This window comes from Xenopus tropicalis, chromosome 1 (assembly GCF_000004195.4).
Source record: "Xenopus tropicalis strain Nigerian chromosome 1, UCB_Xtro_10.0, whole genome shotgun sequence".
Lineage (NCBI taxonomy): Eukaryota > Metazoa > Chordata > Amphibia > Anura > Pipidae > Xenopus > Xenopus tropicalis.
In genome coordinates this window covers 48109344-48243596 of record NC_030677.2, presented here as the reverse complement: position 1 = coordinate 48243596, position 134253 = coordinate 48109344, and the positions used below count along the sequence as shown (strand labels likewise).

Sequence of the window (134253 nt, the reverse complement as noted above, 5' to 3'; positions counted from 1 at the left end):
CACAGAAGAAGTAAATGAAGATTTTTTACATTGAAACTTAGGGTGATTTAGGCTAAACCAGTGCTGTTCCATATTAACAGAAAATACGCAATACTTTAGTAACCGTGCATGAGAACTGTTTGTAAAATGGAGTTTCTCTTTTGGAAGGTCCTACAGTTCTGATCACTGGGGCAGTCTAAACAACATAGAACAACATAAAGGTAGCCTGTAACATGTATGCTTTGTCATATGGGCCAATAGGTCAGATTCCATGAGTGTCAGGCTGCATATGGCCACAAGGTTTTTTTTTTCCCCACTGTCGATAAACTTCTGCATTAAATGATCTCACATCATTTTTCTAAAACCTGCAAATAATACACAAAGGCCAAGACTGAACGTATGTTTTAAAGAGCCAGTGGATACTGTCTTTGTGGTTCTGTGGGTGTCTGTAAGTCTCATTTATTATATAAGCTATACAAAACTAATGTCATACCATTTGCTTTTTGTGCATTTTATTCAAAAATAAATTTTTTCTTGGACTTAAGACAGGCATAGGACCCGTTATTCAGAATGCTCAGGCCCAAGGGTATTCTCGATAAGGGGTCTTTCTGTAATTTGGATCCCCATATCTTATTTCTACTACAAAATCAATAAAATATGAATTAAACCCAATAGGCTTGTTTTGCCTCCAATAAGGATTAATTATATCTTAGTTGGGACCAAATAAAAGGTACTGTTTTATTACTACAAAGAAAAAGGAGATCAATTTTAAAAATCTGAATTATTTGATTAAAATGTAGTTTATGGGAGAAAGGCTGTCCATAATTTGGAGCTTTCTGGATAATGGGTTTCCGGATAACGGATCCCATACCTGTACAATTTTTTCTGGGGGTGGTGCCGTGATGTTTGATGATGTATTTTGGCTTATTATACTATGTTTACGAGTATAATATATTAAAACAGGCCTAACATGCAATGCAAGCAATTAGTTTTGTATACATCCATGTGCAGGAGCTGTAATACATGGGTCTAATAGATACCCACAGAACACCCACCCACAGAATAAATAGGATCAGAGGGCCCTGCTCACATAAGCTTACAATCTACAGGTATGAAATAGAGATCTACTTTTATCTTGCTATTTGTTCTGGGGACATTATACATGATATAGTCACTGCTGGATTAACATCGCAAACAACCTGCCCAAATACAGAATAAGGGAAAATATGTTTGTATTCTATTTTTTGTTCAGTACTTTAGAGTTCTCTGTAAGCAATAAAATATTAAAATTGGACATTTCTGATTTGTAATACTGTCTTCTGGAGAAATCTGGATTCAGCCAAAGTGATGAAGCACAGGAAACAGCTAGTCTGACAATAACACAATCGAAGAAAACATGATCACCGGCTAAAACCCAGCTAAATATTGTGAAAAAGGAAAACAAAATAAAAGTGGTGATGACAGCTAAGAAATTCTTGGCAAAGCATTCTAATTTTAGTGGGAATGAACAATTAAACCAAAATGTAAAGGGAGAAGACGGGTAAGGCAGGGACTGTGTTATTCCTGTAAAGAATAGGAAATCTTTTTAGATAGAAATGTGAGAGCCATTCATCAAGGCTATGAACAATACAAAAACAAGTCTAAACAATAAATCACTGGCACTGACAAATTATAGTACATCATTTTATCCACAGATATCACAAATGTCTTTTCAACAAATACGGCATAAAACACTCAGAACACAGAACCATTACATATACACTGTTTAAGACAACCACCCAGATATTTAACGTTCAGAAGCACCTTTTCATGCAGCTTAATCTTCTCCTACCTCAATCCAAATGAAAAGCTGACCACATTCTGTATAAGATCCAAAGGGTCATTTACAACCCTGGGGCACACAAGTGCAATTAGTGCTCATTTACCAGCACTTGCCCTCTAGGAGCAGCACCAGAAGCCCTGTCCTTACTGCCTGCCTTATGATGATAAGGTAAGGGTGGGTAGGAAGTGGGAGGGGAGGATGCCTACATACTTCCCATTGCCCACCCATTTTTAATCTCGTATGGTCTAACAGAGGCCACATTAGATTCAAAGAGAAGTCCTTAGGTGTCTGTGCTGCAAAACACCCCACACAGTGTGCAAAGTGCAAAACAATTACTAAATATGGCCTTTTTTTTTTTTTTGCACATTGCACACTGTGTGGGGCAATATAAGTGAGCCCTCTCGGCCTTTTCGGATTGATAAGGAGATAATGTAGCAGTAAATGTCCTAGTTGCTATCTGAAAAATATTATATTTTAATCTAAAACAGGATTTATTTACAGTTTGGTCACTGGGACAGATTGCAGGGGTATAGTAATTTAGTGGCTGAGCACTAACCCTGTTTTGGGTTGGCCTGATGAAAAGCATACATGGTTGATTTGCTCCATATGGTATATGCGTATACAATCCTCATCTGACCTATGTTAAACCATATTAGGTCCAATTAGCTTTCCATATGCTATAGATTCTAATTGGGTAAACTGATCATTTTGGGTCAACTAGGAACAGCTTTGGAACAGTTTGACTAAATACATCACTACATAATGTGCTATTGCAGTTGCTATTGACAGCAGGGGCACAGTAAGTAGTTCAAACATATCATAAATAAATGAGAACTAACAGAATTAGGCTTGAAATTCTGTACCTCGTGTTTTCGTCTTCTGTATGAGCTCAAAGGCACAACTGTGCTATAGCATTGAGATCTGAGGCTTCAATAATCCCCCTGTAGCCCTCACCAAGTCAACAGACATCAGAATGTTTACAGTACAGTACCTTAAGGTGGCCATACATATGAAGAGCCATTTGTTTGGCAAGCGGATCTTTTACTGATATGCCCACATTACATAGTAAGTTGGGTTGAAAAAAGACATACGTCCATCAAGTTCAACCATAATGCCTATACCTAACCTGCCTAACTACAAGTTGATCCAGAGGAAGGCAAAAAACCCCATCTGAAACCTCTCTAATTTGCCTCAGAGGGGAAAAAATTCCTTCCTGACTCCAAGATGGCAATCGGACCAGTCCCTGGATCAACTTGTACTAAGAGCTATCTCCCATAACCGTGTATTCCCTCACTTGCTAAGAATCCATCCAGCCCCTTCTTAAAGCTATATAATGTATCAGCCAGTACGACTGATTCGGGGAGGGAATTCCACAACTTCACAGCTCTCACTGTAAAAAATCCTTTCCGAATATTTAAATGGAACCTCCCTTCTTCTAAACGGAGTGGGTGCCCTCGTGTCCGTTGGAAGGACCTACTGGTAAATAAAACATTAGAGAGGTTATTATATGATCCCCTTATATATTTATACATAGCTATCATGTCACCTCTTAAGCGCCTCTTCTCCAGTGTAAACAGACCCAACTTGGCCAGTCTTTCTTCATAACTGAGACTTTCCATACCCTTTACCAGCTTAGTTGCCCTTCTCTGGACCCTCTCTAACTCAATAATGTCCCGTTTGAGCACTGGAGACCAAAACTGAACAGCATATTCTAGATGGGGCCTTACCAGCGCTCTGTAAAGGGGAAGAATAACCCCCTCCTCCCGTGAATCTATACCCCTTTTAATACAGCTCAAAACCTTGTTTGCCCTTGCAGCTGCTGCCTGGCATTGCTTGCTACAGCCAAGTTTATTATCTACAAGGACTCCAAGGTCCTTCTCCATTATGGATTTGCCAAGTGCAGTCCCATTAAGGGTATACGGGGCTTGCATATTTTTACATCCCAGGTGCATGACCTTACATTTATCCACATTAAATCTCATCTGCCACTTAGCTGCCCAGATTGCCAGTTGGTCAAGATCCTGCTGCAGGGATGTCACATCCTGGATAGAATTGACTGGTCTGCAGAGTTTTGTGTCATCTGCAAACACTGATACATTACTCATAATACACTCCCCTAAGTCATTTATGAACAAATTAAACAAAAGTGGACCCAGTACAGAACCCTGAGGGACCCCACTGAGAACCTTATTCCAAGTAGAGAATGTGCCATTAACAACCACCCTATGTACCCGATCCTGTAGCCAGTTTTCTATCCATGTGCAAACGACTTCACTAAGACCAATAGACCTTAGCTTAGAAAGCAGTCGTTTGTGGGGAACGGTATCAAATGCTTTGGCAAAATCCAAATAGATTATATCTACTGCATCCCCACTGTCCAGCTTCTTACTTACCTCATCATAAAAAGCAATTAAATTAGTCTGACATGACCTGTCCTTCATAAAGCCATGCTGATTACTGCTCATAATGCCATTCTCCACTACATAATTTTGAATGTGATCCCTTAACAAGCCTTCAAATAACTTGCCCACCACGGATGTCAAACTTACAGGCCTATAATTGCCAGGCTGAGATCTTACTCCCTTTTTAAATATGGGAATGACATTCGCCTTCTTCCAATCCCTAGGTACCATACCTGATGAAAGAGAGTCTGAGAATATCAGAAACAAGGGCCACTGCAATTCTGCCCCTAGCTCTCTCAGTACCCGAGGGTGTATTCCATCTGGCCCCGGTGCCTTGTTTACATTTATCGTGTGTAACCCTTTAAGCACCATATCCTGTGCCAACCACTGTATAGTTGGAGCTGAGGCAACAGTGAAGCTATTGGGTGGGACTTGGCCCACTGGCTCCTCTACTGTATACACAGAAGAAAAGAACTGGTTAAGCACATCTGCCTTTTCTGTATCCGCTGTAACCATATTGTTATTATAACTCAATGGGGCCACACCCTCAACCTGCATCTTTTTACTATTAATATACTTAAAAAACTTTTTGGGGTTAGTCTTGGCCTCGGCCGCGATGCGCTCCTCATTTTCTATCTTTGCCTTCCGGATTGCTGTTTTACAACACTTATTATAGTGTTTATATTCATTAAACGCAGCTACTGTCCCCTCTGACTTATATTTCTTAAAAGCTTTCCTTTTTCTCCCTATTAACTTCTTTACCTCAGAGTTAAGCCACATAGGGTGATTCTTAACACTTCTACTTTTTCTTATTAATGGAATGAATTGAGAACAGTAATGATTTAATATCATTTTAAATGACAACCATTTCTGCTCTGTGTTTTTATCAGAAAACATAATGCCCCAATCTATGCCCTGAAGCGCTGCCCTTAAGGAGCTAAAATTTGCCTTCCTAAAATTCAGTGTCTTTGTTGCCCCCGTGTAAATTTGTTTCCTGCACCAAACATCAAATGAAATAACATTATGGTCACTATTACCCAGGGGTTCAACCACTTGCACATTTGCTATACGTTCTGGGTCATTGAGGTGGATGATATTGGACTGATCCTATTGTTTGGCCCTAAGACCAAATGATCGAATCCTATTGATAGGATGCAGGCCATCAGGACAAGAACTGCATCAACAAACAAATTCACTCTTTGTCCTAACAGGATTTTGAAACCTGTCCAATCAACATCTGGCCATTTTTTTTGCCTTGACAATTAAAAAAAATTTCAATGAGTCTACTAGCTTTTAAAAAAAATTAAAAACTTGAATTTAAATAACTTTTCTTACATTTTACTATGACATTTCCCATTGACTTTGACATGAACTATCCAGGATGGTTAGAAAACTTTTATTTTCACTAATATGAGTCATTTATCAAAAGGAAAAAATGTACAGGACAGCAACCAATCTTCCAATAAAATAACTATCTCATTTGCTCAGCCCTAAGGCCTCATTAATTTATCAAAAGATCTAAACTAAAAAAGCAAAAATCAAAAAGAGTTGCAGAAACGTTGTGAAAACGGTGACTTTTTCAACTTGTTTCACAATAACCGTGACTTCTTCATATTGACAAACAAAAGCCAGTGTAAAAAAACAAACTAAAACCTCTAAAACCATGACGCAAAGAAAAATCTTCCAATTGTAAAAGGGAAATCTGCCATTGACTTCTATGTGATCTCAACAGGTTGTAGCTAGCGTATTTTAACATTTGGAATTGATGCCGTTTTGTTACATAATAAATTGTGTCAAAATTGTGACAAAATCAGGCATCAAAAAACCCAAACCGAAAAAAACAAGCTTTAGTAAATGCCCCTTTATATGTGTCAGAATCTACAAAACCTATTAATATTTATTAAATGAACAACAATGCCAAAAGTAAAGGAGATCACTTTCCTGCAGAGCTTACAGTCTAAGCAAGTAAGCAACTTACACACAGGGATATGGGAGGACAATAATTGCAGCCATTCCCAATGCCAAAAAGTGCCAACACTGAACCAGATTATGTGCCAGTGTATGAAGAGGAAGGTTTCATTTATGTTTAGTAAACTTCTTAGGGAGAAAGAGAGGAATTAAGTTCCAGAGGTAAAGATCAAGAAGGTACAGAGAAAGATGAAAATTCAAGTAAATGAATAGCAAATTTATACTTTGGGGTGACACAATTCCTATATACTTCCATACTAGGGACATATTTATTATGCCAATATTTTTACAGCATTCCAGAAATCAACAGTTAATAAATCACCCCCCCCCCCCCGTATTTTTAAAACAAACACAGTTGTATATTCTTCATTATCACCATTTCATTACAATGGCACTCCCTTAAAGATTTCACATTCCATAGCTTTTAGAGCAATAAAGCGCTTATACATAGTGAAAGGTTAGGTAAAGAATGAATAATTAATTGAAGTACTGTTGAATTTCTAAAATGTTCTCTTTTTCTGTCAGATTTGCAAGCGCAGGATGACTGTGCCATAACTCCCAACTGCAACAGGAAAGAGTAATCACAGTTGTAGCTGTGGTCATAAATTAGCCTTATTTTTAACACAAGTTTAAGCACAAGCCAGTGATACACTATGACACTTATTTATAAAAATAAAATATTTGTGTAATACAATATTTGTCTAAATTTCATATTTTTTCTACTTTGATTAACCTTTAATTGAAAAAAAGGCAGCTCCATTGACTTGTACAAGACCTCGCAATAAATATCCAGAATTTGTGTTCTTTTTAATAAAAATTATTCAGATGAATGAGTTTTAATGCAAAACAACTGCAGAAGAAAATATGAACAGTGATACATCTGCTCCTTAGATTGTATATGAAAACAACTAAAAAGAAAGGTAGAAGAGAGAAAATAAAAAAGGGGCAAAGGCTGAAAGCCAAATACAGGTAGGGGATCCCTTATTCGGAAACCGTTATCCAGAAAGTTCTGAATTACGGAAAGGTCATCTACCATAGACTCAATTTTAATCAAATAATTCCGATTTTTAAGAATGGCTTGCTTTTTCTCTATAATAATAAAACAGTACCTTGTACTTGATCCCAACTAAGATATAATTAATCCTTATTGGAGGCAATACAATCCTACTGGGTTTATTTAATGTTTAAATTATTTTTTAGTAGACATAAGGTACGGAGATCCAAATAACAGAAAGACCCCTTATCCAGAAAACCCCAGGTCCCGAGCATTCTGGATAACAGGTCCCATACCTGTACAAGTACAGCTCACGTCAGAGTCTTTCATATTTTATTGACTGAATTTATTCAATAACTATGTAAATTCCCCCCACTGCCAAAAAGATCCCAGTTAGTGCAATATATATTGATATGAATCCCATTATGTTATGTATAAGGTTACAAAAGAGATACAAATAAGAAGCTTTTGCCATGTACAGTACATAACCCCCAGAACATGTCAGTATTGGTGAAAGTAATAACCAGTAAAATAGCCTTGCATTCCTAGCAATGAACAAACTCAAGAATTTTGTGAAAATAAATTCAGACAACTGAGCTGTCCAAACAACAAAGCACAGATGGCTGAGGAATTGCAAAGGAGAAGAACTTTTCACTTCCACATACTCTACTATATATAATTCATTACACACAAAAAAAATATACCCAAAATCTACATTAGACCTTAAATGACTCTTCAGTGCTAATGAAATAAAGAAATAAGTCAAATAAAGTACAGTAAATATTTTGCAATTCTATTTTGAGCACAGATACCAGATATAGTTGTATATAAATGGAGCTGTAATCCCCCCATTTATTTGAAAGTTACCCAATGTACTCCTCCGTTTTCCCATCCCCCAGCAGAATTCTTCCTATTTTTCTGAAGTCTTATGATGTCTTGCAGTGAATTTCGGGTATCGGGGGGAAATTTTGGCACCACATTCCCCCATGGCACCCAAGCTGTCTGGTTTACAGCTCTGTATAAATATACTGAACCAATTAATTCATTTTAAAATTTTGTAGAATTTGATATAGGAAGTGTCTTGTCATGAAAGCTTGTGGCTTGAAATAGCAGGATATATATATAAATAAAGGACAAAGAAGAATGTTACAGGTAACTGTAGGTTTGACAACTGAATGTGGCCTTATATTCTGACATAGCACTGAAATGTGACAAAGATTGGCAGCTCTGTTTTATGAAATTGGTAAATCCTATAATTTATTCTATACAGTGTAACATTTCCTTTGATAATGCCTTTTGAGATCCTGGTTTGTGTATTACTTTATAGTATGAGTGTTTTCTTAAAAGGCTGATAATAGAATTATTCCCACACCAAGGTCTACACTGCTCAAGTTATTCAGGAATAACATTTGTTTATATAAAACAAATCCAATTACTAAATGTATTAAAGCTTGTGGCTTTTGAGCTTAGAACTCAGAAGAACCAAATGCAGAGGATTTAATATACAACCGCTAGCAGGTCAGCATTTTATTGTCTTAAGATTTTTGCAAGTGTAGTTTTCCATAATGCATCACATGTTGTTTTCGGCATCACATGTAGAGGGACATGTGTCTGGTAATATATTTTGAAAGATTGAAAGAAGCATTCAACTATAATTGGATGGTAGAGTATTGCCTAGAGTATTGCCATCGTTCTCTATAAAGGTACACTGACCTCAAAATCTTATTCTTATGTCATTTGTTAAGTCATAGGGATAGATTGAGCAGGTCATTGCAACACTGCCCCCCCCCCCCAAAAAAATATAAATATACATATTGTATATTACAGGCTGTGGCACTTAAACATCCCAGGGAGCCATTTTTGCTGTTTATTTTAATAATCATGATATCCAGCCACTTACTATATTGTGCATGTCATCATGGAAGGGACCTGTCACTGGACATCCCCAACATGGAGGGAAAACTGGAAGATTTCAGTGAAGGTAACATGTAGAGGCTAAAGGTGGCAGATCCAGCAGTACCAACAGTTGGACCCACCATTGGCATGAACCTGCACCAGCAACACCATTTTTTGACTTGAACCTGCCCATGGTATGCATTGGATATAGCTAATGAGGACCATATTTGTCTGTTGATGCTTTCTCTCCTGGCTGTTCTTCAGGCCCCCATTATGATTTGATTGTTGGCCCAGTACATGGTATTTGTTAATCCTTGACCTTCTGTTTTCCAAGATATAGGTGTTAGGACTTACAGATTTCCCTGTTAAGTTTTGTACTCAAACTTTTTCACATTGATGTCCAACTGGGGTAATTTACAAAGGCCGCAGCCCCTCAGTACTCATTCAGCATAGTGCTGGCAGGCTTAATACAGTCCTGTCATTATTGCTTGCCATAAGGCAAACAGTAAGACTAAGGCTTCTTAGCATCCTGTGCCCACTAGTTCTACCTAACTTGTGCATAAGTTAGGGGGCAAATAGTGGTTGGGATGCCAAAATGCCTTACAAAGTCCACCCGTCATGAATACAGTGTTGCCTTGTTGCAAACATGCAAAAATATGGCACTTTGCACACTGCCCTGCTATCATGTAAAGGAATACACCAAACATTTTTAAAGTTGCAGGTTTATAAAATCTTCAGATTTATAAATATAATTTTAAATTTTGTAATTGTAGCTTTTAATTGTGTTAGCACCGACTGAATTTGACAAGTGATGCTTTTGGTCCCAGTCCCCTCCCCCGGGTTTTATTCACCCTTACACCTGCTGGGCAGAGGATGTTTCAGGAATGCTCCCCCCCATCTCACTATTCTAAAACCCATGGATTAATGAATTATTCAGCTCAGATTCCTGGAGTAGCATTCCAGTTACTCCATATTTTATTAAACAGGTCCATAGTGTTGTTCCTAAGTGCTGTCAGGTATTCCATTCTCCTAATGTGCATTCTCTCCCTAGGAAGTCCATTTCCATGGGGGGGAGGGTGTGTGCATTCTTCCATTTCCCTGCGATGGCACATGTGGCAGCTGTGAGGAGGGCGTTGGCTAATTTTTGGGTTGAGTTATAAAGTTTGGAAAAATTTTTTCCCTAGGACAAGTGGGATCAGTGGGTCTTGTTTTTGCTTCTTACTGTATGCCGGAATGCTTGAGTTTTGGACATAGCCGGAATATGGCCACATGTCCAGAAATTTGAGGAGGTAGTTTGAGGAAACCATTTATGTAAAAGTGTTTGCATTTGGTACCAGCCCATTATTATTTTATATATACTTTCCTTTATGGTACCACACATGGGTGTTTTAGCTGCATTCTGCCACATGTAACACCAAGTGGTCTATTCTATAGGGTAGCCCATGCCTCTTCTTATTTTTCCATATATGTGTGGGGAAGCGTTATGATCTCTATCATTCAGAAGGGTATACCATTGGGAGGTGACCTTTCTCTGATCAAAGTCATTCTTACAAATCCCAACTACCGGGTTGTTCTCTGTATACTTATGTATACCTTTCAGAAAGGGATAACACAAAATATCAAATTTGTAGATACTGAAGATTAATGAGATTACCAGATTTGATTAATTTTGCAAATTTGGCAAATTTTGCAACTGTTTAAGTTTCTCCATCAAGGAATGAAAAAGCCTACCTAAATGGAAACATTCACTGCATAAGCTAGTGTAACAAAGTTTGAGACAAAGGTAGATAAATAGGGGTGCGACTGATGTTTAATTTCTCTATGGTCTTATGCAAAAGGTACAGCCTGTGTGCTGTTGTGTGCAACATGGTCTTTTTCGTATACAGTGGTAATTCTCTTTGTATCAGGAAAGCGTACTCTCAACACTTGCATAACCTGTGTGGAAAGATAATAATTCATGATGTTTGTGACTGCCATGCCTCCCATGGATTTTGAGCTATATGTAGGGACCCATAGGGTTAAGCTCCCTATGGCTTTACTTCCCTACTTTTCCTTATCTGTACTGTTATAGGGCAGACCCCTCTATACTCAGGTTACAGTTTCTTAAGCTATCCCTTACAGGTTTAGCCGATTTAACCACTCCCCTTGGCAGACTATATAGTGTCTTGCACAAGGAAGTGTTTTTCTCTTTGGCTGCCGGTCTGCTACCTGAAGCAGGGCTCCACTGAGCCTGGGTACAGATCTGGCCCAGAAGCCACCTATCCATCCAAATTAAGTCGGGGACAGGGCCCCGTGAATGAGGAGAAGACAGTATAGCAGCATATTTCATAGCACCCTCTAGTAGTGGTGAGTACAGACAGAATTATATAGAAAGAGCAGCCATTTGCTCCATCAAGGATAATAGCAAAGGAGTAGTCTTCCTAACAGGCATTACTGGCCTTAGCTTAGGGACACAGAAGTGCTAGGGAAATAGGTTAGCAAATATGCCTTGCCCTAACCTCCAAAAGAGCATGGGACTATGCCGGTGAGCTTTCCTACCAATCACTCTGTTGGTGTTCTACCGGCCCAATCCTCTTGATGAGAAGGGATACCCAGGGGAGCATCATACTTCTGCTATTGATCCGAATTACATCAATTGTATAACTGCATACTGTATAACATCTATTAAGTGAGTATTGAAATACCCTGCATACCTTTGTCTTGGACAAATAAAGTATTATCCAGTTCATCCATAAGAATCCTCTGGCGTCCATTTCTATCCATTACACCACACTACCCCAGCTAGTTGTAGTTTAACAACACCCTCAGCTCCATTATCTACCTCCCACGTAGCGGAGGCCCACTCCTGTGCATTAAGGTCGCATGTAACACATGCTCTACAGCACGCTACTAGCCTGGGTTGGCCATATTATAGCCAAATAGGTGTTACATATACATAGTTAGTTTTGGGCCATTTCATTCCACAAATGAAGATTAGTATTGCAGTTTACATGCTTTTTATGTCTGTGTTTTGGACTGGGATTAGGAGTGTATTAAAGAAAAATAACAGTCTGGGAAGGAGGTTCATTTTAATCAAGGCTATTCTGCCCATTCAGGAGATAGAGTACCCATGCCAGGTTCTCAAATCCCATTTTAGTGTTGCAAACAGAGGAAGATAGTTTTGTTTATAGAGGGAGGTAAAGTCTCCTATAGGGTTTACTCTGAGGTATTTAGGGGAGGTTTCAGCCCAGAAGTAGGGAAAGCTTAGCTTGAGAAGTTTTTGTTGGAGGATCGGTAGTAGAATAGCAAAGACCTCTGTTTTATTATTATTTATCTTGTTGCCTATTTGCCCATATTCCCTGAGCAAGTTGTTAAAATAAGGAAGGGAGATTAGTGGTTTTGTTATGGTTACAAAAATATTGTCTACATAGAGGCCTAACTTATATGTTTGCCCTCTATGTTCCAGGCCCTGGATGTTAGGTTACATAGTTACATAGGGTTGAAAAAAGACCATTGTCCCAGTGGCGTAGCGTGGGCTTTCGTCGCCTGGGGCCGACCGGAAATTTGCCGCCCCTCTATTTAGTTATTCTTAAAAAAAATAGACAAAATAAAAAAAGCAGCATTAAATTTTTTTTTTTTTTGATTGAATTTGAAATGCGGTGCGCATGTCATAATTGTCAAAAGTGGATTCAGCTTTGCGTCCGTGGCTGCCCATGGTACAGGACAGGACACACAGACATAAAAAGTATTAGGGTCACCCTACCACAGTGCCCCCTAACACTATGCTGGCCAGGCCCCCCTAACGCTATTCTGGCCACGGTCCTCCCATACAACTGCCCCATAGACAGTACCCCCATACACAGCGGCGGCGGCAGCTCCTTCTCTCTTACAGGCAACAGGCGCTTCTATAAGGTTGCACCTCGTCGCTGACGTGTGACGTCATACGCACGGGCGCAACCTTATAAAAGCGCCTGTTGCCTGTAAGAGAGAAGGAGCCGCCGCCGCCCCTTCTGATACGCCGCCCGGGGCCATGGCCCCCTCGGCACCCCCCTCGCTATGCCACTGCATTGTCCATCAAGTTCAACCCATCCGAGTAAACCCAGCACACAACCTATACTAACCAATCTATACACTCACATACATAAACTATATATACAACCAGTAATACTAACTGTAGATATTAGTATCACAATAGCCTTGGATATTCTGATTGTTAAAAACTCATCCAGGCCCCTCTTAAAGGCATTAACAGAGTCTGCCATTACCACATCACTAGGAAGGGCATTCCACAGCCTCACTGCCCTCACCGTGAAAAACCACCTACGCTGCTTCAAATGGAAGCTCCGTTCCTCTAATCTATAGGGGTGACCTCTGGTGCGTTGATTGTTTTTATGGGAAAAAAGAACATCCCCCAACTGCCTATAATCCCCTCTAATGTACTTGTACAGAGTAATCATGTCCCCTCGCAAGCGCCTCTTTTCCAGAGAAAACAACCCCAACCTCGACAGTCTCACCTCATAGTTTAAATCTTCCATCCCCTTAACCAGTTTAGTTGCAGTCTCTGCACTCTCTCCAGCTCATTAATATCCTTCTTAAGGACTGGAGCCCAAAACTGCACTGCATACTCAAGGTGAGGCCTTACCAGGGACCTATAAAGAGGCAAAAATATGTTCTCATCCCTTGAGTCAATGCCCTTTTTTATACAAGACAGCACTTTATTTGCTTTAGTAGCCACAGAATGACACTGCCTGGAATTAGACAACTTGTGATCTACAAAAACCCCTAGATCCTTCTCCATTAAGGAAACCCCCAACACACTACCATTCAGTAGATAGTTCGCGTTTATATTATTCCTACCAAAGTGCATAACTTTGCACTTGTCAACATTGAACCTCATTTTCCAGTTTGCTGCCCAGTTTTCCAATTTTGTCAAATTGCTCTGCAAAGCAGCAGCATCCTGCATGGAACTTATAGTTTTGCACAATTTAGTGTCATCAGCAAAAATAGAAACAGTACTCTCTATGCCCACCTCCAGGTCATTAATAAACAAGTTAAAAAGCAAAGGACCAAGGACTGACCCCTGCGGTACTCCACTAACCACACTGGCCCAATTAGAAAATGTTCCATTTACCACCACTCTTTGTAATCTATCCTTCAGCCAGTTCTCTATCCAATTACAAATATTATGTTTTAGGCCAATATTCCTCAATTTGATCATTAACCTTCTGTGAGGTACTGTATTAAACGCTTTAGCAAAATCTAAGTAGATGACATCAACTGCCATTCCAGCATCAAGGTTCCTGCTCACCTCCTCATAAAAGGCAACTAAATTAGTCTGGCAAGATCTGTTACGCATAAAACCATGCTGGCACAAACTAATAGTATTGTGAATTGCAATGTATTCAACTATCCTATCCCTTATTACCCCTTCCAGAAGCTTTCCTACTACTGATGTCAGACTAACAGGCCTATAGTTTTCAGGCTGAGAACGAGATCCCTTTTTAAATAATGGCACCACATTAGCAATCCGCCAGTCTCTCGGTACCATGCCAAACCTCAACGAATCCTGAAAAATTATGTGAAGAGGCTTGGCAATCACAGCGCTCAGCTCATTTAACACCCTGGGATGAATCCCATCCGGTCCTGGACCTTTGTTTACCTTTACATGTTCAAGTCTCTTTTGAATTTCCTCCTGAGTGAGCCACGCGTCAGTAGCTAAATTACTAGCACTGGGTATATTAAAAGGGAAGCCTTCATTATCTGGCTCCTCAGATGTATAGACAGATGAAAAATAAGAGTTAAAAATTTCTGCTTTTTCCCTGTTCTCATCAACCAACGTACCCCCCCGTGATAATAAAGTTCCCACCCCTTCTTGCTTCATTTTTTTTACTATTCACATAATTAAAAAATAATTTTGTATTCTTTTTACTCCTAGCTGCAATATCCCTTTCCATCTCTATTTTAGCTTGCCTGATAGCTTTTTTGCATGCTTTATTTGCTTCCTTGTACCTGATGAAAGTTTCCGCTGTCCCAGCTAACTTGAATGCTTTAAAAGCACGTTTTTTATTACCAACCTCAACCCTAACTCTTTTATTCAGCCATAAAGGTTTTGCTTTGCGATGCCTCTCCTTGCTTACAAGGGGGATATACTGTTGTGTATACTTGCAAAGCAATGTTTTAAAGATGTTCCATTTTCCTTCTGTGTCTAACCCCATGAAAAGCCTTTCCCAGTTGACACATTGCAGAGATGCCCTTATACTGGCAAAGTCTGCACGCCTAAAATTGAGCGTTTTAGTTACTCCCTTATAGCGCTGTCTCTGCAGCATTATCTCAAAGGAGACCATGTTGTGATCACTGTTCCCCAAATGCTCACCCACACAAATGTTAGAGATAAGTTCAGTATTATTAGATATTACCAGGTCCAATATAGAATCATTCCGAGTAGGTTCTTGAACCACCTGAAATAAAAAGTTGTCATTTAGCATGTTTACAAACCTACTAGCTTTTTCTGACTTAGCCACCCCATTACTCCAGTCAATGTCCGGATAATTAAAGTCCCCCATAATAACAACTTGACCCAATTTTGAAGCCTCCTCCATTTGCAAAAGTAGCTGGGACTCATCCCCCTCATCTATACGGGGTGGTTTATAGCATACACCAATGACCATTTTCTTTGTGACCTTCAGCCCTAATGAAATTTCCACCCAAAGAGATTCAACGTTTTCATTGGTAATGTCTTTATTACATGACTTTAAATCTGACTTTACATAAAGACAAACCCCTCCACCCTTTTTTAATCACTCTGTCCCTCCTAAAAAGCGTATACCCATTTAAATTCACAGCCCAGTCACATTTTTCATCCCACCAGGTCTCAGTGATACCAATTAAATCATCATTTTCAATACATGCAATAGCCTGCAGCTCCCCTAATTTACCCAACAAGCTACGTGCATTAGCCAGGTCACTGCAGTATTGCTCTATGCTTATGGCACATAATAATAGGGTCAACGGGCACCCATGTCTAGTCCCGTCAGCAGTCTTAAACACTGTTGATCATTAAAATCCTATTTTACTAATAATCCTTTTATGTCTCCTATGCTGGCTTTCCTTCCTCAGTTTATCCTCTCTGTGTTGGAGGTACCACAAGTCGCTGATATTTGTTATCATTATTCTAATGGTGCTACCTAAGTATATAGACTTCATAAGTAAGGAAATGGTAATATTGCTACATAACTTCCATGTATTTATTGAATGTTTGGATATTATTAAATGATGTTGAAACTTTGCTTATTTCTTGTAATATAACCTGTGTTCATTGCCAAACCTAATCTTTCATTTTAATTAACCAATCATTTTAATTACCCAGTCATTTTAAATAGATAAGCACAAATTAGTTTGGTGAGTTTTCCATTTTTTTCAAATAAAAAAAAACAAAAAACTCTAAAACTGATTTTTGATAAATATGCCTCAAGTTAATATCTAGTGCATTTAATAAAGGAATCAAAGTCATGTAAACAACAACCAAAAAAAGTCCTTTATTTTTTTTAAATAAAAATATTTACATTTACATAATGATTTGTATGGAAGCTACATTTGATTTGACATAAGCTTCAATGCTAGTACAGCGAACAGGAAATCAAAATAATCACACTGTAAACATGCAACAATTTCTAGCATTGAAAATGGAAGAACAAACTCATGCCAGCTTTTCTATTCAGTTCTCAGTGGTGCAATAAAATGTCAAATAAATTAGAGACATAGTTAAAAAAGACAATTCTTATATATATACTTTTTTCCTCTACAGATTGGGAAAAAGTTTGGCAGATGATTCCACTTTTTTGTTCGTTTAGTCAATGATAACATCTTATGGCACATTTGCTTTTACAGCACACAAATTGGAATCAGAAAATAACATTTACAGGAGTAATCCTTTTAACTAACACCATCTTATACTTATATACATATATGTATATATATTATGCATAATTATGAAAATACAAATGTAAGCAATGAATTTTATTTCTTGCATATATTGCAGACAATGAAAGTGAATAAGTGCAATAAAATTCAAGCATTACAAGCATATGATATGATTCTATTCTTCTCTACATTTGGAGTAAATGAGCCGTATCACATCAGATACCTTTTCATTGCCTGGACCTTATGTTTTTAGCTGATTTATGGATGTAGTGAGCATTACTGGCTTGCTGTTATGAAGCTCTGCATTTGTGTGCTATCTCACAGTTTAGACATGTCTCTCCCTAAACCTTAAAATAATATTAGTGTGAGCAATGACTAAAGACCATTCATAACTCATCAAGAGAAAAACATTTCAATAAGCATTAATTCAAAGGAAAATAGTGTCTATAATAAGTAACTTTCCTATTTATTCTCAGTTAATCTTAGTCATTTTTTAATGCAATGTTTATATATGTCCAGGTTCTTTTCATATTTATCAAAATTAGGGAAGGGAAGGACAGAATAATAATTTTCCACCTCTTAGTGGTATGAAATGTAGATTCCGTATGTTCTGTCCTGAAATGTTCTGTATATTTCTACACATCGGGTCAGCTCTTCAACCTATTTCTTTTCCCATTACACTGCAGTGCACAGTATAAAAAAAACAGCCAAGGCACTGAAAGGGTTAAAGGGCTTGTTCAAATTGAAATTATAATTTAGCATGATATAGAGGAGATAATATATATATATATATATTTTTTACCACTTATTTAGCAAGTTTCTGGTTGGAATACCACTACCAAACTATGTGGTTGCTAGGGTCCAACTAGATGCTGCAAGATCAAGAGGAGAGAAACATCAGTAAGAAAAGTAATTAAAACCAATAAAACTGTAGTCTCACAGAGTAACTGTTTCTTGGCTGCTAGAGTCAGGGCCCCCAACGAGAACATTATAAATTGCAAGCTGGAAAGAGGCAGAAGAGGAAGGTAAATAATTCAAAGACTATAAAAAAAAAATTGAAGACCAGTAGAACATTCTATCTATAACATACCACAAGTTAAAGGGATTCTGTCATGGTTTTTATGGTGTACTTTTTATTTCTAGATGACACTGTTAGCAAATAATTCCCTCTAACATTCACAATTTTATTCCTACAAATCAGAGCTTTCAGAAGGAGCCAGCGCTACACATTAGAACTGCTTTCAGGTAACCTATTGTTTCTCCTACTCCCATGTAACTGGAGGAGTCCCAAGCCGGACTTGGATTTCTTACTATTGAGTGCTATTCTGATATCTACTAGGAGCTGCTATCTTGCTGCCTTCCCATTGTTCTGCTGATTGGCTGCTGGGAGGGGGTGATATCACTCCAACTTAAAGAACTACTAAACTGTACATAGAGGGAATACTTACATTGTCCTTACCTTACAGTATGTGCATGGCTTCCTACTGTATGGACTAAATTTATGGGGTTGTTACTACTATCTTTATTCCAGAGATTTGGAAGTTTTGGTCACTTACACTCCTTATTTTATCCATAATCTCTCATTTGTGTGGTTGTTTTCTTAGGAGTGGATGATGATATTACAGATAGGGCTACGGGAGGACATGTGGCAGAAAGCCAGATACAGACAGTCAACAAAGGCTAAAGCTAAAAGCCGAGTAACACTGTCATGAAAGTTAGCAAGAACAAAGCCAGAAATAATGCTTATACATAATCCCCTTAATATTTCCATTAGGCAAATACAAAGGGGAAGAAAACTTGTGTAGCCCTTTGATATATTTTAATTTAGCAAAAAGCAGTGTATGAGCCTTTGAAGTGCATTTTACTGTAGGCTGCTGCAAAATCCTCTGCTGCACACACACCATGTACAATTAATATGAACTTGTACTTCATAGTGAAACAGGAAAATACATTACTAAATGAACTGTATTGCTCTAAATGAGTTAACTACTTAGTCTTAATGCTTTGTAAATGATGAGCAAATAACTTTGCTCTTCTAGTTAGTCGCAATTTATGTGTAAATGTAACCAGCAGGGCAAGCCCGCAAATCCTGAATTCTGTCACCTAAACTTTCAGGATAACAAATAGTTTGGATTGTGCAATAGTTTCTCAATGATGCCTGCTACATCACAGCTGTTATATGTCAGCAAGCCATTCATCCGCCCCTGTAATGCTGATTTACTCCTCTTCTCTCTCAACACTAAATAACATTTGGTTTTGGTTGCCAAATTACATTCAATGTTTATAAATTATTAAAATAAATTTGGTCTCTATAGTATTGTTTCATATACAGTTATTGCTAAAATAGAACCCATATCTATTTTATGAAGAAATGCTTACCATAAGTGGCTATGGAAGACTTTAATATATTATTCACAATAAAATATTTTTACATTTATTATAAATGATTTTAACTTGTTTTAATTCTTATTTATTTGCGTAACTTTTTAGCTTGCATCACACATGCTGGAATAAAATAAAGTCACGCAAATTGGTGACACGTGCGACCACACCCATTTCACTGATGTCATAATTGGTAGGACCACCTTCTGTGGTGACCTGTGTCTTGTAAAAATGTAAGTCCACACTTCTATTTCTGTAATGGCATAGAATAACCATATCCCCATTGAATGCGGGAATCATACAATGCCAAATTCGCATAACTATTTTGTCTATCCTTATATTAGTCTATGATTAAGCCTATGATTAAGTACCCTATGGTACGAAACGCGTAAGGCTTCCCTGTGCTTTTACATATGGATTAAATAAACTTTATACTTTTTTATACTAACTCCATTTCTGGCTGCTGATTTCTATAACTTTTTGGATTTTCCGGAGTGCCTGCCTGTTATATGTTTTGCTATCCTTATATTAGTTTTTTTCTCGTTTGCCCCAATCTCGAATTCATGCTGTGCTTACTTCCTGCCTTAGCTCCTTCATTTCTATTAGTCAACTCTTTTTTAATGTGATTTCTTTTTGTTTATCCACAGTAGATTGGGGAATTTCCATATATGTGTAACTAAGAGGTACTGGGGCCAATAACATACTAGCTGTCATTTTTGTTCAACTACAAACTCAGAGATTCAAGTGGAAAATAAAAGTATGAGAGTAAGTACTTTTTAAATGCAACCTTGGGTATGAATAAAGAATAATTTATATTTTTTACATATTGTTTGTTTTTTAAGGAGATATTGAAACAGTCAGTATAGTAATAGTATATAACTTTTATTGGTATTCATTAGTGGTGTGACTGTAACATCACCTTTGTACATGTTGTTCTATGTGTAGTGGAGACGTGTGGAAGAATAATATAATGTAATTGGCAAAAAAACACATTTGAAATCTTCACATACATTATCCTCAAGTAAAAATAGTAATCTAGTATGTGGACATGCTATTTGTGTTGGCTATTCTTGAGGCTTAAATTAAAGTCTAAGTACTAGCATAACTAGGGGGCTGATTTACTAACCCACGAACGGGTCGAAATGAGTCCGATTGCGTTTTTTTCGTAAAGATCGGTATTTTGCGATTTTTTCGTATTTTTTGCGATTTTTTCTGCGTCTTTACGAATTTTTCGTTACCAATACGATTTTTGCGTAAAAATGCGAGTTTTTCGTAGCCATTACGAAAGTTGCGTAAAATCTTGCGATTTTTCGTAGCGTTAAAACTTGCGCAAAAAGTTGCGCTTTTTTCGTAGCGTTAAAACTTACGCGAAACTTTGCACCTTTTAAGTTTTAACGCTATGAAAAAGGCGCAACTTTTCGCGTAAGTTTTAACGCTACGGAAAAATCGCAAGATTTTACGCAACTTTCGTAAAGGCTACGAAAAACTCGCGTTTTTACGGAAAAATCGTATTGGTAACGAAAAATTCGTAAAGACGCCGAAAAAATCGCAAAACATACGAAAAAGTCGCAAAATGTTCGTTTTCAAGTCGGAACTTTTCCAATTCGGGTCGGATTCGTGGGTTAGTAAATCAGCCCCTAGATGTTACTGAACCCAATAGATGCAGGAAAAGGTGATGTACCGTGTTAGCCAGTCAAAAATGTTTACAGGGTAACCCTTTTGAAATAAAAAAATAACAAAAGTGGTTGGTGGAACCCAATAGCAAATTTAATTGAGGACCCTAAAACATGGGTAAGTTGACTTATTCAAACAAAATATATTAAAATTACTCATTAAATAGGGCTTTATTGAGCCCTCTACACTCCTGAAACCAATCTTGCTTCTTCTGTAGTTATGCCCCTATCTGCTACTACACATCACAGTCCCTCCACAGCAGTACAAAGGACATGTAATTGTTGTACTGAAATGTTGTTCCTTCTCTGTTTGTGTGTGGGTTAAGTAAAATCATGATGAGATGACAGAAATGTACAGAATACTACTTCCTCTAAAGTAGAACAACAGGCCAAATAACAAGTGTATAAGTGTAAGAAGCTAAATCAGAACTAAACCTAGGTATCATATCTGCAAAGTCAGGAGTGGGTATTGGCAGGAAACACCCATCACTCTAGCTTTTTATAGTGTCCTTAAATGAACCATGGTGGCCTACATTTGCAACTTTAAAGGAGATTATGCTGTGCTTATGGGAATTGCACAGCCCATGAAATCTTTTATTGTTATTGTCCTTTATTTATATAAAGCCTATGTGTTGCTCGAGCTTAAAAAAATTGTTCATAATTGATATCAGCCCCTGCCCCAGAAGGGCTTACAATCTAAAGTCTCTATGACACAGCAGACACACATTTTGGTTGGTTTCATCAGAAACCAATGGACCTGCCTGCTTTTGGAGTGTAGAATAATTTTAGTGGAATATTTACAAATAAATGTGAATGTCTATCTATTATATTACAATAAAATAAATATGCTTGATTTTATTTGTTAATAAATAAATGGAATTCTTCTTCTTAGTCACACTGGCTTTTCTGAACTATAATACTTATGTTCACCACCCAGATCATTTATTATATTTTAGTACTTAAACAATAAATGGGCACCAGTCTTGAAAAAAAGGTTTCACTTGAAACGTTTTGATCTATTATAAAAAATAATCACTGTATTTGAATCACCCTGTATTTTTCTATACTATAAAAAGTCATAAAAGCTAATATAATTAATATAATGAGAATACTTTCTTTTGCATTTGCTTCATTCAAAGAATTATTTGGCAATAGTTTTAGAATTACATTTCAAACTCACCAGCCAAATGTGTAAATCATTAAAATGCTATTTATATGCTATTGAAATTCTTAAATTGCTCAGCAAAATGTAAGATTTCTTTGTTTGAAAGTAACTCATCCGTCTTTACAAGCAGCTGCACATTTGTTGAAACCAAGGAACATAAAGAATGATACAATTATAGGCATTGCTATTTATATATTTTAAAAAGATGTCTATATAATATAATGCCAAATATGAGGATTATGTTCTGAGTTGGGCAAGAGGGAGAAAATGTGGCACCGTGTATAGAACAGCATCTAAATTTTGCCCACGTCTACTTTTCTGTGCCACTTCTGTCAAAGGCAATAAAGCCACCACTGGGTTAAGCTATGAATTAAATTCATTGTAAAAGGAGCAGTATAGAAAGATCTTATCACCGATGAAAGATGACAATAGGCATACAATTCAAGGTATAAAAGTCATCTTAGCACTATGAGGATAGCATTTCCATCTGGCTTATGCAAAAATCACACCAAATGGCAATTTTAACTCATAGGCAAGAAAGATAACAGAGATGTATTTATCTCCAGAAAAGGTGGCAACTCTATATCTTAATTTTGTCTATTTAATTGGAATGTTAAAGACTTGAATTAAGTCCCACATCACACACTGAATACAGCAAAAATAAAACGATTGGTGATTCAGGGTGTAATATATATACCAGTTTGTTATGCCCTTATTTGCTCTGCATGCAAACATGCCATTTTTTCCAAGTGTGAAGACATCCTATAAATTTCTTCTCAAAGTGTGTTACTATAGCAGAGTAAAATGTTTAAGTTAACACAAATGTTGGTTTAAAAGGATCTCAGAAACTTTTAGAAATCTGATAAATATCTAGAAATTTAACTCTGCAGGAGAAACTTTTTTGTTGTTGTTGTTGTTGAAATCAAGCTAAGGGGAAATCTTAACCACTGATACCCCTCAATTTATAAAAACATAACATAAGCACAATCCATTTTGCTCCAATTGCTTGCCAAATGTAGGTTTTTTTTTAATTATATAATTCTAGCCTTTATGCTAGCTGTCATTTTCTTTTTTTCCAAAGGACCTTTCATATTTAACCTTTGAAGAAAATGCAGCTGATTCAGCTACAGGTATTTACCAACCTTTTTTAACAGAAATTTCTCTAGGCTGGCTGCCAAACTTTCTTGTCATCATATTTTCTCAACTTTCAATGTAGATGATGCATTATTTTACCAGAAAACAATAAATATTATTTCATGCATTTGGGGGTGTATGACAAGAGTAATTAATATAGATTAAATAAGTCAATAAAAAAATGGTATAGATGTTTGTACCTGTCACATTTAGTCAGCAATTTTAATCAGCGTTTCTATAAAGGCATTCAATTCCAAGCAGGAGAGATGTTCTTTTTGTTTTGCTGTGTATGTTCTAAGACAATATCACAGTCTATTAGTACTATTTATTCAAACTGCTACATTATTATAATGAATATAGCAGGACAATGCACTGATTCGCAAGGTCCTCTAACCTGTTTTATTTTGAAAACCTTTTTCTGTGCTGTGTGTTTTGCTAGTGCTATATAAATAAGCAATGACATTTTAAAAATTAAGTTCTAGGTTTAAAATTCTCAAAAATAATTGTCGCCTAAGGCAAAAAAGTTTGCCCACATCCAAAAAATGACTTGTGCAACAGTTTTATTTTTTACGTGCAACATTTCCTCCGTTTCACGACAGATTCGCTCAACACTAACCACCACCACAATGTTTACTGGTGCCAACCAAATGGGACAAAAAAGCAGATGCTTTATTAATGTAAAGAAGGTAAAGCTCTGTATTTTCTTCCAGGACCCTGATCATTTGGGGATTTTTCCCATGAATTCAGTGACCTAATTCATATTAGGGAATGCGTCAACATTTTAGGGTATGTTTACATTTTTTAGCCATGTTTACCAAACGCATGACTTGACTATTGTCATTAAATTCTATTTTTAACCTTTAATAATATACCTTTACATTATCTTTGTACAACTATTATTTCCATTTACTTATTTATTTTGTTTTATGCTCCAAAAGATGTACTTTTATCACTCCCAATTCTATTCTACTTGCCAGGGCCATCTGATAAAAGATGCTTATTAGAAAATGAATTTGTTGGATAGGCATAAAGTCACTAAATGACTACCTTTAGTCTATTAATCATTGGCATTATACTAAAAATTAGATCAGCCAAAACCTTGTGAATATTAAGAACTATAAAATTTTCTTTTGAAGCTAAACTTTACTACAAATCTGTCAATAATCTTTGGAAGAAAAAACGTATTTATCACTTTTTTAAAAATAATTCATTTAAAAAGTTAAATTAATATAGTAATTGTATAAATATTAGGTACATAAAAATGAAAATATATCAGTAATATGTGTGTATCTATATCTATATATTTGCGTGTTTGTCTTTTGTTATGATACCTACAAACAAATGCTGTCGAATGCTAAAAAAAATTATTTGTGGAAATCTACAGCCATGGCATAGAATAATGCACCACATATTCTCATTTGCACCCACATTTACAATGAGCCGGTTCCTGATATGGCACCACTCAGCTAGTATGGCACCACCTTGATTCCAAAAAGTTGCACAGTGTCTAGTAATACAAGAGGAACTCCCCTTCAAAGCCATTAGGAAGTAGACCATAAGAACTAACCGTAATTGTATAAATACTACTACTGTGATTTAACTACGGATTTAACTATGATGTTGTTTTTGCAAATAATTATTCAGACTAACACTAAAAAATGAACAAATGTACAAATATTACGTTAAAGAAAACAACCAACTTGTATCAGTAATACTCTGGATCGGCCTATGATAGATGCACCAGAATTTCTTCCCTGTACTTTTACTTCACATTAGAACCTTTTTGCTTTTCATAGTGATTCATGACTGTTATTGACTGGTGCTGTATTTGTAAAAGCTGTCAAACCATATACAAATTATAGTGTATTTCTAAAATAAATTTAAAAAAAAGGGGGTGGCTTTTAGACATAGTTTTCCCCCTGCTTGAAAATCTATTCTACAGTAGCCATTTTGTAGTTTTTTGGGGAAAAAAGCCTTTTTTATTAAACATGATCATATTAGTTTCCACCCTATGGTGTTAGTCAATCTATGTATTGATATTGTTCCCCTTCTGTCAAATATAGAATTGCAAAAGTTTTATTCATTACTAGTGATTAGCAAATCTGCCCGGTTACGCTTTGCCCAAAAATTTGCAAATGGCAAAAAATGTGCACAATTCAGCTACTGCGTGACTTTTTTGATGCTGCCACAACTTTTTTCTCACTTCAAATACATTAAAGTCAATGGGCATTTTGTCTCTGCAAATTTTATTTTTTGTGGCGAATTTTCACAGCAGTTTTGCGGAAAAATTCTCTAATGGCGAAATGCAGAATTTTTGCAGTGAATTCATGCCTGGTGAAAAAATTTGCTCGTCACTATGAATTACACATGTAAATGTCTGTCTCTGCCCATAAGCACTGAATGCTGTGAAAGTGTTCCCTTGCGCATGCAGATTATTACATTTTGCTTCCTGTATACATCTGTTGATAAAATGAGACGTTGCACTGACAACTCAATAAAAGTCTTACAAAATGTAGATTTGATAATATAAAGTGTGTCACTTTTCAATGACTATAAATCACTGATTAAAAAAAAGATACACATTTAGGAACAGTTAACAAGACATTAAAACGTACCACAGTTGAGGTAATGCACCTGTAATTAATATATTCAGAATCTGATATTCTCCATAGTTTAAAGCATAGGGACATCAGAATGTATGCTCTGTAAATACAGCTAAAGCTGGGCACATAAAGGTTCATATTGTCAGCTGCTATTGGCAGTGGTGACCAAACTGTTCAATCAGATTTGGATTGAAAGTTTTCATTTGGACATGTTGATTAATTTGGCTAACTGACTGTATCTGTCTGAGTATATGTTCAAAGGCAGTGATAATCTTCCTGACACCCAAATACCTGGTTCTGGACAATTTGGTCTCTGAGATATGTGGCTGAACTGGCCACAGATCCAGTCTTTAGGCTGTCCAGTTCAACAGTCTGATGTGTGGCCAGCATAAGACTCCCCTGAATATTTATTATAATAATAAGTTATTAAGAAACGTATTCCAGTTGAATCGTACATAAGACGGACTACAACTGTGCCTTGTACAAAATATCACATTGATCTTAACACAAAAACGACATATTACAATTTGTCTCTTGATAAAAGGAAGTCGTTGCTGTTACAAGATTTACAAATGTAAAAAAAAGTTTGCATTTTGTAGTTAGAATTGAAATATTTAAGTAAATTGGTTTGGTCCTGGTTTGTACATTAGATGCAAAATTACAACTACTTTAAAAAAACAATAATTAAAAGGAAATGCTGTGATTTGATCCCATTTAGTAAAACTGTAAAGACATGACTGGCAGTATAGTTTAGCTGTAACACAGGCCTGTTTGGAAAAGTGTTTCACATTTAGCAGGTAGGATACAAACAAGGTCATTATATTCCGTGGGTACAAGATTCTTAAATGATGCTGTGACTGAATGCATTTTGTGTTACAAGAGAACATCTAGTCCTTTAGTCTTGCTGTTGGTGAATGTCCTCATGTCTGAGAATTTTATATATGACCCAGTAGAATATGTTAAAAATTAAAAAGGCTAGGGGAAAACAAGCTCGAGAAAGTGTGTCTATCTTCTTTGCTCTGTCGATAAATACCTTCCTCATCTCTTCATGTGTTTTTGGTGCAGGAGGAGCATTTAGTGGTCCCTTTGGATTCACTCCATCCTTTGCCTGTAGACAAGGTCCCATTCCATAGGCTGTAAAACTAAAACGACTTTCTCTTACATCATCATCCTGAAAAAACAAACAAACAAAAAATGAAATCTAATTTAATATGTTTTGTGCTCTGCATCCTACATATAATGCAGTAGTTAGAAATTCTAGTGCTGAATCTATAAATAAGATAGGTCTCCAGCAAGGCAGAACCAATGGAATAGTAGCCTTCACCAGTCAGGGTTTTCCAAGAACAAATACCCATAATGAACTTTTATTGTTCTTTTAATTGTGCTAGACTGGCCAAAGCTAACTGTTTACTGATGGCTATGGTTACTGCGTTACTGCACTGGAACAATTTTTAGCACCATTTTTTCCTCTTTAGAATGTGCATTCAGTATTTCTCAGAAATCCTTTCATTCAAAAAAAAAAAAGAAACAGTTATCACTGCTGTAAACTTTATTGACCAGCTAATCACTCAGTTCATTAATCTAAATCTTACGCATCATTTTCAAAAATTTAATTACTTTCTTATAATGAGTTTTAACATGGGACATGGCCTTCCCATAATCTGGCATTAATAATGGGTTTGCAGATAAGGAATCCCATACCTGGCTTTCTGCTATCTGCTGCAAAGAATGCTTTTGTCTCCAGTAATCCTTAATATACCTTAGGTTTACTACATTGATTCTTACTAAGTAGGCTTTCCTTTCCTGACATAAAACACTGTTATAGGCTGATTTACAAAAGAATGTTGTTGTTTTCCTTACGGAGCATTAAAGATTGTTACCTGACAGACAGAAAAAGAATTGAACAGCCATGATTTCCCAGCTCCCACTCTGCCTTTCTGTTCATTTTACTGGGTACATCATCTTTCTATTTTCAGTTTATACATGGTTAGCGCTGCTGAAATATTTTCATGAGTTAAGCATTTCTTAAACACAATTCATTAATGACTACCTGTGGGAGTTAGCAACAGAGCACTTCTCTTAAATATTTAGGCTAATGTTGCACTTTGCATTTTCTAGACCAGAGGAGGAAACACAGATCACACCCAATGCTCACTTGAGCATCTTTTGGCAGAAATCCACCCTGTGTGTCAGTGACAGGCAGGTATCCTTCATGTCAGTTATTACACACAAGGGGCACAAATGCACATACACAGAATGTGCAGAACATGTGCAGAATATATAAACTATATATTAGATACATGCAATATATATATAAATGAGCATAAAAATAAAGACTTCATTCAGTAACACGTTGTATCAGAAATCCTGCAGAACAGATATGATTAATGACAAATTTCATAAGATTTGCCTCGACTCTGCGTTTGCCCCTGCTCTGCACAAGTATTGCTGTCACTTCTGCCCTCAGTGCCGTAGAGCAGTAGAGATCCAATACTTGGCCCATGATTTGCAGAAAAGAAAAGAGAGGCAGCGCAAGCAGTAGATGTGATCCTGTTTGCATCTTTTGCTATTGCTAATATCTTTTGTCCCCCATTTTACACTGTTTTTTTGTAGTCACACCAATATATATAATGCATTTTCCTGATTTTACCATTTTTGGGGCTTAACGAATAATTTTTCTGGTCCCCTGAAACATGTGGAATGAGGGTTCTACTGACATAGTGTAACACAAATGATCATACAGTATGCAGGTCTGTTCTTCAGGTTTCTAAACCAGCCTGCTTGTGCCCTCTACTGCTTATTTTAATTTAGTCATTATTGCTCAGTGTTCCTTCATGATGAATAAACCTTGCACATTTAATGCTATTTCCTTATAATACAATTTGCTTATAATGCCATTTGCTAGTTATAATCTTCTGGATAAAACATAAATGCTCATATAAAAGCCTGAAAGATAAGGGAACTGCACAGATAATTAGGTGCTACCCAGTCGCCATGTTGACACACCAACACAAATTCTCCCTTATAACTTTATCTTAGGGATTGTGCCAACAGTATATAAATTTATATAAATAATTCATACTCCTTCAGAAATCTTTCCAACACTATTTCATATTCATTTAGAATTCCCACCCAGTAAATGGCAGTGTGCTTGACAGAATTTATAGCTACTCTTTGTGCGCTACTCTTTTCTAGCTTTTCAGTCTTATTTTATCATCCCATGGGATTCCAACCAATGGAATTCTGATATAGATGTCAAAAGAAATTCACTAGCTGAATGACCAGGCAAAGATGCAGAAATACATTTTCTAGTCTTATGAGACTAAAATAGGCCTTTCTGACAATTATGGAAAGATTTAAATATAGGACAAATCTAATGCTGGCAGTTCTCTCAGGCGCTGTCGTACTGGTAGTTGCTATTTCATGTTATAAGGGATGTTTTTCTCAAACAGAGTGGGAAACTTTTATGATCCCAATAAGCCACAACTAGCTACTGTGTGCATTTGCTGGTCATCCTTTTAGAAGCAAACATTTTATTAGTTGTTAAAGGAAAACTACACCTCCAACTAATGTAGGTCTCTATAAAGATATATTGCATAAAAACAGCTCATATGTACAACCCTGCTTCAGCTAAATAAATTATTTTCATAAAAATATACTTTTTTGTAGTATGTGCCATGGGATAATCCTAAATAGAAAATTGCTTAGTATTAAGGGCTGCCCCCTGGGTATCATTTGATTCATGCTGCACACAAACAAACCAAGGGCACACATACATGTTAGGTCACATCAGCCAATTAATGGACAAAGTTCTGTCTTTTACTTCCAATGACTTCCTGTTACAGTTAGAGCTGCAATATTTCCTGTCAGCTGATCTCTGAGGGAGCACCCAGCCCATCACTAAGGTTGATGCCACACGTGGTGTTTTTCTGCTGCGTATTTTCTAATTCTCTTGGCGGCTGAAAAACGCCCGATATCATCATCCATAGAAATAACTTGAAAAGACGCGAAGCAAACCACACAATGCGGAAATATGCTAGAAAACGCCTTAGCACGGAATTTTCAAGCGTTGGCCGAAATACGCCAGTATTTGCACAGCAAGCTATTCCTATGTATACGCAAAGGCAGCTGCCAGACCTAGCGGAAATACGCTGCGTTTTTTGCTATTTCGCACTATTAGCACCATGGAAACGGGATTTGCTTACGTCACCAGTACTAGGCTGAAAAACGCCATAGTCAGGGGCTGTGTGGCTTGTGCTGCGTTTTTAGGCTAAGAAAAAACGCAGCGGAAAAACGCCACGTGTGGCATCAGCCTTAATGGTGGCTCAAGGGAAAAGTTGTAAAAATACAATATATATACAATATATATTATATTGTAAAAATACAATATATATTTTCCAATCTGGTAAGATGTTTTATTGGGCCACATAATATGATATAAACTATCTGTTGGTTAAGTATTCATTCTGGGGTATAGTTTTCCTGTAACTAGTTGTAATGGATGACCTGTAAATGTAAACTCAGCTTCAATACTTAAAAACTAAAAAAAAGCACATCTCGCTTTAAAAAATAAGTGACAATAGGTAATAGCAATTGCTGTTAGTCCTACAGAATGGGAGTCATAGCCTTTAACCACCTCTACCCTCATACCACAGTTTGTGCAAAGGAAAAAATGAAAAATAAGCAGCTGTCTTCTAGACATTCTTATAACTTGAGGATCATGCAATCCAGATGAAATAGCACGTGTCCCAATGAACCCATATCCTATCCTGTACAGAGCACTGAAATAACCAGGTCCTTTGATGCCCCCCTACCCCATGCTAGGTTGTGAAGAGGTACCTGATTAGTATAGAATCTAAAATTCACAAAATGTAATATAAATGTACCAAACAAAATATTAATTTAGAATCAGTTTCATCTCATGGATTTGGCATACCCTATCCTTCTTCCTCTTCCGCCGAAACCTTAGAAGTTCTTTGTGTTGCCTTGATACAAAGTTTACTGCTGCATATTCCAACAGAGCAGAGAAGACAAAGAGCAGACACACTGCCATCCAGATATCAATGGCTTTTACATATGATACCTGTAATTAAAATAAACATATACATATTTTAATGAATACATATTTTAACCAATTTTAACCAGTATTAACCTATTGTTTACATAATGGAAGGCAAATATTAGTTTTGAAAATGGGTAACATGTGTATGTACATACAATGAAATTCTATCTAACTGAACTTAACCACACTATGACCATGAAAACACACACAATGCATGAATCTGTCAGATCCATTTACTACCAAGTGTTATGACCTTGACCCAACACTTCCTCGATGTATTGACAGTAATGGAATTGACTTTTTGATGCAGTCTTTTGGGCCTAGCTACTTTTACTCAAAATGATGGCTGCAGTAATCTTTCCCATATTTCACTCAGCACCAAATATGTCATATATGAAAAAGTATCTTTTTAAAGACAGTCAAATTACATGTAAACTAAACATAAGGGCTTTATAAACACAAGGTGAAGTGAAGGTGAAGTGAGATCCGTAAGACCATTATAGGTATAGTGCCAGGTTAGATTCTGTAATTGTCACTCCAGGAGTGAAAGATAAGTTCAGGAGAAGTTAGTTATCAGCCCAGTGCTCCAACGAGGAGATTAGAGTGGGTTAGTTCCCTGTTGTGTCAATGCTGCCATTATAGGGACCCAAGGGGTTAGGCTCAGGACTAGATAGCTTTAGTGATTTGGGCCTTGCTTAGTGATGGAGATTGGTCACCAAGAGACAGGCTTAACTATGGCCACCAAGAGGCATGCTTAACTACCTCAGGGTTCACAACAGCTTTGTTGATAATTCTGTGAGTATAATATGTACTGGCGCTTGTTATTTTGCATTATCAACTGAGCACACACCTCCCAAAGGATGGAGATTGGCAAGATTGTATAAAATTATTTAATAAACCGTTCCACTGGTTTCAAGAACCACTTATGCTCAAAGTGAATGCTGTGTGCACACGTTGGTGTGGTAAACCTTTCTCCATATAAAGTGAGGGCCCATCCGAGGATACAGAGTCTAATACAATAAGTGCCTACTGGTAGTTGCTGGGTGTTGGGCCTCTTGCCAGGGCCTGGATCATATTAATAGAGAGTAGCAGAGCATGGGGTACCCCCCATACACCTGTTACACCATGCATGCACTCCTGCAGGAAGCACTGTGACTACTGCTTTAACATGAGGTAACTTCTTTTGAAGAGCCATGCACTAAGGCTAAGTAAAATGGAAAAAAAGCATTCCACTTACTTAAACCCCCACCATTGCACTATAATTGTAAAGTGTGTTACATATTACATATTTCAGAAAACCACAATTGTTGTCTCCTGGAACAACTAAACTTTAGCTAAATAACCAGAACTGTCTTACTGACTTCTGGGTTTCAAATAGGATCATCTTCTTGGGATGCAGCCCACAGTGGGTTTTGTTGTAGCTGTGGGTAGGAAGATTGGGTGATGGTGATGGGGTTGCAGATTTAGCAATGCTATATGGTGACAGCAACATTTTAAATCAGTGTTGCTCAACCTGTAGTCATTTATTACAGTCCCCATGGGCCCTAACAATACAGAATTCTGTTTTATTTACTCATTACATCCAATATAATACAGCAACCATCCAATCATATAACTGGGGACCAAAGTTGTGAATTTATAGTAGGCAATATTTCAAGTAATATTTTGAGGCTCTGAAGTACATATTGATGAGTAAATGTTTTTGCATTGATTCACTGCGAAATTCTGTATTTTGTCAGTGGTGATTTTTTTTTTGCGACAAAAATTTGGCATGACAAAAATTCACAAAGTGAGGAAAAAGTTGTGATTGTGTCAAAAAACGTTGCGGTTGCATCAAATAAGTCATAGTTGTGTCAAAAAAATGTGGTTGCATCAAAAAAGTTGTACTCGTCAAAAAACGAAAGAGGTAGCCGGATTTCACAAATTTTTTGCTATTTTGCAAATTTTTTTAGCATTTTCGCAAATTTTTCAGTGAAGCAAAATGGGACAGATTCACTCATCACTAGTAGTTGTAAAACTTGTATTTAATAACAAATGCTAAACTAACATGTATTCAATAGTTAATGCACCACAAGTAAAACATGGCTATGCATTGCCTTACCTTAGGAAGGGATGCTCGAGAACCGGAGCTCTGTGTTGTCATAGTCAGTACAGTTGTAATGCCTAGGGCCACTCTTGCTGGTGCTGCATCCATATTTATCCAAAATGATACCCATGATAAAATGACAATCAAAAGACTAGGAATATACATCTGAATTAGGTAGTATCCCATCTGTCTTTCTAGGTGAAATCGCACTTCAATGCAGGTAAATTTTCCTGTAACATGTAAATATTTAGATGAGCAGAAGTAAAAAAAAAACACCGGATGTTTATTAATTATAATAGTTTACAAGGCATTAAATGGAAACTTGCTTACATCAATTATAAGTATGTTACTTATTGGTTTACTTGTTGAGAAATTGCCTATAGTATCTAGTGAAGTTTCATTAATTAGCAGAGTAGATCCTACAATTAAATGCTTGTGTAGTATCCTTTTCCATTTCTAACCTCCAGCCAGTATGGTACAACCCTTGCTTGATCTCCACCATATAAGATAACAGGGGTCTGCTACTGTCTTCCATCTATCCACTATTGTCTTACCACTTTCTCAGGTTCTAGTATCATGCAATCTGCAATGATTCCCTTTACAACACACAGGTTAACCCTGACTGTCCCCTTGTGGGCTCCCCTTATTGTAGTGTTTTCTAAATCAGGGCTGTCCAGCTGGGGGCTATAGGCCGAATGTGGATCTCCAAAGGATTCTTGTGATCCCCCCCATTGGTCTACTGGTCTGCTTAAGGGCCCTATAGTCTTTAATATATTCCATCCCTTGAAAATTAGGTATAAGAAATGATCAGCCCACTACATAAAAAGTTTGGACAGCATCTAAATGATGCTGAATACACCACTGAAGTGTTTATTAAATTAAATATATTTCCTCCAAACTGTTTCAGAGGAGAGAACACTATAGTATTTATTAAGTTAAATATAATTGCTCCTAACTATTGCAGAGAAGAACACATCTCTTATTTGTCCATGCATTCTCTCTTATTTTGTTCTAAGATAACACAATTGAAAGGGGAACTCCAACCAAAAGTAGAATTTGTCACTTTCTATTATTTTACTGCTGGTTCTGCAACAGAAGTCAGCTGATTGACTGTGAAGCAGCATTCAATGTACTGTGGAAAATGGAGTCTTGGCTGGTGGAGAGCTGATATCTGCTACATTGTTTGCATAATTAGACAAGCAGTGCAGACAGAGACAATACAAATGTTGCTTCCAATTACAATTTACAAATAACCTTACAACCACTGATAAGTTTTAATTATTGTATATTGTACATAATACTGTATAATTTAATTATTCGCCTCTGTTCATTTATTACCCTGTATTTTCTTGCTATTATTACCCTCTGTTCTGGAAACCATTTTGCATTAAACTGCATTGTAGAAGGTTACTTATTTATAAAGCCAGTTCTCACCATTGTCCCAATACAGAAATATAGCTTTATCATACCATACAAGTTGACTACATTACCTACCTGTATTGTAGTGTTTGGTACAGTATCGTAAATCCTTCTCTTCTTTGAGAACAAACTGAGGCAATGTAAGTCCATCTGCAATTTGGACAGGTCCATTTTCTTGCCATTCAAAAATAAGATCATTCATGGTGTATCCAACTGGAAGAATAATATAATATCAGCATGTGGGTACTCTAAAATGGAATACACAGGACTTTTCCCCCTAAATACTGTCCATTCGTATTTGCTTACTCTGTTGGATCCTGCATCTTTAATCCATCAATCACAAGTGTTGCCATGACTCCCTAGGATATTTCTATTGTGTTATTAAGTACTTCCTCCATGATGCTTGTTTTAATTAGTTATATTATAAGCTTAGAAATCTGACAGGAGCCCTGAGAAATACTAAATATATTAGAAAGATCCTCGAACTGGTGCAATTTTTCTGAACAGGAGGAAAAATGTTAGCTATTTAATACACAGGGAGGTGTCTAACATATTGGCACCCCAAGTACATTACACTTTCTTTGTCCTTTAAGGGTAATCAATGACCAAATGAATTCTATAATGAAAGCATGTATGCACTTCACTATTACATTTTGTAGATATGATTAAAGGGGTGGTTCACTGTTCACCTTTAAGTTAACTTTTAATATGTTATAGACTGTCCTATTCCTAGAAACTTTGCAATTGGTCTTCTAGGTTTTAAATGGGGGTCATTGACCCTGGCAGTTAAAGAAGGATTGCTGTGTGAGCTTACAATTTGTTGTTGTTATTGTTATTTTTTATTGCTTAACTTTCTATTCAGGCCCCCATCTATTAATGTTCCAGTCATATATTTAAACCATTGCCTGGTTGCTAAGGTAAATAAGGCCCAGGCAACTAGATAGCTGATGAAATTCCAAACTGGGAAGTTGCTGAACAAAAAGCTAAATAACTGAAAAAAACCCCAGAAATAATAACAAATGAAAGCCAATTGCAAAGTTACTAGGAATAGGTAATTTAGAACATACTAAAAGTTAATTTCAATGTGAACCACCACTTTAACACCTCCATATCTAATGGAATTTAAATCATTTAGAGTGTGCAATAAAAGAAGGACAAAAGTTTTTGTTGAAATATTTTGGCATAGCATAGTTATATCTGCTGTATGGGAGAAAATTAAGTTTACAATGTTTTGGATAAAACTTCAAAAGCATGCAACAGTCCAATTCAAAGGAGTGTAACTAAAAGCTTAGCTGCTTGGAATGACAATATAGGATTCTGATAAGTACTGTACTTCTAAGCAATGGATTCTGTAACTGAGCTGTGAGGCATTGAACCTTGAACAGAAACCCACGTATACTGTAAGAGGACCTCCAAGTCAAAACACTTTGATACTCACTAGCAGAGCAAGCGCTCAACTGAAAAATAGCTGTTGGGAGAAGCTGATTATCATGTGAAGCATGTCATTTATTGCCAGAAGAAATTTGCCAAGTTCATTGAACTGACAAGAAACAACTGTTGAGTCAGAATGTCATTCTGCACATTTAATTCCTTAATTTAAGTTGCACTCTTATTAATGAAGGTTTTCTGTTTGTTCAGCCAATAGTTTCGCCTATCTAAAAATACTTTTTAAATCTGTAGTAGTTTGTAGAGTATTAAAGACTATATTGTAAATATTTTTATTTATAATAATTGTCTATTTAAGCCACACCCATCATTTCCACTAAATGATATTACGACATTCATGACAATTCTGTATTACTTATGTCAAGAAACTGGGTAAAGCTGCTTCTGGTGCAGTGATGCACCCCTATACAAAGTAAGGTCCGACAGAATAGGTTTGCAAAGATGGGAGTAGAATAACTTGACTGGCCTGCACAGAGCCCTTCATTGAGCCTAACTGAACACATGTGGGATGAATTGGAATACCGACGTAAGCCAGGCCTGACATGCTCTGCATGTGAATGGAAGCAAATCCCATCAACAATGTTCCACTGTCTAGTGAAAAGCCTTCCCAGAAGATTAGAGTACTTTACAAGTACTGTAGATGCTGGACAGATAGGCGCTCACATACTGGGGGGCACTATATTGTATAAAAAAGAGTTAATTTGTAATTTGTACACATTTATATATTGTCCTTTTGGCTGAATGGGCTTCTTATAGGTGCTTTCAGCTCCCTTTCACTATCAAATAACATACTGGCAGCAAAGAGTAAAAACAATGTTGCCCCCATACATATATATTTATTGATATATAAATATATTTATATCTAATCGATATAATCATCTAGCCTAATAATTTATAAATAAAAGAATAAAATGCAATGATTTTCAAAACTGGTTGACTTGCGTAAGATATATATGTTCATTATTATTTAATAGTGTTTTTCTATGGTATGAAATTAATAAATAATGGGAAGTTACTGTATTTAATAATAGCTTTTAAATTGTCCACATCTAGTGATTTAGATTAGAGACGCTAATAACTATTCAAAATGTGTTATAATAAAATGATGAAAATGTAATTATTAAAGATCAGTAAAACATTGTTTAGAGGATAAAAGAAAGGAGAAACTCATATATTAATTAACACTTCTCATAGTCCACACTCTTCTATATTTTTTGTCCCGCACTTTTGATATGTAAATACATTTTAGTGCATTGCCTAAATATACCTCAGACTATATAAATATATTTGTCAGACTTGTAAATGTTGTTATAAATGTCGCTACGATTAAGTTTGAAAGTTTGCCACAAAGTTGTGGGAAAGCATTACATTACATAAATGAGTTGGACACACTCCGTGAGTTTAGGCATAGACCTGTGGAATACAACAAACTCTTTCCCAAGTGTCAGTCATGTTGTCCATTCAGAATGACTTTGCTTGGCAGTCTTCACAGAAAAAGAATTAATGACCTATTCTTTAAAATGTAAATGTCTTAGGCCGAATCCAGGCTTTTTTTGTTATAATATCAGCCAGTTTAGTCATTAGCATTCATGTGTTTAAAGAACACTTTACTGAGTTTCATTTTCTTGATAATCCTCATCCTTTTTTTTCCTCTCAAACTTTAGTGCAAGGACATATTAAGTGCAACCAATGTAACACTTAGATGAAATTCCTATGGTAAAAATGCACAATAAACAAAGGTACATATATTTGTTAAATCTTGGAATTAACATTGTGCTTTCTGTTGTATAGTGTATAGTTTAATGCAATATCCACAAAAATAAATGCATCATAAAGAACAGTCACTTCATTCTGTTAAACAGGCAATATTAAAGAATGCTGTGTGTTGGGTTGTGTAGAGATTTTTGTAATGCTACATAAAGGTGTTTAGATGTCACCCAATGCATGGTTCCTAAGGAACTGGAGCCTCCAGACAGGTACCAGCAGCATAGGGGCACGAGGATATGCCAGGGCTAGGAGGAGGTAACAGATAGAGACTAGTCCTAGGAAGGACGGCTGGCAGCCAAGGAATGGTCCTGGAAAAGCATCCCTCCCACTCACCTTATGGAAATTATTTGAGGATGAGCTGGCAGGCATGATGGGGGGTTTTGCACTAACTCAGTCAGAGTTAGCTGTGGATTGCTTGCCTTTTGGGGGCTTATGCAGAGTGATTTTTACAGATAAGTAGCAAACTGGATTTGAGGTTGGCTCACAGTGCACATTGGTCACACAAAGTGGTGACAATTAGTTACCTGTCCTCACTTAAATACCAGCTCCCTAAAAGTGATAAGGCTGGCATGTCAGGTAGCCCAGGAATGTGACTAATGGTTAATATTTGGGAAGCTGAATTTCATTCTCAGTCAGTCTTATTGGGGGCCTGAAAGGGGGGAGAAGTGAAGTTCGGGTACATCTGCCATTTTGACTCCGCCCATGTCATGTGTTTAGTAAAGGTGAGTTACGTATGCTGAGGTAAGGGATGTATTTATGGGATATCTCAGAACAAAATATAAAAACATTCTGGGAGTTACTTTTGATAGAGCTATGTTTGTACGTGCCTATTAAACCTCATTTCTATTAGACAAAACCCACTTTGCTGCTAATCCATGCCTCCCATCTAGCAAATTGTAAGTGAATAATGGTGCTAAACACAAACTATGGGAGGTTATAAAGAGGATTGTGGCTAGCCAAAAATTGTAAGCTTAACTAGCATAACCTTCATATAAGCAAAAGGGAGGTAATTACACATTTACCTCTTTGGTCTGTCATTGATATAATTGTGCACCAAAATGTAGTGGATCCTTATTTCTTTTCATAAATTTGTTCTATATTTTTTCTTATAAATTCTTAAGTGTAAATAGTTAATGCACTTTATCAACACAACATATTTCCCACCAAAAAAAATATCAGCCATTCTGTTGGTCAGTAGTTCATTGCAAATTGTGGTCACATGCTGAAATCAACCAATTAGAGCAGGTGAAATCTGTGTCCCACAGTAAAGTGTGTTGGTTTTAGCTGTAATATTAGCTGGGGTGAGGAACAAATACACTGTTAAATATGTAAACAAGTATAGGGAAAGATAGTATTAAAAACTATTTGTGATTTTTTTTTTTTATTATATTGATAGTTCCCTCTAGTGGAGGTGACTTTGCCATTCCATTGATATTTAACTATGATACCAACCATACAATTTTTAAAAATACTTTTTAAGAGAAAACCAGCTAAAATAAATAAATAAAAATGTTTCAAACCCGCTATCAAAGAACAGAAGACCATACTCAGGTCACGGTTTGAGAAATAAAGAAAGTTATCTACAGTGACATTAAAGAAAATGGAAATGCTTACATAAACACAAGTTTTACAGAAGGCTTTATACTGTGGGCATTTTAATTCTTCAAATGCACATAGATTTTCTTTCAGAGCTCCTGAGAACCGTACATAGTCAGTTTAATGCTATCGACATTCTTTTCTATTCCTCAAGGTAAAATATTCATCAAAACCGTGGGTTGGATATAAAAAAAAATGCAAATTTTCAGTATTTGGAAAAAACAATTATTTAGTTGCTGGTTAATGATTTACACTTCTTATATCGTCATATTATCTCTCCCTTCTCTGCCCAGGGATATTGCAAATAAAACAACACACAAGCACAAATGTTTATGTGATTATTAGAGCCAGTAGATTTGTGCTCACCTTAACAAAGGTCTCAGTGGAGGCCAAAGCATTAGCTGTAAAGATGCCCTTACACACATCTTGTAATATGAGATTTTAACGAGTGTGCTGTTCTTTATTTACCATCCACCTAGCACAAAGCCCCTGCTCTCTTTCCCCCTCTCTCTTTCTACACACAAATATTTGAAATTGCTTTAGCAGCTTGAAAACATTGAAGTCAGCAGAGATTGTATAACAAGGGAATCCATAACTTTCAGAGTTTAACAAAAACTAAAACTATCTGACCAAAGCAATTGCATTTTACATATAAATAAAGTGCCAAGTGAAATTGTTCGCCAGGCATAGATTTGTGACGAAATTCCGCATTTCGCCATTGGCAAATTTATTTTTGCGAAACAGGCGCGGTCGTGTCAAAAAGTTGTGTAAAAAAAAAGTTTTGGTCACATCAAGAACATTGTCACTTAAAAAAAAAAGTTAACCTTTCCCTGAGCCTGCACCTGAAATTGCATTGGCCCTGGTGCTGGCACAGGGAGCAGATTTTGGTGGCGAAATACATACTCAAGTGTTTTGCCATGTGCCTCAACCTGGGCCGATGCAATGGTTAATCTGCAGGCCAAAAATCAGCCCTGTCTGGCATTAGCCTTAATTGAGGCCCGTGCTACCCTTAGCCTACGGCAAACCATATCAAGCAGCTAAGAACCAGTTAAAAGAATAAAAAGTTGGAGATTTGTAGCATCTGCAGTGGCAAAGGCTGCCTTTCCCTGTATTAAAGAATAGTGATGAGTGAATCTGTCCGAAAAATGTGCAAAATGAAGAAAAATTTGCGAAAAATAAAAATGACGCATGCATTTTTTGACACGCAGTGAAATATTTACGCAGCGTTTTTTTGCGCCCGTTATGCAAACAAATCCGCCAATGGTGAACCGCGGAAATGCAACGCGAATCCATGTCTGATGGAAAATTTTGCTCATCACTATTAAAGAACAGTGTGAGACTTATTGACACCATTACAAGAGTGCTGTCTCACAGCTAACGTGCTTACAAGTTCAACAACTGGCAATCTATAGATTAGCTGTCAATGTGCAAGGTTAACAATACAGTAGAAACTCAATTTCCAGTTCTTTAATTGTCCAAAGTTCAGTGAATGAAACTGAAAAAAAGTAAATGGTGTAAATGGTGCATGATGAATGGCGTAAGTTGGGAAATGTATAATTTAGTATTAATTGTATAGCTTCAGTTGCAAGATAAATTGCACTTAAAGTAAAAATAAATATTCAGAACAAGTTCTTTAAAAACAGTTATTTTATGATAATAAGTGATCTATTAAAGAATATTACTGAATTGATATGTACAGGTATGATACCCCTTATCCGGAAACCCATTATCCAGAAAGTTCCAAATTATGGAAAGGTCATCTCCCATAGACTCCATTTTAATCCTATAATTTACATTTTTAAAAATTGTTTCCTTTTTCTCTGTAATAATAAAACAGTTCCTGTACTTGATCCCAACTAAGATATAATTAATCCTTATTGGAGCCAAAACAATCCTATTGGGTTTAATTACTCTTTAAATAATTTTTTTGGCAGACTTAAGGTAGGAGTTACGAATTACGGAAAGACCCCTTATCTGGAAAACCCCAGGTCCTGAGCATTCTGGATAATGGGTCCTATACCTGTACCTATTAAAAAATACTACCCTTTTTATGTTTTAATTTTACACCATTTTAAATGCTCTGTGTGTGTCACTCAGTGATCACCTGACAGGAAATAATGCAATTTAATACAGGAAGAATCTCTTCATTTATTGGCTAATGTAACCTATTGTGTGCGCAGTTTCTCATATAAGCCAGAGGTTGAGCTTTAGTACTTAAGATGGCATTTTTTCTATTCTATTCTACTAAAAAAGTATATTTTTCATGAAAAGACCATATTTATTTGAAAAAGTGTAAATATGGGCTGTTTTTGTGATACAGTTTTATAGAATACAGCAATGTTCAATGATGTAGTTTTCCAATAACATCCTGGGATATAACCAAAAAACAAAGAAGAGTATCTCTCATCATAATTAAATGCATTTTAAACATGATTTTATTTGAGTTTCACTTACAGCTCTCTAGTTGCATTATACAGGTTTGCACATCCATTGGAAAGTTTTTCAGATCCATTGGACACGATAACGTTAAGGTTAGTCTGAAATGAAAAACATATAGCAAATATTAGTTTTCAAATACAATCTATTAAAAGGTAATCAACATATGTCATATTATGGAAATATGAATGAAAGGATCAATGTAATAATGTAATTTTAAAAAGATGGTTATTATGTTATATTAGGAGTACAAAAGTGCACCTCTTAGTACTCCTGCACAAAACCATTCTGCCCTGGGACTGGCTCTGAACCTTACACCAGATAAAAAAATATTTCTAAATGATGTGTAAGTTGGGGATCATCTGCCTACATGCCTCCCCCTACCTGCCCTACCTGAATACAGTCCTGGCAAACACAGGGATTTCTGTTAACATTTTATACATTAGTTGATACATTGCTCAGCAGCAGCTGTAGTTTCAGCCCCTTGAGTGCATGCCCCCCAGAGCTTTACTTTAGTCTGCCATGGTGCAACTAGTACAACCGATGCATTAACTGCTTGGATTTCTACAATGCTACTGAGTAACATATCATCTAATAATTAGATTCTAATATATCAAATTGTAATAGTTTGGAACATAAGCAACACACCCTTAAGCTTATATGAGTGAGAGGAGAATTAAAATAAAGCTGTTTTTTTTTAAGTTTTGTTAAAGTTTTTTTTAGATAACCAGTAAAAATAGAAAACAATTTCTGGTATACTATTAAAGAATGATAAATTTGTAGAGATTACATTACAGAACATCACAATCATAAAGACTTACAGGCTGGTACAATGCATAAGCTTCCTTGAAAAGTTAGTATAGACCGCTAAATTCTAAAAGCCATCTGAGAACACAGCACTGTGAGTTTTTTTAATTCAGGTTCAGAAAGAATGCAGAATTGTCCAGGGCTCTCTGATAATAATGTATTTGAGCGGTTATACATAGTAATGAGCGAAATTTTTCGCCAGGCCTGGATTTCACTGTGAATTTCCGTGTTTTGCCATTGCCAGATTTTTTCACAAAACGGGCAACCAAAAAAATGTGTTGCACGCGTAAAAAAATAATGCGCACACCATTTTTTTTAATGCACGTGACAATTTTTTGGGGTGCTCTTTTAAAGATTTGCAAATTTAGGTTAAATTAAAGTGAGAAAAACAAACCTTTTTCGGAAAAAAAACACATTTATCATTGAAAACGGTTTGCTTAATTAGTATGACTGAACTAGAGACCTAGGGGCCCATTTACTAAACAATTCTGAGATAATTTTATATTTTTTCTAACTTCTTTCTAATTTATAGAACATTTCGGAATGTATGTGAAAAGTTTGTTAAAATTCCATGAGTTTTTTCGTGGTTTTGGTTTAATTTCCTCAAAAAAACGTACTTTACCCAAAGAATCTGAACATTTTGGAATTCGTGAACGCTTTGGTTACACTTTCCTTGGGACTATCTTTTCACCAGGTTTGATCTGTTGAGTACCATTCAGTCTGACTCTATGGAAGGCACCAAAGCCAGAAAGGTTTTCATGGCTTAACAAATTTTTCGGCACGAAAATATCATGACTTTTGGAATGCAATTCGTACAAACAATAAAAGAATGCTCGAGACATTTTAGAACTTCAGAAATTATTGTGGTTACTCAAATCAAAGCAATATCTATGGGTGAATAAACTGGCTTATTCATCTTTGATTGCTTTGACTTAGAAACATTAAGATGCTAAACATTTTGGATGGATTAATATAAGACCAAGCTAATAAGTGATTAGAGGTTCATTAAGGAAAGGGTTGTCTTCTCTTAATGTGTGCATGTGTTTTGAATTCGGGCTGTGTGTCTTCTTGCGCATTGCTGGAGACATATGCAGGGGCAACATAACATATAGGAACATTTTTGCTTTCGATTTGATGTGTTGTTTTTATGTAAGGGACATATAAATGTTTTTGTTGGACTACAATTTAGATCACTTTTGCATTTCTATGATTATTGAATTAAACATGTATTAAATAAACCATATCCGCAGAGATGATCAAGAATGTTCTTATCAGCTTCTTCCAAACATTGCCTAAAACTAAATCACTATACAGCTTCAATCCTGGCAGTTCTGTATATGCCACCCATTGGTAGAAGGTAGGTGTACATTGATCACTGGAGTTAGAAAGGCAACATCAAACATGATCAAGACAGCAGACTAGAGGGGTCATTTACCAGTTTCTTAAGGTTCTTGCTGAATTTTGCACCTCACAATTGATATTATATAAATGAGTATTCCTACATTGCCAAATAGAGACGTTAGAGAGATGTTTTTCATCAGAAGTGCACAGGCCCAACAGGAGCTGGTGGAAGGGAAGTGTGTATAAACATATTGGATTGCGCTTTTTTGCACTTTGCATCCTGCCCCTCTTAGAGTAACTAAGACCTAAGAATTCCTAAAAATTAGATATAAAAGGGTGTTGCTTTTCTGTAACCTGTCCTAAAATTACTTTAGAAAATAGGCAGTCAGAATAACCACGAGGGAATATTAATATATTACATTGTAGAGATGCACCTAATCCAGGATTCAGTTCGGGATTCGGCCAAGATTCAATCTTTTTCAGCAGGATTCGGATTCAGCCGAATCTGTGACTCTGGCCAAACCAGATACTTAAAATCATGTGACTTTTTGTCACATAAATACGGAAATTTTTTCGCTACTGCGCGTGTGGTTCTCTTTGACCCTTGTGTTAGGGTTTGGATTCTGTTCAGTATTTAGCTAAATCTTTCATCAAGGATTCGGGGTTCGGACAAATCCTAAAATAGTGGATTCGGTGCATCCCCATTAGATTGTGAGAATATCTTACATAAAATGATAAAAACATCTCAAATGTTTATGATTATTTTTTCAATAAAATGGGTATTTGGCAAAGAAAAGACACCTGCTAGTTCTGAGACCTTTGTTTCCAAACATGTGTTTATAAGGTTTTCACTTTCTATGAAAGTCCAGCAATGCCTTGTTTGGCATCTATAGAATTCATTGTGCTGGCCGCTGGGAGAACCAGGGGACAACACAAAAGAAAAGTAATTGATGCCAGAGAGAGTAATGGAAAAAGGTAAAGCAATATCCATTAGCAACCACCATAAACTGAAATGAACATTGGCAGGTCATTCAAAATCAGCTGGATGGAGGTTAACCGTAGTTAAACAGCTGTGAAGAATCCTCTACCAGGAGGCTATATAGTTGTTGGAGAAGTCAATGAGGCTTAAAACTATCTGAGAGAAAAACAAAGCATCATCTAAAAGACCAGATCAGTAACAGAAAGATCAGGATAGTCCAAAGGGATTTAACAAGAACAGGATATAATTCAGACAAATTAATTAAATGCATCACCAAATAATTCGGAAAGCACAGAGTCAAAACTCATCCAATCTAAAATTAAAATTTAGCATTTTCTGTCAAGCGCCATATATTTCTAAAATGACACAGAATTACATTCTTATAATTGCATACAGGGGGGAGAGAGGGTACAATTGTGTAGGCCCCCGCAAAATCTTCTTTTGTAAGGAGGCCTGGTTGTGTCACAAAATGGGTGTAACGTATGCAAAAACTGCTTAGAAAACAACGTTCCATTTAACTTGTGTAGGCCCCAAAGTTTCTGATGGCGCCCCTGATTTTATACAAGAAAGCCCTACATTATTTTGTGCACTCCTGTCTCCAAAAATTGTTTAAAGCCCAACAATACATTCTGTAGATGTCTTTGCCACCTGAGAGCACTGTTTGATTGAACTTCATTGAACTGTTCTTCCTTCATCTGTACTAATCGTTGCTGATGGCCCAGACAAGTACATGTATACACAGTAACGTAACTAGGACCTCCCAGGCCTTGGTGCAGAATGTGCAACTAGGCCCCTACTCCTCCCTGGATGCAATGTTTTCTCTTTCAGAAGATGTGATACACCCCAGTGTATTTACACCCCTGTCTACACATATGTTGAAATACTGAAAAAGGAAATGTATATATTACGTACCGAATGGAGTAAAGAACATTTCCATCTTTGAATATTCTTAGAAGTTTGTTGTCTGTAGTCACTTCATGAAAATTTGCCCCCTTTTCATTTGCAAAAAATAAATCCGGTTTCCAAATAGAGTCCAACATGGATGGATCCAAATCTAAAGAATCATCTGGATATTCACTGTATGCCAAACGTGGGTCATTCCACTTCTGACGTAAAAATATATTCAGTCTGTAATCCTGCAGAGAAAAGAAATTGTGTCAGTGTTACCATATACAGAAATTATAGTACTAAGAAAATAGGACTGGTTGTATCAATGTTTCCCTATGTAGAATTATACTAAGTAACACAGAATTACCTTGGGTACAGGTAGAACTATACTTGGTGTAACTGATCACTAAAAATATCACAATATTTGTGGTCCTATTACCCAAGAGGATTACTAACAATAATCAGAAAGTATGGAAGTATGGGTAAGGGATATTTGTGTCAGTGTTACGATAAGATATAAAGAAATATATTAGCGGTGAGTGTTAGAATAGCTTTTGTTGCTAATTTTTTTCAAGGATGGAGGCATATATTGTTTAACTGGCAAATTTCTATTCTCCTTTTCTGCAGACAGAGCTACACTATGCAATCAAGAAACACTTGCTGATAACATCAGAAAAGACAAATCAATTCAATGGCTCTAATAAACTGAAAATTGATTTTCTACTAGAACACAAAAAGAAACAAAGGGAAACAGAACAGTATACAGAAACTAAAAATGTAGAATGCTTATTAACAACAATTTGAGACACACATATATATATATATATATATATATATATATATATATATATATATATATATAAAAATGCTAGTAAGCTGCACACCATAAGATAGAGTTGATACCTGGGTGTCTGTGTGAAAAAAATTAGTATACAGGCTTGAGTGACGGCACCCACAGGGTTTGCATACAGAAGTCACTGGATCAAACAAAAATTGATTATATCAGAGGTATAATCAATATATAATCAATTTTTGTTTGATCCAGGGACTTCTGTATGCAAATCCTGTGGGTGGGTCACTCAAGCCTGTATATATATATATATATATTCCAATCAGTGTTTTCTTTTATTCTATTTATTTTATCAAAATCAAGTTTTGCTTTAAAATATTTCATACACACACTCTCTTTGCTGTTCGGTGTCTGCCATGTAAGGTTCCTACATTGAGATTATTAATGTTCCTACATTGTGATCGTCAGTACTAGAATCTGACCAGTGTTTTCAAGCTCCCAAGTTCTTTGTGTTTATTAAGAGATACAGGATACTTATGTGTGTTGTTTGGGGATTTATCTTCTGCTAAAAAACTGCCTTTCACTGCACTGTAGCATATTAAAAAATAATTCTCTGTATGTTTGTCCCTCTGCTTCTTACTGATTTGTCCGGTTGGATTTATTTTTGAAAAACCCTCGTGAGCCATTCTCTCATGTACGCATAATATGTTTTCTCCTTCCTACACAATTAATTGTGGCTGCTAATCAATGTAACTGGACTTTTGGATGGATAGGAGAGCAACTGTACCAAAAGCAATATATTTAATATACTGGGTAATATTACTGCCCATTTAGCAATGCAGACCCTGCTGGCCACTTTGCAAGTGTACAAAGCTAAATAGCACAGCTAAAGAGCAGAGTAGGCCTTTAGAAATGAAATCAGACATTTTTCAGTGAAAGAGGGTTACTGGTTACTGGGAACTGTTAAATGTGATCAGTGTACCTGAATCTTAATGGTACCAACACCAGTGCATCTATGCTCTCATGTTACTATGTTGCAATCATTTTGTGTCAACTTCAACATAGATGCCACTGACCTGGGTTCAATGACTAATTGTAAGTCTTTCTTTGTATTGTATACGGGTGCACTATATTGCCCGATTCTCCACTTACCAGCTTCTTGCATGTCCCTGACTATTTTAATTGCTACCTGCCTTGAACTTGCCCTGATTCTTGGACTCCCATTCTGCTTAAACCTTCCTATACTCGCTACTTATACAGGTTGTTCTGTGTTTCTAAAAGTTATTTAATAAAGGGAAATGCAGTTAAAATAGGTAAGGAACCTTTACTTGCAGGTAATCCAATCCTGAGATATTTTACCTGCAGAGTTGGAACTGTTTTGATATCTCTGTACCTATCTATTGTATGTGCATACAAAATGTAGCATAAGTAAAGATGCAAGGACTGGAGTGGTAAGGGGTCCCATAAAGAGAAAATCTGTACATGCACCCATAGCAGCATTTGGAATGCATTATTTTCAGGGCTCCTCTGTTCTTGAATTGCATGCAAGGTAGGGTATACCAGGGAATGCCATTCAAGAAGTAAGCATTTAGAGCAAGCACTGCATATTTAAACAGATTTGCACATTTATGACCATACAAGCAAATCCCAGTGTGCAAGGTGCCAGATGCAAAAATCATGGTGCTCTTTGTTTCCCTTAAGCCTCTCATTGTAAAGCCATTGTGTTTTTAAATAAGCACAAAAACATGCACAATGTCAGCAAGTCAGAAGAGGCCGTGCTTATATTCTAACCCCCAAGGTAACATAAACATCAGGTGAGAATTGTTTTCTGCAATAACGATATTATAGGCAACTTCCGTATTCAAAGCAGCAAGCAGTTCATTTGATAAATAATTACTTTACCAACACAACCCAACATAAACTAGCCAACTGCTTCATCAAATTCAGTTTGTGTCAAATTAATTTGTAGTTCATTATATCGAATGAGACAGATTCACATTCTAAATTGACTCAAACACCTCAGTTTCATAGATTAAGGCATATACAGTATGTAGAATATATGCATAGTAATCTCTCGCAATAGGTCTGAGAATAGATCTATTCCCATATATTTCAGCAGAAAAATATTTCTTGCGCTAAAGCAAATAATTATTAATTATTGGAACTGGAGAAAAGGTTTTGGTGATATTAGCCACATCTATTTGACTGTTTATCAGTGATTAAAATCTGCCATGGAAAAATTGTTTAAGAAATGTTATTTTCTATTTTTCTGTTGAATTTGTAATAAGTAAGGCAGTAGGTGCAAAAAAAAAAAAAATCCTACTTACTTCTTTAATGCATTTATGGATACCTATTTATTATATGATGCAAAGACCTGATCCTCGCTGACACTCTCTCAGGCTGCTGATTTCCCTCCCCTGATGCGCGGAGTATAGTAAGTATAATATACGCACAGTCAGGGGAAGGGGTTGGGTGGGTGGCAGGGGCCCCTGGGGCCCTGATTATAGAAATATTTCTAAAGGGATTCTGAAACATTCTGTTCAATATTAAAAGAGAACTAAACCCTAAAATTAAATATGGCTAAAAATTCCATATTTTATATAATCAACTTATTGCACCAGCATAAAGGTTCAGTATCTCTGTAGCAGTAATGATCCAGGCCTTCAAAGCTGTCACAGGAGCTCCCAATCTTGCATTCTGTTAGAAGTGTCAGTGACACTCACATGCTCAGTGGGCTCTGGGCGCTGTTGGGAAGCTAAGCTTAGGGGTCGTAGCAAATTATCAGGCAGAAAATGAGGAGCAAACATGAATTTGCAGTGAAGTTCCGCATTTCTCCATCTGCAAATTTTTTAATGAAACGGGTGCAAAATTGCGCAGCAGAACATTCACAGTCGTGTCAAAAAAAGTTGCACGTGTCAAAAAGTTTGGTTGTTTCACAAATTTTTCAGAAATTTTACACATTTTTCGGCAAAGCGAAATGGACAGATTCGCTCATCACAAAGAGAGTAATAATCACTAGAATTGACTTGAAATGCAAATGTGTATAAAAAAACTCACACACCATTACACTGACAAGTTTTGTGTCTGGTTTGTCCTATGAAAGGTTTAGGTGACTGATTTGAGTTTCCCGATCTGCAAAATACATTAACATATGCTCCATTGTAGCAGAACAACTTTTAAAGACGATAGATCTCTCATTAATGTTCATTCTTTGTGTGGGTTCTTGATAATTAATTTCATTAAATAACACCAGAGGCTTAAAAAGGTGTTATTTTTTTCAGAAAAGAACAATTTTCTAAACTCCATTAGCAGTAATGCTACGTGTGATTCACTTAGTGGCACAGCATGTAGCCCAATACATAACAGCTTCTCCTGCATGGAGATTGTCTGCTACCCCGGAATCGGCAGAGCTATGTCTGCACAGCTGCAGCAGGATACATACAGATTTGTTGTAAATTCTACGGAAGGCACCACTTACAGTGCGCAGTGGGCAATGCACGCTGGGGGGGAGCTAAGTGTATGTTGCTGTGCATATTGTAAATACTTCACGTGCCCTACAACATGATAAAAATGACTTAACAATGAACTTTTCTAACAATGTCTTGTCAACAAAAGAACCTGCTTTGTGGCATAACCAATTGCTAGGAATGGATTAAACAGCTCCAAACAACCTGCATTATTACTTTTTTAAGCAGCATAAGCACGCAACATGTTTTGAGTGAAATGCATTATGAAAATACCCTCCCATGGAACACAAACTTTCCACCCCGACAAAACCTCTTGAAGTGACAGTGTCCTTAGTAAATCCATTATAGTCCATCAATCAATCCATCAAGATTGTGCTCTTACAATTCTATCTGAAACGTATGTCTTAATAAATCAAGGAAAATGTACATTCAAGCCTATCCTTGGATGTCAGTCCACCAAAAACAGAGGTACTGCCAACATAGCCTACCTTGGAATGCATAACACATGTAGGCTATATACCAAACTACTATTTTTTGTAATGCCAGAAGATTCATCATTAGCTCCTGTACCACATTAGAAATAAGATAGTGTTACCTATATGGCAGGCATTCTGTGATGCTTTTTAGGCGTAAATGTGCTGTGTCTATTGACGCTGGGCACAAGAAACCCTGGAGCTACTGCCTGGTCTGGACTGAGTGGTGCCAAATGCAACTAAAAGGAAGTACAAGGAGTGCATTTTGACACAAGTACCTTAAATAAAACTGATTTTACATGCTACTGACTGCTGGGGACAACAACTGTTTGTAGCTGCTATGTACGTATTTCCCTAGCATACAATGTGTCATTATTCCATTAATTATATTTTATGGTTCCTTATTCATAGAAGAAGACAAATGGATCACAGTTTGCTTTGATTTATTCAGTGTAGATGAGCTGAGTTCCAGGAAGGTAAAAATCAATGTGAATGGTGGTAAAAAAGTAGCGAATCAATCTTTGCATCGTGAATTGCCATGTATCATGCCAAACCAAGATTTACACTGATCAATTTTCTCATCTTTGTATCATACCCACCTTAAGGAGAAGATTTAAAATTGATTGTTTCAAGACATTTTTTTTTTACAAAGGTTACAAATAGTCATAGGTTTTTAAAGAAGCTTGTCTCTCAAAGGGGACAACAACAGCGCTAGTTATGGTGGTCCCTAAAAAACTTGTATAGTAAGTAATTTATTATGTGACACAACTGCAACAAATCCAAAAAAAAATACTCTATCTTAAAGTTGTCGAGATCATATCGTGATCATAGAAGATCTTTCCTTGCTTTGTGGTTTTATAGGTTTCAGTTATTTTTTGCATTTGTGCGACAATACCGCAAAAATACATTCTGATTAGGATTAACCTAAATGGGGTGCACCTGCTTCTCCACAATCATAGTTAGTAATGGGGACTTAATGGGGGTTAACATTTTTTTTTCTTTTTTTTTTTACCAGTTAAAGTCACTAGATGGCAGTGTGGGCCAGGGAATCCCCTCGGTGGAAGGTTCGGAAATGTGTCCCTCAGTGTCAATGAGGAGGGAGGGGATTTCCCTGGAAGTCCATATAAGGAAGGGAATAGTTAGTTAAAGCCCCAATGAGTAACTGAAAATCTAAGGATCCCAGAAGTTCTGTGAAACATTATACGTTATATGTATATGTTTTATAACATTGAGATTGTGAACAACTGAAGCTGTGAATGTATCTGTAATACAATCTGTTTCTTAGTTCTTTTGCAGAACTTGTGTGGCCCACAATTTATGCGGCCATTATAATCCCATCAAAGTTATACTCAGAGGCTTATTTACCATATAGGCACTCGAGGGCCTGTGCCTAGGGCAGTGGCTTTAGAGGGGCGGCCCTCAGATGCCTATATAATAAATAAAACTTTCAGGGTGGGGAAAAGCCACATCCCCTGCTGCTAGATACTTTCTACCAATCAAATCTGGCAGCACCGGTGAGGGATAAGGTGCCTTCATGAGCAGAAGTAAAACCGTGACAGGCACTCACAGGTCTGGGGGGCCTAGGGCAGCACTGGACCTAAATATGCTACTGGTTATACTGCTGGCACTAAACATTAACTTTTTAAAACAAGCTTATTCCAGTGAACCCTATAGCATAACTTTGGAGAAACGGACAAAATTTTTAAGACCTTCTCCTCCCAAAAATGCATAAATAAGGGAAAAGATCATGATATGCAAAGGAATAACACAATAAATATTTAATCATTTAATAATTCTTACAGGTGATTCCAAGGGAAAGGAATTAATGATGCATGGGTCAAAGATTTAAAAATCCTTTAGAATTTAGTTAAGAATACTGGTTGAGCTCCTGGTAACTTTAAAAGAAAAAAACTATTTTTTAGCTCTTCTTGTACCAAGAGTGCAATGTGGCCCCTCCAAACCTGCTCCCAGGGCAAAAAGTAAGCACTTTGGTTGACAATTCTATATTTTTATGTAGCGGTTTTGGGTGCAATTTACTGACAGCGGTAGACAGATCTGTTACTTTATTACTGTTATTTAAACATTAAGCCCAAAAAGACTGTTCTGCCTCCATTGAGAATGAATTTTATCTTAATTAGGATCAAGTACAAGGTACTGTTTTATTATTACAGAGAAAAAGGAAATCATTTTTAAAAATCTGAATTATTTAATTAAAATTTAGTCTATGGGAGACAGCCTTCCTGTAATATGGAACTTTCTGCATAGCAGGTTTCCGGATAACAGATCCCATACCTGTAGAGGGGAGCTGACATGTCTGTAGAATCTCTGTATCTTAAAGATAAAGTGTAATTGATCATGTAGTGCTCAAGATGATGTCCCCAGGTAGAGTGAGCCCAAATACCCGGAGCTGCAATTCCCTTTCTTGTTCATCCTTCATTGCCTGCTGCTTCCAGTTCTGCCATTCAGAGGCAATGTACAGTAAGGGAATGCTTGAATGATTTAGTTTTCAATTTCTCTAAGATTTTTTTTTCTAATTACAGCTTTGAATTCTTTTTTTCTTCTGCCACGGAAACAACAATCAACCTAATGCTTTACAATTGTAAGCTGATAAGAAACATGAAAAATGTGAAATGACATTCATGGTTTAATGGAGCTTTTCAATGCCGGGTTGATGTAATGCTTGCTTGGGTGGGATCTCTACTGGTTATAAGAACTGTAGCAGCCCTATTCAGGTAAGCAATTAATCCGTCCTCTGGACATGCTTCAAGCCTGCTTCACTGAGTTCTAGTGCAAATGATCATTAATCAGGGACAAAAGTCTCTCTAGACTTAATCTGGACTGCTCAATATCTCAGCTGCCATGCAGTCATGCTCTGGTGACTGCTCTTACCAAGCCTGGAAAACCATATCAACCATCAAAGTAAAGCAGCTGTCAGCTTAGCTGGATTACTATTTAAAAATTGAGAAGTACTTGGAAACAAATATTGATCAAAGCACTTTATATGAGACACCACCATTGTTCACTTGTTTATATGTATTATCATAGAAACCAAAATGAAATATAAGTATAAAAAATAAGGCTCCCCACACAGGTACACAAGCCCCCAACCACATCTGGATAAGCGGTTAAAATATCTTGATAGGTGGCAGATGGATAGACTGTTCCCCTTTTAAAGAAGGGATTCATTTTAATAAATGTTCTGACACACAACAGTCTAGCTTATAACAAACATTTTCTTTTAAATAAAACCAGGCGTCTGAGGGGTCCAACCTATTAGAACAAAGTCACACGAAGTGTAGGTCTGCTTCTCTCAGTCCTCTCAGATCTGCTTTCCTACACTGCTCGTATATCTGCACTGAAAACTACAGCATCTGCTTCAGTGCAGCCACACGCAGTGAAGCAGGTCCCCCCAAAAATGCCTGCTTTCACATTTTAGGGGCAGACCTACGCTCCGTTCAACCTCATATGGCTGCACTAAAGCAAATGCTGTAGTTTTCAGTGCAGGCGTATTGGCAGCATAGTTCTGCTTCTCTCAGCCTGATGGAAAAAGCAGGGCTGAGAGAAGCGGATTATTTTAGGGTGGATTCAGACTGCCTTTACAAACTGCCTTGACACTGGAATATAGCACAGGTATGGGAAGTATTATCAGAAAAGCGGTAATCCAGAATTCTCCAAATTATAGGTCATCTCCTGAAGACTTAATTGCAATCAAATAATTAAAAATGTTAAAACATATTTTCTTTTTCCTGTGTAATAATAAAACAGTACCTTGTACTTGATCCCAAGTTAGATATAATTATTTCTTATTGGAGGTAAAACAATCCTGTTGGGTCTATTTAATGTTTACATTATCTTTTTGGAAAGAACCCGTATCTGGAAAAACTCAGTTCCTATGCATTCTGGCTAACGGGTCCCAAACCTGTATTAAAATGCCATGTAGCTTACCAAGAGTGGTTATTTGGCTAACCATGTATTAGTTCCCGTGCCCTGGTCACCACATGCTAGTTTCTTTTGGTGTTTTAAAGAACAGTGGACAGAGCTGTCTCTTAACAACTGAGTGAAGTTTTGGGGGGCGGGGCCTAATGACGTTATCCGTGATGCCATTGTTTAAGCACAAAAGCAGTTCTGATGGCAATTATGGCTTGCTGTACATGTGCATTATGTCCTGTATGGTAAAAATAAATTACTGTGCATGCACAAACAATACTTTTAAGGATTAGCTAAAGTATCGGGGAATTACTTAGGGGCAAATTTACTTACTCACGAATGGGCCGAATGCGTCCGATTGCGTTTTTTTCGTAATGATCGGTATTTGGCGATTTTTCGGAAAATTGTTGTGACTTTTTCGTTGCCATTCCGAATGTTGCGCAAAATCTGGTGATTTTTTCGTAGCGTTACTACTTGCGCGAAAAGTCGCGACTTTTTCGTAGCCTTCGCGCCGAGTACGAAAGATTTGGATTTATTCAAGCTTCAGTATGGTGACTTTTCTTGGGCGAGGTTGGAGCTGCAGGGTGCCATTGAGTCCTATGGGAGGCTTTCCTTGGGCCGGGTTGGAGCTGCAGAGTGCCATTGAGCCCTATGGGAGACTTTCCTTGGGCCGGGTTGGAGCTGCAGAGTGCCATTGAGCCCTATGGGAGACTTTTCTTGGGCCAGGTTGGAGCTGCAGGGTGCCATTGAGTCCTATGGGAGGCTTTCCTTGGGCCGGGTTGGAGCTGCAGAGTGCCATTGAGCCCTATGGGAGACTTTCCTTGGGCCGGGTTGGAGCTGCAGAGTGCCATTGAGCCCTATGGGAGACTTTCCTTGGGCCGGGTTGGAGCTGCAGAGTGCCATTGAGTCCTATGGGAGACTTTCCTTGGGCCGGGTTGGAGCTGCAGAGTGCCATTGAGCCCTATGGGAGACTTTCCTTGGGCCAGGTTGGAGCTGCAGAGTGCCATTGAGCCCTATGGGAGACTTTCCTTGGGCCAGGTTGGAGCTGCAGAGTGCCATTGAGCCCTATGGGAGACTTTCCTTGGGCCAGGTTGGAGCTGCAGAGTGTCATTGTGTCCTATGGGAGGCTTTCCTTGGGCCAGGTTGGAGCTGCAGAGTGCCATTGAGCCCTATGGGAGACTTTCCTTGGGCCAGGTTGGAGCTGCAGAGTGCCATTGAGTCCTATGGGAGACTTTCCTTGGGCCAGGTTGGAGCTGCAGAGTGCCATTGAGTCCTATGGGAGACTTTCCTTGGGCCAGGTTGGAGCTGCAGAGTGCCATTGAGCCCTATGGGAGACTTTCCTTGGGCCGGGTTGGAGCTGCAGAGTGCCATTGAGTCCTATGGGAGACTTTCCTTGGGCCAGGTTGGAGCTGCAGAGTGCCATTGAGCCCTATGGGAGACTTTCCTTGGGCCAGGTTGAAGCTGCAGAGTGCCATTGAGCCCTATGGGAGACTTTCCTTGGGCCGGGTTGGAGCTGCAGAGTGCCATTGAGCCCTATGGGAGACTTTCCTTGGGCCAGGTTGGAGCTGCAGAGTGCCATTGAGTCCTATGGGAGGCTTTCCTTGGGCCAGGTTGGAGCTGCAGAGTGCCATTGAGTCCTATGGGAGACTTTCCTTGGGCCAGGTTGGAGCTGCAGAGTGCCATTGAGTCCTATGGGAGACTTTCCTTGGGCCAGGTTGGAGCTGCAGAGTGCCATTGAGCCCTATGGGAGACTTTCCTTGGGCCGGGTTGGAGCTGCAGAGTGCCATTGAGTCCTATGGGAGACTTTCCTTGGGCCAGGTTGGAGCTGCAGAGTGCCATTGAGCCCTATGGGAGACTTTCCTTGGGCCAGGTTGAAGCTGCAGAGTGCCATTGAGCCCTATGGGAGACTTTCCTTGGGCCGGGTTGGAGCTGCAGAGTGCCATTGAGCCCTATGGGAGACTTTCCTTGGGCCAGGTTGGAGCTGCAGAGTGCCATTGAGTCCTATGGGAGGCTTCCAAAATCATGCTAAGTCTGAAAGTTTCGGCCGCCGCTTACGAGCGCTCAATACGAAAAAGTCGCGACAAGATACGAGCACATCGTAATGGCTACGAAAAACTCGCGTTTTATCGCGTAAGTCGTATTGGTAACAAAAAAGTCGCGACAATTTCCGAAAAGTCGGAAAGGCGCCGAAAAAATCGCAAAAAATACGAAAAAGTCGCAAAATGTTCGTTTTCCAATCGGAATTTTTCCAATTCGGATTCAGATTCGTGGGTTAGTAAATGTGCCCCTTAGTGTTGGAAAATGGACCTTTACAATGGGTAACTCCTGGGATAATAAGAAGGGTTGACAGCTCTGAGTGAATTCAGGTCTCTTGAGAATTATACATAAATTCTTAATACAAATTTGGCATAGATTGGCTTATGGTTATGTGTCAACATATCAGTCATCTAGGCTGTTAAAATTCTTATAAACAGATAAAGGGGTTGTTATGGCACAGTAATGAAGATCCCTTTAAAGCAGTCTTTACAATACCAGGACACAAGTCATGATTAAAACTGCTTTTAAAAAGTAATCTGTTATCTGCGATTAAAGTCATTCTAGGGTAGTATATAAACCTACGTCAATGGAAGACCAAGGCTAGTAATATATTTGAGTACTAGCAGCCCCTATTATAAATCTCAGTCATTTTATGATTTACTCCAAGGTCATATCATTCTCTCCAATCAATAACTCATATACTTCCCCTGTAGGGTCAGAAAACAGGATACAGCCGGCACACTGCTCTAGAAGTACAAAAGTGTGCATGGAAAGCCTTGAATAGGTCCCACAATGGCGTTATTTTTACATGGTTATTCTGTGAGAGGGCTTAAAACTGCTGGGCTATTTTAACATTTTAATTGAATAAGAGATAAAATAAGTTTAGCTTAAAAACATCGGAAATTATAATTATAAAATGTAAGTGAATCTGCTGGACTATAATTGTACTGGTTAATAAAAGAGGTTCTGTTCACTTTAAAGTGGTGGTTCATGTTTAAGTTAACTTTTAGTATATTATAGAATATCCTATTCTTACTGTAGTTCTGTGTCAGTAGGTCATTTTTTTTTCTTGTCTCTCACTGAAACCACTGCTGGTCACTAGAGTAAATTGGACCCTAGCTACGAGATAGCTGCGGAAATTCCAAACTGGTGAGCTTCGGAAGAAAAAGCTAAATAATTCAAAAACAGCAATAAATAAAAAATGAAAATCGAATGGAAATTGTCTCAGAAAATCACTGTCTACATTAGACTAAAAGTTAATTTAAAGGTGAACTGCCCCTTTAAAGAGTTCTTTGCTTATACCCCATAACACTCTGTACAACCAAAACATCCTATGCAGGTTATTCTGTTCATGATTCTTATTGTTTATTTTAGGAGTCAATCATTATTACATTATATTCTTTTTTTAGTATAAAAAAGTGTCAATGGTAATTTTGAGGTATTTAAATACATAACTGTATTGTATGCTTTATGGACAAATATGATGTACCAGTGATTTGCTATGTAATGTATTTTTTGCTTTACATATTTATTATTGTGTCATGCGTACATAATCATTTGCTTGCTGCTGTTAATTGAAGCACACACATTACTTATAATGCTTGTCAGGGTCCCCTGAGGAAGCAGATGCACACGTGGCAGCTGAAATGCTCACTTGTGATGCTACGAGTGGTTTCCTCAGTGACATTGGCTAGGCGGTGGTGAAGGGATGAGCTGCCACTCTGCATCAGTGACCACAGCTCAGCACTGAGGAAAGGCCAGATGAGCAATATGATACAGCTTGATGGTTCATGTCCACTTTGTCACAGTAAGCCTTCTATGATTATGGCAATGATACACATAGCAGCTGCCTAATAATCACTACCATATTTGCTCCTCATATTATCTGTGTCACATTGAGCTGTATTTGTGGCCTGTCCTGGTCTAAGAAGACTTAAGCCAGAAATAAAGTACAAATGACTAAATTATTACCCTTACATATGCCCTGCAAGGTAATCATCCTCTCCTAAAGCATTTAGATCTATAGGGTGACATTGTAAAGCCTACTGTATCCATCCATCCAGTCATCTATCAATCTGTCCATCCATCCATTTATCCAACTATCCATCCATCTATCCATCTGTCCATCTATCTATCTTTCCATCTGCCGATCCATCTGTCCATCTATCTATTTGTCTATCTATCTATCTATCTATCTATCTATCATCTATCTATCCATCTGTCTGTCCATCCATCTATCCACCTGTCCTTCTACCCATCTATCTATCTATCTATCTATCTATCTATCTATCTATCTATCTATCTATCTATCTATCTATCCATCTGTCTGTCCATCCATCTATCCACCTGTCCGTCTACCCATCTATCTATCTATCTATCTATCTATCTATCTATCTATCTATCTATCTATCATATATCCTGTAGCCTTCTGTCTGTCTGTCTGTCTATCCATTCATCTGTTTATCTATCTATGAAATTTAAATATCTTAAATATCTTTTACAATTGTCATAACATGCTTTTACATTACTTATCTGACCCCCCCATGTTCCTCTATGAGGGGGCGGCCATATTTGTGCAGCAGTAGGCCGTTAGCATTAGAAGCTATAACTGACAGGCTGAGAAGGGACAGTCAGGTTGGCAAAACAGACAGGTTTAGGAACTTCGAGCAACAATTACCTACAAAAGCAGCACTATCAGCAAAAAATGATCAACATGACCTATAGGGAATTTTTTATGTATATTTATATATTGAAGAGTAGTTTTTTTAGTGTCAATATCACTTTTTACATACAATTAAAGTTTTTTTACAGGGGCACATTGATTATCACTGCTGCGTTGTAGGTACTAATAATAAACCTAATATAATTGACCTTTGTTTGTGCATGTGATAGAGACTGGTGTGAATGGCAATTAATCTCTGTAAAGCACTACAGAATATATTGGTGCTAACTCAGAATAAGAATCATAAATTCATGCCTTGGATCACAGCGCTGCTCACACAAACTTTTTAGAGTATAGGTATATTGCTACTAATGTTATGGGCTGCACAGTCAAGCCACAATTGTACAGTTATCTCCTATGTAAGTTAACAACATTGAATCCATAAATAAGTCTCCGCCTCTAGCTAGGGAATGCTTTTTGATGTTTCATGGAAAGTTCATATCCTAGTTGTGGAGATAAACAGAGTTTTTATGCCTTTAAATAAAAAAATCTCTACCTCAAGAAAAATTTGTGTGGTATGAACCGTACTCAGGTCATGTGGTTAGAAAGGGAAAGTATCATTACAAAGAATATTCTCCCAAGGGTGCAGTATCTTTTCATGCACTCTCTATATATCTCCCGCAAATCTTTACACGCAATAAAACTACAGTTAACTAGATTTACGAAGTAAATGACCCTGAATATGATTGGAAACCTTGATGTGATATCCAGAATTAATAAAAGGTCTGCAAACCATGCAGCACATTTATTTTGACATTTGTAATTCTTGGGGCAATCTGCAGTAATAATTGATGAAACCTGAAGAAACAGATGGAGAGTATTGTAATATGAAATGAAGGCAAACTTTGTAATTTACTCATTCAACCACACATCAGTAGCCCAGAGAGCGAGCCTGGGACAGGTGGAGCGGAGTGAGGCCATGACAAGGGGGGTTAATAGGGACCCACAGGAAGTTGGTGTAAAGGTAGATGGGAGTTGTAGTACCAAGGCAGCAGAGGGGAGGGGAAAGAGGCCATATAAATAAAAGAAGCCGGAAGAAGGCACCCATTACCTCGTGGCTGTAGAAGGGAGAGGACAGCGTGGGACCCAGAGATGGCAGAATCCATGGAAGAGGTGCTGCAGGCAATCAGACGGGCGCTGGAGAAGCAGGACGGCGACAGGATCAGGAGGGACCTGCTGGCGATCCTGGAACCCGGGAGCGCGACGCTGGAGGAGGCATCAGCCACCGGAGCAGCAGAGGGACGTCCGAGGAGGCGAGCCAGGCCGCCGGAGCGCCTCAGCCCAAGTGCCGGGTGCAGCAGCAGGAGGAGAAGAAGCCCTTCGCCGCCTGTGAATCCCCAGGAGAGGGGCCGCGACGAGGAGCAGCGCGAGGGGGGCCCGGCCGCGTCAAGGCCTACCAGGCGAGTGAGGGGAGAAGCGGCCGGTGCCGTACAGATCACGGCGGTTCGCGCGAGAGCGCAAAGGGGGCGGGGCCTCAGGGCTAGGAGGGGAGCGGGCAGCCCTAGGCCACCAGGGAACAGCGAGAGGCAAGCGGCAGTGGGGGCACAAGGGAGAGTACCCCCAGGAGGCACCCCAACAAGGGAGGGGGATGCGGGGGCGGAGCCACAGGGAGGAAGCAGGGGGAACCAGGAGATGGAGGGACAACCCGGGAGGGAAGCCCAGCACCCCCATGAGCCATCCAGAGAGGAACGCCAGGGGTTCAGGAGGAGCAGGGACCGGGGACCCCATGAGACTCCCAGCAGGGGGAGACGTGGGGAGAGATCCCCCAGTAACAGCAGGGCAAGTGGGAGGTACCGGCTTGGCAGAAGGTACAGCAGCCGGAGGGTTACTGGGCGCAGCAGATCCAGGAGCAGCGGGTCTTCTAGCGGGGAGAGCAGAAGAGGCAGAGGCTGGAGACAGAGGAGAGGATCCAGGCATGGCGGGGCTAGGTCACCCAGCAGCCCCGGGCAGGCTGCCCCTGAGCAGGCCACATCTGTTTGCAGGGCAGGAAGAGCAGATGAGCAGACACGGAACAGCAGGGGAACACCACCACAAGAACAGCCACCGAGATCGGCACGGGCGGGCACGACCAGCCAAGGCGGAGCCACAGGAGGAGCCGCGGCCCACGGACACCGGACGCCGGGGGGTCCTGGTGGTGAGTGCTCCAGGGGTCTTACAGGGGGGCAAGGAGAAACAGGCCTAATAGAAGGATTGAGGGAGCTACTCAGCAGGTGGGATAAACAGGGCAGCCACAAAGGGGTGGCAGCGGTCTGGCCAGGCATTAGTGGGGACGGTGCACATGTGGCTGGGAGGGTGGCAGGACCTCCCACAACAGAGCAGCCAGTGGCACAAGGGTCAGGGGAGAAGTCCCAGGGGAGCGGCAGCACAGAACAGGGCGCTAGGGACGCGGAAAAACAAACACTTACCGGGGGCATCCCGGATGCAGCACGGTTGGGGGCATACGTATCATTCGCGGGCCCCCTGGGTTCCCACGTGAAAAGCGAGGTGAAGGAAAAGATTTGGAAAGGGGATTATGTGGAGCTGTTTTCACTCCTCCCACTGGAGGAGACGCTAGAACTGAAGGAGGAGGATAAGAAAGATAGCAAGAAAGAGGAGGAAGAGCGGAGTAAGCGCTACAGAAAGCTACCAAAAACTTTTGGCAATTGGCTTAGGGCCTTCTGCATTTTAGCGAGCATAATAGGCGAGAAGCACCCCGAACGGTGCTCCGCGCTGTTTTGTTATGTAGATGGCATCTGGGACGCTTTCAGGGTGTACGGGGGGTTGGCGTGGTGGCGTTATGACGAGCAATTCCGTCAGCGCCTCGCAGCCAATCCTGGAATGAGGTGGGACCAGATGGACATGCCCCTCTGGTTACGGCTCATGACAGCACAGAAAGCGCTGCCCTTTCAGAGGGGTGCCGGTGGAGCCCAACCTGGGTCTTCTCCGGCCATTAACAAACCAGGTTACTGCTGGCAGTACACAGAAGGGCACTGTAAGTGGGGCACTTCTTGCAGATATAAACATGAGTGCTCGGGGTGCGGAGGCGCCCATTCCTATGCCAGATGTTTTAAAAAAGGGAAGCCAGGAACAAAGGCAACAGAGGCTCCAAAAGGGGAAGACGCCGGTGAAACTAGGCGCGATGCTACCGTGGTTAGAGCGCTACGGTAGACGGGAGGCAGCCGAGCTCTTAAGGGGGGGGTTTCAGTCAGGGTTTTGGATCCCATTTGTACCCAGGGAAGGGGGGCTGGTCCACGGGAATTTAAAATCAGTGCTACAAAACCCAGATGTAGTTCGCTCAAAGCTAATGAAGGAAGTCGAACTGGGCCGAATGGCGGGCCCCTTTACAACCCCACCCTTGGCTGGGTTGCGCGTGTCACCCCTGGGGGTGGTCCCCAAGAAAGAGCCAGGAAAATTCCGCCTAATCCACCATTTATCGTACCCCCATGGGGGATCGGTAAATGATGACATTAACCCGGAGTTGTGTTCAGTTACCTACACATCCTTTGACCAAGCAGTGGCAGTGGTCAGGAAGGCAGGCAGGGGAGCCCTGTTAGCCAAGGCCGACATTGAAGCGGCATTTCGCCTGCTGCCCATCCACCCCGAGTGCCACCACTTGCTGGGTTGTGCCTTTGAAGGGCACATCTACATAGACCTATGCCTGCCCATGGGGTGCTCAATTTCGTGCTCCTACTTCGAGACATTCAGCTCATTCCTGGAATGGGTGGTGCGCCAGAGGGCCCATGCAACAGGCATAGTGCACTATTTAGACGATTTTTTATGTGTGGGGCCAGCGGAATCGGACGAATGCTTCCACATTTTGGCCACTCTGCGGGAGGTAGCGGAGGACTTTGGAGTCCCCCTAGCACCAGATAAAACAGTGGGCCCAGTTACTTGCCTCAGTTTCCTCGGCCTCGAAATTGATTCAGTAAAAGGGGAAAGTAGATTACCAGAGGACAAATTACAAGATTTGAAGAGGTCGGTGGCCTGGACCAGGGACAAGAACAAGGTGACTGTAAGGGAGGTACAATCTCTGCTGGGGAAGTTAAATTTCGCATGCAGGGTAATAGTGATGGGCAGGGTTTTCTGTCGAAGGCTAGGGAGCTTGTTGTCGGGGGCTAGGGCCCCCCATCACCATATACGGATACCACAAGGAGTCCGAGACGACTTGGAGGTGTGGCATAGATTCCTGGAGTCATTCAATGGGAAGGTGATCTTCCCAGTAAAAGAGGTGACTAATGTGGAAATGCAGTTGTTCACGGACGCAGCAGGAAGCTTTGGCTTCGGCGCCTATCTAGGAGGAAGTTGGTGCGCAGATAGGTGGCCCGATGAATGGTCCAAGTTGGGTTTGGTAAAAAATCTATGTTTTTTGGAACTGTTTCCCATTGTGGTGTCGGTTTATGTATGGGGTGATAAGCTTGCTAACAGACAGGTGGTCTTTGTGTCGGACAACATGGGAGTTGTACAGGTAATTAACAGGCAGACGGCAACTTCGGTCGAAGTTGTGCGTCTTTTGAGAGTGTTGGTACTCCGCTGTCTGAAAATTAACTTAGGATTCAGAGCAAGGCATCTACCAGGCGTGAAGAACGAGATTGCTGACGCCTTATCTCGTTTTCAGTGGGACCGTTTCAGGCAGCTGGCCCCGAGAGCAGACGTGGTAGGCTATCCATGCCCGCCAATCTTGTGGCAGCTCGGAGTCAAAGGATTGGCGGCCTGGTAAGAGCATCAGTTGCAGAGTCAACCTGGGCGGCATACGGTAAGGTCTGGCGTGAGTGGGACCAATTGGTGGAATGGGCAGGGGGCCTGCAGTCACAGGAGGATGGAAAGGAGGTGATGTTATGGTGGATCTTCTGGTCGGCGGAGCAGGGGAAGTCGGTGGCGCAGATTGAAAAAGGCATGGCAGCTCTTGCATTTCAGTTTAAATTGCAAGGGAGGGAGGACTGGACGAAAGTGTTCGTAGTCCGCCAGGCAGTGAGGGGGTTAAAAAAGGGGCAGCGGGGGGTCGACCAGCGGAGGCCGGTCTCTGTACAGTTACTGGGGGACTTGGTAGGGACCCTGGACCAGGTATGTTTTGACCAATACGAGGTGAGGCTGCTTCACGTAGCATTTGTGTTAGCCTTTTTCGGGGCGTTCCGGATCAGCGAACTGGTGAGTCGGAGCAAGTGCGCCCCTGGGGGATTGCAGAAAGAAGACGTGGAGCTGGGTGAGGGACAAATCAGGTTGTGGCTACGTAGATCTAAAACAGACAGGCTGGGGAAAGGCACGGCTATAGTTTTATTAGCACTGGGAGAAGGAAGCCTGTGCCCATGGATCTCACTCCAGCGTTTCTTGGAAATGCGTCCCGCGGTAGGAGGGCCGTTGTTAGTACACAGGGACGGGTCCCCGCTTACACGGTACCAATTCACAAGGATACTTAAGGTGGGATTGGGTAGATTAGGCAAACCCCCCCAGGCGTTTGGTTCCCACTCGTTCAGGATCGGAGCAGCAACAGAAGGGGCCAGGTTGGGCCTTAGTGAGGCAGCGGTAAAGCGGATAGGGAGATGGGAGTCAGCGAGATTCAAGAGCTATATCCGACCCAACTTGCTGTAACATAATAAGGTTTTGAGGAGTGGGGTGGAATTACCAGTATGTATGTTTCTGTTCTTTTCTCTGTTTTCTTATTCTTCCCAAGGTGGCGTGGCAGTAGTCTGGATCGTGGGTCATTCATACATTTATTGGGCTGAAAGGAGAGCCGCAGTTAGAAAGAACGGCACGCAACTGGGCTGTCCGATCAGCAAGGTTTCAGTTCACTGGTTTGGAATTCGTGGTCTGGTTTGGCCACAGCTGTTTGAAAAGGTAATGGAGTTGGCGACGGTGAAGGCGCATCCCAATATATTGGTGCTGCATGCAGGCGGCAACGATATGGGGATTATGGGGCAGAGAGACCTAGTGAGGGAGATGAAGAGGGATGTAGATAAATTGAGATCTAGGTTCCCAGGATTGATTATAGTATGGTCAGAAATGGTACCCAGGATGTCATGGAGGTGGGCCAGGAGCGCATCAGCAATGGAGCGCAGCAGAAAAAACTTAAACAAACTACTTAATGCATTTGTGCGTCGGACAAAAGGAGTTGTGGTAAGGCACAAAGAGTTGGAAGCACGGATTCCTGGTTACTACAGGGATGATGGTGTGCATTTGTCTGCAGTGGGGCTGGATTTTTTCAATTTAGGTTTAGCAAATGGGGTGGAAAGGGCGCTGGGATTTCTGAGTGGGGTTGCGCGGCCGGCATAAGTAGTCATGCCCGCGGCGCAGGTGGCGTGCTGGGGCTGCCCTAGGGGGAGCCGAAAAGGGGCTAAATAGATTAAGGGACAGGTGCTTTTCTGGAGGGGCAGGCCTGGGGGCTAGGCTTTGGGGTTATGGAGGCTTAGTCACAGGCGTGAAAGGGTACTTTAATTGTCCAAGGTTAATTTAAGGTCAAATGAGTATAATGGTAAGAGTTGTAATGCAGCCTTCAGCGGCTAAATGTTATGTAACTATGTTTATTTAATTGGTAAAAGTGTATTGAATGAAACATTGTTTACAATTTGTTGTGTTATCAATAAAGTAAGCTGCGGCCTTTCCACCCAAAGAATGCAGGTCTGTGTTGGTTTCTGTGGGGGGGGGTTGAGGTTAGAACGGGGTGTAGGTTAAGAGAAAAGGGGACCGGAATTGCAACCTCCCCATGTCAAGGTTTACTATAGAGAATTCTCACTTTAGAATAAAATTGTGGGGAGAAATATAAAGTATATTATCTAGGATGACACAAAACAGAAGCTAGCACATTGACAATAAGATTCAAGGAGCAGACAGCAATAATTGTACATACCGCTATCTTTTTACAATAAAAGAATGCAGAAAAGCGTTTTACTAATGTGTGAGAATCTAATCTATACTACTTTAGCTCCCAGTTTGGAGCTGGAGTTTGTAATGCTGCCTGTACACACACTAGGGAAACCCTGCCATCAAGGTATTCAATAATAATAGCTGTAGGAATCAATTATGACATCTTGTACAGCAGTGGTTGCACAAATTTTCCTGCAGTTAATTACATGAAAAATCCCATTCATTAAAAGTAACCTGCATCAAAATGTGCTCTTTGCACTTCCCTATATTTGTGCTCAGCACTGGTCAGCCATTCTTGCCTGCTGTTCCAAGCAATGTTTACCTAGGTAAGCAGGGAACCTACTGTCATTTCCAGCATATGGTGTGGGAGTGTTGTCTGTCCTATTATTTCTGCACAACTGTGCTGTGGCAATTGACGCAGGCTGCTGTGGGAACCCTGGTGCCTGGTTTGTAGGTGATGGTAGTTCCAGGGTTCCCACAGTAGCCTGACACAGCCTTGACATAATGGCCACAGCACAGTTGCGCAGAAGTGATAGGACACATGTGCCGGAAATTACACCAAATGAACTTAAAAATGCTTACCAAGCAAAACTGTTCATACATTTTTTTAACAGTTACATAGTTACATTGAAAAAAGACCATTAAGTTCAACCCATCCAAGTAAACCCAGCACACCTAACCCACACCTACCAATCTATACACTCACATACATAAACTATAAACACAACCACTAGTACTAACTGTAGATATTAGTATCACAATAGCCTTGGATATTCTGATTGTTCAAGAACTCATCCAGGCCCCTCTTAAAGGCATTAACAGAATCTGCCATTACCACATCACTAGGAAGGGCATTCCCCAACCTCACTGCCCTCACCGTGATAAACCACCTACGCTGCTTCAAATGGAAGCTCCGTTCCTCTAATCTAAAGGGGTGACCTCTTCTGATCATTTTTATGGGAAAAAAGAACATCCCCTATCTGCCTATAATCCCCTCTAATGTATTTGTAGTTAATAAAATATAAACTATGGAATTTAAAAATGAACAGTATGTAGGATGTGGTAAGGTTAAGTCATTATTAAGGGACCACCCTACACCCATGGGATTATTTATTAATTTTCGAGTTTGTTAATTGGAGAGTTTTTTTTCCTAATTCGAATAAATGTTTTTAAAAAAAAAAACTTAAATGTTTGCTTATTATAATATCTGAATATGAAAAACGCGTTGGAACGTGTTCGTGTTCGAATACCTTGAATTTCTGAGTTTACAAATTTGAAAAAAACTTGAAAATCTTAAACTGAAAAAATGGCTTGATTTTGCCTAGGAAAAACTCCGACTGACTTCTACATAAACTCACAAGCTTTTAGATGCCGAAGTTTTACATTTGAGTTTTCATGTTTCTTTACTCACATTCAAGTTTTTGAACCCTAATATTGGGAGTTTTGCACAAAAAAACTCAAAGTGGAATAAATGTTTTTTAAATATTGATAAAACACCCCCTCCAGTGTTAGTTCCAGTGTATGCTAGAATCTGAGTGGGTTATATTTACAATAATACACAGTGCTGGAGAAGGATACATTACATTTTGTTCTAAGTTGTGGTACAACAGATGCACTCTGTCTTATTTAATTCTCTTTCAGATCAAAAGGATCCTGGGTAGGAGAACCATTTTCATATTGGTGGATTTATTTTTGCGCAAGTTATGATAAAACATTCTCTCCTTTAGTAATAAAAACTCAGGAGCTGAAATGAATTTAAGAAATGTTTGCAACTTTTTCAACTGTATTTTGCAACTTTATTTTAACCACATAAGAATGATTCCTGTTGTATAAACCAAAGATTTAACTGGCCTCTAATTTGTAAGAGTATGAAATCTTGCTTGGCTAGTACTCCAATGTCATGGCAAGCAAGAAATTTCAGTATAATATTTTATAATAAACAGGCTTATGTTACAGGCCAACCTCATTTTCTGCTTTATAACTTGCGATGACCCCTAAGCTTAGCTTCTTATCAGCTGCTCAGAAGTGAAGTGTGAAGTCCTGGAAATTGAGATCCTGCAATTGAGATTCTGAAATATATATATAAAATATTTATAAAATATGGCATTTTAGCCATATTCATTTGTAGGGTTTAGTTCTCCTTTAAGGTTGCCTAACTGTAAGGCTTGAGGCTGGATGAAACCCTGGATGAAGCCCTGTAAAACATCAAGAATGCCTGCAAGTCGTTTGACCTTTGAATTAGTTAGTATAACATATAGAAAATATAGTACATTCTTGTTCTTGAATGTCCCGTCAGTTTTCTATATTTAGATTTTCACAATAACTGGGAGACACTGGGATATGTCTGGTTTTACTTCATTTTAATGCCTACAAAAAATCTCCATCATTGACAGCAAACTGTGCCTGTCATTTAATTGGACAATGTATGTATTCTCTGTAGAAATAAAACAGTACCTTATAATTGATCCCAAGTAAGATATAATTAATCCTTATTGGATGCAAAACAATCCTATTGGGTTTAATTAATGTTTTATTGATTTTTTTAGTAGACTTAAGGTATGGAGATCCAAATTACGGAAAGACCCCTTATCCGGAATACTCTTGGTCCCGAGCATTCTCGATAACCTATACCTATACATTTATGATAAAGAAGAAAACAAAACAGCAAAAGCACTTGATAAAAAGATAAACATCAATCCCAACACCCACCACTCGGCATTAATGAGCAGCAATCATTTAAGTGCCTGTATCTGTTAGCAATAAAACATGAGCTGCCCGGTGCATCTACCAGGAGCAGAATAGATTTGTTCTTGATTTTCATTTTGTTACCACATAGCTTGGTCTTTAGGGTAACTTGAATAATCTATATGCAGAATAAGTCTGAAGCCTTTGCTTTTTGCTTAAGAAATCATCTTGGCCACTGCTGTTATCAATGATTATCTAGTAGCACCGCAGCAGCAGCAGCAGCAGCGTGGAGAGGGTCAGTAGGTTTGCCAGCATTATGATGTAGTCAGATTAACATGCAGAAGGGAGGTTCAGATGTGGGATTTAAATAGATTAATTTGACCATGCAGCAGCTAAGCAGCTGTTGTTCAGTACAATCTAAAAAGCTCTGTGTTTAAAATTGATTCAGGCCACAGGCAATCAACAATACCATGCACTATTTTGCAGGTTACATTGTGCTTATTCGGTGAACTCAGAAGGACTGTTTGTCAATGGGGGTACATGTTCACAGGTTCTGCTAATAGAGGCAGCAATTCATTTGCTAAACATTTAATTGACGACAGTCTCAGATTTCTAGCCATTCCAATATGCTTTGCCTTCCCTATCAGTCAATGTTTTGATTTATATTAGAAACTCATGTGTGTGCTCTTGTTATTATTTATGCATGTAGGTTCTGTGAAAATACTCCATTAGTTTGATCTTCACATATCCTTTTGGAACACAGGTTATGAAAAATTACCAACCTTGTGTGATACTGAATGCATTACAATGCTAACTTATTCATCGTATTTATTTATTAATGCATGTTTGCTTCTCCCAGCTGTAAGAATTCAGATAGAATTGGGAAGTGAACTCACAGACACATTTAATAGAGGATTCTGTGACATACCAGCTTAATAAGTCAACAGGAATTAAAAAAAGGACTAGTCTAAGATTCTCACAATCAGGGAGAAGTAAAGAAATAAATGTAAGTAAGATTATGCTTTATTGAGATGCACAGTAATTTTCACTGCCAGGTCATTTAGAAGTGTAGAGGACTTACATTTTACATAGCGGATGTGGTAAGGCTATTGGCTATTCTATGTGAGGGTTTATATCTAGGGTGGGGACTACATCTATGGTGGTAAAACATTATATAAGATAATGGCAACAGATATGCGCTAATTATTAGGCTATGCACTCTAGCAGTTGTGCCTACCTGTAGTTTTGTACTATATAGCAGTGGTCCCCAACCAGTGGCTCAGGGACAACCCCTTGGATGTTGCTCCCAGTGGCCTTCAAACAGGTGCTTATTTTTGAATTATTGGCTTGGGGGCAAGTTTTGGTTGCAAAAAAAACAGATGTACCGCCAAACAGACCCTCCTGTAAGCTTCCAGTCCATACAGGGGCTTCCAAATAGCCAATCTTAGTCCTTATTTGGCACCTCCATGAACTTTTATGGTGCTTGTGTTGCTCCCCAAGTCTTTTTAAATTTTAATGTGGCTCACAGGTAAAAAAAGGTTGGGGATCCCTGCTATATAGTCTTGGCTATATACAGTGGCTTGCAAAAGTATTCGGCCCCCTTGAACTTTTCCACATTTTGTCACATTACAGCCACAAACATGAATCAATTTTATTGGAATTCCATGTGAAAGACACATACAAAGTGGTGTACACGTGAGAAGTGGAAGGAAAATCATACATGATTCCAAACATTTTTTACAAATAAATAACTGCAAAGTGGGGTGTGCGTAATTATTCAGCCCCCTTTGGTCTGAGTGCAGTCAGTTGCCCATAGACATTGCCTGATGAGTGCTAATGACTAAATAGAGTGCACCTGTGTGTAATCTAATGTCAGTACAAATACAGCTGCTCTGTGACGGCCTCAGAGGTTGTCTAAGAGAATATTGGGAGCAACAACACCATGAAGTCCAAAGAACACACCAGACAGGTCAGGGATAAAGTTATTGAGAAATGTAAAGCAGGCTTAGGCTACAAAAAGATTTCCAAAGCCTTGAACATCCCACGGAGCACTGTTCAAGCGATCATTCAGAAATGGAAGGAGTATGGCACAACTGTAAACCTACCAAGACAAGGCCGTCCACCTAAACTCACAGGCCGAACAAGGAGAGCGCTGATCAGAAATGCAGCCAAGAGGCCCATGGTGACTCTGGGGGAGCTGCAGAGATCTACAGCTCAGGTGGGGGAATCTGTCCATAGGACAACTATTAGTCGTGCACTGCACAAAGTTGGCCTTTATGGAAGAGTGGCAAGAAGAAAGCCATTGTTAACAGAAAAAGTCCCATTTGCAGTTTGCCACAAGCCATGTGGGGGACACAGCAAACATGTGGAAGAAGGTGCTCTGGTCAGATCAGACCAAAATGGAACTTTTTGGCCAAAATGCAAAACGCTATGTGTGGCGGAAAACTAACACTGCACATCACTCTGAACACACCATCCCCACTGTCAAATATGGTGGGGCAGCATCATGCTCTGGGGATGCTTCTCTTCAGCAGGGACAGGGAAGCTGGTCAGAGTTGATGGGAAGATGGATGGAGCCAAATACAGGGCAATCTTGGAAGAAAACCTCTTGGAGTCTGCAAAAGACTTGAGACTGGGGCGGAGGTTCACCTTCCAGCAGGACAACGACCCTAAACATAAAGCCAGGGCAACAATGTAATGGTTTAAAACAAAACATATCCATGTGTTAGAATGGCCCAGTCAAAGTCCAGATCTAAATCCAATTGAGAATCTGTGGCAAGATCTGAAAACTGCTGTTCACAAACGCTGTCCATCTAATCTGACTGAGCTGGAGCTGTTTTGCAAAGGATTTCAGTCTGTAGATGTGCAAAGCTGGCAGAGACATACCCTAAAAGACTGGCAGCTGTAATTGCAGCAAAAGGTGGTTCTACAAAGTATTGACTCAGGGGGCTGAATAATTACGCACACCCCACTTTGCAGTTATTTATTTGTAAAAAATGTTTGGAATCATGTATGATTTTCGTTCCACTTCTCACGTGTACACCACTTTGTCTTTCACGTGGAATTCCAATAAAATTGATTCATGTTTGTGGCTGTAATGTGACAAAATGTGGAAAAGTTTAAGGGGGCCGAATACTTTTGCAAGCCACTGTAGGTACAGGAAAGGAATATTGTGCTTGGGCACAAAGAAGCCCTGCATTTAACAGGTATAGGAAACAGGAATAGCATGTGTACAACCATACCCCACACTTGTATCACCCCTTAATGTTTTTTGTTTTTTTTTGTAATGTGTCTTAAAGAATTAAACACATGGGGTATATTTATCATGCTGTGTAAAAAGTGGAGTGAAACATTACCAGTGATGTTGCTCATAGCAGCCAATCAGATGCTTTGCCTTGGTTTTCTAACTGTTGAAATCTAATTGCTGATTGGTTGCCTGGGGAAACTTCATCCATAATGCTTCACTCCACTTTTTACACAGCATGATAAATATACCCCATAGGAATGGATGGACTCCTACAGGTATGCATACTTTACAAGTCTGGGACATACCAACAAGTCCTGTTAGCTTCAAAAATACTGTATTCTACAATTGCCCCAAGCTGCCAGTTATTTTTATAGGCATAAGGGTGTCAAATGAAATAGACATATCTGCTAACACATTTTGTGATCTAGTTTCTATAAAAAATTGTTTGGCAAGTTCTTAAAGGAAACAATTATGCAGAAGATAAAAGAGATAGGTAGAAAGGTGAAAGTTCTGTACATAGAGCATATATATCATTAAAATATGACAATGATTTATACCAGTGCTGTCCAACTTCTGTGGTACCGAGGGCCGGAATGTTTCCGTCCTACGTGGTGGAGGGCCGATAATGGAAGACAGTTTTGACCACTCCCCTTTTTGAAACCACACCCACTTGAAACCACACCCATGTTATCACATGACCATACCCATATTAATGGTTGTAGTACAGCAAAAACCTGCCATACTCTGCCTTCCCTACCTTGCCTGTGTGTGCCATACTCTGGCTTTCCTACCCTGCCTGTGTGTGCCATACTCTGCCTTCCCTACCCTGCCTGTGTGTGCCATACTCTGCCTTCCCTACCCTGCCTGCATGTGCCATACTCTACCTTCCCTACCCTGCCTGTGTGTGCCATACTCTGCCTTCCCTACCCTGCCTGCATGTGCCATACTTTGACTGTGTGTGCCATTCTTGACTGGTTTGTGCCATACTTGGCCTGTGTGTGCCATTGTCTGCCTGCCCTACCTATGCTGCCTGTGTGTGCCATAATCTGCTTGCCCTATGCTGCCTGTGTGTGCCATACTTTGCCTGCCCTATGCTGCCTGTGTGTGCCATACTCTGCAAGCCCTATGCTGCCTGTGTGTGCCATACTCTGCTTGCCCTATGTGTATGGCACACACAGGCAGCATACAGTGACACAATGCTGGCACTGCTCCTACAGTCGGCACAATAACTATATATTAAAAAACTTTTTAATTGCAGTACCACCTCAGTATATGTTCTTTTTGTAGTGTGCAGGGATTATTTGTGGGTTTCAACTGCTCCTACAGTCTGAGGTGTGAACAGGTAGACAATGTGGGTAATTACAGCCTGAGCCTGAGGTGTGAACACTGCAGGGGGTGAACAATGCAGAGATTAAAAGGTGTGAACAACACAGGGGATTACATATTTAAACAATACAGCCTGACTACAGCCTGAATCTGAGGTGAGAACCATGCAGGGGGGGGGCAGTTAATCACAGTACTGATACCATTTAAAGCTTACACAAGAGTAAGCCATCAAAGCAGCCAGACAGGTGGGGGGCCACACAGAGGGGGGTCGCGGGCCGCATGCGGCCCGCGGCCCGCCAGTTGGACAGCACTGATTTATACAAATAAACGCTCAGGACACTCAAGACTTGCTTATAACCATCCGGTGTCTACATATTTACTATCAATGTTACTATATAATCTGTTGGCAAACAAACAAGAGGAAACACACCAGCAGTATTCACTGCTTCATAAATCAACCTGTCACTGCTTAGGTCATATATAAAAGTCCTTTACCACTGGTGCCCAATATGTAGTCCCTTTAGAGAAATGACTAATGGCAGCTGCTCCCAGGAAAGGATTTGTATTGTTAAAGCCTTTATTACTCAGGAGGATGATGCAATGCCTTATTAATAATTAGATTGCATTATTCCCAAAACTACCAGAAGCATAACAGTTTATATGACATTTGGCATTCTGAGTAATTGTAAATAATGCTACCGGACATTATATCTTCTTATATTGGTATGCATTTTAAGTTAGTAAAGATGCTCTGTACCATGAGGTTACTGGATCCATGTGATACACTAACCCTTAGCACAACCAGTACCAGGATGTATACTGTAATTGTAAGCAGTTTAAGCAGCGCTATTGGACTTTTAGACAGTTGAAGCCCAGGCTAAAATATCCTCCTCAATTATGAGCTGCCTACCTACTCATTTTTTATTTGAGTGCCAGCATTTGGGCATGATATAAAAAGCAAAACTGGTTCTTAGTACCTGTATATATTTAATACTTTCCATTTGTAACTGTCATGTATATTTCAGAGCATTTTGGAAAAAATGAACAGATATCTACAATATCTTTAGTGTGTCATCTTGTGTGAGGTTGAATGAATATAAATATTTCTTTGGCTGAATCATATTTTGAAATGCAAATTTTCATTTGGAAATACACATTGTATATTAACTAATTCTCCCACTGGTATCTCATAAAAAAACATTTTAATTGGATTCTTTTACTGCTCTGATTATAAAAAGGCACAATATCTAAATATGTCCTGGTTGATATATAAGGCTTATGCACAACAAAATCAATACTCAAATCATATACATAATTTCTATTAATGTTTCTGAGCAGTTATTTCTAAAAAATAATATTAAAACAATGCTGGCAAGTTCTAGATAATTTGCAAATCATGAGATGGTTTCCCTATACAGTAATTAAACTGGTGTAAGATTCATATAAGATTCGTATCAGGTTTTTTTTTTAAATTATATAATACATTACCATTGTGGTCTCAGCAATTGATCCAAAGCTGTTCACAAATATATTGCATGTAACATTCACCGGTGGACCTGTAAATAAAATATAAGAATGAATTTGTTCTGGCTCCTTAGCCTCCCTTATGAATAGATATTTTTTACCCCCTCCCTCTCTTTTTAATTTTAAAGAAATAATAAGAGTTCCCCCTATTCTCACCGGTGATTTTAAAACCCTTTGATTACAAACATATTGATTAAACTTGTGTTGAACACAGGTGGACTTTAATGTGAAAAGAGGGGCAAGGAGAGTTGTAGTTACAAATTTTCTAATTGCACTAGACCAGCAAAATGTAACGCATGATTGGTTGCTATAGGCTCCTGAACTAGGGGAAAACTTTGTGTTTCTAGATAACCTGATAATCTTCTGCACTAATAAATACTTCTCATGTTCGTTATTAAAGGGTGATGTCCACAACAGCGCTCTCCTGATTTTTGGCAATTGCAGGAAAACATGAAAATGAATAAATCTGCCCTTTAAGAGTACAATATTTTAATGTAAATAATGTACACTATATTGTCTAAGCCTATCTGCTGTTCCAGGTAGGGATTATCAGAACCGTAGAAAAAAAAAAACATCAGGACAAAATGCCAGGTCATTTTCCTTGGGCAATTAAGTAAAAAAATAAATAAAAAAAGAAGAAATAGGAAAGTCTTTTTTTATTCTGTTTTCTCATGCTGATTACAGGATTTTATAAGTATAAAAAAACAGCTTAACATGGAACACCAAGGAGTTTTTAAGCTCCTTTGCTAACAGACCCCAGAATCTGAAAACAACAGATGGGAGTTTAGTTTGAATCTTTACATGTTTTACTTGGTGCCACACGCAAAGTAGTTGCAATTTTGTTGCAAATAATGACTACATCTAGCGCTGAGCAAAACTGGCACATTTTGCTTTGTTGAATAATTTGTAAAACAGTGATATTTTGCCAAAATGCATTGGAGACAATGGAAAGGAACAATTACATTGTGGGGTTACATTAGGGGTTTTTTAGATCTGCAATAGAATATACATTGCTCTACATTGTTAGAGAAGTTCCTTTCTACTACGCTACAACTGTTCATCATAAAAAAATGTTCCCATGTTGCCAATTTCTTCCAAACATGGCAGCTGGATAGCTCCTTGGGTAATGTAAAAGGCAAGGGCCGCAAATAATGAAGTTTGCTTTTTTTCTGCTTCAACAGACTGTTCCTTTACCATAAAATAAAATACATGGCAAAATTCTAGTGCAGATAAGTCAAAATTTTAATGGCTGGCAGAATCACAAATTTTAGTGTGAAAAAGTTTGTTTATCTCTAACTACATCTTAGATTTACTAGTATGCTCTCTCTTGGCTGACTGGACTTGGGTAATATAAGTGTCACCTGGCTTACTGCACACAGTGCATTGTGGTTAGTTACTTGCTCCAATTAAGTATGTATTTATAGTTCAGAATTGTTTATAACATTATACTGTTTCAATGAAGCCACTGGCCACACCCACTGACTGCAATGGCTAAGCCGCCTGGCCAGCATTTGCCACCCAAAACAAATATATGTTTTATTTTTGATATTTCAAGAGCTTCTTACAGCACATTCTATTACAGTCACCATGACGCAAGCTGCTGAGATTTCTAGTCATTTTATTGTAGCTAATTAAAATTTAAAATCTGAAGATGTACAGCAGGACAAGACTTTTATTTTAGTACATTAAGCAAGTGAAAGGATCTAAAAACAGGGTATGACAGAACCAGGCAGAGGTAACATCTATCAAGCTGCTACAGTAATACCATCAACAGCTCCCCTTTATCAGTGGACTTGCCAGAAGCATGCTGGGAATTAAAACTGTGCCATCTATGGAGTCCTGAATGAATTATGTAGACAGAAAGTAATAAAGAATGGCAGTATATGTACTAAAGTTCATAATAAAGGGATGGAGCTGCACTGACTAAAATACATATCTTAATTTCCTGCTGGCCTCTGTCTCTATTCACTAATGTGCTAGTCCTTCGAAAACCACCATTCAAACCTTGGTAACCTAACCCGTCCTATGGTGAATATCCTGTACTGATGAGGTCACTTTCTACTTTTTATACCTTTCGGAGATGAGTATGCACAGTTGACACCAAATGACAGCCTTTCTATGTGTTTAGTGGTCCTTGTCCCCTGAACTCCCTCTCTTGGTTGGACCCCATCAAAAATTATATTAGAAATACAATCAATAATATGAGAAGTAGTAAATGTTGCAACAGTCTATTTACGTATAATTGTGTATACATTTAATAAATTATGGAATGCTTTTAAATAAGTAATCTTTAACATCAATTATTTGGTGGTCCAGGAGCTGAAATTTTGTGTGTCTGTCCTGCTTGGCTGCCTAAACTGAAGCTGTGGGAGTAGAACACCCGGACCCACCGTATCAAAGGATAAGCATTTAACAGAAGTCACCACATAACTGTTCTTTTATATAATTGAACTTTAATGGAATTCAATATTGATTCTAGTAATTTAGAGAGGCAGATGCTTTGATTAGATTTGTACATGAACCACACTGAGCAGATTGCCTGCAGGAGGAAACCACGCGACTTCAGAAAACCCGAAGCAATGCAAACTCCAATTGTTGCCAGGGGAAAGGCATTTCGGTGTGGTTAGTCGCCCCTAATAGCATAGATCTATCATAGGCGACTAACTTGCTCCATGGGAGTCAGACCCAGAGACCAGAAAGGGATAAAAAGTGTTAATTTCAACTTCACTGGCAAATAAAGAATGTATGTAGGAAAACTAATTAGAATTACATTTTTGTTTCAATATGCCAGTTACAGTTAACAGTTACACTATAGTTGCTGATATAAGCAAATACATTAGAAAACTTGAAAACATTTTGCAAACTCAGTAATAAAATGTGATTCTGCAGTTGGACCCCCTCAGTAATTAGGTCCCTGAAGAGAAATTTGAAGAATCTCCTTACTTTACTTAAGTACACATCCTTAATTCGATTTGCTGCCTACATACTTTTCAATATATTCGCTGGAGTCACCTCAAAGGAGAGTTTCTATGATTATAAACTGTAAACCAGTGAAACGTCACACAAAATCAGTAATTGCAGCACAGGTATGGGATCTCTTATCTGGAAACCCATTAGAAAGCTCAGAATTACAGGAAGGACATATCCCATATACTCCAGTATGGTTTACCACAACATTTACAATACAATTACAGGTATGGGGCCTGTAATCCAGAATGCTTGGGACCCAGGGCTTTCCGGATAAGGGATCTTTTCGTAATTTGAATCTCCATACCTTAAGTCTACTAAAAAATCATTTAAACATTATTTAAACCCAATAGGATCGTTTAGCCTCCAATGAGGATTAATGATGTCTTAGTTGGGATCAAGTACAAGGTACTGTTTTATTATTACAGAGAAAAAGGAAATTATTTTTAAAAATTAGAATTATTTGCCATGGAAGATGACTTTCTGGATAAGGGGTTTCTGGATAACAAATCCCATACCTGTGCAATAAATAAGCAAAGCTTATGTCATAGCAAAATCAAATCTACTAAAAAAAAAAAAAGCTGCCACAAATGAAGATGTCAAACCCTAATAAGTTTAAGTAGATTATAAGGGAAAATAGTATTCCAATATTCAAATCAATATCCCTTAAAAATGAGAAATAAATAATATAAATAACACACTTTATTAATGTAACATAAATTATTAAGTATTGTGACCCAGTCTCCAGGTGATCTCTCCAGCATGTTTGTGGTTAATAATGTAGGGGCCTTTACGTTCAGTAGGTGAATTGGATTAATAATATCCGCTGGGAAGATTTTCTACAGCATGGCTATAAAACTCAACCCTTTTAAGATAGCTTATAGAGCCAAACAAATGGCTTATAGATGAAGTGACAAGGACTCATTTATTGTTCAGATGAGATGAAGTACAAAAGAACAACACGGTGAAAACAGACCCAGATTTATGGCTTAGTGCGCTGCACATAAAGGGGCGGCATGCAGCCCAGCCACGTCTGAAGGTTCCTCACATCCGGAGCACTAGGGCCCAGCCACGCAGGAAATTTTGAATCTACGTGTGCCTTTTCCCCTGTTCTCCGTACACAGGGATGTGCATATGTGCAATGCCGTGAGAGAGAATGGGCAGGGGCGACGTAGGATGCTGGCCTATGGGCGCCCTCAGGGAAAATTTTCCGAAAAAATCACCAAATACCGATCATTACGAAAAAAACGCAATTCGACGCATTCGGCCGGTTCGTGAGTAAGTAAATGGGCCCCTTAGTGTCTAGCTTTATAAATATAAACAAGGGCAGGGCAAATATGTTCACTGTGGGAATAATTCTGCACTGCATACATTTTATGAATGACCCCCACTGATGTCTCAGATATGAAAAGTAACTAAACCAGTAACCATATTTTAAAAAGGTAATGGTGCACCAAACACAGATAACTTGGTGACTATGTTATGGTTAGAGGCAGTCGCGCTACTCAAACTTAGTAACTCATCAGAACCAAACATAGATATCTGGATTTTTATCACTAATAATCAATTTAATATATTATAATTTTACCAAATAATATATATAATGATTTTTAAAATGCCTTTTTATTTAGCATCCTAAATTGACTAGGACCAATTAAAACACAATACAACAATTTTCTTAGATTAAATTGTATAATATAGTCTTAAACATTTCTGTTACCTTTGAAGTTAGGTCGTATTCTTGCATCATAGCCAGATGTTCTACCCATTAGTTTGTCCAGAAAATCTGAAGGTGACATTGGCGAAGGACGAGATCGTGCGCTGTCTGTTTCCTTTGTAGCTACCAAACTGAAAAGATCAATAAACCTACTTAGTATCACATTGGTGGTTATTGCTATTTCAATAAATATGTTGTTAGATATTCATAACTGAATAATTTTTTCCTTCATTATGAATTTTCAGTAGCATCCTGCAGGAAAACTGGGCAGATTTATCAAGGTGGGAGATCACCACATTAAAATTCCACCAATTTCTATTCATTTCTATTTTGTAGAGGCAAATTTATCAAATGGTTTATCCTGATCTATAGATTTGTAAAAAAAAAATGTACATTCTACAACGATTAGAGACAAACCAAGGAACCTAATTTTTCTCTTTTGCATCTAAAGTGTTGCAGTAAATAATTGGTTGACCTTTGGTATAAATAATTGTTAAAGGGGAATTCTACTCAAACATAACTCAATATTTTTGAAATGTAAAAAATTGTAAGCATCATTTTTATACATCAATTAACAAATATGCAGACTTTTCATGATTTTTAATTTAATAATATGGTTTGGAACAGTTCCCTAAGCCTGCCTCTCTGTTCTCCTGCTGATCTGGCTGACTGCTTTGAGACTCAAACAAAACGTAACAGTAGTGGACTGCCCTCAGCCTGTACCCTCCATTCCCACCATTCCCCCAATTTCTGGCATATGTAATAATAAAATAAATAAACATTGCAGTGCAAAGCATAGTTGGTTATGTAGTTCCTGCATGCTGTCTGTAAGCTGTGGAGAACTTTGTAACATCAATGCTTTAGTCCCTCCTCCCCTGCCAGGATTACATATGATCCAGAAAGAGAAGAACTGTTTTGCATCTGGATTTCAGCATATAAAAATGGTATTTATTTATATTTTTTAAGGAACAGATTACAGGTATATTAGGGGGGTTCTGTTTTGTGTGGGGCTGTTTAACAAATTTTGCTTCGGAGGCCGAAGTTCTCCATTAACACAAAGACATAAAGACTGTGTCCTTGTGAAAACCTATACACATGGGTGAGAACAAACATTGGACAGAATCATTTTTGAATATAGAGCTAATTGTTTTTAATCAAGGATAACGTTTTTCATTTGCAATTGAGTTTTTCAATAAAAATTAATATTTCACAACTGAAAAAAAATGAATATTTCACAATTTTTTAAAAAAAAGCCACGATTTTAACAAAAATTAATCCCTTTGCCGTTGTCGTCACTTATGTACATCACGCGAGGTAAGATCATTTTCTATATGAAGCCTATATTCGCTGTTATGTGTCGATATGCTACCTGACTAGTTCCCTAGGCATTTAAAGCGTGGCTATGGCTACTCCTGGACAGACTACATGCCTATTTAAGTGTAGCACTTTGATACATTGATTTGTCAGACCACACTGAAACCAGACTCCTGTCACTAAGCACTCATCCATTTATGATCTTTAAGAAATCATTAAAAAGAAAATCCCACAAGTCATTTATACTCTCACTGGGAATTAAAGAAAACAAACAGAGCACCTGATGAAAGCATGTCAGTGACAAATACCGCCAGTGTTGTGTTATTCGGTTTGTCAACAGATGAAATGGAATTAGAGGGAAGATTATACTTGGCCTGCAAGGGATCAAAGCCATCTGACAGTGACGTTACATGACCGGCTTGGATAAAGAAAAGTTCCGAATTACGGAAAGGCCATCTCCCATAGACTCCATTATAAGCAAATAATTCAAATTTTTAAAAATGATTCCCTTTTTCTCTGTAATATTAAAACAGTGTCTTGTACTTGATCTCAACTAAGATACAGTTAATTCTAATTGGAACAAAAACACTCCTGTTTTAGTAGACTTAAGGTATGCAGATCCAATTTATGGAAAAATCCCTTATCCAGAAAAGTCCACGTCCCAAGCATCCTAGATAATGGGTTCCATACCTGTATTTTGTTTTGAATCAAAAACCAAAATTGGAGGAAGCAGAGGAGCAGAACTATGCTGCAATTTACATTTATTGTTTTTTTAACCATGCATGTATCCTAAATTTTATCCAGTGAGAGAACCTTAGTGACAACATCTTTGGGATATCAAATATAAAGATGGAATATAGGCAAAGGAAAACTATACCCTCAAACAATGTAGGTCTCTATAAAAAAATATTGCAAAACAAGCTCATTTGTAAACCCCTGCTTCCTCTAAAGAAACCATTTTCATAAAAACATACTTCTTTTAGTAATATGTGCTATTGGATAATCCTAAATAGAAAATTGGCATTGTAAGAATTAAGGGCCGCCTCCTGGGATCATAGGACTCACAGTGCACACAAACAAGCCAACGCACACATACATGCTAGGCCCCATCAGCCAATTAATGGGCAGAGTTCTGTCTTTTGCTTCCACACTACTTCCTGTTACAGTTAGAACTTTATTACTTCCTGTCAGGTGATCTCTGAGGGAGCACACAGCCCATCACTAAATGGTGGATCAAGGGAAAGGATGTAAAAGGGCAATATTTTCTGATATATATTCCAGTTTGGCGAGATTCTTTAATAGGCAACTTAACATAATATAAACTATCTGTTGGTTAAGTATTCATTCTGGGGGGGGGGGTATAGCTTTCCTTTAAAATGACAACAACAGAGCATGTATATATTGATTGTCAGCAGAAGCTGCAGTGGGAAAGTTCAGTGAGATTCTACACAATACCGTAGCTGAAACGTGATTTTGTTATTGTGCACTACCAGCCAGCAGAATCTTACGTAGAGCAGTATCTTACATAGAGCAGTATCTTATGGAAATAGAGACAAAAAATAATTAAAATATTTGGTAATTATTTTGTATGTGCACTTGGCAAAATCTGGAAATCCCTCAAGCAATGAGGAACCCTAGCTTGCTTCAGTAATTCAACCTTAAGATCCTGGCATAAGATTTTATTATTCCCAGTGAAAATAAGGAAACACTGCACAGGGGCTATGGGGTTTGCAGTGCTGTCACTCAAACATATTTCTAATTAAACAAGAAGATAAATGGCAGTTGTTTCCCATGTAGTTCTATGTGCTTAGTGGGAAATTATGGAAAGTACAAAACAAAGCTCTGTAATATTCTAGAGGGGAATTAATGTATGAAAGTACTGTTTCAGTCTAATTCTCATCCCTTCCATTCATCTTTGTTTATCAGAAGCCCTGAGGAACCACAGGCTCTGCTGGAGGAGACATTTTTCCACAGTGTGGGATGTCCCTTGATGATAATTTTTCATTACAACATGTTTTTTTTTTCAGACTAACAATTATCTGATGTTTACTATGTATAAATGAAGGATTTTATTGCCTATAAGCTGCAAGCAACCACTTGATTGCTCCCTTGTTCATCTTCACAAACACTATTGGTTGCAAATATAATTATTATAAACTTAAAACTCTCTTTTTTTGCAAAATATATATTCTAAAATGTAAGCTTTAAAAGACTCATTTTGCATTTCCCCCCTCATGTTTCCGAGTAGCAGCTCATTAAGCTTGGCCGCCAGTTCCTGCATCTGATCCATTAAACTTACTGTGTGATACATTCATTACTGTCAAAACTTTATGTTGGGAGGCATGCTCAGATGGGGCCACTGCTGCTGAGAAATGGCACTAACTAATCTAACTAACTAATCAGATTAGTTTGGTAAATTGGTAACCTATCTTACTGAGCTGCTGCTGGGAAACAGGTGAGAGGGTGAAACAGTTTTAGATATAAAAACAGATTAATTTGTGGTACACTATTTAAAACATTAGGTTTTATGATGATCAATTTAAATATTTTTTGGTAATATTTAGTGACTAAGAACAAGAGTTTGAGCTGCATGAGTAGGATTTTAGCCGGAGGAACTGAAAAACTGCAACTGCCACCTTTTTTTCAGAATGAGCAAAATAAATGGGACTTATGCTAAAAATGCATTCTGCCTGTATATTAAATTTTAAAAAAATGCACTTATCTTAATTATACATTATTGCCTTTACACTTCTTTTATCCATTGTAATTGGATGTGTTAGTTCAAGTAAAGATAATGAGCTCTGTAAAAACAACCCCGTTCCTTCACAATTTGTTGTGGCGGGATGAGTGCACTGGGGATGGGACGAGTTACATTGGGGGTGGGACTATGACGTTGCCACATCAATCAAGGAGAGTCCTGTTTGGATTTCCTAATTTGGAAAAGTGGGCAGGTAGTTTTGACTCATAGAGCCCTTCCAAAAACCAGATTGTCCTGGTCAAAACCAGACAAGGTGGCAACCCAAGTACATTTATACACACACATATAAATATTGTAGTAAATGGTTACTCGTGGGCAGTCTCTGATCTATAGTAAAGTTCAATAGTAAACAGCCTAAATGAATAGGTATCACCACTGTAACAGTCCAGTATCGATTAAAGGTGCACGGTCAAAACAGATATGTAAGCCAGTCAATGGAACATCACTCCCTTGAAGTAAAAGAAGTGAACAAACTTACTGTATTTTTCTCAATATACATCCAAGGTTTACACCCTTATCAAGGTCCTGGCCCCTATGGAGGATTGAAATGCCAGATGCATAACATTCTAAATGTATACATATATGTTCTTGTTCATAAGATATAAATATAGATTCTGAGTGATTTATATGCTTTTGCTCCATGTCATCTGCCACCCACAGGCTACTAAGAGTGCGGCTGTCACTTCCTTCCTATCTCTTGTGCAGTTTGTGTGACGTCATTCATGTTTTGCTCCCAGTCACAATGCTAGGCAGAGTGAAGTGCATCAGTAAGTAACTGGGTTAACCCAATTAGACACTGCATGTACATCTTTTTTTCCATAGGATTCTTCCTCAAGTCGTGACCAGAATATATGCCATTACATGATCATTTGCAATGTATGTCCAACTAAGACAACAAATACAAATTACCGGGTAATGCATATGTGGCAAACATAAACATACGTTATTACTTGGGATAAACATAATATGGATTTATAAGAAAATTACTCTTCTTATTTTTTATTGGTCTAATGAGGCATTGAAATATTAGTGACAATGAATGCTCCTTCTCCAGATGACAGCAGTCAGAAATGATAGTGAAAAGAAAAAGTGTATTCGTTTAACAGTCTTTTTCTCTGGACAGATGTCTGTCATCTTATCTCATACAACCCCCATGATGCATTACTATAGCAGGGATTAGCCAGGCAAGATAAAAAATCTTGGTAAGGAAGGGATATCTCCAGGGAACAGCAGAACGTGTATCAGACCAGAGTTCATTAAATACCCAGAGACCACAGAAAATCCCCACAAATCCTTATAATTATTTTTGTAAAAGGGAAGCTTTGGTCACATTAATTTCAATTATTCTAATAATCTTATATAGGACATGCCATTATTTGTAATCTCATAGTGTAGTTCTGCTTGGTTTACATATAATTACAATCTATATGTTTCAGAGGCAGTTTGGCCTTCCCATCTCTATACTGAAGGGGCAAAATGACCCATATGTTCAACATGAGCAAAATAAAGAGGGCGTTTTTTGTGAAAAATATATTTGCCTATAATGTTTTATTATGCTGTGTTTTTGTTATTATTAATCACACAATTATAATTTTTTTCTTTAATACTTCCCAAACAGATTTTGTTTTAAAAGAGATAATGAATTATGTCTACACAAGCCCTTCCCTTTCTTTTGCAGGAGACTATGTCTGATATACAGATAAGGAGGGTTTCATTATACAGGGAATCTTGCAGCGATAATACAGTAGCTGGGTGGCTAGGGCATCTGTCTTGCAGCACTGGGGTCTGAGTTTGACTCTACCCAGGGCTCTCTCTACAAGGCATTTGTATGTTCTTCCTGTGTTTGCATGGGGTTCCCGCTGGGTACTCCAGTTTCTTCCATGCTCCAAAAATATACAGGCAGGTTAACTGGCTTAGATTGCAAGTTCCACTGGGTCAGGGACTGATTTTTCTGCACTCTTTAGTGCATGAAATATAAAAAACGAACAAATTTCTTAATTAAAATTGCAAAAAGTAAATTCAATGCATTTAACAAAGGGGCATTTAAAGGGACAATATATACTATGTTATCAGAATGAATCAAATTAATAGGATAAAAAATGTGTTCTGCTTATTCGCTCAATTAAAACACATTTCTTGATCTTGATTTTACTGTATGTACTATATGTACAATTTATAAAGCTCTTCTAGGATTTGCAGAGCTGTACAATTTTACAGTATAGAAAAGTACATACAGAGACGGCAAGCAATATAACAAATAATAAACAAAAAGTATAAATATACTGTACAGAGTTTTTCATTTTTAACTCAATTCAAATTTTTTTTTTAAAAAGTCGATGAGAAAAAACGCAACTTTTATGATATTTACTATGCGCTTAAATGGCTGAAAATCAGAATTTGACAATTCGCTAGATTAAACTTGCCAAGTTCATGTAGAAGTCAATGGCAAAGGACCCTTACCTTTCCTTGAAGTTCTTTCTTTTGTCTCGAAACTTAACAAATTTTGCTGGGGTTTGTCCGAATTGTCACAGCAACAATTCAATAGTCAAGATTTTTGTGCCGACAATTCGAAAGAGTATTTTTTACGACTTTTCTTACAGCGACTTTTCCAAGCAACATTTTTTAGTAAATATTAGACATTCAGGAAAACAAGTTTTGTCGTATTTGAAAATAAAAAAATTAGAAATTCTGTAGTAAATCTGTGGCATGTGGTAAAAGACTACGTTACTGGAAAACATACAGGTGCAAATAGTAGGGCCAAAGTGCTAAGACTGGACCAGAAAATGTTCTAGTGCTCCAAAAGGTAGAAATCTCTTTTTAAAGAGGCTGAAAGATTGTTACCTAAGGAGGAATGCAGAGATAGAATTCCAGAGATAAGGAGCAATAAGATAGAAAAGTTCAAGAACAAGCAGTGAGTGTGGATCATGTGATAAGATTGTACAGACACTATAAGGGATGCGCATTGGCTGGAAAACTGAGCTGTACCTGTTAGAAAAATATTATTATTAGACGTCTCCCTGAAATTTCAAGTGATCTGGTCACCCTTGGAGATTTTTCTACTGATTACTGAGTGGCCATACACATAACAATTACGATCAGTCTTAACTTCCACTGACGTTCAGGGCTGAATTGTCAGATATGGAGGTAAAAACAATAGGAATTCTACCCCTATCTGATGATTCAGCCCTAAACACAGCTTTTGCTCAGGCACCTTCAACGGCCCCAATCAAAATGTTTTGTCCCATCCAATCGACCATACAACTAATTTCCAAAGCTTTTGTGATATCCATTGCCTCGTCAATCCACCATACGTGAACCGAATATTGTACAAAACCTCGTTCCGTACAGTAATATTGGTGTGTGTATGGCAAGCTTTACTGTGTTACAGGTCATCCAAACCTTCGCTTACAACCTAGAGATTATTTAATATCCTGAAACTTGGTTTACCAATATATTTCCTTTTTCAGCAACAAGAAATTGCACTGTTGGCTAAGACTTGATCCTACAGGGCCACTGTTTTTGTGAGAACAAATATTTGCGCTATGTAATCGCTGTTTGAATGCAAAAACAAGTTGACAGGATAAAAAATACTGCTGCACTAAAGCTCTGAAACACACACAATTGTGTTCAACTGGTCCGTCTAGAATAACAAATAAAAAGTAGAATGAATAATAAAACTGCATCGTAACACAGGAATTTTTTTTTGTGTCCATGACCCTAATTACTAGATAGCAAGAAATAACAATTTACCAAAATAGGAAAGCAAATAAAGCACAGCTATATTATTATTATCATTTGAAAAATGTAATTTCAAAGTGAAGAAAAAACACAATAAAAAAAAGACATGAAAATAAATGCCAATGCTTTAAAATCATAATTACAGTGACACTGTGGTTAGTATTGGTGCCTTACAACACTTTGGCCCAGCGTTCATACTATCTGCAAGGAGTTTGTAAATTCTGCTAACATGTGTGTGGGTTTCCTGCCTTACCCCGGAAACATAGAGGCAGGTTAATGTACATCGGATACATTGTGTTAGTTGATAGGGAAGATGTAAAGCGCTACATCAGGCAGAATAACAACACTCAGTTCTTAAATGATGCCACATGCAGTGTTAAGTTTTAGAATATACTGCAATTAAAAATTCTGGCTGAATTAATGAATAAATCATTTTGACAGATCCAACAGTGCTCATTTCTGACACACCTGGCCTTTTCTGAAGCTACTGTTCCAATACTTATTGTGCAAAATATTCACGTCTCTATCCCTGACAGCACTTTACCATTCATTACAGTGTACTATATAGTTTGACACTTAAAATGATTTTATCTGTTATGTTGTAATTTAATGATTATAAAATAATTTGGAAATCATCACTCATGCTTAAAGGGAAAATATACCCCCCTTTTTGGAATGAGCACATTCAGTAGGACTAAAAGGAAAAAAAGGTGCACAAATGCTATTTGAACTTCCCTAAATATAATATGTAAATAATATATAAATAATATATAAATATAATATATATATTGTACAGGCATACATGATTCCACAGACTAAAAAGAAACTATGATAGTGTGTCTGACTTATACAAACCATTTCCCAGCTCCCCTTAGGCTCACAAAATCATTCAACCCATCCCTGCGCTTGTTACATTGTGAAGTGATGGATTCTGGGAGTCGTTGGGCTTTCCAAAGAATCTGTGCACTGCCCATTAAAGAAGCAGGGAGGGAAAATCTGTGCCTCCAAAGATCCCCCAAGAGCTCCCCATCTTCTTTTCTTTTCTCCACTGCACATGCTCTGTGCTGCTGTCACTTACTGAGTTTAGGGACTGACTCACAATATACTGTATATATAGAATATAAATGTCACAATATAAGGCTGATTAGTAAATAATGTACAGTAGATTATTAGTACATAGCTCTAAAACCAGTGCAATTATTATCAGATCAGATCGGGTGTCTGCAGCAACAGTAGTCCAAAACATAATTTACAACTTTTCTAGCCGACTTCTTTAGTTACGTTACAGTTCTCCTTTAAATATTTAATCTATGACTATGTACTTATTGCCATATTTGTTGTAATACATATCTAATTATAACACATGCAGTGTTTGTTTACACAGTAAATGATAAGACAAGGGAATTATATTATCCACTAAAAAACTGACTTGGCATTTATGCATTGAATAACTCACTGGTGACTCCAAACAGTTGTTTTAGGAGCAGTAGGGTAATAAATATTAGGTAAATATATAGGGAAAAAAGTATTCTGGCACACAGTGCCTTCATACACTTCACTTCCTATTAGAGCCAAGTTGATTAGCAGGTCTTTAGACTGTGTTTTGTCTGGAGTGCATTGGCTTATAGCAGTACTGTGCTGTATTAGTCACTTTGTGATTAGCGTATTGGCTGCTTACACAGATTTAAACAGACGGTTTCTATCCTGAGCGATGAACAGATATTTCAAATAAACAAGCAGTAATAAAATGCTGTTTTGTAGCTTTGCACAATTCAAAATTTCAGTGGATTATACCTATAGAATCAAACCATAAGCTTAACCTGGCCAGTGAAGTAATAGTGATATAACTAATGCAGTAATAATGTCATAAAAGTCACAAAATTTGCATTGGGGAGAAAGCATCTGATTGGTTGCTATGGGTTACCAGACCTTATGCAAACTTTTCAACTTCTATTTTATTACACCCTTATGAGGAAATACAATAAATGCTGTAAATGAAAAACAGAGGCAGCATTTGTTTTGTAAATGTAATTAGGGATTTCTGGCATTTTCCAAGCAGTTTGAATGTTGTTATAAAATCTTTATTGAAATGGCTTATTTAGCAATGTACTTACTCCCTTTCCCAATGCGCCTTTCATTAGACAGTGTACACCAGCTAAAATTGCTTAAATTCTATTGGCAGAAATGTTGCACCTAACAATTTCAACACAATAAAAGTCTATGGGTGACTTTATAAATCTGTAAAATTCTTTTCAAAATCATTTCAGCACTAGAAAGCAAGAATAAATCCTGACTGATTATCATTACCAATAATAAAACAATGAATAACCAAATTATTTTTTGTATAGAAGACAGCTTAATGGCTGGTTGATCCAGAGATGGCAAAAAAAACATCTGATACATCTCCAATTTGCCTCTGAGGGAGAAAAAAAATTACTTTAGGGCTCCATTGTGGTAATTGCACCATTATGGGGAAAACTCTGCACTATGTATAAAAACCATGGAGTAGTGTGTCAGAAATGCAATGTGCACACAGCTCTTGTGTTGTATATGAGCCTTACTGTTTAAAAGCTAGACCACCTTAGAACTCTGTGGTCAGAGATAGAATAAAGGAACACAAAAGTAATATTAGAAAGGGAGTAAAAGTAGTACATAAACTAAAAAGAGGGAGTCATAGGCAAAATTACCAGTGCGAAGTTGGGAAACATGAATAAAACTCCTGTATTGCATTCACTCAAAAGGGATGAATAAACAGTATTGCTTGTCCTGTTGTTTTACAGTACCTGTTAATAACCCTTGTTTCTCTTATTATAAGCACAGGATCTCCTGTTATGTCAAGTATTCTGTGAGGCATATTGGCGAGTTGGCCATTTACAGAAGACTAGTTCCTTATGGTGGCATTTTGTTATATACCCACAACTGTTATGTTCTTTATTGCTACTTATTAATCCAGTGGACCTTTTATAGTTTTTTTTACCTGGTTTTAAAACTGGGACCCAAGATAGGCACTTATGGTAATATCCAGTTTTGTGCATAACTCGACTTGTAGCAGGACTTATTAGGACTATATAATGAATTATTTTCATGAACTACATTTGGACTTTAGCAGGGACACTTATGTGTGGACAGTAATTGCATCTTTTCCGAGATATATTATGGGACAAACTGGGACAAACTTTGAATCTGAAAATACGCCATCTAAAACCTGTCGAGATCATGTAGAAGTCAGTAGGACATATCCATTTTACAAGTGGATGATCTTTCTTTGCTTTTTGGCTTTAGAGGTTACCAGGTTTTTTGACGCTGGCTTTTGTGCGATAAAATTAAAAAGTTGCGGTTATCAAAGTTTTTGTGACTTTTCTGCAACTTATTTTCATTCCTGCTTTTTCAGTTCAGATCTTTTGATAAATGACTACCATTCATGGTTTAAAAGAAACATAGGTAAATTCGAAAAAAAAATGAGTTTTAGTAAATCCCTCCCTTAGTATTGAAGTCATATGGGTATATTTAGTTTATGTATGTCAGTGTATAGATCGGTCAGTATGGCTCTATGTGTGTGCGCTAGGGTCTGCTTGGAAGGGTTAAACTTAATGGACTTTGGTCTTTTTCCAACTCAACTTAACTATGTAACTATATGAATCACTGCTGGAGTTTAACTTCCTTCTATCTATCTCATTGTTTGGCAAAATTGTGCTTTCTTTATATTATAAAGTGTATCTTTCATGGAAGGATATTAAGCAATGAAAAGTGGAAAAATTGATTTTTGTTCTTCTAGAAAAAGCTGTAAAGACTAATGGGAATAATATTATGCTTTTTTGTCAACTGCATTTTTTCTAGAAAGAAAGAAAGATCTGCACAAATTGTGGCAAACCAACCCCATAAACTTGATGCTTCCTAAAGTTTGATTTATTCCATTTATAATGAGCACAGATGTTTCCTTATGGTACTTACATTGTGGAATTAGGGTTGCCACATTTTCTGAAAATTATTTCAGCTTTCTTGTTGCTGTTATTTATGTTCCCTATTAGCAATATTGGCATCAGGTGTCATTTTTACTGGGTTAGTAAAATACCAGCCAGGTGGGAGCACTACGTAGAATATACAACACAGTACTAAATCATGCTGGATATCTTTAAGCTTTCTAAATAAAATTGTTCTTTATTTGAAGCAGCTTACATGTCACAGGAGGCAAGATTACAAAGATTTTACTAGCTTCTGTGAATTTATAGTAAAACATATTTATCATAGGGCAAAGGCATTAATAGCACCATAACAGTCAATTTCGTAATATGCCTGGCACTTTAATATTTCAAAACTTTATTAGTGCAAATAGTGATGAGCGAATTTTTCCAGCAGGCATGGATTTGCAGCAAAATGTTATATTTCATGTGACAAAATGTTGTACTATACATTATATTTGCCTCTCTGGGTTAGTGTTCATTAATAAATTGATCCGTCCCTCATTGCACATTGTTGGCTTTTATGACCCATTGTATAGATTATAGATCTGGGAAATGTGAATACAAAATGTGATTATTTAATGGCCATCCAACTCAGTATTTTGACATCACCAGTGATACTACCCATAGCAACCAATCAGATCTTTGCTTTCTAACTTGAATTTTAGGTGACCATTCAAATCTAATTTTTGACTATGGCAACAGTACAGGTGTTGTTGGCTTTCGCACTTTAATAAATATGCCCCCATGTCTACTTCAGTAAACACAGACTTTTTTCTGCATTTCTTGCCATATTGTATTCAAGTTCCTCTGCTTGAATGTAGTCCTATTAGAAATGTATTGGAGAAGTTGTAGGGGCCCACTAATGAGACTTTTGCCCTGGGGCCACTGGTACCTTAAAGGGCTCTGAGTGGGAGTTCCCTTCCATTGCAGGTGGCAGGGTGAATAACATAAGTTGTCTTCACAAAACAGTATTATATAAAACAAAACAGTTTCCATCATCTGGAGTGAGGGCTTTATTTGACAGCACCTATGGTGAGGAAAACAAATTTTCCCCCAAGAAGTCCCCTTTAAAAAAAAAAAAAATCATACTAAAAAACAGACACTTAGCCATTCCACTTCCTGTAGTGAAATGCAGCTGAACTATTTGTCTTTATATTATTTACTGATTTTTTCTGATTGGCTGCCTTTTTGTTACATACAGCAAATAACATAAAACAAATATTTACCAGATATTGAAGGCTATCTCATGGTCCTGGATATTTTTGTACCAGTACGACTGGCACTATTTTACTTTACTGCTTGCCACCCTGCTTATAAATGGCAGGAGTGTAAACCTATGTATGTACTAATTTATTTGCTGTAAACTACAAATGCCACCATCCCCCACCAACAAAGGCCATTGACGTGTGATGCTTTACTGCTGCATTTTCATTCATTCAAATGAAGTGCCTCCATTTGCCTTCAGTATAAATTGAAAATAATTGCTCAGTTTGCCCAGTTTTTGCCGAGAGTACAACATATTTTTTATATAACTTGGAACAGACTGCCTGCAAAGGTCAGAATTAAACCTGAATGTGTCAGGTTTAGACATATGAATGTGTCATGTGTCTCCTTCTTCCTAAACTCTTCCTTAGAATCCTACGGTAAACAAACCTTATTGGCACATGGTCTCTATACAGAGGGCTTATATCATTGGACTGGATTATGCTTGCTGTGAATGGGTTTTTGAAATCATTTCTTATAAAAGAGTTAAAGGTTTACTTCTGAGGCTGACAAAACTCCACTATGTTTGATTAAAGTGTTGTTTTGCTCAGAAGTGTGATCAATAGATACGATCAGTTGGAACATGCCATTAATTATGTGCCTTTGACCAGCATCACATTACTGAGACAATATTGATGCTTGGTTGGAGCTGTAGCTCAGTCTCACACCAAGAACAAGATGGTATCCATACACTGCATAACTAATATAGTTACTTTTAAAGACACCTTCCCGTTTTATTTCAGAGCTGTCTGTTGTATGCATCATTTTGTATATTCCTCTAATATAAAAATATCATAAGCTTTACTTATATTGCTTTAGGGGATTGGGATTGTATAGGAAGTGGCCTAGCTGTCTGTAAGCACCACAGCTGTTTTTCTTATCTGCATTCTCCTGCTATTGTCTGATGAAAGTGGACCATACACTGAAAGATCAGATGGCTTGGAAAGGTTAACAAATGAGATGACCTATGAAGAAACTGGCATCCCAGGATGTGAGCAAAATGTGGTTAATCATTTAGGCCTTGAGCCAACAATATACCACATAAGAGCACCATTCAGTCACACTGGAAAAGAGCAGGCCATATAAACAGTCTAATACCTCCCTTGCCTGATTGGATTTTCCAACCTGTACAAACAATATCTGATTGAGCCCTAAAATTATATCTGTTGGGTAGGTTCCTATTATTGCACCATATATGGGCTAATAACCTGCTGTGTTTGACAGGGAGTTAAGCAGGACAACTTAAGGCCCTAAGAAGTCTATGCAGTGTAACTCTTTCCTGGCACACCCTTTTAAAACAGGATCTTACTCCAGCATACACACACACAGGGCATCTATCTTCTAACAATCAGGTAACCTAGGAACTCTCCATGGTATTTGGTGAAGAAAATCATATACCAACAAAGTTTCAGCAGGCACTCACAAATCCCATGACCAGGCATTGTACAAGAGAAGGTAGACTTTATTTATACAAATATAGGACACCCCATAGCCTTACATATTTCATGCACAAAGTGCTTAATCATATGCTCCTGACTGAACCTGTTCACTATAGAGGGAAGTACTACATGTTAAAGGTGTTACTAAGAACTTTTTGTGGACTATCCTTAACTCTTATATAGTTTACATACATTTTACCATTCCGATGACAGAAGAGAATTAACTTCAAAGAATTAACTTCCCCCTGGTCTCCCAAAACAATTAAGAATCCCCCAGTTGTCATAAAGAGCAATTTGCATAACGTCACTTTCACCAATGCACGCATGTGCAAATGGCACCTCCAACAGCGCACCAGCCCCCCTGGGAAACTGGGGTTGACAGCTCTGAAAATGGTTGTTAAAATAACATACTACTTTTCTTTCACTCCCCAATCACAATGCTGGGATAACATGACACCTCTATCCTTACCATGTTCACCTGAACAACTTTGACTATTGGCTGCTCTAGAACAGCTTTGTGGGATGCTGCAGGGGTATTTGCCAATAATGATAAAAGTCAACATATAAACATAATTACACGGAGAGTAAACTGTGTATACTTCTGTCAGAAAATCACTAGTAAACCTGCTTTCACTGAGGTATAAAATGTTCCACTTCCTGTCAAACCATACCGCTTATTTTCTAGTTGTCCTCCAGATGTACCGTGGGTGAAAAAAGGTCTATTGACCAGTAACTGACCAATAAGTGTTCTCATTAAGATTTATTTATAAAGTGTCAGCATATTTGACAGCACATTACAGATATTATATATCATTCACACAAGTCCCTGCCCCAGAGGAGCTTACAGTCTAAGGTCCTTAACACATTCACATAAAATAAGGCCAATTTTATCAGGAGCCAATTAAGTTGCCTGTGTTTTTTGCGTGGAAAGAATCCAGAAGGGGAAAATGTGCAAACTCCTTGTAGATAGTACCCAGGCTGGAATAATATATTTTCTCTTTCTCTGCTGACACCTATGATAATAGCATTGTTTCACAGACAAGTTGTATAAATTCACTTATAAAGTTGCCATATCACAGGGTTGTATAACTGAATTTTTTTAAGTGTTGGTAATTAAACAAATGAACTGGTAACCCTGTACAGATTTTCAGCTCTGCGGGATGCATGTTTTAATTAGTGTATTTAAATGCAATTACTGGGAGGCAGTGATAGTGAGAAACACATATAAGGTAGCTGTCTTATCGATTTACTATTTCCTACTATTTAGCAATAAAATGTAAACCTCATCCTGGATCTGGTGCATGCGTACAAGTGCAGTCTACACTAGCATGCACTATTAATAAGAACAATGTAATGATTAATGTAGAAAGAGAATTTCATAAGTAGCTGGTAATATAATGTAGCAACCTTAAAAAAGTATTTAATAGCATCCCTAACATTTGCTTTTAAATAGGAAGAAAATATTACGAAGAGAAATACTTAAATCAGTGCAAAGTTGCAAAGTCATCCATTAAATTCCTCTGCAGCAGTGTTTATCTTAGAAAGCTAAGCAACCCTGTATTAAATACATTTTATACACATCTGAGGCCATTCTAATAGTTCACAGGCATCAAAATCCCTTTTGGGCTGATCATTTAGCCCATCTGAAAAGGGGTAACAGTAAGGAAGGTTCATTTACACATTTCAGTCATACTCACAAACTTACTTGTGTCCTTGCATTTGCATAATTTGGCAACAAGTGTCAATGCACCATGTGAGCTTGTTTGGATGAATATGTGCATACACATGGCACTTTACACTGGGAAACCCTGAAGCTACCACCGCGGCAGATACGGCAGCTGTGCCCAGCATCAAAATGTGCAGCACAATTGTGGCAAATGAATCAAATGCAGACACCATGGTGGAAATGGTGGAAATTATGCTACTGAAACTTGCAAATGTAAGCCCAGTTGGATGCAAATGCACCAAGCCCAATTTCAATTCCCTTTTGCCAAGAAATAGTTTATCTTTAGGTGCTGGATGAACAAATGCAACAAACCCTCTCAATCAAAAGTACTATAGATAAACATGACAATACAATATTCAACTCTATCAATTCTTTTATTTATTGAAAACAAAGTTCATTCTTGCACCTTACCCTTTAAAGATGGAGTCCGTATTCCTTTATGGAGGTCACACTACCTCACCAAAATGCTGTCATCATAACAGCGGCACAAGTTATTTCAAAAGCAACTTCATTTTTATAGGACGGCAATGGTATAACTTAGAATAAAACAAAATACAGAAGTAAAAGTGGTTGCTATTCCCTTTGATGATCTAACTAATTGATTTGACCAAACAAATCAATTTAAAGATCTCAAAAAACGCAAGCAAACGAAGTGGCTTACTTACAAAATCAATTTCTTAGTATTTTATGTTCCAGCTGAAAAATTCTGTAAGAATAGGGCCAAAGAGCATATAATTAGCTGTCTCTGTTTCAGAGGAACACATTTTATTTTAGTGCATGTATATTAGTCATTTAGCCATATAGTCACATGGATTTGCATATCAAAGATGGAACGTGGATTCTGAGTAGTGATGAGTGAATCTGTCCCATTTCGCGTCACTGGAAAATTTATGAAGTGACCCAAAAGTGTACGAAATGCATCAATGCATCAAGTCACGCGACTTTTTCGCCTATTATGATGTGATCGCGACTATTTTGATACAACCACGTCTTTTTCGGGGCACGACAAATTTTTTCGGCCAAAATTTCCACCGAAGTTTCGCAAAACAATGGCTAAATGCAGAAGTTTGCTGCAAATCCATGCCTGGCAAAACAATTTGCTCATCACTAATTCTGAGTAGTTTGATATATTTTCAATTGATTATTAGAATTCCTGACTTTTTTTTAATATACCTACACATATATCAATGCAGATACATTTCTCGGTGTTTGACTGCATTCAAAAGTCAAACCACATTCTGCTAAATATGGTAAGAGAGCTTAATAGCAGTTTTGAGCTCTAAACTATAAACTATACTATACATGTGCTGGTCGCCAAATGGGCACAGTCCAGCCCAGTTCCTAGGCAGAACCAAACAAACATGGATACACATTGTATTTTCTGTTTTCAGGGCTTCCTTGTAAGAGGAAGGTGAAGCAAAAAAGGAGCCTTTGCAAAGAGATCCTATACCATGACTTTGGAGCATGATCTCTAACCTTAGAAAATATCCTGTCAGTTTGTGCTTCCACTACTGTAAATTCTGCTTCAATAAACTCAGCTTCAGTAGCCTGGGAATCTTTCCTTGGCAGCACTGCCATCTTACCCTTTCTTCTCAGTCCTCCCTCGACTTAGACAACCATATTTACAATGTTCAAAAAGCATACAGAAGACATTCAGGGAAATGTAACAATACACAAGACAGAAGACAGAGCTTATAGAACAATCACTCTTTTTTCTCTGAGTGGGTTAAGCATGCCTGGGACATGCCACGTGTGCCACTTAGCGTATAAGAAGTCTTCTAAAGAAGTACCATTATCTAAATGCAGCTCTTTGTACAGATTCAAGAGAGCATGCTAATTATCTATAATTTGTACACACCTTGGTGTCAGTTTTACATACATGACCATATAAGTTAATAAAAGCATTTTGCAGTTTGCAATCAACAGAGTTAAGCGAGCTAAATTATCTAAAGTAATATAAAGGGCTATATTAATTGCGACAGCAATGCAATTGTGCATCTGTGTCTGTACAGCAGCCCTACAGACAATCACTTTAATGCCAATGATACACTTTGTATAGAATCCTTCACCTGACTAATGAAAATCTATATAATTGTTATGCAAATTCCCACAATCGATTCTACTTATAGAATATATATGTAGGGATCCATAGGGTTAACTAGTCCCTATGGCTTTAAACCCTGCAGCTTCCTGGTTTTGTGCTGTTACTGGGCAAAGACCCATGTATCAGTTTTGAGTTCAGATGTGTGATTATTGGTTCACAGGGAGACCACTCCCATGGCACTCTGATATAGTGTTTAGCAGGGGGGTGGGTCTGTCTCTTTGGCTGCCTGTGTTCTGAGAGAGAGGAGCATTGAGCCTGGAGGGAGAAGACTAGGCCTCCAGTAAAGCCATGTGCCCCAGAGTGTGGTCAGCCACTCTGGTGAAGTCGGGGACAGGGACCCCTTGAATGAGGACCAGTTAGATAGCAAGTTTTGTGGAGCACTTTCTAGTAAAGTGAGATAGTGAGGGAAGAGAGCACGAGCAGTTTGGCTCAGAGGAAAGTAGCTGTGGGAGTACCCTTCCAGACAGGCATTGTTGCCTTAGTGTAGGGCCACGGTTTAGACCAAGGAGGCAGGTAGATTGAACCCTGATCCAAAGTTGCCGTGGGGCCTGAGGAGTGGGGTATCCAGCTAGATGTTCCACAGAGCGAGCAACTGAACCGGTGGCACTGATCCTGCCCAGGCTCAAGGGGAGTTGGGAGGAGCGGGTGTGCCCCCTCTCTGTGCTGTCCTCAGAGAAAGCTATGCTAACTGATGTGTGAGTATATTGCATAACCCTGCAAGTTGCTTGTTGATGAAAATAAACCAGTTCTACTGTTAAACTGCAAGAACCTTCTGGCGCCCATTTGTTATTCTGCACTGCACACAGCTACAGTGGGTTGTAGTTGCACTACACCATAGCTCCGTTTGGTTACTTCCACATAGCGAAGGCCCATCCTGAAGGATTGAGTCACGTGTACCCCATGCTCAAGGCCTATCTAGCCGTGCTGTTGGCTTGTTACAGCCAAGAAAGGGTTACATATATATTTATGCTTATCTGTGGACTGCCTGGGCATGACCCATCCATACTTTAGTGTGAAGAGTATTAAGACACGTTTATTACTGAAAGGACATGGTTTCTTATAGTGATCTGTAGTCCTGTAGCCAAAACCTTGATCTGTGTTTGTGTAAGGAAAGGGCATATTAAATCATGCATCATATTTGACACCTCCTACTCTCTTATTTTTGTTCAGGACTGAAATGGTAGTGGGAATTAAGGCACGTAGAATTGCCCCGACATGCAGTTCTGGACGATGGTAAAACAAATTCTATCTGTATTCTACTATTGCATTATATGGGCAGAAAAACATAAACAAGGGCACTAAACTACAGTGGCCAGGTCCCTTTCTCAAATCATTAGAAAAGGGGTAATCTCTTAGCAATAGATGCCCTGATTCTAAGGGCAGAAGCACATAAGGAAATTAGTCACCTGCAGTACAATCTTGGCTACCACAAGTCACTAATCTCCCTGAATATGTGGCATTTCATTTTCTGAAGTTGCCCAAAATTTCCTGCGCAGGATAGGACAGGTTTAAAGGGCCCTGGAGGCCAAATAGTTAGATCAATCTGATATCGCCTGCCTCAGTCTCAGGATTTATTCAGTGTTGCCATTTGGGCCTGACTTACCAATTGTATTGAAATCTACCTCTCTCCCCTACCCTGGAGCTTGTGTTCTAAGCCCGCAGGTTGTCAGTACAGTGTAACTGATGTGTTGTTATTAAACACCCATATTAGTAAATCAGCCCCAATGTGTTTTTTTTTGTCAAATGATTGGTAGTTAAACGGTTTCCCTCATTTACATTTGCACAATTCAATTTGTATCTTGCACCATATTGAAAACAAGTGCCAAGAAGCTATGAATATAAAGGGACAGTATAGCTCTCATGTGCAACCTGAGCTTAATGAACAGGGCTTGTGCTTAACATATTTTGTCTATTATTTCAAATACAAAATACTCCACATTTGGCTCTTTTGCGGTAGATACTTAGATTACCAGTGCACAGATAATCTCCCAGCATAGAGGATTTCTTTTTATCTGTAAATTAAAACAGTCACAACAAAGGAAGGGGGGTTGTTTATACGGAGCTCAGTGTCTTTAGTTAAATTAACTCAGCTAAATAATAGTAAGATAAGTAGGTATAAAAGCAACATGCTGTTCCCTTACTGCTTTATAATAAAACTGAACAATATACATTTTAATTAAAAGAATATGGCAGCAAGGCAGAATGTATTCAACATGTATTATTTATTTTTTCCGTGTTGTAAAAAGATTTATATAGATGTATGCTGACCCTTTAATGTCTGCTGCAAGCAAGGTCACCTTGCATCCTCTGGCACTCCTCACTAGTGAGCCCTCATTCTAGTGAACCTATAGGTACATAGAAATACACACAAACATACAGTACACACATACAGGGGTAGATTTAACAACAAATTAAAGCGCTGATCTTCTTATTTAGGCAAGCTTTTGATTCACAAGGGTAATGTTCTTAATCACTGCCACTGAGCTATAGAACGACATGGGAAATAATGAATTTCACTGTTTTTAATAGTTCACTCAGTTTCTAAGTTCCTCATAGGAGGAAATGCTGGGTAAATGTTGCAATTCATTAAAACACTTTCATGTCATGAAAGTGTTAACAAATGTGCTAAAACCTGAAGTGCTGAGAGAATCCATTAGGATTCTCCAGGTCAACTTTTCATAAATCTGCCTCTTTAGTATGGATTTTTTTCCTCCAATTTGTTTAAATCATCCCTGCCCCAACACTGCTGAACAATTGTCTACCTCACCCCACGCAACTGTCAGTTAATGGCTGGAATGCTGCAGGATTCTGGACATATACAGTATATTTGTGTAAAGACTGACTTATGTTTGTTCCCATGTTTGTTATTTCGGGAACAAACGTGAGTCAGGTTTGTCCTGTAGTAAATATTTTAAATAATATGTGTATGTAAGGTGACAAAAAAACTGTTTCCCCCATATGTAATCAAAGGCACTAAATTTGCTGAAGAGCAGAAACATAGAAACCATTGAGATGTCTGCTTTTAAACAGGTGACCAGTAAATGCTACCTGCTGATTGGTTACTATGGGTTACTGCTCCTCAGCAAACTTAGCACCTTTTATTACATAACCCCCTTTGTGTGACACATGGAAAGAACCACTTTATACATTTTGGTCTCAACAGTATCCTTTGCCTATTGAGGTTACTGCCCATTCCTGGGGTGCAAATGGGACATACCTGTAGTTGATTTAGTTAGCCTAGTGTGGAAATGAATAAGTTTAGGTATATTTTGTGTCTGACTTACCAATTGCGTTGAAATCTACCTCTCTGCCTTACCCTGAGGTTGTAAGTACATTACAGTGTTAAATGGCTCTGACATTCAGCCAGTAATGAATTTGCTAGGTGCACATTTATGCCAGTAAGAATACAACTCCAGATATGATGCTGTAAAGCCATGACACTTGAAATATATATAGCTTCATGTTTGTCTTAATGTGTTTGTTGTATCTGTCCAACTTTAGTGGCAGCTACCCGCAGTAAGGCAATATCTGTAATTTTGTTGGAGTAGCACCTGTTTCTAATGCACACCAGAGCAGTGTGATGGTTAGAAGTGGTGAGGGTGTATCAGTTTGTTGTAATAGAGAGAGGAAAAGAAGGGTGGCACAGGCATATTAACTGGAGGCGCAAACTGCCATGCCATAAATAGTATAACATTTGCAAAGCATGAGCTCACATGGCATGTAGGCCTCTTGGCTGCTAAGTTGCTCTGAGCCTCAGGCAGCCACAATACAAGACCATTACATACACCACTGCTTTGGTGCCTTGCCTCTTCATTTAACTCTTACTGACACAGCCCTAAGCTGACAGGAAGAGTATAGACAAGCTCAGAATGTGTAACACTATTTCACAGACAGAAAGACTATACAAGGACACGTTGTTCAATAAAGACCTTGGTAGACACACTCTGCAATAGACCTTGCACTGTAGTCACATTATCATATGAGTTCTACGTACAGTTTTACCAAACAGGTTATCAAACAGTCATCAAATACATGAGCTTTCTTTAATTTTTATGAACAGCACTATTGCCTTTCATACATGGGCACAAGTAGATCACAAGCTGTGGCCTTTAGCACCTTACCCCATACTAAGATGGCAGTCGTCATTTATGATAATCCTGGAAGCAAGGGGCACATAATCATTCAACAGCACTTATGTCTGGGGTCTTCATGCTATTTGCATCTAAACCCAACATGAGGAGTGCAGCAGCATTGGGCACAAGGCCCTAGAACAGATGACAAGTACACGGTTCCTTTGCACCCTAACCCTGTACTGACTGATGCACAAGCTAGGGATGGTTAGGGGGTGGGAGGGGAGATGCCCACATGACTCCCAACCTTCTCCTGTCTTTGGAAGGCTTGTATCCCTGCGGGTAATGCAGGTTCTTGTGCTTCAAAACTGAATGCAAGAACCTGCAGCAAAAGGCACAAAATGTTGGGACACTGTGTCTGTTTTTTGCACTTTGCCCTACCATCAGTAAATGACTCTTGAAAGGAATTCACAAAGTAGCATTAACACAAATTTGGCATAAAATGTTCGCTTACACCAGAAAATCATCAATGACAACTTCACAAAAACATAAATATGCATTTCTACGCCAACATATTTTTCTTTCATCAACAAGTTGAAGTAATCAATTTTGCCAGTTTATCCCCATCTTTCTGAATTTGACATTATTAATGCTTATGCCAGCAAAACTTTGTTTATAAAAAAGTTACACCAGTTTCAACTTTGAGCAAGCTGTACTGCAGTTTAGTATGGAGAAATCTTGTACTACAAATGACTAAAGGGCATTCTAGAATGACAATTTAATTAGAAAGTGTACTCACAAAACACATTAAAGCTTTTGTGAATAATATTTACTTACAATTTTAGTTTACTCGTGTTTTTTTAATCCCCCCCCCCCATGTGTTTTCTGGCTTAATTAGTGTAGCTGAACTGATTTTAGCAGCTGCACACATTTATCCGAGTATTTTCTGCTTGTAGTTTACAGTTAAATGAGTGAGATGTAGTGCAGTGCATACATGGTTAAGTACATGAATACCATTAGATAGTGAAATGAGTACAAGCTGTGTTCTAGATGTTTAATAATGGCATAGTATGTTCTGCATGCATTCTAATCTATCACAAATGCACCTGTAGCCTGAAACAGAACATGCCTTCAGTAATCCAACATTTCATTTTTAAGAACTCCAACACAGGAAACCCAGAGAAACTCATTCTTTTGCCTGTGCAGCCATCTCTGCTTATAAAGATAATACTGGAACTGGCCCTGTGGCTAAATTAAAGAATTATGAGCTGGAAAGTGTGCCTTTATACTGCGAGCTCTTCATGACCTTGACCAATCTGTATTGCCTTCTTACTTCTGCTCCAGAATTAGATTATTGAAGCCACTGGGGCATCGATTCATTGCTCATTATATATTCATGAGCATGATCCAATAGTGTTATCAAAATACATAAAATAAAAGAGTCACTTGAAAAGATATAAATGTAAGGAAATTAATACTCTTTTTTCATTAAGAGTGCGTAATATAAATATATTATTATCTATTGGAGCAGCCATGCAGCATACAAATGAGTCCAAGCAACTGATTGCTTATTTATAATTGCACAGTAGAGTAAGTAAGTAAGTAAGCAGACAGAACCAACACATAAATCCGCAAAAAACCCAACTACAAATAAAAGACCAACAATACACAGAAAAAGGCATAAATCACGAATAAATTTCCTATTGACTTCTATTGATCCCTTACAATTTGAATTCTTTACACATTAGTTAAATTTGAGTGACCTTATGTAATTAGTTATCTTGGAAAAATGTTTAACTAAGTGCTCTGCTAATCGAGAGTGGTCTAGATATTGATTGAACCCCCCTATATGCATCAAGCGTTACTTCCTGAATGAAAACGAGTTCTTTGCATCAACACACACATATTCACAAAACAGCCAATAAGTGAAAAAAATCCCTTCCTCCATATATCTGTACATAAGTACAAGAGTGCTCCAGCTGCTGCTGAACTACAACTCTCATGACCCCCTTTCCACACGTTTCAAAATCTGCAAGTCTCAAGTTGCAGTTGAACTACACATCTCAGAATCTCATTAAAATCTTAAGGCTTTGGATGAGATTCTGTAGTTCACACACATCTAGAGGGCTGCTGGTTGCACATTCATCTATTAACCCATTATATACTGACATTTAAGATCCATGTAGCATTTTGCCTTTCCTGCAACAACCTGCTCTTTATTGCTTAAATCATTTTCATGTTGTCTTCGCCGACTTCCGTTAATGAAGATTATTAATCAACGAAAATAATTAAACTGGCCCGGGTTCATTACATGAAAAGGTCAGTGTATCACTATGATAGATTCCAAATTTTCAGATTTCTCAGGAGGTTAACTTTTCCTTGCATTTATTGTTCCGGTCCATGTAGTGTTGCCAGTATGATACATTTAAATCAGGCAGAATGTGGGCTGCACATGGTATATACCCAGAGCCTGCATTAAACTCTGACTGAATCTATGTTTCAAGATTTATTTATAAAGTAAGGGAAAAACAAGCAGGCTCTAAATTGTAGTGATTTTTATGTGCAATTTTTAATGAATATAGTTGTTTTAAAATAAAAAAAATCAAAGGGTGCTATATATTTTATAGCCCCAGTGAGCAGAGGCGACCTTAACTGGCTATCACCCAGTGATGCTTCTGAATAAGAAGTTAGAGCCACCATACCTGAGCAGTAGCGCCGCTTCCCAGAAGTAAAATCCAGAGACAGCCGTTAAGATGCACCTGGTCCGGGCCATTGCTGCGCTGCGATGGAATGTGGGGGAGCGAGTAAAAGCATCAAACTGTTGGCCCTAGCCGGCTCCTGGGGAGGAGGGGAATCGCCGTAGACAAACGTGCTGGGATTCAGCACCACAGACAGCTCCGACCATGTGTGTATGTGTGTGTGTTTGTGTGTGTATGTGTGCGTGTGTCCCGTCAGCTCCCGCATCAGCCGGAGTGGTGGGCGTGGCTCAGCGGTGCTCTCGGAAGGCAGAGCTACTGGGTCCTAATGCAGGAAAGGCGGAGAGCAATCTCGATTACGATTATATTGTTAAGGCAAGTCTTGGGTTTTAAATAACTGGTGAATTCCTTTATCTAGGCATTATAGCTATTTATTGGCTTAACTCTCACATGCAATGATGAAGCACCATAAATGAAGCGCTTTTTTCTCCTTATTATAAGACTAGTATGGGATCCATTAGCTGGAGTGCTCGGGATCTGTGTATGGGGAATTCCAATAATTGATAGCAGCATTACTAAAAAAAAATGTATTTTTGCATCATCATGGATTTATGCAGCTTAGTTACCTTCGAAGTATGTGGTATTGTCTTATTATTACACAGAAAAAGAAAATCATTTAAAAGTAAGAATTGGTTGCTTAACTAGGACTCTGTGGAAAGTGATGTTTATAATAACTGCCCCAATGTAAACTCCCCCATTGGCAAGTACTTTATTATTTAATTACTTAACAGGGTGGCTGTGCACTTATAGGCTGTCAGTTTAAGTATCTAAGGACCAATAAGATGCTTCTTATAAGGACAGTGGGCAAAACCCTGTATTTATACACAGCCAGTTCCAGTGAGTGCAGGAGGAGGGCTGGGCATGGGCGCTGGGATGTCACATGTGACTGTAACACTGTAACACATAGAGATTCCATGAGAAGAGCAGCAGTTCAATCACTTGTACTTACTAACATCTGCCTTGCCTTAGCCCAAAGGGCACATCCTTCTTCCCAGTGACTGATCCCAGCTGTGCAGAGATGCAGCAATTTTCATCATCAGCCACTCATATACAGCACATTGTACATAGATATAGGCTGTGCCTTTTTACATGTAAACACATGCTTAAGATCTGTACTATGAAAATATAAATACCTCTAAATACCTACTAAGAAACATCCATTGCACTCAATTTGTGCAAAGAAAACCTTGGCTGCCATAGGAAAAAACCTGTCTTTTTTATTTTAAATAGATGTAATTTATTCTGATATATCTTAGTCACTGCTTATATCTCTCATTTTTCCAAAATACAGATTATCCCACAGCAATTGTTTAAGACATTAAATGCATTTCCTGCCATCCCCCACTTTTATGCACAGCATAAGAAAAGTCTTGTATTGTTAATCCTTTATTGAATTACAGGTTAATTGATTAAATAACAGCATTCTCCGCCATTATATACTCTAATCCTATAATCTCAATTATTTTTCTTGTGACCTTATACAGTGGTGTGAAAAACTATTTGCCCCCTTCCTGATTTCTTATTCTTTTGCATGTTTGTCACACTTAAATGTTTCTGCTCATCAAAAACCGTTAACTATTAGTCAAAGATAACACAAGTAAACACAAAATGCAGTTTTTAAATGAGGGTTTTTATTATTTAGGGAGAAAAAAAATCCAAACCTACATGGCCCTGTGTGAAAAAGTAATTGCCCCCTGAACCTAATAACTGGTTGGGCCACCCTTAGCAGCAATAACTGCAATCAAGCATTTGCGATAACTTGCAACGAGCCTTTTACAGCGCTCTGGAGGAATTTTGGCCCACTCATCTTTGCAGAATTGTTGTAATTCAGCTTTATTTGAGGGTTTTCTAGCATGAACCGCCTTTTTAAGGTCATGCCACAACATCTCAATAGGATTCAGGTCAGGACTTTGACTAGGCCACTCCAAAGTCTTCATTTTGTTTTTCTTTAGCCATTCAGAGGTGGATTTGCTGGTGTGTTTTAGGTCATTGTCCTCCTGCAGCACCCAAGATCGCTTCAGCTTGAGTTGACGAACAGATTGCCGGACATTCTCCTTCAGGATTTTTGGTAGACAGTAGATTTCATGGTTCCATCTATCACAGCAAGCCTTCCAGGTCCTGAAGCAGCAAAACAACCCCAGACCATCACACTACCACCACCATATTTTATGATGTTCTTTTTCTGAAATGCTGTGTTACTTTTACGGCAGATGTAACGGGACACGCACCTTCCAAAAAGTTCAACTTTTGTCTCCACAAGGTATTTTCCCAAAAGTCTTGGCAATCATTGAGATGTTTTTTAGCAAAATTGAGACGTGAATGTTCTTTTTGCTTAAAAGTGGTTTGCGCCTTGGAAATCTGCCATGCAGGCCGTTTTTGCCCAGTCTCTTTCTTATGGTGGAGTCGTGAACACTGACCTTAATTGAGGCAAGTGAGGCCTGCAGTTCTTTAGATGTTGTCCTGTGGTCTTTTGTGGCCTCTCGGATGAGTTGTCTCTGCGTTCTTGGGGTAATTTTGGTCGGCCGGCCACTCCTGGGAAGGTTCACCACTGTTCCATGTTTTTGCCATTTGTGGATAATGGCTCTCACTGTGGTTCGCTGGAGTCCCAAAGCTTTAGAAATGGCTTTATAACCTTTACCAGACTGATAGATCTCAATTACTTTTGTTCTCATTTGTTCCTGAATTTCTTTGGATCTTGGCATGATGTCTAGCTTTTGAGGTGCTTTTGGTCTACTTCTCTGTGTCAGGTAGCTCCTATTTAAGTGATTTCTTGATTGAAACAGGTGTGGCAGTAATCAGGCCTGGGGGTGACTACAGAAATTGAACTCAGGTGTGATAAACCACAGTTAAGTTATTTTTTAACAAGGGGGGCAATCACTTTTTCACACAGGGCCATGTAGATTTGGAGTTTTTTTTCTCCCTTAATAATGTAAACCTTCATTTAAAAACTGCATTTTGTGTTCAATTATGTTATCTTTGACTAATAGTTAACGGTTTTTGATGAGCAGAAACATTTTGTGTGACAAACATGCAAAAGAATAAGAAATCAGGAAGGGGGCAAATAGTTTTTCACACCACTGTACCTGCCATGCTGCGCAACCTGACACTCCCAAAATCCATCAGCGCAGACACCACTTTTGTAGCCAGTCTAAATCTCAGAAAATTGCCAGCAGTCTGATCGAGATGATTATTTTACCGACCTTGGCTCTGATATGTTAATCATCTTGTATGATTGCTTTCTGAGCACATGGCACACCTAACAGGTTAAAAGCAGCATGCTAACTATATAGATCTGTCATTTACTGAATACATTTATTTTAAGTAAACCTTATTAATAGAGGTCTTATATGATTTAAAGGCAAACTAAACCCTAACACTGAATATAGCTAAAAATGGCATATTTTGTATCCCATACTTCTTGTACCAGCCTAAAGGTTCAGCATCTCTGTAACATTAATGATCCAGGCCTTCAGACTTGACTTGTCACATGAGCTCCCCATTCTTGATTCTGTTAGGAGTCAGCCTTGTATAGTGACATTTATATTCTATATATACAGTATATTGTGAGTCAGTCCCTAAGCTCAGTAAGTGACAGCAGCACAGAGCATGTGCAGGGAATCAGCAGAAAAGAAGATGGGGAGCTACGGGGGCATCTTTGGAGGCACAGATCTTCCCTACTATAGGGCTGTGGTTGCCGTGGGCTGGTACAGAAACAACATATCTACACTATTCCTTTAGTTAGGCTTCAGTTCTCCTTCAAATGCTAGGGCCAGGTGTCTGCGGCTGCAGCAATCTCTTATAGATACACCTGCTCAATCTAGTTAAAGTGGTGCCAGTGGATTACTAATTTGTCTGTCATGTTGGAGTTCCATACCATAAGCAAATGTATATGAATATTGCACTATTTAATCAATGAACACCAGGAAATACATAAACTTAGTGGCAGAAGCTAGACCAGTACAGGGTTATCTTTGTAAGTTTATGCCAAGAGACCCTTGTGTACCGGACTGGACTTGGTGAAGACACTGGACCATATTGCAAGTGTACAAGCTACATGTTCTCTCTATTCACGTGTTTGCTCAAAAAGGCTTCACTGGCCATTTTTGGGCATTAGTCTCAGGTTGAGGCCTATTCTGATGCTTCCCATTGCAGTCAAGAACAAATTTACACATTTTAATCAAATACACATTTAGTATAATGAACACATGCAAATATAGCATATACATTTCTTAATGGAGTAAAGAAGCATGTTTATGGAATGATAAAATGAGGTTGACATCAAATAAATGTATTCAGTAAATGAGAGATATCTATAGTTAACATGCTGATTTTTCAAAGAACATACTTGTAAGGTGTGCCCCGAAAACAATCATATAAGATGATTAACATATCAGAGCCAAGGTCAATAAAATAATCGCCTCATTCAGGCTGCCAGTAATTCTCTAAGACTAAAGGTGGCCATACACGAGCAGATCCGCTCGCTTGGCGATGTCGCCAAGCGAGCGGATCTTCCCCCGATATCCCCACCTACGGGTGGGCAATATCGGGGACCATTTAGGTAAAAAAAATAATAATCCGATCGTTTGGCCCTGGGGCCAGACGATCGGATTATGTGGGCGGCAATGGGGCAGTCGGATCGGGGACCGCATCAACGAGCCGATGCGGTCCCCGATCCGACCAGATTTTCTAACCTGGCCGATCGAGATCTGGCCAATTTCAGGCCAGATATCGGTCGGCCAGGCCGCTCTGCTCTCCCCATACACGGGCCGATTAGCTGCCGAATCGGTCCAAGGGACCGATATCGGCAGCTATAGTCGGCCCGTGTATGGCCACCTTTAGACTGTGCACAAAAATGGGGTCTGTGCTGATGGATTTTGACAATTATAAGGTCACAAGAAGAATAATTGAGATTAAAGATTTAGAATATGTAATAGCACAGAATGCTGTTATTTAATTATTTTATCTGTGAAAGATCCACTCATTTTGTGAGGTTACCAAACATGGGGATCTTTCCTCATCTGCCTGGGCGGGCGGTATCAGATTGATCCGATTGTTTAGACCTTGGGCCAGACAACTGGATCACATTGACAGGATTTAGGTCATCATGGAGCAGACCACATGAATGAGTAAATGCGCTCCTCATCCTGCCAGTATTTTTAAACCTGCCTGATCTACATTTGGCCAATATTTGGTCAGATAGGCCAGTTGGAGGGCTCCATACATGGGCCAATAAGCCGCCAATTCCTTAACTCAATAAATGATTAACAATATAAGGCTTTTCTTATGATCAGGCCTGGACTGTTCAAACTGGGCCCTGGCATTTCAAGTACATAGAGGCCCAAACTGTCCCCCCCCAGTCCCCTGTATAGTGACTGTCTGTGGCATCTTACAGCAGCCCCTCTGGCATTTGCCAGTCTGGGCCTGCTTATGAACTACTTTAAAGCGGGGGATAAGCAAGAAATGGATTGTCCTAAACAGTTGCTTTGGGGCAATCTGTATATTGGAAAGGGTATTGCTGATTTAAACAGTGACTTGCGTATGTCAGAATAAACTGAGTCTATTTCAAATAAATGGTAAACAAGAGAGATATTTCATTTTCTTTTGGAAGCCCATTTTTAGACATTACAGCTGTCTATTTTATTTACCACATCACTGCTTTTTCAAACATAAACCCAGCCAATCTTTTGCTTCTGTTGTATCTTGGTAGCAATGCAGGAGGCATGCAGAATATATGTAAAATACATGGTGCAAGGAGTGAGGGGGGAAAGGGTTCAGAGGAAGGCCAACAGCTTACTAGAATTTTCAACAGGATTCACTAGGGTAAGATAATGGTCTTTGTTTTCAACAAAGGTCACAACAGAGGTTAATGAATAGTAGTTGTTAGTAGCTCATCACGGGACAGGATAAAATAACGTTTGGCATGACAAAGTAATATTGATCCTCAGCAAGTGGGAAGGGGGTGAAGCAGCAGGCACAGTCTGGCAGAGTGTGTTAGAATGTTAATCCTAATTCAATCACTGTGACACGGCACAGCAAGGGTTCATTATTAGGCATGATGTGGGGAAGCTTATATGGAACAAATATATGATGGATTACATAGAACTTAGCAGCGGGACATCTAAAAGACCCAAATGATGTGATTGCTATAAAGGGCAAATACTTTGAGCTTAATAGGAGCTGTTTAATTACACTGTACAATAAAGCAGTAAATGTTAAACAAAGAGTTCTTTGTCTGCAAGTACCAAAAATCTTTCAGAGTGAGAGTAAGTCAAACGCAGAAGGATAAAAAAAATCCAAAAGCTGAGCTTTAAGGATTTTTTTAAGGGAGTGGGGCATCTTTTAAGCTCTGTTTACCTGTAATAGTATGTAACTATACAGGATACTAATTAAGAGACCTTTAGTGGCTGGAACTGAAGTTGTGTAAAGTGCTGCTAGCAGGACTTTTTAAGAATGCATATGTTGGGCAGAAGCATTTGGTATATACAGTATGCCGCTGTTTATATTTGGGAGCATATCTGGAAAAAGAATATACATAAATTCCAGCATCACAGTAGTCAGGAAAATGATGTTTGAGTTTTGGAAATATACTAATCTCGTTTTTCTTTGTAGGGAATAGCTGCTGAACAATATCTGCTTTCCACAGACACTAGCTAACTGACTGGAGAATGTATACCTTTGGGCATTATTTTAAAGAGCTAATGAACATTTCCTTTCACCTGCTTTTCTCTGGCAATGTTGTAACATAGGAAACTGCCAGCATCATGCTGAGAATGATTCCAATTCATTTCTAAAATGACTCTAATAGCAAACAAGCTGAAAAACCTCACCAGCTGTTTGTACCTTTCTCTCTTGTCTACAGTGTCCATATAAATTAAGAAATGAGTCAGTCACGGCTACTTGTCATATGTCTAGCCAAAAAGGGATGCTTGCCTTTTTGTTGTATATAAAAGAAAAAGATAGATAAGAAGCATTTTTAATGCATACATCTCAGCATCTCAGTGCTGTTCCACACAGACAACTCTATAAGGAATACATACACATCAAACCAAAACAATATAACTTTATTTCTAGGGTTAAGTAATTGCATCTACCACCTGAAATCATACCTTGTGATAGTAGTGATGCCCTTGACAGCAGCAGAGACTAGCAAATAGATTAATGACGTCAAAGAGTACACAGGAATACACAAGTCCAAAGCTTACGCGCTGGCCCTCTTAACCCACAAGAGATTAGAGATGTGCCAGTTTCAGTACCAAATATAATATAACATATCCAGTAAAACTAACTGGCAAAATGTCAACTAGAAATCTCTGGATTCTTCTATAAAATGTCTGAAAAATGGCAGGCAGGAACTACAATGTAGGAAATCATTATATGGTCTTATGCGTCAGAAGATGGCAGGTTGGCTGGTTCTTATTAGGAAACATGTCCATCTAATTTCCCTGGCTTTTGTAAAAAAAAATTGCATTTGCCTGCTGTTTTTCTTTCTTCTTTAAATAAAAAAATGCAATAGTACCAATAAATAGTGATGGGCAGAATAATTCACCAGGCATGGATTTGTGGCATATTTCCATGTTTCACCATTAGCGAATTGTTTCGTGAAATGGGCGTCAAAATTTCCTGTGCAACAAAAAATTGGTGCCAGCGTCAAAGAAAATTGGCGCGCATGTAAAAAAATGACGCATGCATAATTTTTATTGACACTTGCGTCAAAAAAATGCCACACACGACAATTTTAGTTTTTATGCACAACATTTTTCGCTGAAGCAAAACAGGACAGATTTGCTCATCACTAACAGTAAAATGATATCAGGGAACTTGAACACATGCAATGCTTTACTGTTTCCAACATATGTAATAATTTGGCTTACATAAACAATGAAATAACACAATAGTACCTAAGAGATGCCTTAAAGCTTGTTTATGTCCGCAAGAACAGTTGCGGTCCCTGCAATTTCCATGCAGTCACTCATGTGTAATACCACATTCATTAAAGGTACTTGCATCACACCTTGCACTTCACTATACAGTAGCTGCGTTCCATTTAGAGTGGAGCACTGCTGCGGAACCCTGTAGCTACCTCCAGCTTCTGATCAGGTAGCAGCTCCAGGGTTCCCTCAATGCCCTGTGTCAATTGGTGCAGCACACTTGTGCCAAAAAAATAGGACATGCACACCAAACACTGGAGATTATGCCAATCAACACTGGAAATGACATCCTATTAGTGATAAAGCACACATGCAGTTGCGTCCATTTTCACAAAGCAGACGCAACTGTGGTAGGCACAGTACAATTGTGTCAAGAGAATCTTCCATTTGTGACAACAGAATCCTAGGTAAAAAAAAACCTGCATTGTGGGGAAAAATGGCAATTTGCTCACTGCACTTGCAGACATAAATAAGCCCTCTTATATAACCCTTCAGCAGGAGATTGTAAATATAAGAAGCAAAATTATTCCAATATGGGCTGCCACATCACAGTGTTTCCAGCTACCAGCTCATAGAGAACTGCTCTAGGATTGTTTTGTTTATAATAAAGACATTAGATAGTAAAGTAGATGGATAGATGGATAGATGATGATAGATAGATAGATGCTTCTTGAATTCAACATAATTTGTCAGTAAATGACTCGTCTGTGCTAATCAATAACTGGAATATTTTGTTAGCTTAGATTCTTTCTGTGGCTTCTAGAAACCCATCATATTGGGTTAATTTCTTAATGTATTTAGACTGCCTTAAACTCACATATACAGTTTCAATTCAGTATGCAGACAAAAGGAGAGAGTTACATATCCCCATGTGATATTTATCATGTGACTAGGACTCGCTGGTAAGTGCTGGTAAGACTAAATTTCTAGTTTATATACAGCAGTATAACTGAAATCTCATTTTTGTCGGCCACTTGTGGGCAATATCTCAGCAAAAAAAGTGCTGCAAAGATGTATGAGCTGTTATCCTGAGGCCCTGATTAGAAAAGAGTTGCACTTTAGTTGGACAAAACAGTTGTAAATATATATAGAGAGTAAATAAAGTACTCCCTGTTGTAAAATATAATGATATTATAAGTCACAGAGGAGTTCCATGGCAATATAAAAGCACAAGGCCAAAGGATGAGTGTTTTAAAAAGGTCATGGGACTCCGAGGCTACTTACAGTACATTGTAGTAAGTTAGGTTGAAAAAAGACACATCTCCATAAAGTTTAAGCCTTTATGACTATATATAACTTGCCCAACTGTTAGTTGATCCAGAGGACAGCAAAAACCCATCTGAAGCCTCTCTAATATGCTGTAGAAAGAGAAAAATTATTTCCACAAACCAAAATGGCAATCGGACCAGTCCCTGGATCATCTTGCACTAAGCGCTATCTCCCATAACCCTGTATTCCTTCACTTGCTAAAAAGCCATCCAACCCCTTCCTGAAGTTATTTAATGTATTAGTCAGTACAACTGACAACTGAAAATTCTACAACTTCCCAGCTCTCACTGAAAAAACCTTTCCCGAATATTTAGAGGGAACCTCCTCTCTTCTCATTGGAATGGGTGCTCTTATGTCTGCTGGAAGGACCTACTGGTAAATAATGCTTTACAGAGATTATTATATGATCCCCTTATAAATTAATACATTGTTATCATATCCCCCCTTAAGCGGCTCTTCTCCAGTGAAAACAAACCCAACTTGGTCAGTTTTTGTTTATAATGGAGACTTTCCATACCCTTTACCAGCTTAGTTGCCCTTCTCTGGACCTTCTCTAATTCAATAATGTCCTGTTTGAGCACTGGAGACCAAAACTGTAAAGTGGAAGAATAACCCCCGCAAATCTATGCCCCTTTTTATTGCTTGATACAGCCAAGTTTATTATCTACATTATCTATTTATTATCTACAAGGAGATCCTTCTGTATTATGGATTTTCCTAGTGCAATCCCATTAAGGGTATAAGTGACTTGCATATTTTTACATCCCTGGTGCATGACCTTACATTTATCCACATTAAATCTCATCTGCCGCTTAGCCACCCAGATTGCCAATTTGTCAAGATCCTGCTGCAAGGATGCAACATCCTGGATGGAATTAATTGGGCTGCAGAGTTTTGTGTCATTTGCAAACACTCATACAGTACATTACTTACAATACCCTCCCATAAGTCATTATAGAACAAGTTAAATAAAATTGGACCCGATAAGAACCCTGAGAAACCCCACTATGAACCTTATTCCATTAACCACCACCCTCTTAAACTGATCCCGTAGCCAGTTTCCTATGTGCAAACTTCACTAAGACCACTTCACTAATATCCTTTTAGATATTTTTCAACAGATGTTAATGATAATACACAAGTTTAAATGACTCATTATTTATATATGCATCAGGAAAATGATTCATCAGGGGAACCAAAAGGCTCAAAATAAACCATTTGTTCTTGATTCATGTTTAAGCAGGTGGGGGACTTACCCCTCTTATTGTGATCACCCGTGCATCACCTTCAGGACCACAACCCTCTCATCAGGATAAATGGATGGTGTCTGTGACGAGTAGCGATTATCTTGGGAGATCTGCATCCCTAGTGCAGGGGTGTGAAAAGAAATGTGAGAGGTGCAGCAATACTTTGTATTGGAAGACTTGTTTCAGGTTTATCAAACCACAAGAGTTCCTTTATTTTGTGCATTGTATCATCTTTAATGGTATAATGGTGGTGTGCATCTAGTCTAATTTCCATAGTGGGTGGTGTGCAGATTCTCTGGAAAACAGAGAGACTTCAAGTCTTTAAATTCATCACTTTATAATGAAGCAAGGTGAGGGTGGGGATTGGATCACCCTATAAGCCTAAGGGGGGTAAGGAACTAATCCTTGCAGCACAGGCAGAGTATCATGGTTTCCTTTCAGTCTGTGGAACTGGGTATGTCTCTTAAAATGTATATTTTTGAATGAAAATACATGAAAAAGTGGGTATATTTTCCTTTAATATTACAGGTAAAGAAGAGGATCAAGGTTTTGGCTCAGCTACACAGGAGGTACCCAAAGATGTTCAAAATATGTGTTTATAATATATATATATATATATATATATACATGCACACACACATAGATTTTGGTTGTTTTTAAAAGCCTGTACAGAAAGTAATATCTTTATTTGTGGAAGCTTTGGAAAATTCCAACAAAAAAGGATTATGCGTGTTTCTAATGACAGAAATCTTTGACAATAAATTGCACATTTAATTTCTTTTTCAGATTTGATACATACAAATTTTTTCATATGAGTCTTGCTTTTCCTGGATTTAAATGTGTGTATAAAATATACATATCATGAAAAATAAAGAAAGCTCCTTGACTCTTCTGATTTGTTAAACAGACCCCACGTGTTTGGAAGACAGAATACCCCAGCTGTCAACGCAGAGGCTCCTTTAGGGAGAAGTGACCTAGAGATAATATGTATCAATGAATCGAAATGAAATGAGTGTTTTGTTACTATACTGTATATGCTTCTTTTCTATTTTTAATGTTGTACAGTGTGCATCAGCAGAACATGTACGCAATGTGTCTCACATGTCATTTTTTTTTTTAATTTGCTTTTTTGTTGTGATTTGCAAATGTTCTCTTGCCATTTATTAGGCCCATATGCAACTGATAATACATTTTAGAAAGAATCTAAGGGGGACATTTACTAATGTTTTTTGTGCAAAAATAAGATTTTATCAAAAAATTTATACTGTGACAAATTTAAAGGAAACATATGCCATCTAAAAGCTGCCAAGATCATGTAGAAGTCAATGGCAGTTGTCCTTTTTACAACTGGAGGATCTTTCTTTGCTTTGTGGATTTAGAGGTTTTTGGGGGTTTTTGCAACACTGTAAAAAAGTTTTTTTTGTTTGTGTGTTTTCAATTTTGATGGTTTAAAGTGATACTTTTCAAATTATGAATCTACATAAAAAGTTACCTATAGGTCATGTTGATATTTTTTCACTGTTAGGGCTGACTTTGTATGTATTTGTTCCTAAACCTGACTGTTTTGCCAACCTGACTGTCCCTTCTCAGCCTGTCAGTTATAGCTTCTAATGCTAACAGCCTCCTGCTGCACAAATATGGCTGCCCCCTCATAGGGGAACATGGGGGATCAGATAAGGAATGGAAAAGCATCAGGAAATACTTTTTTGGCAAAATTATAAAGCTCATGCAAAGTCAATGTTATGATAGATGTAACATTTTAAAATGTCTCCTATTTTCACATAAAGATGCAAAGGTAAATCAAATTTTGGTTGGCTGATTTTGCGTCATGCTCATGGTTTTTAAACATTTTAGGTTTAGGTTAGGTTAAGCTTTAGACTTTTACATTCAGGCTTAAGTATTTAACCAAGGCCTTCATTTGCTTATAACTTGAATTTATTAGGTAGTTTTAAAGAGGTCATAGTAACATAGTAAGTTAGATTAAAAAAAAGGTACATCCATCACGTTCAACCATAATGCCTATATGTAACCTGCCTAACTTCTGGTTGATCCAGAGGAAGGCAAAAAACCCCATCAAACCCAGGTCATGGAAGAATCAAGAAAGCAGTTAGGTAAGCAAAGAATAAAAATGAACAAAGTATTGCTGAGAAGGGTAAAACAAATACCAAATGGCCCATTTACATCAACAAATGCAGTGGGCAACTTGTACTTTTACATGCAGTGAGTTACACATAAAACTATTTTCATTAAAGGTATTTCCTCCTCCCTATAGTTACCTATACTTGCTCCTTCCATAAAACTTCTTGTTCCTCCCTATAGTTGTGCTCAACACTACTCAGTGGTGCTGCTCCTATCGATGCAGGGGAACCCTGCAGCCACCACCACCTCTGGACCAGGTGGTAGCTCCAGGGTTCCCTCAGCACCTTGCACCTATAGATGCAGCACACTTGTGATGAAAGCATAGGGTGCACTGGAAATAATGCCAAACAGACTTATAGATATTTGGTGCAATTGCTTTTAATTTGCAAAGAATCACACTCGCAGTTGCTCCCATTTTGGAGAATTGGATGCAACTGAGGAAGGCGTAGCACAGTTGTGCCAAGAAGATAGCCCTTTGAGGTTGCAATGACGACAAATTTTGGGAAGCAAACAATGCATTGTGATGAAAAAACATGGCGATTATGCTCACAGTTGCACTTTGCTCACTGCACTTGTGGACACAAATTATCCTTCAAATTACTTTTGAAAATATAAATAATAAAATGATATAGAAGGAAGTGGGACCTTTGTTATTAAAGGCAGGTAAGTTGGTTGTTGGAAACAGGGGAAGCAGAGGTCTTTCGGTTCATACCAGTGCATAACCTATTTATGGATGATTTCTTTTAATTAGACTCAATTCAATAAATGTGAACTTAGTTGACTGGTTGACTAGATGCTAGAAAATGTTAAGTGTATTATTAATAAAGGACTTAACTTTGTGATTGCTAAACCATCTTACGTAATCTTTGATGTCTCGCTTTATTTAAAAGGGGATCCTGTTCTCCTTAGTACATAGGCCTGTTAGTTTGAAATCTATTTTAGAAAACTGGTCTGAGAAGATAGTAAGAGATATGATATTTGAAACATTTCAAATTACATTTTTATAAGTTTGTCAGTGTGCTATTATGCAGGCTTTTACAATATTTGTGCCCCTGAGGAAGTCCAGACTGGGATGAAACGCATTTGGCTTGGTATCCTGTGAAATGTATAATGAGCGGGCATATTACAATGACATAATGTAAGTGCAATCATTTATTCTTTTAATAAAATAATTTTAATTTACTACACTAGGGAGTGTGCCCTTGCCTTTGTTTTTATTTATAGATTTGATTGGATTTTATCTTCCACTGAAGTTGCAACACCTCTGGTTAACATTCACATTGCAGGACCTTGACTTCTGTATACCGAAGGATGAGTCCAACACTCCAAAAATTACTGAATGTTGGGACTTGTATTCAAGATTTGTAGACTTAGGGGCAGATTCATCAAAGTACGAGTTCGAATCGCGAAATGGGTAAAATTTGGATTAGATACAATAATTTCTGATGATCAGAAATGTCACGAATTTGCTTAAGACAAAATCGTAATAGTCACGATAATATTGTATTGGCAATACATCCGAATGATCATAAATGGCGGGAAAACCTTTCTGACTTTGATAATTCTGTTCATGTTTTGGAAGCCTCCCTTAGGACTCAGTGGCACTCTGCAGCTCCAACCTGGCCCAAGGAAAGTCTCCCATAGGGCTCAATGGCACTCTGCAGCTCCAACCTGGCCCAAGGAAAGTCATGATAACGAAGCTTTAATGAATCCAAAACTTTTGTGCTCGGCGCGAAAAATACGATTTTGCCACATAAATTGTCGCGCAAATTGTCACAAGGTATGAAAAAATTGCGAAAATTAACAAAAAAGTTAGGGAGCCATGTAAGTAAAGTAGTAAAGGAAGTGCAACATTTAAAGTATGAAGAAATTGGGTATGTTTTCTCTGGAAAAGATGTACTTGCCGGGCAACATCATAATTATTTACAAATGTTAGGAAAAAATAATGTTAGAAGACACTATAGTTAGGTGGCAATGGGTATTTTACACATTGAAAAACACAAGCCACCCTTTTAGACCTGATGAACAGAATTTACACCTAAAGCAAAAAATACCTACTATAATGGCAGGAAAGCTGGAGAATACCCTGTCAGGAGATTTGCTCAAAATAGTTCAAAATTGAGATAGGAAGCCTTGACAGGCAAATATCCCAGAGTTCAGTCATTTTCAGGACTACAATTTGTGTGTTTGTATGAATGTAATTGAATCTGAGCTATTCATTACACAATGGTATTACTAACCAGTTTGCAATTATAAAAAGAGAAAAAAGCATGCTTATTTGCATCTGAAAATTTCATTTTGCACACTGCACTGCAAGTCCCTCTGACATATGACATTTTTACATATGTGAATCCAATATTAAATCTACAATTTCCCATTCAGCTAGATGGTGCAGGATTTTATTCTTCACATATATAATTGGACATGTTATGTAAATAGCATCTTATTGCTGTCAGTTGTCAGCTGAAGTGCAGGTATAAGGAAAAGGAATGTTAACGTGGCATTTTGTTACAAGTTTCCAGTTGTCTTTTATAGAAATATATACAACCACTGTGAAGCACTGTAAGCAAACTATGGGACTTTTATTACATATGGGAATAGTCTTTGGGTGGCTTTGGTTGATTGTTCCTTCTTATGTATGAATATAAAATGTACTTTCCTTTTGCTGAACACTATTGAAATTCAAAAATTTCAGTATAAAAGGATGCATTTCTTTTTGGTAGCTGAGATGTTTCACGCAGACAGTATTTTGAAACAGCTTCTCTCAAGGGTGTGCATCAGTACTAGAATGCTACAATCATATACATAAATGTCTTCTGTTCTTCTCTTTCTTTGCCTAGGCAAATAGATTTTGCTGTTTTTAGTTCTCAGTTCTAAGTGTGTCTCCAGACTACAGGTTCTAAGTAAACTGGTTAACAAAAGTTATATTAAGTATAAATATATTTAGAGCAAGTTTTATTGGCCCTTATTGAAAACCAAGGTTATTTAGAATAGATTTTGTGCCATTGTACAGTCCCACAGTTATTCCCATCTTTTGGTGCTTTATTTTGTCATTTAATGTATTATGGTAGAATTAGGATCTTTAAATATAAATTGTGACTACCTTGGCTTCTGTTATCTTGTTAAGAGAAAAATGTATACAGTATATGGTTATGCATATCCCATGCCATGTCTATGCTCTATCTTTATTTTTTATTTCATAGCCAAAATGTGTTTTGTGGTTAAATGCTCAACACACTGATTTGTATCAGGACAGTTATTGGATCTTTGTCAACATTGGCTTTTTGTGGAATCCGTATTTAAAGCTTTATGTAGTCCCACATGTATGCAAGCTTAATCAAGAACTCCTTGCTCATTATTTGCTAATTCTCTTTAATTTATAAGAGTAATGTATCTATACCATGTATATAGAAACACTTTATATACAGTGTACTGAAACTGGATCTGGACTTGCCAAGTGCAGTTTTTGCTGTTAGAAATTGTGTTGATGCTTGAATGCATAAGCATTCATGTGAGAGCTCATAAAAATGTGTGACTGGGGGAGAAAAATCCCCGAAAAGAATCTAATATGGCAGCAGGCTATGAAACTGTGAACGCTTAAAAAGGAAAGTGTAATTGGTGTGAAATAATGTAACACTATTGTTTTACGGAATAAAATCAATAATGGCTAAACTCGTGCCTCAAGCTACTTGCTAACATGCTAATGGATGTTCATTTTTGCAAGTCAATGCCAATTCCACTGGAGGCATTATAGAGTCGGAGAAACTAATGTTTGGCTCTAAAGTTATTTATGTACCGTGAATAGAGAATTAAACACTCAATAAACAAAACTGAAAAATAAAACAGAGAGAACCAGAAAAAGAAAGGGAACAAAGTCTTATATAGACAGATCCCGGACCCCAATATTCTCAGGCATAAAGGGTTAAAGATCAATGGGGAGAAGATTGGTACATTGGTTCAATGCATGCTTCTTGTCTCACCCAATTATGATTAGGAACTGAGGAAATGTCTATAATAGGGCAGCAGAGTGCTGAGAGTTGTTTTTTGTTGTTACCACCTTTACTTGTTATACTTGTATATACCAACCCCTCCACCATTCAATGTATCATGACTCTGCATTAAGTAAAAAATAACTTCTCTAAGCCCATCTTTTGAGCCATTATGCCACATTGCACTGCATCTCTTCAGTTATGCTTTTCCACATTCCTGGACAGCTCCTCCATTTCTCTTTACCATCGTTTCAAACTATCCACTTTTGCTGCCATATCCCATATTAAAGCTTTTCATTTCCTGCAGGATGCAGTAAATTTCTTTTGGAAGTCATTAAGAACTTCTCTTCAGAAATCCAATGAAATCCTATTCCTTGGAACTACAGCTCAGCAGCCAATTCCCTCTTGGAATTTTTGGGTCAATATGCCCAACCATTGTAAATGATCACAATGGTGCTCTCTGTGTAGAAGGCACACCATTCAAATTAAAAAATATACTGTACATATGAACTAGGGCACAGTTAAAGCAAGACAAATGTAGATCAGTTATTCCTTAGTCAGTAACTGTAGGGTTGTCTGTCATGGACAGCACTTTGGGTAAATGATTATATTGTGTTATATTCTACTTAGTGTTTTTTAAGTTGTATGCAAAAAAACAGGAGGGGCAGTGGTGTTCCACTACCTTAATTAGTCCACATTCTTAATAAATAAGCAATGAGATTATTAGATTTTGAATACTTAGATTGTTCATGCCACTAGCATACCGATCAATAATTGACATGTTAACTGATTTGCCTTTTAATTGTAAAGGCATTACCCATATAAATGTAACAAGAGTAGATTTTGGGGCCTATTTATTATGCAGTGCAAAATGAACTGCACCAAAAACGGTGTAAAAAGTTGTGTAAAACAAATGGCAAGTTTCGCCATCCGACCCAATATTTTTACATAAGTTCCAGTGTAAGAAAAAACACATAAAAACACTCTCCATTTTTTATGTGAGCCTGGCAATGTGAGTCGAACTTTGTCACTGTTGTTTACACAGCATAATAAATAGGCCCCTTCATGTTTGTGTGCATTAATGAGGCCAGGGACCACGGGACAATGTTTGTGTCTCCTACCTAATTTTATCTTTATAATGAACACTGCATATAAATTGTCTATTCAATACATGGATTCCAAAGTGCTGTAAGAGAAGAAAATATACAAAGACTCTAAAAGCAATGCAATCAGCATCTTATTCGATATTTTTACAAGTGCTGGGAAATGTCTAGGGGAAAGAACATCTACTCACAGTGATAGTTGCTGACACTTTCCTACCTGCAGACTGTTAAATATGTTCTTCAGCTCTTTTTAAAATAATATAGATGCATTTTAGTTACTGAAGATATTTGAAATCATTTTTAAAGCTCTGTCTTGGGCCTTTTCTTAAAAAAATAGCAGAATGTGATTTCCAAAGTGAATAAAGCTTTAGTCAACAGAGCATATTTTTCTAAATTGACTGCAGCAAATACATGCTCTGTTGCTTAGAATATATAAGTCACTTCTGATTGCAAATATATTGAGTGGGCTCTCAATCAATGCATGATATCAATTTGCATTTGGCTTGTTAGCTGCAATAATGTCAGTGCACAAATAAACAAATACAGCAAATAAAATGGAAATTGCATAACGAGTAACAGCATTGTAGAAGGGAGCCGCAGGTCCGAAACAGAGACGTGAATGATGTGTTTGGGTTTGTAAATGATTCCTTTAGTCTACTGGACCATATCTAAGGTAATGTCATCACACCCATAGTCAACCATTGGAACAATGGCTGTCTCCTTGTTACGACAATGTGGTGAGGCTGCCATGCTTTGGTGTCAATTCAGTATTTAAATACATTGCCTTGGCCCTGCCACCTCTATGGGGCACATTCATCAAAGTATGACAGTTCCAAATATAAAAAAATCTGATATTTTTTAAAGGTTACAACTTTTGCATATTTTCTGCGACTTTTTCATATTTTGCGTCAAAACGAGCGTCAAAATCGTATTGCTGTGCCGAGTACGAAAGTTTCAAATTCATTCAAGCTTCGGTATCGTGACTTTCCTTGGGCCAGGTTGGAGCTGCAGAGTGCCATTGAGCCCTATGGGAGACTATCCTTGGGCCAGGTTGGAGCTGCAGAGTGCCATCGAGCCCTATGGGAGACGTTCCTTGGGCCAGGTTGGAGCTGCAGAGTGCCATTGATTCCTATGGGAGACTTTCCTTGGGCCAGGTTGGAGCTGCAGAGTGCCATTGAGCCCTATGGGAGACTTTCCTTGGGCCAGGTTGGAGCTGCAGAGTGCCATTGAGCCCTATGGGAGACTTTCCTTGGGCCAGGTTGAAGCTGCAGAGTGCCATTGAGCCCTATGGGAGACCTTCCTTGGGCTGGGTTGGAGCTGCAGAGTGCCATTGAGCCCTATGGGAGACTTTCCTTGGGCCGGGTTGGAGCTGCAGAGTGCCATCGAGCCCTATGGGAGACTTTCCTTGGGCCAGGTTGGAGCTGCAGAGTGCCATTGAGCCCTATGGGAGACTTTCCTTGGGCCAGGTTGGAGCTGCAGAGTGCCATTGAGTCCTATGGGAGACTTTCCTTGGGCCGGGTTGGAGCTGCAGAGTGCCATTGAGCCCTATGGGAGACTTTCCTTGGGCCAGGTTGGAGCTGCAGAGTGCCATTGAGCCCTATGGGAGACTTTCCTTGGGCCGGGTTGGAGCTGCAGAGTGCCATTGAGCCCTATGGGAGACTTTCCTTGGGCCAGGTTGGAGCTGCAGAGTGCCATTGAGCCCTATGGGAGGCTTTCCTTGGGCCAGGTTGGAGCTGCAGAGTGCCATTGAGCCCTATGGGAGGCTTCCAAAATCATACACAGAAGGATCAAAATCAGAAAGGTTTTCCTGCATTTTACGATCGTTCAGATACAAAAAAAATTGTACTTTTCAGATATTATACAATCAGATACGATTTTTTCGCATTTTCAAATACAAATTTTTTGTACTTTAAAAAGCATGATACAAAAAAATCGTATTTCATACGAAAATTGTACTTTGATAAATCTGCCCCCTTGTATTGTAGGTCTACTATGCTAACTCCTGGGGGCACTCAGGAGGCAAATTTCCTATAATCAGATTTTTAAGCTTGTTATAGGATGATGAGCAACAGACTAATGCAGTCAGCGCTGTATTAGAGAAGGAAGCCACAGGTCTCTGTGCTACAATTCCATATATACTGTTTTTTTGCTTTACAATTCCAGGCATGGCGGAGCAAGGGGAATTGTGGACAATAAACATGGTGAATGTATTTAGCTTTATAGTTGCCAGTTTAGTCAATGCATAGAACTATTGTAAAAAAACAAAAAGTTCTTGCACATAGAGGTACATTGCACATTCTGAAATGGATGGTTTCAGCCCTGCACAAGTTCATTAGACAGTTCCACAAGACTGAAATGGAAGGGCCAGATTCAGTTCTATGAAAAAAATGTATCACATGGTTTATTTGATGAGAACTTAATATGTTAGTTGGACAATTTGGAATTAAATTAGAATATAATTTCTCATCCATAAATTTACATAAATCATACATTTATCCATAAATTTACATTTTTGCCAAGCACGCATGCACTGCAAAACACCTGCAGTAATAATAATTAGTAAATTGTCATTTCCATGGTTCAAGGCTAACTTGGATCTTTAGTCATAACTTGGGTCTTTAGTCCTATTTGAAAGATAAGTACTCAATGCCTGGAATACTACATAGTGCCTGTACAATTCTTCTTTTGCTATGGTAAATGGGAGATGGGGGATAGTTAGTTACATAGTTACATAGTTACATAGGGTTGAAAAAAGACCAGTGTCCATCAAGTTCAACCCATCCAAGTAAACCCAGCACACTTAACCCACACCTACCAATCTATACACTCACATACATACACTATATATACAACCACTAGTACTAACTGTAGCTATTAGTATCACAATAGCCTTGGATATTCTGATTGATCAAGAACTCATCCAGGCCCCTCTTAAAGGCATTAACAGAATCTGCCATTACCACATCACTAGGAAGGACATTCCATAACCTCACTGCCCTCACCGTGAAAAACCACCTACGCTGCTTCAAATGGAAGCTCCTTTCCTCTAACCTAAAGGGGTGACCTCTGGTGCGCTGATTGTTTTTATGGGAAAAAAGAACATCCCCCAACTGCCTATAATCCCCTCTAATGTACTTGTACAGAGTAATCATGTCCCCTCGCAAGCGCCTCTTTTCCAGAGAGAACAACCCCAACCTCGACAGTCTAACCTCATAGTTTAAATCTTCCATCCCCTTAACCAGTTTAGTTGCACGTCTCTGCACTTTCTCCAGCTCATTAATATCCTTCTTAAGGACTGGAGCCCAAAACTGCACTGCATACTCAAGGTGAGGCCTTACCTTACAAAAACCCCTAGATCCTTCTCCATTAAGGAAACCCCCAACACACTGCCATTCAGTAGATAGTTTGTGTTTATATTATTTCTACCAAAGTGCATAACTTTGCACTTATCAACATTGAACCTCATTTTCCAGTTTGCTGCCCAGTTATCTAATTTTGTCAAATCGCTCTGCAAAGCGGCAGCATCCTGCATGGAACTTATAGTTTTGCACAATTTAGTGTCATCAGCAAAAATAGAAACAGTACTGTCTATGCCCACCTCCAGGTCATTAATAAACAAGTTAAAAAGCAAAGGCCCAAGGACTGACCCCTGCGGTACTCCACTAACCACACTGGTCCAATTAGAAAATGTTCCATTTACAACCACTCTTTGTACTCTATCCTTCAGCCAGTTCTCTATCCAATTACAAATATTATGTTCTAGGCCAATATTCCTTAATTTGATAATTAACCTACTGTGAGGTACTGTATCAAACGCTTTAGCAAAGTCCAAGTAGATGACATCAACTGCCATTCCAGCATCAAGGTTCTTGCTCACCTCCTCATAAAAGGCGACTAAATTAGTCTGGAAAGATCTGTTACGCATAAAACCATGCTGGCACAAACTAATAGTATTGTGAACTGCAATGTATTCAAGTACCCTATCCCTTATTACCCCTTCCAAAAGTTTTCCTACTACTGATGTCAGACTAACAGGCCTATAGTTTTCAGGCTGAGAACGGGATCCCTTTTTAAATAACGGCACCACATTAGCAATCCGCCAGTCTCTTGGCACCATGCCAGACCTCAATGAATCCTGAAAAATTAAGTGAAGAGGTTTGGCAATCACAGCGCTCAGCTCATTTAATACTCTGGGATGAACCCCATCCGGCCCTGGACCTTTGTTTACCTTTACATGTTCAAGTCTCTTTTGAATTTCCTCCCGAGTGACCCATGCGCCAGTAGCTAAATTACTAGAACTGGGCATATTACAAGGGAAGCCTTCATTATCTGGCTCCTCAGATGTATAGACAGATGAAAAATAAGAGTTCAAAATTTCAGCTTTTTCCCCGTTCTCATCAACCAACTTACCCCCCGTGATAATAAAGTTCCCACCCCTTCTTGCTTCATTTTTTTACTATTCACATAATTAAAAAATAATTTAGGATTCTTTTTACTCCTAGCTGCAATATCCCTTTCCATTTCTATTTTAGCTTGCTTGATAGCTTTTTTGCATGCTTTATTTGCTTCCTTGTACCTGATGAAAGTTTCTGCTGTCCCAGCTAACTTGAATGCCCTAAAAGCACGTTTTTTCTTACCAACCTCGACCCTAACACTTTTATTCAGCCATAAAGGTTTTGCTTTGCGATGCCTCTCCTTGCTTACAAGGGGGATATACTGTTGTGTATACCTACAAAGCAATGTTTTAAAGATGTTCCATTTTCCTTCTGTGTCTAACCCCATGAAAAGCCTTTCCCAGTTGACACATTGCAGAGATGCCCTTATACTGGCAAAGTCTGCACGTCTAAAATTGAGCGTTTCAGTTACTCCCTTATAGAGCTGTCTCTGCAGCATAATCTCAAAGGAGACCATGTTGTGATCACTGTTCCCCAAATGCTCACCCACACAAATGTTAGAGATGAGTTCATTATTATTAGATATTACCAGGTCCAAAATAGCGTCATTCCTAGTGGGTTCTTGAACTGCCTGAAATAAAAAGTTGTCATTTAGCATATTTACAAACCTACTAGCTTTTTCTGACTTAGCCACCCCATTACTCCAGTCAATGTCCGGATAATTAAAGTCCCCCATAACAACAACTTGACCTAGTTTTGAAGCCTCCTCCATTTGCAACAATAGTTGGGCCTCATCCCCTTCATCTATACGGGGTGGTTTATAGCATACACCAATGATCATTTTCTTTGTGACCTTCAGCCCTACAGAAATTTCTACCCAAAGAGATTCAACGTTTTCATTGGTAATGTCTTTATTACATGGCTTTAAGTCTGACTTTACATAAAGACAAACCCCTCCACCCTTTTTAATCTCTCTGTCCCTCCTAAAAAGTGTATAACCATTTAAATTCGCAGCCCAGTCGCATTTATCATCCCACCAGGTCTCAGTGATACCTATTAAATCATAGTTTTCAATACATGCAATAGCTTGCAGCTCCCCTAATTTACCCGACAAGCTACGCGCATTAGCCAGCATGCAGCGGAGATTTTTACTTCTCCCTCTGATGTTTACATTAGCTAAGGGAGAATTAGAGCTAAGGCAATTATGAGACTGCTTTCCTTGTAACGGAAGCTCCTTATCTGATAAACTATATGCCCCCCTCACTCCTCCCCCACAACCCTTTGCTAGTCCCCCTACCCCGTCTACACTAATTTTCCCATGTTGAGACTCCTGATGCTTTTTTGCAGTATTTACAATTCAAGTGCAGACAATAACAAGGGTTGATATAGGATCCCCTCATAAAACATCAGCACACCTGCCTGTTAGTGATATCATCAAACTGTGTCATCAACAGGGAGGTGATACAATTGGACAATGAGAGGATATCACTCTAGGCATGCTAGAAGCCCCCAGAGATACAGTGAAACCTATTAAGACTCTCAACAGCTAGTAGAAGGAGAGACCATGCAAGATGTGCTCCTGCTGAGCTCAGCCAGAAGAGGAGGCCTGGCGTTCCACGTTCCCGGAGTTCCACCTGCTGCCTGTCAAGCTGCAAGATGCCCAGGACAGGGACTTTATTCAAACGACTTAATTATGGTTAAAATTGCTCATCAAGAGTATTTGAGGGGTCTGTTACTTTAAGGGATTTATGTAGCAAGTAAGTTTGTGCTTTTACAGTTAGATATTATATTGCAGCCATTGTTATATTGTATTATATGCCTTTGCATTTTCTTATTTAAAGTAAGCTGTTTCTTATTAATTAAAAGGTGATGCAAGTTAAAGAAACACTATAACCCAAAAAATGTAGGTCTTTATAAAAATATATTGTGTGAATATGAATGAATAAGCACAGATGACATGGCTGCAAATATACAGGCCGCATTTAGAAATATTCCTTCCTCTGAATCAACTAGTAATTAGGCAACAAAGGTTGAACTTGATGGTAATGTGTCTTTTTTAACCTCATCTACTATATTACTTTGTTACAATGTATTATAAGGGGAAAGGTTCGATATAACCACCAGCATTTAATTGTGGTTATAGCTGTAGAATAAGATAGTCATTTTTCCTATTATTTCTGCTGTCACATTGCAGGTTTGTATGCTGCAGTACCTCATTTCATGCATCCTAATATCGAATATTCTCATTGGGAATGTATACCACAGAAAGGGCTAGAAGCAAAGGGCACGCTAAGTGTGTTTATACTAACACAAATATTATGCTTCTGAAGCTCTTGAGGCACGTTGCACAGTAATCAGTCAGAGAAAGTGTATATGGAATATATAATCTGCTCTAGACACTGATATGTTAGGCTGAGTATCTAGTGCTGGGATTTTTGTCAAGCTTATCTTCCTCTCATTGAATACAAATATTTCTTTTCATACTGCATTTATTTTTAGAGCCTGAATGTAGCTTCCAACAAAAAATATTCATTTTGCCAAAAAACATGTCAGTTTAATGCAAAGTACATTTAAGACATAGTGGTAACAGTTTGCTATTTAAGTCAGGCCTGGCCCAATTTATTAACTGCAGTTGGAAAATGACAGGATACACGTGAATTTGCTGGCAGCAATGAATTTACTTAAATGAAGTGATAGATTTTGATTTTACAGAAGGGTGTCCCATCACAATCATCCCAATCCAAAGTCTAGTACTTAGAGTTCTGATAGAAAGCTTGTGGTTTGTGATATACAGGCATGTTTACTGATGCTAGAAGCAATGTTAATGAAGACTTCCACCCATTAAACCCACATATAAAGCTCTTGCACTTTTCTTGTGATTATCTTTATGAATGATATGTGTCAGTTTGCTGGTTCTGCTTACTTTGGTAAATGAAGTGCATGGTTCAGTGAGCTCTGGTACAAGGGAGACCTGGACCTGACTAGGCGGTTGGCATAAGGATCTCTTTGCATGTTATACCAATAGTGGGTCAATATTGGGGAACCTGGGGTGTATGCACACCTCATTTTAAAAATATAAACAATTGGAAATTTTTATGTCACATTCACAGCCTGTGTTGCTCAATACCAATTTCTCCAATAACTTTTTTTATAAAGGCTTTTCCTTTGGGGATCCAGAAGTTAAGACATGCTGAAATTGGGATCATTGGGGCTAAACTCCTGAGAAGTACACATTAATAGTAATGTACTGGAAGTTTAGCTGCAAGTCAGTAACACTAACCAGTAAGACCAGGGGACCCCAAACTTTTTAAACCATGAGCAACATTTAAATATAAAAAAAAGTTGGGGAGCAACAGCATGAAAAAAGTTCCTGGGGGTGACAAAAAAGGCTGTTATTGGTTATGTTGTAGCCCTTATGTGGATTGGCAGACTACAGGACGCTCTATTTGGTAGTACCCATGAGGGTTGATTCACTAAAGGTCGATATTTTGAGCGCTATTTATAGCATGCGTTAAAAATGTTATCGCGTCTAATTTTTCGCTTCTTAACACACGATTCACTAAAAGTATATTTGCGTTAATTTAGACACAATGCTGTTTGCGTTATTTAAGTCGTGAAGACTATTTTCGTGCGGTATTCAATGCAACGTGTGCTAATTAACGCAGCGCGCTACTTGTCGCGCATGCTAAATAGCGCATGTGCGCTACTTATCGCGCGCACGCCATATTAGCCATACACAGCATTACGTTCGGAAAACTACTTTTTTTAAAAATGCCCATTTCCCTGCAAACTGGAGGCTGCATCACTCTGGGGCCAACACAGACTTGAATAAATCCCACTGCAAAGTCCATATTGTGTTGCCAAAAGCTCATGAACTGTACTTTTCTATAATTACTGCCTGCCCCAAGTAGGTGTTAATTGTAATGCGATATTTAGCGCGTCTAAATGTTTGTGAATCATGCGTTAGTATTATTTCTGTGCGCTAATTAACGCAATGCGGTAAAATTAATACTTTAGAGAATCACACGTTTTTTTTGCGTCAATTTTAACGCAAAAAAGCATGCGATATGCGTTATCGCACTTTAGTGAATCAACCCTATGGTCTTTATGCCTCCAAAACTTGCCTTCAAGTCAGAAATTCAAGAATAAGGACCTGCTTTAAGGTCACTGGGAGCAACATCAAAAGGGGTGGTTAGCAACCACCCCTCACGAGCCACTGGTTGGGGATCATTGAGATAGACCAAAGGTCTTCAGATTTTAGATGTGGATTCAGGCCCCACTTTGCAGTCAAACATATTGTTGGGCTCATGCCAAGATGACATACTTATGACAACATAACTGCAACAGATTCCTTTACAGTTCCACGTGTACATAAAACAGAAAATAATGATTCACTCTGATATTTAACTGTAATTGGCTTTCAGCCTGGACTTCCTTTCCACTGCTTACACCACTGACTTACACCCTGTTTTTTTAGTTTTTTGAGGTAAGGTAAACCTTTGCTTACTTTTTCTTATATCATGGTACAAAGCTTTATTGAAGTAGGTTTCTAGGAGGTGGTAAACTTAAGGGACACTATAATAATTCAATAATCAACTTTGGAATACAAAAGAGGTCTATGTTTCTAAAGCCCCATGAATATCTCCTGGCATATCATTTGATTGGGCCCCTAACTGAGAAATAGAAGTGCACCTAACTTGAATTAAAATAATGTAATAATCGTGTACATACTCCAGATACAGGATCCAATATTGGAAAACCTACTATCCAAAAATCTCTGAGTCACGGGAAGGCCGTCTCCTATACGGAAAATTATTTCCTTTTTCTCTGTAATAATAAACAGAACCTTGTACTTGATCCCAACTAAGATATAATTAAGTCGTATTGAAGACAAAACAATTCTATTGAGTTTAATTAATATGTAAATTATGTTTTAGTAAGTATGGTGATCCAAATTACGGAAAGATCCCTTATCCAGAAAACCCCAGGTCCCAAGCATTGTGAATACAAAGTCCTATACCATATAAGTGCTATGGTTTCAGTTCAGTGGTAACCTGAGGGATTATTGGCGCACACTAATACAATACACTGATACAATAGCATTGCTTTTTGCCATACTATTTATGTACTGATTTGTTATTTCCAAACCCATGCATATGAAACAAATATAGACTTCCAAGTCAACTAGACAATGTTTTAGTTGACTGTTACAGATTATACAAAGCTTACCTTCACATTTCTTCAGCCATTACACCCCCTATTAACCTGATTAATTCATGGGCTGTCTTCCCATTATATCAGTTGCGATGTCCTGCTCATTTCCTTCACAACTGTCCATTCTTTAGCACCTGCATTGCTTACTTATTACTCTGGTTTGGAATACATCACATAGTGACACATTTACCAGTCTCCTTCCATCAACATCTTATCAAGAAGTACATCCTTAATGATGCACTCAGCTAGCCCCATAGATATGCTCTATGAATTTACACCAGATTTTGCCTTACCCCTCCTCATCTGGCATATTTATTACTGCACACAGACCATGAAATTGACTCTGGTTAGTCAGGACAAAGTTCAGTTTAACAAACTCCATTTTATGCATCAGCTTTGAGACCTCTGGGAGCACCCAGGTGCATGATTATCCCCTTACATGCCCCTTACTCACACATTATTCATGGCATGGAAAGGAAGGCACATCAGATATTGCAAACTGTTAACTCCACACACCAAGCACAATAGATAGCTTTGGTTCCTGGTGATGTTAAATTACCAGTAAAAACACAAAAAAGGATATAAAATAAACTGAAAAAGAGTCAGTTAAAGTATTTCAGCATAAAGCAGATTAGATCTCATCCAAACATGATGACTGCCTGAGTGCCTCTCATAGCATTTATAAATCACTGGTTATTCTTGAGAAAAACTGATTCTGCAAGTCTTCAATTAAACAGCTCTAAAACATCTTGACATCGACAAAAATGAAGGGAATAAGCTTTCTATTATCTAGAAACTGACCACAAGGCAACTCAGGCAATGTCTCTAGTGAACACACAGGATTTCAAGCAAACCTCAATGGAATGTCAATGTAAAATGCTGTCACAGAGGATGCCCTTCAGTAAGTGCTTTCTGCTGATCTTGAGAAAAGATTACCCCTGACAGTAAAATAGCAGTTCTGTTGGTTATGCTCCCAGTATTCTTTAAACAAAAAGACATGATGTGTATAGAAGAGTAAATGCATTTTATAAACACAAACAACCTTGGTTTAGTTCATTGACATTCGTTATCTGCAAGAATATAAATACAGAATTTAGGAAGTAACAAATAAACTGACTTTTTATGTTCTATAGACACATAGAATAGCAGTTTTCACATATCATGCTATGGTGTGAACTGCCATGATTAACAAGTAGGGCTTGTGTTGGTAATGCATTCTCTCTATTTCCTTGTTTATTTATAGCAAGAAATACCATAAAACAATTTTTATTTTACATTTTCACTGCCAATTGTTGGAGAAGGCTAAAGTAATTTTAAGACTTGATTCTCAGCTGATTGATGAATGGTGCTGAATGGAGGTAAGGAGGTAAGGAGGCATTAAGGTGTCCCCTCTTATGTCCTGTCCCATAACGTACATGTAATTACATGTAAGTTATGGGACAGGACAAAGCATATAAAGGAGCTCCGACCAGTGCAGGTCACAGAGTGCCCAGTACTTACTGCCTAAGCTTTGGATTTTTTATCCAAATTATGGAGGAGCAGAGCCGAACTACCAAAGTTCTTTGCTCTTGCAATTTTTCCTGTGGTCAACTGTCAGCCATCCCTATATATTTAGAATCATTTCTCTTTTCTTAAAAACAAACCAAAGGAAATGCTCTAACATCACTAATTTTTCTTAATAAAAACCTGTCAAGCAAATGAAACTGTCATGGCCACAGTCATATAGTAATAACATGACCAATAAGGTTCATATTTGTTAAGTACAAGGCTCATGAACTTGCATATGGACCATAAATGTGCAGGCAAATGATATCCTTAAAATAAACTATATAACTTCATCATTCAAGTAGCAAGCTGAGCAGCATCTTTGTGTGTTGCTAAATATTTGTCACATAGCAAAAGTTATAGCTTAGATTGCTGCTCCGTTAGTCACTGTTTTGAGTCATTTTATATCAAGGTGCCTATTATTGCTCAGAATTTCAAAATGGAACAATATTTTAATTAGATCCAATTAATGTAAGTAATTTACAGTATATAAAATACAAATACCGGTATTGACGTTATAAGGTCAGTGTTTTTTACCACAGATTTCTGCTACTATTACCCTTCTTAGGTCAAGTCTGTGAGGTTAGGGAAAATTGGCAGGACAATAGTGTCATAGTTTGTGGGCCCACAGCATGTCTCTGGCAAGCAACCGTGCCTGTCTACTAGTGTCATTTGATCAGTTTTGTGCATTATTTGAGAATGAATATATTTAGTTTTCGGGGTAGGCATGCAATTCCTTTTGACAGGTAGATATATACACAAATCTGGTGCAGATGGTCATTGACAGTAGTATACATTCTTCTGCTTTCTTGGGCTGTTCTTAAGCATAAAC

At 38.4% G+C, this 134253-nt stretch overlaps 1 protein-coding gene across 1 annotated transcript; it reads right to left on the bottom strand.

Moving 5' to 3' along the window:
• Positions 1-25591: 25591 nt before the first annotated feature.
• glra3 (glycine receptor alpha 3) lies at positions 25592-104800 on the bottom strand. Its single transcript, XM_002933325.5, has 9 exons — positions 104540-104800; positions 79467-79594; positions 74744-74811; positions 45769-45992; positions 41748-41830; positions 34560-34697; positions 33081-33295; positions 30854-31000; positions 25592-27088 (listed from the first exon to the last, which is right to left on the bottom strand). Exons 1-9 carry the CDS (start codon positions 104608-104610, stop codon positions 26813-26815), a joined length of 1350 nt encoding a protein of 449 aa, XP_002933371.1. The 5' UTR covers positions 104611-104800; the 3' UTR covers positions 25592-26812.
• Positions 104801-134253: the final 29453 nt, after the last annotated feature.

Coding starts and splice junctions, on each gene's coding strand:
- glra3 (XM_002933325.5), bottom strand. CDS start 104,610: ATGGCCCGGACCAGGTGCATCTTAACGGCTGTCTCTGGATTTTACTTC. Junction 45,993..74,743: donor CAATTGCTGAGACCACAATG/GTAATGTATTAT, acceptor TTTTCTCTGCAG/GATTACAGACTGAATATATT. Junction 31,001..33,080: donor CTCGAGCATCCCTTCCTAAG/GTAAGGCAATGC, acceptor TTTTAATTACAG/GTATCATATGTAAAAGCCAT.